Source organism: Desmodus rotundus, chromosome 4 (genome assembly GCF_022682495.2).
Source record: "Desmodus rotundus isolate HL8 chromosome 4, HLdesRot8A.1, whole genome shotgun sequence".
Lineage (NCBI taxonomy): Eukaryota > Metazoa > Chordata > Mammalia > Chiroptera > Phyllostomidae > Desmodus > Desmodus rotundus.
In genome coordinates, this window is record NC_071390.1 from 97,108,526 (window position 1) to 97,252,704 (window position 144,179).

Below are 144,179 nucleotides of genomic sequence, written 5' to 3' on the forward strand. Positions count from 1 at the left end.
TATAATAAGGGCTTGGTGATGATGAACTTCTTTAACTTGACCTTATCTGAGAAGCACTTTATCTTCCCTTTCATTCTAAATGATAGCTTTGCTGGATACAGTAATCTTGAATGTAGGTCCTTGCGTTTCATCTTGGGTAATGTAATGATGATGTGCCTTGGTGTATTCCTCCTTGGGTCCAGCTTCTTTGGGACTCTCTGAGCTTCCTGGACTTCCCAGAAGTCTATTTCCTTTGCCAGATGAGGGAAGTTCTCCTTCATTACTTGTTCAAATAAGTTATCAGTTTTTTGTTCTTCTTCTTCTCCATGCTAAGTGCAATAAGTTAGTCACAGAAAAATAATTACTGCACAATACCACTTATGTGAAGTACCTAAAATTGTCAAATTCATAAAATTGAAATGTGGAGTGGAGATTGCTAGGGGCTGCAGAGAGAGAGGCAATGGGCATACAGTTTCAGTTAAATAAGATGAATAAAATTAGAGATATTCTGGTACATGGATTTTATAAATATAAATAAGAAATATATATAAAAGATATATTTTGCATATAATAAGATAATATATGTAATACGATTGTATATATAATAAGCTTTGGATATCTGTATAGCTTTGAACCTATAGTCAATAATAACATATTATAAAAATTTGTTATGAGGATAGACCTCATGTTAAGTATTCTCACCAAAACAAAAGAACTTTAAAATGAAAGATAAAAACACTTATTGCATACATACTATGTGCCATACATTTGGCTACATATTTGTATATGTATATATAAAATATATTTTAAAATATAATTTTGAAAATGATATAGTCCTAGGATTTAATAAAGGATCTACTGAAATCAAATGATATATATATATAATTCTTAAACAAAGAGCAAGTCATGTGAGTTAATAGCAAAGCTTTAAAAATTATACTTCAGACACTGATTCTACCAGTTAAAAAGACACAAGCAAAGACATTTTATTTTTCTGGTATTTAGTTTGTCTATTTTTAAACGAGGGTTAATAATTTGTTTTTAATCTTTTGTGAGGACATTAAAAATAACAACCCAGTGGGGGCTGGCAGATAAAATGCCAGGCTTCTATCTATGTCAAAATCTAAGTATCGGTATGACTAAAATGTGCTGAAAGTTTCTAACCTTTCAGAAGATAATAATCCAGAATTTTCTACATTTATCATTTTATAATAAACAACCCTATTATTGGGTAATAAGCTTTATTTGGCCTTATGTAACCAAATCAGAATGGATAGAGTAGATGTTCTGTTTGGACTAACTGAGCTCAAGATTTAGAGATAAACAGCCTGACAATATAATTGGGCCTCCCTTCCCCAGTTCCACTTCCCGTAGGGCAGGCGTCCCACCTGGAGTGTCCACATTCACTCACAGTCAGGTTTACTCTCTTGTTTTACTGTTTTCTTGAGAAAACAAAATTGAGATGATTATTTAGGTATCTTAACCTGAACTGGTAACATTGCCATTTCCTCCTATGAATGCTGGTCATAATTTTTTTCTTCATCACTAGCTCCTTTTTATTCATTTAATTCTAGATGGAAGGTATGCTAGCTAATTTTCAGATCTTTTTGATTTCCTCTTTCAGGAAGTGGGAAAATTCACACAATAGTGGGAATCTTTTATACAGTCTTGAATGAGAATTCTAAGCATACACTGCATTTCTTTTTTTTAATATTAGGTGTCCTGGAGATTCATTTGGTGAGGGGGGGGCTTATTGTTATTCAGCTTTGTTATTACGATAGGTGGGAATTATCACAGGCTGCGCGGTAGTATATCTTAAGTCAGGTACGTCTGGAGTGGCACTCTCTTTTATTCCTGATTGACTGGGTGGTACTGAATAATGTGGATAACCATTCCAAATTGCAGTTTTCTCATCTATAAAACACATGAGTTTGATGTGAGGATTAAAACCCCATTACTGCACGCATTTCCTGCATTATCGTTCCATAGTAGTTATGTAAATTATTGTGTTATTTTCTTACCTTGAGTGCTTACTGTCTCCTGTATTTCATAGGAAAGTTATTCCTGTCTATTTACTTCTCTATTACAGAAGTGATGCAGAGCATCACATGTAGAAGGAACTTAGTAAGGGGTCATGAAAAAATGGATAAATAAGATGGGATCAATGTGATTTTTTGGTACACAAATGCAAACTATTATAATGATAAAGATGATTAACTTTCCTCCCCCAAACCTTGTAAGGTTAATGCTATTATTCCCATGTTTGTGATAAGAAACCTGAGGCTCAGAGAGGTCACATGACAATAACGAGTGGAATAAGGGCTTACCCTCTCTCTCTTTAAGTTTAGAACCCACCCCATATCTAATTTTTTAAATTTTATAAATAAACATCAGTAAACAGATTTCTTAGGTCAGCTGCCTGAGGGACAGAGCCTAAGACAAATATTAGCACCCTTGGAGTGCTCTCAGAGTAAATAGAAACGGGATAAGTCAGAGAAAGTAGTTAGGCAAAATGTGGCTTTTCCTGAAGTCTAGACTGAGCCCCATCCCCTAGAGAGCTCTGCAGCGTGAATGGTTCCACAGAGCTGTCCTGCCTTGAAGCGAATAGGTTAGGGATGCAATTTTGTGTCCCCACATCAGCCAGAGTCAGTGGCTCTTTTTTCTAAATTCCTGGATATGTTGCAGTGAGTGAGATAGGTCTTGCCAGCCAAGGACAATTATCTGCAGAAGTGTGCAGTTGCATCTAATAGCCGTCACCACTCACAGCCTGTGGGTGTTGGATGGATGAGCCTGGAAAGGGGAATCTAGGCAAAGTACCAGCAGCCTCTCTCAAAAAGGAGTTGATAAGCCAGAGTGGAATCTTGATTTTTCTGCTGTCTCCCATGCACTTTACTCAAGAAGCTCTCATCCACATTTCCTGAGCCTTGTATCAGCCTAAGCAACCTTTGTATTAGGTCTTTATTTTGAGCAAAGGTGAGTAAAATAAAGGAAGCAAAGGGATATTAAGGAAATATTACCATTTTGTTATCAATAAGAATATTTTATTGTTGGTCCTACTTTAACTTAATACCATAGTTACCAGTCACTGGGCTTATGTCTTATCACTATTATTATCAGATAACTGGCATCTGGAATTATACCACGTTCTGAATTTGTTGGGCTTCCAAACCATGCTCTCTGTGAAAGTCCACTCGGGTTTTGCTGTTTGTATCTTCACTGAATGTCTCCCCTTCCTCTTCAGATTCTCCTAGAACTTGCCTACTTAGGTTTACATCTTATTTGGACTATTTTCTCTGTGAGGAATTAATATTTCTCTGCATAATTATGATTTCTGTTCAGGTTCACAGACATTACTGAATCCTCTGGACCTGCCTGCCTCTAGGCCCAGCCTCTCAGGTCCTGCAGCCAGTGGCTCCCAGTGACGACAGCATCTTTCTTTGCAGAAGCCCAATCACAGGGGCCGCCTGGTGGAGAGGGCACTAGTTTATAATTGCAAATAGCCATAAAACATTCTGAAATACAGAGCCTTTAATTATACAGAGAAGGTTGACCCTAGAATTTTAAACCTCTTGAGGTCTCTTTACATGCCCGTTGCAACCCTCTTTAACGTCAATAAACCACAGTCTGCAAATGGGGAAGTGAGAAACCACCTCTGGGGACAGCTGAGGTTTGGGTGAACCACAAGGAAATGCCTTTACCTGAAGGTCAAATAATCGTGGTAAAAGGGCAGGGTGAGCAGTATTCTAATTCACGGCGAGCTAGGATTTTATAAAAATAAATTTTTTACTTTTTAATATGCTACATTGAAGACAGTGTATTATTTATATTTAAAAATTCATATGCAAACCTGCATTTAGAGATTCTGATAGAAAATAAGAACAATAACAAGAGCAACAAAATCTGGAATGATAATAATAATAATAGAAGGAGAAGAGAGAGAAGAAAACTTCATTGCCACTGGTTTTGAATCTTCTCTTGGAATACTTGACCAAAAATTAAACAAAAAAACAAGGGCAATAACAATAATAAATAGCAATAGTAATAATAATAACAATAATAATAAATAACAAACAGTAGATCCTATTGCATCCTGCCTTCTCTATTGGAATCTTAGAGCCTATGAGTTGCTAGCGCACTTCCACACTGGATGAGCCTATTATGTGTCAAGCATGTGCTACACACTGGAGATATACATATATACATACAAAAAATTCATGAGATACTTTTCTTATGATTATAGGGTTTAGAGTTTAGTACAGGGAGGCAAAACACGTGAAAAAGTGCCTGTTACAAAATGCTACATTTTCTTTATTATCCCCCCACAGAGGGACAAGACGAGAAGCTTGAAGACAAGAATTCTACCTGTGTCAGGCTGAGGAGTGTTTCATAGAATAGGCACTTCAGGGTGAATCTTGGAAAACCTTTCTCTGTGTCCTCTCAGCTTTTGATGCTATAAAGTAATTAAGGATTGTTACTGTGACCTTTCTCTGTTGATTTGTGGGAGAAGAAATGTAAATAAGATAGCTCTAGAGGTAAAGAAAACAGAAGGTAAGTTATAACACTAGGTAAATATCGGGGTGGTGGTGATGTTTGAGGTAATGAACCAAAATATAGCGACTTTGATGAAGAGCTAAAATATCGTAATTAGAGAAGGCATCAGAATGGTCCCCTCAGTGAGATGGCAGAATCGCTGTAAGAAAGCAGATGCGTTATGCCTAAGGTCCTGACAACGGAAGTACAATTAAGACCAAAAAATCATAAAATTACTAATTAGTTTTTCTTTGGAAATTTTTTAGAGAAATGTATTATTTACCCATAATGATTACATGAAACCAACCCACTACTGTTTAAGAGTATGACCTTTTTTGACAACTGAATGAATACTTTCATTAGACATAAAATTTCCTGTGTTCATAGAGTTTACTGTCCTAGTAAAGAAGACACAATTTAAAATTATACAGATATACATTCACACAGATATATATTTATATGAGTTGTTTTTAAAAGTGACTTATGCTTTAACTCATCAGGAACATCTTAATAAAGATTCTAGCACTTACTGGAACTGCTAGATTCCACGGGGAATATAAGAATGAATCAGAAGTAGGCTCAACTCGACAGGAAATGCCAGTCCAATTGGAGCAAGAAGGCATATAACTAACCACAATTTGAGATGTAGAAAAAGTGTCATAAAATATAGATTATATATGGATTCCTGGGGAGAAAGTGATTACATTTTAGTGGGAGAAGTGACTGCATTCTGAGGCAGAATTGGCAGACCTGTCTAAATCTTGAATAAAAGTTCATAGTTTGGGTATGTGCACAGGGCATGTAGATACAGGGGGAAATGTGAATAAGGTGGGACTGGAGCTAAGGCTTCTGCAACAACATGCGGCAGAACGGAGGACTTAAACCGTAGAAATGTACTGTCCCGCTCGTGTTGAGACTAGCATTCCGAGACCAGCGTGTCGGCAGGTGGGTCCTTCTGAGGGCCAGGAGAGGGAGGTCAGCTCCAGGGCTCCCTCCTTGGCTCGTGCATGGTTGTCTCCTCCCCGTGTCTTCGCATCGTCTTCCATCTGTCCATGTCTCTAAGTTCCCTCTTCTTATAACAACATCAGTCATATTAGATTAGGGCCCGCTCTAGGACCTCATTTTAACTTAATTATCTCTGTAAAGACCATAGGTCTAAATACTATCATGTTTTTAGATAATGGGTTAGGACTTTACCATGAATTTGCGGGGTGACATAATTCAGCCTACAACAGTCAGTGAGGCAAAGAATTGTGGGATACACAAGGAGAATGGTACATTTTAGTTTGACTAAAATAGAAATCAGGCTGGCCACAAGAAACTGAAGCCAGACTGTGTACATCTTGAGTATTAAAATAGAAAGTTTGGACTTTATTCCTCAGGCATTAGGAAACCAGCAATTAATCTGAATTCAGAGAAACATAGCAAATTCAAAATTATCGCATGCTTACAGTGTGCCCGACACCATTCTAAGTAGTTTCCATTATCACCGCATTTTAACCCTTGCAACAGTACCTTTAATTAGGTTTTGAAGGTCTTGTTTTATAGAGTAGTAAACTAAAGTTTAAAAAATTATTGTAATTTATGAGCGTTAGAACAGGTAATTTAAGTCTTCAAAGTCTTTCATCACAAACTATACACAAACCCAGTGTAGTTTCAATCTCTGACATTGTAGTTTTCATTCTTGAAATTTCAAATTGTTTTTTAAAATATATCTTCAATGCCTCTACTTTAATTTTTGAACATATGGGATAGCATTACATGAAGATTTTTTTGTCCTTGTCCAATGATATTTATATCTGTGTCAATTCTGGGTCAGTTTCAAGTGATTGATTTTTTTCTGTCACAGCTCATCTTGTTCTGCTTCTTTTGTATGCCTGGCAATCTTTGATCGCAGAGCAGACATTTCACATTGTACCTTGTAGGTTTCTAGATATATTTTTATAAATATTCTTGATGTTTGTTCTGGGATGCAGTCAGATTACTTATAAATGGTTTGACTCTTTTTGGGGCCTTGCTTTTAAAGTTTGTTAGATCATAGTGGAGCAGGGCTCAGACTCGGCCTAGTTATTCCCCATTTCTGAGTCAAGGCCCTCCCTGTACTTGACCCTATGCCCCATGTATCTCAAGATTGTCCAATCTGGCCGATGGCATCAGGCACTATTTTTCTCCTTGAGTATGAGGTGGGCGCTGCTACCTCTAATCCTCTCCTGTGTTTTTTCCCCTGGCCTCCAGGAGTTTCCTCACATGTACAAACTGATTAGTAAACTGCTGACTATTCGGGGAGCCCCCTGCAGATCTCTGGGTCCCTCTCTCTGTGAAGATCTCTCCTCTCCAGTATTCTGCCCTGCAAACTCTAGGGACTTTGATCTAACTGGACTCTCAGGTTGGTCTCCTCAACTCAAGGTACGCTTTGGGCTCCATCTCAGCAATTCCTCCTTGTGCTTTGCAAGGCCTGGAAACTCTCCAAGACGTTAAGCTCGGACGCTTGTAGGTCTCACCTCACTCGGTTCTAATTTTTTGAGTCATCATCCTTCATTTCTGATGCCCAGTGTCTTACAAACTATTATTTGTGTATTTTGTATGGATTTTGTCTGCTACAGATAGTAAGCTAAATTCTATTCTTTCATTTGATCTTGGTCTGAGGCAAACATCACCCTAAGTGTTTTCATTGTAAAATACTGTTTCCCAGATGAATTTTATTATGGATCATAGAAGAGTAAGATTGTCTGTGGAGTCCTAAAATTAAGACATATTTAAATCAAATCACCCAGATAAGTACGCTGTAACTGTATTTGTGTAACTGAGGGTGGGGCAAGTAAGGAAGGCAGACGTCCAAAGTCCCTCTTCTCTTCTCCCAGGAGGAAGAGGATGAAGGAGAGAGCTGCCTCGTTACTATGGCTGAACAGTGAGACTTCTCCTAGGACACTGGGAATCCCACTATGCTAAGAACTAGTCTTCCAGGAGGAATCTTTCTTTCCTCCTTCTTCCTTTCCTTTCTTATCTGAGCACAGGTAGGTCTGGCAGCCATGCCATTCTTGAATTTCCCCCCTTCCTTGCAGTGAAAACACCACTGTAAATGGATAGGGCTTCTGCTATTATTTTAGTTTCTATTTAATGACTTTCATATCATCACTTTCCTGTTGCTAATGTGCTCAAATGAATTTCAATATCCCTTCAGTATCTCTAGAAGCCCATTTGTGAATATGATTCTTATTAAGAGAGACATCATAACATCTTAACATACTAGAGAAATGAATTTCATGGACACAGTCCTGTAAAATGATGTGTAAATCATCTTTTAAAAAATTGAATTATATTTTGAATATCTTAATGTATATTGATTTGAAAAATATACTTCTCATGCTTGATTTTTGTATGACTATATCTGAGTTAGCACTTTGAGAAAATATAATATTTTGTGTTCTAATATTTCTGGTCTCCATATAACCTTGACTTTAGTTAAATGTCTACTATATTTCTTATTAGTAATTTTCATAATAAAGATTAGATACCTCAAAGTAAATGGTATGCTTACCTCACTATTTGATATAATCTAGAAATCCTCTAATAAGAGAAATTATTTGAATTATAATTAATGTTAGAAACTGGACCTTATTTTATTTTTTACTTCAATGGAGTTATGCTGGATGGGAACTCCATCTTGCTCAATTACGTAATTATAATTAATGATAACACTTTACATATAAATTATGTAAAGATAGAGAGCTGTCAATTCGGTAGCTCAAATAGCTGAAATCTGGGAAAAACATTTTATTTATTTTGAGGGATTTTTGGTTTTCTCACTCAGAAGGTATTAAAGGCATGATTAATTGAATTTGAATATAGATAGTTAATAATATAATTGATATTGATAGAGACAATATACTTCTTATTTACTTACTATATTTGGTGTTCATTATATTAATAGGATAACTTCAATATATACATCAATGTTTGAATAATTAAAATAAACACTCTTTGACTTTATACAACTTTTCAGTAATGCTTCAAGTTCCTTCCACCACTGAGTTTTAGTGTTCTCTCATTTAAGAGAATATTCTGAAAGCCTTTGGGGCACTTTAAAAAATCATATTTTAAAAATATTATGAGAAGTTTTTGCTATCTTATTTTAGTGTATAAGTAATACTCGAAATTACACAACATAAGTCTTCTTCACACAAATGATACTGAAAGTTAAAAATGATATTTTCATCTGTTAGCTTACATATTATGTTTCTGGGGGTTATGTTAACTGTGATATGTTGACAAAACAAAAGCTTCACAATTTGTCTAATTTTTTTATTATCATGGTTTCTAAATGTGAAACAGACAAAGGTGTGCATTAAGAAAGTAACCCTGTATGCGCACCCCTAAGGAGAAAATAAAGCAAATGTACTCTACGTGCTTATGTTGTGCTCCCCCTCTGCCTGTGTTCTCTGTCCTTCTTGAAAATGAATGATTGAATAGAATGGCCTAGACACAGGGTCCATTTCTCTTTGTGCCTTGTTCAATGTGAAGATCATACAGCCTGAAGCAATATCTCCTTTAGAAAACAGAGAATTATTTAGAGTGTGCATCCATCCTGTGATTGCAAGGGAGGATCCCAGGGTTTGGTACAGGCAAAAATAATGCTTTCACATCCACATACATGTCATTCAAAGCTAAGCAGACAAAAAAATTAAGCAGCCATGACTTTTAGATTCTAAGCTAAAAGATGTTAAGGTGAAATTTGCATTTTCATTACTTAGCTAATAACATTTAAAATAATACAATGTACCATATCGATGGATAAAAAACATTGATATGATTTTTATACTTAACTAATTAATAGCTGAGGCAGAAGAAAACTACTAGAATATTAATATTTTTATACAAGGTTAGTAATTCATTACAATTTAGTGAACTTAAAAAAACATTGTTATTTTATTATCAAACTCCTTCAGTCTATGCTTTCATTTCATTTAATCAGATTTTTTAAATGCTTGTATCCAACTTATGAATTTAGATAGGGCTTTGGAGGTCCATACCATGTCTTTAATTTATATAGAAAGATTCCCAGGACCTAAATGTATAAAAAAACCTATGACAATAGCCAGACTAATTTGGTATATTTGTTTTAAATAGCATATGTGTTATAGATTTGGGGACCAGATATAGTGTATGAAAATTACATTCAGTCACACTTTGTGTGACATGTCTATTCACTTTCACGGGCCTGCAGAAAACCAGGTCAGGCCGGGAAAGAGCAATACCTTTAGCATGAAATTAGGGGGCAGTCTGGCTAGTGTTCTAAGGGGGAAAAACAAACAAAATAAAACCTCGAGTGAGAAAAAAGAAATATTAGGAGACAGGTAGAAAAGGAAAAGTCAAGAATGAAGGAAGAAAATAACTCTTTCCAAAGAAATCATCCTGGAGATAGTAATTTCTCCTAAATATTGATGCTTTTGAAAATGAAAGTGCCTAATGAATGTTTCAAAGGACATGTGAAACTCACAGGCACATATTTTAATATCAGGTAGGAAGAAAATCGTAGAATCATGAGCGTGAAAAATATTTTTATTAAAAAGATATATGGCTTGTCCACGAGGCAGGTTTCTCTAAGCTCTCAGAGTTCACTGCACAGCCTCAGCAATTTAGTGGGCTATGCCGCAGAATCATCATAAATCAATGAGAGGATGTCTGGAGCCAGGGGGAATTCGCAGGCTCACTTATGTATGAGGCGATTCACAGCACTTCCGTTCGGAAACCTGGAAATCTTTTATGAGACCACATGCTTGCTTGTCTGAGACACACCTATGTCTAGGCAGGAATATCTTTGGCTAGATTATGTTAGTTTTCTTTCTGCCTGACTGAAAAAAAAATTTTTTTTCTAGCCAAATCCTCTCTCCTTTGGGGGCCGGAAACCCTGATTTCATTTCTAGTTGTATTGACCAGACCCAATGTTGTAGGTTCTAATTAATATTATCAGCTTCAGAAACACACAGGGATTCGAATTTGACTGACATAAGCCAGTGGAGGAGGAGTTCTATTTTTGAAATGATAGATATTAACTGGAAATTCTCTGCTGGAATCCACCAGGGGGCAGCTCCCTTGTGATGTGCTCAGTATTTGCCTCATAGCCCAAGCTGGTGGGAAGCTGGTGGGAAGTGTTCCCAGAAACTACCCCTGTCCCTGCCACACTTCATTCTAACCCATCAGAAATCCTCCCTCAAATTCTTGTTTTATGTAGCATCACATGTACCTGTGAAAATTCTAAAAGGAAAGTAAATGTGAGAAATTTTAGAGAAATTTTAGTATCAAAAAACTGGAACAATGTTCTTAAAAGCCACACATTGTTAAGCTACTAAATAAAAAGCAAAGAACCTCTTCAGCTGGATAACATTGTTGTAATTATTGTTACTATTTCCTGAAAGAAACTGACATTATCTTGCAAATGAAGCTTCAAATAACAAAAAGAAGGCTACAATCCAAATATGGAAAACCTGGAAAAGGAGACTTTTAAAATAAGGATTATCCTCAAGAGAGCAATGACTTTTCAATGTCACTAAATCTCATTCAAGAGTGGCTACTATTTAACAAATTTACTAGAACCTAAAGCTGAAGGAGAGTAGTGAGAAGAATTGCAGACCACCTCAGTATAGGAAATAATAACCTCAAAGCAGAAACAAAGTAAATTGTTCTATATCAGATGCATTACCCATACCTCCTATAGTGATATTATAGTTTACTTTATGATGATAAAACAATTTATAATGTTTTAAGCCAAAGATGTTTCTACATCTGATGTAGAGCAGCAGTGGATAAAACCTGCTTTTCCATTTAGCTTTTGCATCTGGAAAAAGCCTTTAGAATACATTATTAGTCAAGTCTACGACACCTGTACCATCAAAAATTCCTGTTTTTTAAGTGTATAAATACATGGTATAAACTCCTAGCAAGTTGTTGAGAGAAACCAAGAAGGAGATGGGGTAGAAGGATGCCTGAGACCTTCTTCAAATTAACATTTTTTTTTTCAAACAGCTGCCTAGAGGAATCAAAGGATGGTATTTCCAGACAAGCATACAACAACATTATTGCCACCGTATATTTTCTATCTGCTGAACTAAATAATAATTGCACTCAACATATATGGTACTCCTAATTCTAAAATCTTGACCCTTAGTTGGCTTCTATGGAAAACCATGAGAATAACCATGCTCAGATGTCCTAGCTACTTTGTGAACAATCTCATTGTTTGTGTTATTAAAACTAAGAAGTTCTTATATGTCTCCCAGAGGACCTTCATCGAAAGCTGTATTAAGACATAGTTTAGGCTCTGGTGACAAGGTATCTTAAAGCACAAGGTGTAACAATGTAAGCACTCATCTCACTACGGGGAGTCTCTCCAGGCAGGTGATTTAGGATTGCCAAGGTTCCCTGAGGCATCAGGGACAGAAGGCTCTTCTATTTCTTTGTTTCTGAAATCTGTAGGCTATTACCTCATTAACTTGGTTGAAATTAGTCACAGTGTCCATATTGTATCCCAGAATAAGGTTGAAAGAAGAAAGAAAGACTCTGTATGCTCCTTTACTTTTAAGGGCATGATTCAAGGTTGATACTTTAGGCCTGCTCATATGCTACTGGCCGTAATCAGTCACATGACTCCACCTGGCAAAAATGGATTTGGAAATATTGTAGTTAGCTGGGTGGCCACATACTTCATCACAGTGTTTAGTTTTATAGGTGGAAAAAAGAACAAATATTGGTCAAGGCAATTGGCAGTCTCTGCCACAACAGTGTTCACAAGTTAAAAATATAGACATATTAATCAATAGACATAAGTGCCTTTATTTTAGAAATTAAAAATCCCTCAAAGATTTTATGTAGGATTAAGCTTTATATACATAATAGTTACCCTTGCTAGAAATAACTATAAAATTTTCTGGATTTTAAGACCAATTAATAGAATTAGTGAAGTGATCACACTGGAATATATAAAATTGACAAACAACTATACTGTAAACCTGAAAACAATATAACTAATACTGTATACCAACTATACTTAAATTAAAAAAAATAAAAATGGAAGAAAATAAAACTTTCAAGATTTTTTTTTACATAGCCTAGTGTATCATAAACTATTTCCTCTAGGTGAATTTCATTAACTTCTTTTGGAGTCTAGCCACCAACTCATGCTGCGTAATTCTAAAATACCCACAGTTTACTGATATCTGAAATCACCAGATAAGGAAATGGCCGTTCAGTATTATGAAGATATGTCCTCTTCTTTGTTTCCTTCTTTTTTGCATCTCTTTATTAATTTCTTTTTACTTATTATTACCAAGAAACATAGTCATATTTTTCCCTTAGGAATCAAAAAGAACACATATTAAAGAGGCAGCTTGAAAATAGGTTCTCATGGCCAAGTTTCAAATGCCTTTTTTTCCAAATCACCTTGCTCTAAACAATCTTGGTTTTTCTGGTTCTCTGAGATCAAAAAAGGCAGTGCTCATCTTTGACCAGAAGTAACGGAGTGGGAAGTTCACCTAATGGTAAGTGAGCACCCTCGGCACAGCAGAAGGACCGCTGAGCATTAGGCAGCTGCTGCTGCACTCCACAGCTTCCTCGCTTTCAAGCAGAAAGCGCTTACGTGAACAACTGCACAGAGTGCTCGATGAGGCCATTAGTGGCTAGCTTGTGTAGTGCAAAATGAATGCATTTCACTCCATTTGAGCTAAGAAAGGTTTGGAGCTTCGGTGACGTAAATTGGGCTCCATTATCACTTAGCAGCTCGTTTGGAATTCCATATCCTGTGAAAAGTCTTTTCGTTTGGACTGGAGAGAGAGAATTTCATAATAGGCTGTGGCCATTTTCTAGAGGTGATGACTGTATCCAGAGTTTAGGAAAACCCACTCTCTACTTTTGTTCAGCAAATATAAGAGTTTTAAATGTATTTATGTAAGATCCATGTTACATTAGAAAATTATTCTTTAGTTGATATTACCTTTAGTTGATTTATATTACAAACCAGTCCCGAGGTAATTGCAGGCCTAAGTATTTTTGTTTTTAAATTCCTCAATAATCTTCTGTAAGGCTGTCTTCAGTGAACAATTAGCATGTTTCAAAAAACATAAAGTATACTATACAAATATTTGTTATGTTGATTCAAAGGGTTATATAACAGCTTAGTTTCCTAATCATCTCTATGTATATTACAGGACATTATTTGTAGCAGAAAAACCCAAAGCCATATTGTTTTATTTCCCTGCATGGTTATTCAGGTAACACTGAACCAAAACTTTCTCTTCACTTTAGTATGTGTCATTTCCCCTCTATGTAATATTTCAAATATTTTGTTATAATTTTTCTTTAAATTATTGTGCATATCTAGTTTTATTTTTGTTGAGAAACTAGGAGGTGTATATTAATTTTATCTTAGCCAGATTTACTGATTAAAAATACAGTAAATACAAAGCTCTCCCTCTCTCATTAATTCAATTCCTCTTTTGAACACTTTCTATATTTATTTGCTCAATATTCTTGCTATCTTAGAGTCTGTGGGGTCATTTATTCTCTTAGAGTCATTTATTCTCTTTAGATTGCATTAGATTTAACACTGATTTCTAAATGCTTTCTTTATATCCTTTCCAAGTCATCATCAATGCTCTTTAAAGTCTTTCATTCTGGCACAGTAAGAATTAAATACGGTTGTATATGCTTTTAGTATTATTTTTTTCTTGGAAAGATGGTGTCATTGCTTTTCAAAACATGTATACTCACAATTACTAGTGGCTTCTTGAGTGTAATTTCCACATTTCATGTTTTCCATTTAGTTCCCATTTTCAAAATCTTTCAGTGATAACAGTATTCTGTTCTAAAGCATAAATTTCCTATTTTATGAATATAGACATTTCCTTGCATGTAAGTTACCTAAATTCAATATTTTAATCTTTAGCATTGATCCTAAACTTTCCCACATTTCCCACAATATTTATTTTATATATCAAGTTGTCCCATTCCATTTGTCATGAATTTTCATCAAAGTTTACATTCAAATAATTTTTATAAGGTAGGCATTTAGAATTTAAAATCCACTTCCATGCTTGACACATTGGGACAACAACAAAAATGCATTATACATACTATAAAAACTCTATGTTTCTTCACAAGTATCTACCTTCATCTATGAAGAGATATTGGACCTAGTTTTTGTTTTTCTTCATTTTGTTGCAAAGTACAGACAAATTAAAAAATGACTAAGTTGGGCAGGTTTTCCCTCCAGAAAGCAACAAACTGTTACAAATTGACAAAAGCTATTATTTCATTGCCCGGGAAATTAGTCAAAGGCATAGAAACGCTTAACAACTTTAGAGAACAGTGGGAGTCTGTGCCATTACCCCAGCTCAGTGTGGTGTTTCTGTCAGGACTGCAAAGCTGCGAGGATCCACAACCTTCCTGTTTGAAATGCTGAGTGATAACCATACCCATCAATATTATTAATGGCAGAAATGAAAGAGGAGAGATTACAATTGATACCACAGAAATACAAAGGATTGTAAGAAATTACTATGAACAACTCTATGCCAAGAAATTTGAAAACCTGGGTGAAGTGGACAAATTTCTAGAAAAATATAATCTTCCAAAACTGAATGAAGGAGAAGCAGAAAGCCTGAACAAACCAGTGACAGCTGGTGAAATCGAAGCACTAATCAGAAAACTCCTGGCACACAAAAGCCCTGGACCAGACAGTTTCACAGGACAATTTTACAAAACATTTAAGGAAGAGCTAACCCCTACCCTTCTCAAACTATTCCAAAAAATCCCAGAAGAGGGAAGACTCTCAAACTCTTTTTATGAGGCCAGCATCATCCTAATCCCAAAACCAGATAAAGACACAACAAAGAAAGAAAACTATAGGCCAATATGGCTGATGAACATAGATGCTAAAATTCTCAATAAAATATTGTCAAACCACATCCACCAATACATTAAAAAGATCGTACATCATGACCAAGTGGGATTCATCCCAGGGATGCAAGGATGGTTCAATATTTGCAAATCAATGAATATAATACATCGTATAAACAAAAGGAAAGACAAAAATCACATGATCATATCAATAGATGCAGAAAAAACATTTGATAAGGTACAGCACCCATTTATGATAAAAAACACTCAACAAAGTGGGAGTAGAGGGAGAATATCTCAACCTATAAAGGCCATATATGAGAAACTTACAGCCTACATCATATTCAATGGGAAAAAACTAAAAGCTTTCCCACTAAGATCAGGAACAAGACAAGGACTTCTCCTTTCACCACTTTATTAATCATTGTATTGGAAGTCCTAGCTACAGCAATCAGATAAGAAAAGGAAATGCAAGACATCTAAATTGGAGAGGAGGAAGTAAAACTGTCACTGTTTGCAGATGACATGATAGTGTACATAGGAAACCCTATAGTCTCCACCAAAAAACTACTTGACCTAATAAGTTAATTTGGCAAAACTGTGGGATACAAAGTCAATACCCAGAAATTGAAGGCATTTTTGTACACCAAAAACAAAATGTCAGAAGCAGAAATCAGGAAAAATTCCATTTGCTATAGCAACAAGAAAAATAAAATACCTAGAAATAAACCTAACCAAGGAGGTAACAGACCTGTACTCAGAAAAGTACACAACACTGAAGAAAGAAATTAAGGAAGACACAAACAAATGGAAGCATATACTGTGTTCATGGATTGGAAGAATTAACATCATCAAAATGTCCACACTACCCGAAGCAATTTATAGATTCAACAAATCCCCATTAAAATACCAATGACATATTTCACAGACAGAACAAACATTTCAAAAATTTATATGGAACCATAAATGACCTCAGATAGCCACAACAACTTTGAGAAAGAAGAACAAAGTAGGAGGGATCACGATACCTGATATCAAACTATATTACAAGGCCACTGTAATCAAAACAGTCTGGTATTGGCATAAGAACAGACACATAGATCAATGGAACAGAATAGAAAGCCCAGAAATAAACCCAAGTCTCTATGGTCAATTATTTGACAAAGAGGGGAGAAGCCTCTTCAACAAACAGTGTTGGGAAATCTGGACAGTTACATGCAAAAATATGAAACTGAACCACCAGCTTTTACCATACACAAAAATAAACTCAAGATGGATAAAAGACTTAAATATAAGTTGCGACACCATAAAAGTCTTAGAGGAGAACATAGGCAGGAAAATCTTAGATACTCCATGCAGCAATATTTTCACTGATATGTCCTGTAGAGCAAGGGACATAAAGGAAAGAATAAACAAATGGCACTTCACCACAATAAATATCTTCTGCACAGCTAAAGAAAACATCAGCAAAATGAAAAGGGAACCAACTGTATGGGAAAATATATTTACAAACAAAACCTCGGACAAGGGTTTGATTTCCAAATATATAAGGAACTCACATGGCTCCATTCCAGGAAGACAAACAATCCAATTAAAAACATGAGCAAAGGACCTGAACAGACACTTCTCCAAGGAGGACATACAGAGGGCTCAGAGACCTATGAAAAGATGCTCAGCATCACTAGCCACAGGAGAGATACAAATTAAAACTACAATGAGATATCACTTCTCACGAGTCAGAATTGCCATCATAACCAAATCAACAAAAAAGAAGCACTGGTGAGGCTGTGGAGAAAAGGGAACCCTAATATACTGTTGGTGGGAATGTATAATGGTGCAGCCACTGTGGAAAACAATATGGAATTTCCTTAGAAAACTAAAAATGGAACTGCCTTTTGACTTGGCAATTGCATTGCTGGGATTATACCCTAAGAACCCTGAAACACCAATTCAAAAGAACCTATGCACCCTAATGTTCATAGCAGCACAATTTATAATAGCCAGGTGTTGGAAGCAAACTAAGTGCCCATCAGTAAATGAATGCATTAAAAAACTGTGGTACATTTACATAATGGAATACTATGCAGCAGAAAGAAAGAAGGAACTCCTACTCCTCATGACAGCATGGATGGAACTGGAGAGCATTATACTAAGTGAAATAAGCTTGGTGGTGAAAGAATAATGCCATATAATCTCACCTATAAGTGTAACCTAATCAACAAAACAAACAAGCAAGCAATATATAACCAGAGACACTGAAGTAAAGAACAAACTGACAGTAACCAGAAGTGAGGTGGGAGAGGGATAATGGGGGAAAATAGGGGACAGGTCATCAAGGAATATGTATAAAGGACCCATGGACAGAGCCAAAGGGGGGTAGGATTGAGGGTAGGAGGTGGGGGTGGGTGGGGCATTGGGAAGGGGTAGGAGGAAAGGGAGAAAACTGTACTTGGATAACAGTAAAAAATATTATTAGTGGAAATAACTCCTTGAAGGCAAGCAAACAGGTAAGAGACAATTCCTTGGCTTTACTAGACTGAGAAGTGAGTGAGCCAAGCATGTTTCCAGCTGAATCTGTGCATGTGATCAGCTGATAGTGGAAGAGTCCCAAGATATTTAAACATTCCTGGTCAATCCTGTGACCACATGCACATATCGAGAACATTTAAAAAGGACTAGAGGGAAAAGTAAAATTTGGGCAACTTGAAAATGGCCTAACCATTGAACGTATTCTCTTACCTACACACAGATCCATCTGCCAAGGATGGAATCCCTACTGGTTCAAGTGGTTAAGAACAACTTCCTGGCTTATTTCACTTAGCATAATGCTCTCCAGTTCCATCCATGCCATTGCAAAGGGTATAAGCTCCTTCTTTCTCTCTGCTGCATAGAATTCCATTGTGTAAATGTACCATAATTTTTTGATCCACTCATTTGCTGATGGGCACTTAGGTTTATAAGCCAGGAGGTGAAGGACAAATACCATGTGATCTCACCTTTAACTGGAACATAATCAACAAAAGAAAAAAGCAAACAAAATATAACCAGAGACATTGAAATTAAGAACATTGTAACAATAGCCACAGGGGAGTGGGGAGAGGATAGTGGGGAGCGGGGTCTATAGGAGCTACTATAAAGGACACAAGGACAAAATCAAGGGGGAGGGTAGAAGTGAGGGAGGGAGGTGGGATTGGCTGGGGTGGGGTGGAGGGAAGGGGAGAAAATGCAGACAATTGTAACTGACTAAAAATAAATTAATTAATTAAAAAAAAAGAACAACTTCCTGGCCATCATTCAATGATCACTAAGTTACTCAGATGCAGGGCTGTCTCCTAGGAACCAAATTACAACAAAACAAAACAAAACAAAGATAATTCAAAAATTCTGAGCAGAGACATGAATGACTATATACTATAATGGAGACATATGTCATAGGTTATGTCCAGGCAAGTTTTAAAAACCAAAATAAAGAAATATACAACCAAAACTGTCAGCTACCAATGGGGCAAATTTTTTAAATCCAGAGATGCTACAATATGTACAGTAATATAATAGATACATATAGATATAGATATCATTTTCTATAGATAGAAGTTGTTTATTAAAAAACTGGTATTAAAAATTTATGAGATGCAAATAAACAGAAAACTGTGACACATTGACAGGGAATTAATAAAAAACAGTTAATAGAAACTGTCCATGAGTATCCATAAATGTTGATTTTAGCAGAAACATACTTCAAATGTGCTATTTTAAATGTGTTCAAAGAAATAAAGTAAGCCACTCTAAAAATTAAAAGTAAAACTATGACATTATGACAATAATGGATTAACAAATAAAAAACTCAACAAGAATATAGAGTTTATGAAAAATAACAGTTCTAGAATCAAGGAGTACAAATACTGAAATGAAAAAGACTGAATGAAAAGAGACTCAACAGCATGTTCTGGATGATAGAAAAAAGAATCATTGAAAATAAGAGAAAAATACCTCCAAAATTTAATGAAAACTGTTAATCAACGAAACTCAATAGGACAAATACAAAATAGTAGTTATATTAAGCCACATTATAGTCTATCAGTTTGGATTCAAATACAAAAAGAAAATCAAAAGCAGCAAGAAAAAAATGGCCCATTTTGTATAGGAGAGCTTCAGTGCAGTCAATAGCTGCTTTACCATCAGAATCTAACAGGACTCCAGAAGGCAGTGGAATATTAAAGGTTTAAAAAGATAAAACAAAATAAAACATTAAAGCAAACTATGAACAAAGAATTCCATATCCAGGAAATCTACTCTTCCAAAAGAAGGTAAGATACAGGTATTCCAGGAAAGTAAAGAATGGGACTATTAATTGCTAGTACACTCACCATACAGTAAAGGCCAGAGGAGTCCTTCAAGCGAAAAGGAAGTGACACCCGAGAGCACTGAAATCCTTTGGCAGAAATGCAGAATATCAGGAATGGTAAGAATGGGCTGTAAAAAAGCTTTTTCAGATGCATTTTTATAATTTCTTTTTATAGTAAAAAGACATCAGAATATAGAAAGCAATCATAACATTATATTGTTGTGTTATAACATATATAGACCTAATATATGACAATAATGGTGGGAAATAGAAAATGAAGCTATAATGAAGCAGTTATTAGGTGGTATCAGAATCAAGGTAGTATTACTATGAATTATATTGAAATAAATTAAAATACAAATTAATACATAAGTTAAATTTAATTTAATAGATAAATTAAAATCTCTAGGCCAACTACTAAGAAAAAACTCAAAAATATAGGATAAAATAATTAAAATAATACACAAAAATATGTATTTAGCACTAAGGAAATTAGAAACAGAGAAAAGAAGACTGGAGAGCTACAGAAAACAAATAGTAAAATGATAAACGAAAATGCAGCCATACATATAGTGCATCAAATATAAATAGCTTGAGAAACCTAATTAAAAGGCAGAGATTGGATTTAAAAGTAAAAATTCAACAATGTGTTGTCAGGAAAAAAGGATATACAAACAAAACCATAAGAAAACTGGAGAGCCTATATAAGTATAGGATGAAATGGAAACCGAGACAATAAATTTTACTAGAGGCAAAAAGAGAAATTTCATGTAAGTCAACATATCAGAAAGCTATAACAATTGTATTTGTTTTGATTTTGTTTTATAAGTACCTTTATATTAAAGCATGTACTAATTGAAAAAAGCATTTTCTTTTAGAAAAATGCTTTAGAAAAACATAATAGTTTATATGTTGTTCAAGTATCAATTTTTAATTTTCAAATTATTTCCTCAATTGTTAGTTACAGCAGTATGATTATGCATCTATTCTATTTTAAACAAAACACTTTTTCTTTTCATGTGCAGAAAATCTGTTCTAATACATATAAAAACCTACCATTATTGGGTTTAACAAATTATAGTAAAATTAAAGGTAAACCCCCCAAAATGAAAACATCTAAAAATGATTTTCAAGATCTGAGATAAATTGTGCCCAACCAGCACATACTTATTCAGCTGCTGTTTTAATACCTAATTTAATTCTTATATGCCTTAATTTAGTACATTTGCTTTTCATCTTCTGTGAAAAAGAAAAGTTTGGGAAGAGCTCTTGTATAACAAAAGAATTCTTGATCTCTTACCTTTTTATTTTTTCACATATTGTCATATATCCATATCAGTGAGCCTATTATCTTTGAAAAAGTTGTTTTATATTTTTCTCCCATTTTTCTATTATTGCTATCATTTATTTATTTAAATTGAAATTAAATTAATGTGTTTTTTTTTGCTGTGATTACTGGCAAAAAGGAGAGAAGATATAATTATTATAATTATCTTAAGAGCATATAAAACTGTTTTAGGGCCTACATATACTTAGGAATATAACCTGAAAGGAAATAGAGAGGTGAGTCTCTTTTCTTTTTCTTTTTCAATTGCTTTTGGATGGTGAGTTACTTGTTTTAGGTAACAGGTTTGGGTTTATAAAGATGGGAGTCTACATCTCCGTTCCATAACTTCATTGCTAGAACTTTGGTCAAGTGTTTTAGTTGTTCAACTTTGTCTCATATCCGTATTTGTGGAATGCAAATAATAACACTAATTTCACAATGTTATTTTGGCTCCCAACATACACAGGCACACAAACATTCTCTAGTATAGTGCATGGTATTCAGTATTTAATACAGTTATCCCCTTTTCTTTCCTTTTGGGGTAATTCACTGAGGGTGAAGCAGAGTTTCAACAGTGAGAAGAGAGAAATACTCAGCTTTTCTCTTATTGCTCAAGCATTTCAGCTCTGAACACTGAATAAAAATATGTAATATATCTTGAGTTTATTTGTTTAATTCAGTATTTTCAAGTTAGAATATATTTACTTCAATGATAAAGGAAATCCTTCCGAAAGGTGGAAATAAAAAAGCATGAATTTAAGAAAAAGTACATTTCTAATAAAATATTTTTCAGAAATTTTTATTTTAAACATCTAAATTTAAATTCTTTGTGAGAGTTCCCTGAAAACATGGCAGTTTTTCATATAAACCCGTATTAAAGTTAGGACGTTTTTGAGAAAGATTTAGGATATCTTAAACACAACTGCTATTTTAGACTTTCATATTTATTAATTTGAAAGAAATGTCTGTTGATGATTTTGTTAAGGTGAATTCCTTGTTATTTTTTTTCTTCTAGTAGCTAAGAATATATTGAAGTCAGAATCACTAAAACCTAAACTTAATAGTTACTTGTACACAGTCAGATAATTTTTCTTTCAGATTCCATTCTCCATTTGAAGATTTTCTTTTCCTTCTTAAATTGTGTTGCCATCTCCCAGAAAAGGTATCGTGGCTTGGCCTGGATAATGCTGCGTAGCGAGTGTTGGGTAGACCATGTATTTCTTTGCTGCTGGTCTCACACAGTCACTCACCTGAGACGGGCAGATAAACAATTTTGGAAGAACGGCAGACTTCTGCCTCAGACATGGTCCCCTCTAGATCACCCAAAGAAGAATAACCCTGCCACCCTCTGCCCCGCCAGCCCAATCCGAGGCTGTGCCCAGAGACCCTTCCTATGCAAAATACTGTCTTTTGGGAAATGTGGGCAGCTGCAGCAAGATCATCCAGGCATCCTCCAAGAACTGCCTGAGCCCAGAGAGAGCCAACCGGTCCATGAGCCAGAGAGCCTGAGCCAGCACCTGAAAGCTCTTCTTCTATTTCAAATCTTCTTGCCCCCTAATTCCGTGCACTTTGGAGGCATTCAGCTTGTCAGCCAGCCTGCTCCTGGACTGTTTACCATTGCCTCTGCAAACTCCTCCTACCGTCCCTCCCTACTCGTCACCAGTACCACTCTCTCTGATTTTTAACTTACAAGGAAGTGAAGAAGGTCATGATAACAATAAGAGGTACTAGAATCTATACTGTGAAAATGTTCACACCAAGTCCTGTCAAATCTAAAATTTCTTCCAGTGCAAACAAAGAGTTTTAATTCTAAAAGACACTATAACAGACTGCGTGGCATAATGAGAATGACATGACTCTAGAAACTAATAATGAATTCAATCTCCACCCTTCTTCCTCCCTTCTTCCCTTCCTTCCTGTCTTTCTGTTGTAAGGACATTTCTTTCTGTTCACTAATGACATTTCACACATTCTCTCGGGATCCAGACCAGTCTCATCTCATTCTAGTATAAGTACTCAGAAACATACACACACATGTACACGAACACATGGGTACTTTATAAAAGCCAAATACTATTTAAGAGAAGGTACTTTTACTAAAAAGATCCACAGGAAATATACACCTTAAAAATTGATTTTATTGAAAAAAAGCAACATGTGCTTCAGAATTTGACATGGTAGGAAAAAATGACCTTAAGAAATAATCTGTACAACAAGAGGAGAGATGGAATAAATGAGGTGAAATATCAGTAGGCAGAGATCCTATCAGTGTGAGTGGAGAATCACTGGCTACAAGGATGAAGAGACTGGGTTCTCTCGGTATGAGTAGTGAGGAAAAATATTGCTCCCCTGTTATAGGGATGCTATTGTTTTATTACTGTTGATGAAGACAACCAGGAAAGACCTCTTCTAGAAGTGACGTTAAAACCAAGTTATTAAGAAGGGGAGTTCTTTTTAGATGTAAAGAAAAAAATCAAAACCACACATACTAAATTAATGCCATAGAAATAAATAAAGGGAATAAAGAATAAAATTATAAGAAATTATATGATAATTATTATATTAAAAAGATTACTTAAAAGTCAGAGTAAAATACTTCCTGAGTATGAATTTTTAAAAAGCCTATTACATTCCTGCCCTGACTGGTGTGGCTCACTGGGTTGAGTGTTGTCCAGCAAATCAAAGGTTCCCTGTTCGATTCCTGGTCAGGACACAAGCCTGGGTTGTGGACCTGGTCCCTGGTTGGGGGAGTATGAGAGGCAACCAATTGATGTTTCTCTCCCTCTTTTTCTCTATCTCTTCCCATCTCTCTGAAAGTTAAATAACAAAATCTTTAAAATAAAATAAAGCTTATTTCACTCTTTAAAAAGAGAAAATATATTAAAGGACACCAAATTACACGAATTGTAGTCATAATTTTTAATTTGATAGAAAGAAAAACACCCAAATATCCAAAGTGAGCAAACAACTACAAATCTTTAAAAAAAGGATTTTCTTAGACTTCACATATAAAAGTGTGAATTTTGTATAAAATCACACTTTCATACAAAAAGTGTAACTGAGTAGTTTTATGACTGAGTAGTATTCCATTTTGTAAATGTCCCATAGTTGTTTTATCTACTTATCTACTGATGGTCACTTGGGGTGTCTCCAAATGTTGGCGTTTGTAAATAATACTGCAATGAATGTAGGGGTGCTTGTGTTCTTTTGAATTAGTGTTTTGGGTTCCTTTGGCTAAATTCCCAGAAGTGGAATCACTGGGTCATAAGGCACTTCCATTTTTAATTTTTTGAGGTATCTCCATACTGTTTTCCACAGTGGCTGCACCAGTCTGCATTCCCACCTACAGTGCAGAAGGTTCCCCCCTTTCTCCACATCCTCGCCAGCACTTGTTTGCTTTGTTGATGACAGTCATTCTGACAGATGTGAAGTGATATCTCATTGTGGTTTTAATTTGCATTTCTCTGATGATTAGTGACATTGAGCATCTTTTCATACATCTGCAGGCCATCTGTATGCCCTCTTTGGAGAAGTGTCTATTTAGGTTCTTTATTAATTTTTAATTGAATTATTTTTTGGTATTGAGTTTTATAAGTTCTTTATAAATTTTAGATAATAACCACCTATCAAATGTATCAGTAAATATGATTTTGGTATTTTTAGTAATTAGTTAATTCAATTAATATTTCTTCAATCACTACAATGAGTAAATACTATCTGGGTTATTTTGTTGTTTGTGAAAAAGAAAAAAATCTTACCGTTACGGAGGTTTAATGCTAGAGGCAGAATGGAAAGTTAAATATAAATGAGTTATATGAATGATTTTATAAAAAGAACATCTTCAAATTGGGATAAAAACAAAACTATGGGCATAATAATTATAAGAAACATTGCTATGTTGATCTAGAGTATTCCTGGTACATTTCTACTAATTCTTTATTTTACTGGCTTTTTTGATCTTTGGTTAAACATGCTGTATTCACTGTATTAGGTTTAATAGTGCTGCTAGCACCAGATTCTTTTTTTAAAAATCCTCTCCCAAGTACAGGGTTAGTGATTTTAGAGAGAAAGGAAAGGGGAGAGAGAAAAAAGCATCTATGTGAGAGAGAAACATGTACTGATTGTCTCCGTTACCTACCCCGGACCTGCAATCTAGGTGTGTGCCCTGACTGAGGATTGAACCCAAAACCTTTTCATGTAGAGGATGATGCTCCAACCAAGTCAGCCCCCCAGCCAGAACCCCTCATATTCATGTCCACCTGAAATCTGTGACTGTAAACTTATAATAGAGTCTTTACAGATATAATCAAGTAGAAATGAGGTAATACCAAAGTAGGGTAGACTCAAAATTCTTCTAAAAATAAGAAAATTTGGACACAAACACATGCAAAGAGAGAAGGTCATGAAGGATGAAGGGAGAAATTGCAGTGCTGAAGCTAAGAGAAGGGACGCCTAGTATTGTTAGAAGTCACCAGAAGCTGGGAGAGAGACATGGAACAGATTCGTCCTAATACCTCAGAAGGAATATGGTCCTGCCAACAATGTGATTTCAGATTGCTAGCCCACAAAACTGTGAAAGAATAAATTTCTGTATTTTTAAAATTGGTTTTGGAGAGAGGGAGAATGAGGGAGGGGGGGAGAGAGAAAGGAAGAGACATCGACTTGTTGTTCTACTCTTTTATACATTCATTGGTTGATTCTTGTCTCCCTGACCAGTGACAGAACCACAAACTTGGCGTATCTGGGTGACGTTCTAACCAACTGAGCTACCCAGCCAGGGCTTGTATTCATCTTCTTAAAGAAATATCTCCTTCCCCTCTGACATGCCTGAGTCTGGACAAAATGGTTTTTTTTTCATTGAATTTATTGGGGTTACATTAGTTAATAAAATTACATAGGTTTAAGGTGTACAATTCTGTAATACATTATCTGCGTTTCTGAGGTACCAGAGTCTAAATCTCAGTAATGTCCTTCTGTCTTGAGTCATGACGTCCACTGACTAGCCCTGCATATTCCCGAGTCCCAGGAAGTGATAGAGCCTCCACAACAGTAGAAATACAGTGAGAAGCATCTTGCTTCCCCAGCACAGGAAAATAGAAAGTCAGGGTTGCATCCGAACTAAGATGATAGAGTAGATGAATGAGGGACGGAGGGAGGGAGAGAAGTTTTATGACATATGTTAGATGGAAATAGTGTGGCCAGTTCTTACACATTTTCTGGGCTTAATTACATTGACCATGTTTTGGAAATGTCCTTAAGGACTTGCTCTTTAGTTTAATTCCAATTCATTAACTAAGTCAGTAAATATTTATTAAACACCATGTAAAAACATATATATAGCTTCTCCCTCATCAAGAATGCTCCAGGATTGACAGAAAGAAGAGACAAGGTGTCCTTCCTTATCTTGCATAAAACCACAAGGTAATAAATTAGGATGAGTTAAAATAATATCAGAAAAGTAAACATAAAAATAACTTTTTATGGATAATATATATTTGAACTCCATTTAAAAATCAAACATCTTAAGGCACATCAGTTGTTTTTATCTAACCATGAGAGATATTTATCTGCACGTTAAAAATTTTTTTATTGAAAAAAAAGAAAAAAATGTTTTTGTTGATTTGAGACAGGTGGCTGGGGGAGAGAGAGAAACATCAATTTGTTGTCCCACTTACCCACGCATTCATTGGTTGACTCCCATATGTGTCCTGACCCGGAATCAAACCTGCAACTGTGGTTATCAGGACAACACTCCAGCCAACTGAAGAGCTACATGGCCAGGGCTAGACTTCTGTAGTTTTAAACCACCTAGTTTGTTATAAAAGCCTAATAAAACAAATGTAGTTATGTAATTTGAAATAAAACAATAATGAACAGTAAAATAAATGCAGTTGACTCGAGCAATGTGGGGGTGAGGAGCACCAACCCCCGCATAGTCGATGGTCTGGGTATAACTTGAGTTGGCCTTTCACATCTGCAGATTCCCAACTGTGGACAATAATAGTGTTTTAAATTTATATTTGGGTGAGTCCACATATCCAAAACCTGGGCCTATGAAGGGCTAGACTGTATATTTATTGAAAAAAAATTCACGTGTAAGTGGACTTGCTCAGTTCAAACTCATGTTGTTCAAGGGTCCACTGTGTGTGAAAATTCAGTGAAATTCTGATTCTTCTCATAAGGGCTATTATAATGTTTCTCTAAAACATCAAATATATTCAAACACAGTTTTGGTGTAATTTCTTTACTAATTATCTAAACTTGTGTTTAGTCTATTAGGTAAATTATAATCCTACATGGTAGGCAATTCTCAAGATCTAATTAAATGTCTCTCCAAAAATCATTTTTGAAATTAAAGTATTAATATCATACTCTCTCCCAATTTTTTTTCTCATTGGTCTACCAAGGTACACCCCAGTTCCTTAGTAACTTACTAATTTAAGATGCTATAGTGAATATCATCATAATTTCATCCACAACACTTATCTCTAAGTGACTAAACCACAAGACTTACACTCTTATATATTTTTATTGTATAGAAAGTGGATTAAAGAAGACTTCTCATTGCTAAAATTAGGTACCCAATATATATTTATAGAATAAAGATAGAACCAGAAGAAATGAAAGAGGTGCATTGATTTGCTCATAGCCAAATGTACATATTTACCAGCTGGACTAAAACTGGAACTCATGCTTCAACATCCTATTTCAGCCATCATCCTGCCATAGCATCTAACTTAAAATTCTGCCTGAAAATTTTAACTAGAAATACTGCCTTGAGTTGAAAAAAGGAAAGTGTATGATCTTGTCTGGTGATCCATTAATGACGGAAGAGAGAGCTCTGTGAGTCTCCACAAGCTGCTAAATCCATTAGAGTGGTTAGCACAGGGTTATACTTTAAGGAAAGAATGCTGATTTGGACAGAGTTAAGGGACTGTGGTAGGAATAAATCCAGACTACAATGTAATGTCACAGGTGTTAGTTATAAACAGAACTGAAGTATCACGTGCAAAAAGGGCAGAAATTAAAAGAAAAAAGCCCAAAAGAAGTTGCTGTATTCATACTTTTGTCTACAGACAACTTTATTTGGTTTAGAAAGAACAGTATCCTTATATGTTAAAAAAAGAAAAATACTTTGAGAAACCTCTAAGCAAGGGATGATGTCTATCTTCAGTAAAGAAATTGTCTAAAACTGTTTCAAAATATATTCCTGTGATTATTAGAATAATGATTTTATTTTTGTAAATCAAAAGGGTGTACTGTGATTTCATTTGGGAACACATTTCCCATCATAAACCCTTTGAGACCATCAAAATGAATTTTTGCATTTTTCCAGACTGAGAAGTCATCATTTTTGTATTGTGTCAACCTTCCTAACCACTGACAGTCTCCTCTGCCACCCCTCCCTGCTCTTTTTCCCTCCAATAACTATTATCCAGGCTAAGCATTCAGTGGAGCACATTTTGGTTAACGGTAACCCAAGAGTAAAAGCAATTTTAGCTATGAGGACTCTTCTATAGTCCACTTTCTCTATATTAAAAAATATCTAACAGTGCAGGCCTTGTGATTTAGTTACCTAGAGTTGAAATCTAGGTAGTCGTATCCAGGATAGGGAGACTGAACGTAACTGTCAAACACAGTGTGGCCAAGATCAAGGAGTTAATTTGGAATTTATAAGTTGCTTTAGATGTAAAAATTATCCCGATATTACTAGATGAAAATTACTCCAAAGATACTCATCCTAAAATCTCTAAAACCTCTTATAATGAAACATATGTCAGAACGGATGCTTTTCTCTCAAGAGTGGCCCAATAATTATTTAAATAAAATATAAGTAAAATGGTTAGAAATGTTACCACGTACAGCGAAGAGCTTCTTTTCCCAAATGTGTGGTTAGAATCAGAAAGCTCTACAAAATTGCGCTGCGACTCTCTCACTGCATTGACAAAAAGCGGGTAAAAAGCAAGCTGGTGAGTGTGGTGCATAGCAACAGTAAGGAGAGAGGAAGACACCAGGATAATTGCAAAAAAGGTTATTACAGGGATTCTGTTGGAAAATGCTCCAAGTCCTGACACCTACAAGTCCAGAATAACCCTAATAAAACTAGGAAAAACCTACAGAAGGACAGGAATCTGAACAACCATATCAAATAAAACAGATCCTATAACTTATTCTGTTAATGTTCCAGATACCTTCCTGTCTTACTGTAAATACCACAGGCTTCATTCTCTTCTTAATGGTCAAAATCTTTTTGCTTTCCCCATACCTTGTATGTGACAGTAAGAATTTCAGCAAGCATTCTGGCCAGGCTGTAAAATTGTTACACAGTCAGGGGAAATGTGCAGTTAGTCTCAGGATCGTGATTTCAGAGCTAGAGAGACTGGAAAAAGTGCCTCATACAATACATTCCTCGGGAAATGCTGGTAATAAAAAGAAGTGCAAATCACATCTGACAGGGGTGGAGATGGCGTTGGCGATGGGAAGACTCAGTGGTGCACAGATATTCAAGTGCAAACATGCAAATTCCAGTTTGTAATTTCTTGTGAGGAAATGACTATTTCTCTTGCACGGTGTACTTTGTTGGAGATCATGGACTGATAGCAACACTAGCGTAGCATGCAGCTAATGCTCGTTTACTCTTCAGGACCTGTGAGGTCTGTCTTACAAGATGTGAGAGTAAGACACAAAAAGAACTGGAGAGAGATCACTTTGGAATCTCTAAATAGAATATGTCTTCCTCACTTACTTCTATTGGTTTAAATATAACCTTAAAAGGCAAAAAATTATTTCTAAGAGTCTTTTTTATTGAGGGCAAAAAACAAAGTTCCTATTAGCAAATATCTAATAGTAAATACTAAAATTTATTTTTTTAATATTTCTTAATATAAAATTAAAAATATTATTTCTTAAAGTCTGAGAAAACAGCACATCCAAATTATCACATGTGAAAAGGTGAATTTCCTAGGAGATAATTTTACCATTTTTGTTCTATCCATTTTGCTGCATATTTTAAAAAGCACATTAGAAAATGCCACTAATTTTACTTTTGGAAAAGAATTCCCCCCCAAATACTTTCAGACCCTTTAGAAAAAATAGGCGCTGCTGCAGGATGTATGTGTATTCAGTGAAGCTGCTAGATGCCTTCAGTTCTCTGTGGCATAATTGCACAGCCATAGAATCTGGCTGGTCCTTTAGCATTCTGGTCAACCTGAATCAGGGTTTTGTTTTTACTAGATCATACACTCAATGGATATTAAAAATACTTAAATATTTTTTGGAAATCAGATCCATGCTATCTGTCAAATTTCAAGTCTCTACAGTCATGTGTCCATACACAAATAATGTTAAATAATAATTTTTAAAAAATCATTTTCAGCCTTAACATGTGTGGCTCAGTTGGTTGGGCATTGTTCCACAAGGTGAAAGGCCCCCTGGTTGGATTTCCAATCAGGGCGCATGTCTGGGTTGTGGGTTTGTCCTGGTCGGGGCACATGCAAGAGGCAACCAATCGTTGCTTCTGTCTCACATTGATGGTTCTCTCCTTTTTTTTTCTCCCTCTCTCTTCTTCTCTCTAAAAATAAATAAATAGAATCTTTAAAAATCATTTTTCAAGTAAAATAAAAACCCCCCAAAATCATTTTTCAGTCAATCTTTTCTTACTTTAGGGGCTCTAGTTCGGATGGCTTCAATTCAACTCAGAGTGTCACTTCCACATGGGACATATGTCCAGTTTTCTAACTTGCAGTATAATTTCTTCCTTCTTTGCAAAAATAGTCATGTTTCACCTCATCATTTTTTTCTTTTTGGAGCATTGCACATGTGAATTACTTCTTACCATAAATCTCTTTTCAAACTAAATGTTAACATGGTTTCCAGCTCTGTACTGGTCTGTTTTTCTTTTTTTAATTATAAGGCAAATCAGTTTTAGAAGGTCATCTCACCTACTGAAACAGTGCCTGTGATGGCTGAGAAAAAGTTGGGTCAACTGCCCACAGTCATGACATAAAAATGGACACCTAAATGTTCATTTCCTTTAAAAACTCATACCTATTTTTATACCAGTGAGCAAGACGGCATTTGTATGTCCATGCCACTTCCAGCTGCTGCAACAAGCTACCACACTTTCTCTGCTGTTTCTCTCTTTAAGCTGTCCACCACGGTGCCGAGATGTGTATTGCCCCGCTTTCTGCGGACCGGATCTCCTGGCATCAGCCTATCATCTGCACACCGTCACTTCCTGACTGCGGTTTTTGTACTTGCATTCCCTCTTGGACACCTTCAAAGGGGGAGATACCAGGGCACCAAAATAATTCTAATTTCCCATTTACAAAAATCCCTTCTCCCTAGCTTTAACCTCTTTCTACAGAGGAGAATAGTGCCTACTTCTCCCGAGCTTTCAGTGAATCAGAAGGAAATTGTGCCTTGATCATTTTACATGTCTGTTGCATTGTAGAAAACACTGGACTGGAAATCAGGGACATACATTTCAACCTTGGCTACTACAAACTAACTTTAGAATTTTTTTAAAAACTTTCTTATTCATTATTATTTCCAAAAATCGTAAGTGGTTGGACTATATTGTCTATGAATCTATTCTTCACTTTGTCTCTCACAAATGCGGGCAGATTCTGAATATATTACATTTAATTCATGGTTACAGCTTTTAAAATGTTTCCTTCTGTGTCTCAATTTATGAATTCAGATTGTCACAGCCCTATTAAGAAATTATTTTATTCCTATTTTGGTTTCCTACCCCAAGAACTGAGTTAATTAGCTCCATCTCAGAAAATGTTTGGAATAAATCAGGATGCCAATTTAAATAAAGAAAACAATGAGGATCTTGGCAGTGATGTAAATTATACCTTCACAAATGATAACTTTGAGTACTTATGCACCCTTACCAAAAAATGAGCATTGCTGATACTGTGATGGATGCGTGAACATGCTCTGCATTTCCTTCTGAATCCCAAGCACTCTTCACATCGTCTGTCTAATATGTGTTTCCTCAATATATAGGTAGTTTCTCAAAATCTGTAAATTTGAAATAGTCATATCTCAGGACAAATGTGTTTTTAGAGTTTGCAGTGTGAACTGCGTCTGATTTGGCTTGCCTTCCCTCTTTGTGGCAGCAGACAGAAAAGCCCCAAGGGTAAGATGAGAAGCTTTAGATTAATGCCCCTAAAATTCTGAGACATTACCTATGAAAGAATGGGTTCTAAATCCTCCTTTAAAAATGAACACAAAGTTTCACTTTAATACACAACAAGACTTCCCCAGCTGGCTGCATTGCATATACTTGGCATACTGGTTGCTAAGTTTACTAGATATTTTACAGTCATAGAGACTAAAGGTAATGGAGCCAGTGCCCACATGCTGTGTCAACAAGAACTGGGAGTCAGTCAAGCTACAGACATTCAAGGAAGGACTATATAAGCCAGGACGTGCAGGCTGAAGCTAATCAATCACAAACTGTTAAAGAGACATTGTCAAGTACTTACCATGTTTAGGTTTTGATTTTACCATCAGTTGCAATGTCTTATTGAAACATTTACAAAGGAAGTGTTTCCCTTTGGATTATTCTTTCCTTTTCTAATTCATATTTCCTTCCCTTACTCTCACCCTATCTCCACTTTAACACTTAGAAAATAAAAAGGTACATTTTGACATTATTTTAGTCTCAGAGTCTGTTTATGCATCATCAAAGTATTAGATCAAACAATATTAACTTATAAATTTTAGATCAATAAATAGTTCAGTGATTTCATAAGGTTCAACTTAGTACTAAGACATCCCCCAAATTATGTGTATCTAACAAATGACTGCAAAATATACCATAATTTTGCTATAATGTGTTGCAGTCAAAGACTTTGTAGTGTCAAGCATGTGTATTTACAAAAGAGATGTTTTGTTTTTGAGCTAGAAAGTACTTTACCAGCATGAATATTATCTAATACATGGTCAATATCCCTTAGGACAATATCTGGACTTTCCCTAAATGTATACTAATGTTGATTAATGGAGCTTAAAACCAGTTTGGCCACTCTCTAGAAGTTTCAAATCTCTTAAATTTTCTGTATGCTATCTCTTCATCTGTAAAACTGGATGATTGACAAGTGGTTAGTATGCATGAGCCCTAATATTTAAAAAAAACTTTTCTATCATAGCCAACATACACAGTCTAGTGAAATACTACCCTGAACATTTGAAAATGCAGAGTTAACAAGAGTAATGAAAAAAATGTCGAAAGCATTAAATTAATCTTGTTTTCAGATTGGGTACTTTGGGGCCTCTTCGTACCAGTAGTCAGGACAAATGACTTAGTTTGGCATGTGGGGTGAAGAGAAAAAGCATCCAAAAATGAAATTGGATAAATTTAGATGTTTTGTGGTTGTAGTTACTGAACATGTTTTATACTGGCAGAACATGCTCTCTGATATTGGAATACTGTGAGAGAAACGTGCCAGAGAAATGCTAAATGGTGATGAGAGGGCTGGAATTTAAGCTGCGAACCGTAGTAAAGACCTACTCACAGTGACAGATTCGATGAGGGAGTCTGACCTAGTACATCACTCAAGGAATGGAAGTGTCTTCACGCGACAGTTTTATCCTGGAATTCAAAAGGGGATGACACTTTGGCAAGAAGCTATTCCCACCTCCAACCACAACCCCTGCTGGAGCATTTGAGATTTTATAGTCAAATCACATCCAAGGGGGGGGAACAACAATGTGATTTATTATCTGTGAGAAACATGAAGATAATAGTATAAATTTGTATGACTACTAACTGACGTGTCAGCTTATGTATTTAACTGATGAATATTTCTTCTTAAGATAGGTATTAGTAATTAATTTGCCAGAGGAAAAGATTTGTCCTTTACTTAAATAAACTTAATGAAGAGAAGCCAAAAGGAGATATATAGGACAGAAGAAAGAAAATAGAAGGGAAGAGAAAAGAGAATCATAAAGACAAAGATGATAGGAATGGGAGGGAGAAAGTAATAGAAAAAGACAGAAGAAACCTCCCCTGCTCCCTAAATAAAAAGAAAAGATAAAAGGAAGTAGCCAGTGAAGGTAAAAGGGAAACAGGCAACGTAGCTTACAGTTCAATGTGTAAACATAACGTTACATTGTTAAAAATTATCAGAAGGCAAAATGAAAGCAATTCTTTTGCAAAATCAAAGCTGACTACAACCCTATGCTCTTTATAAAGGAAGTGGGATGATTTATATCATTGAAAATGATCATAATGCTTAATTTTCCTCTGTTATTGTCTGAACAGCAGTTGAGGGTGGGGGTCTCTGGAAACTGGAATAGGTGACCCATGGATTAATGGAGTCAACTATTCAAAGGTGTATGGAAAGACAAGGCTTACAATGAATTATGTGACAGGGGCTAGAGACAATGGAAATGTTCTGTATGAGTCAATGAAATGGGAGGAGTAGAAAATGTAGTGGAGCATAAACATTCAAATTGTGGGAAAAGCATAGAGAATTTTTTTTTACATTAAGGCTGTCTCAGATTTTAATTGGTTTGTAATACTATGGAGAAGATTCATTTACTCATAATTTTAGTAAGTATATTTCTTAACAATATTTGTGTTTTATAAAATCAAAGAAAGTCTCTGAGAGCCATTTGGGTTAGTATAATCAGTGACAATATTTATGGGTCAGTGACATTATGTATAATATGCTAATTGAACAAACTCACTGAAATCTCCAGAAGAATTTAGAAGAAACTGTAACACAGGCAAAATTAGTGGGTAATTGGGTTTATAAGGTATTAAATAGGGCCTCTAGCTTCTCTGTTTAGATTTGTAGCAGAAGGATACAGTTAAATTTGAATTATTATAAAGTTTTGTCCAGGATCATCTGTGTTCTTTAACCATACCCACTGTCATATTGGCTTAAATCAAGACTACAGTCCTACCTGGTGTAGCTCAGTAGGTTGGGCATCGAGCTGCAAAGCGAAAGGTTACTGGTTCAATTCCTGGCCAAGGCACATACCTAGGTTGCGGTTTCAGTCCTTGGTCAGGGCATGTGCAAGAGGCAACCAATTGATGTTTCTCTCTCATATCAATCTTCCTCTCCCTTTCTTTCTCCCTCCATTCCCCTCTCTCTAAAAATAAATAAATACAATCTTAAAAAAAAGACTACATATCAACCAGGAATCCATTCTTAGCCCGACTGCCAAAGAGTTGATTCATTAAGCAGGGAAATTGACAATGTCAGTAGGTCTGTCTATGACGGCTCTCTGGGAACTCCTTCTTAGATTGAAGAAGTAAGTTTTAGAACCTACTCCGAATCTGGATTTATGGTCTTTGTTACAGTTGTACATTCAGATGTGTGAAATGTTGTAAACTTACTGGAATTCCCTTATGAAGTATCATGAGAAAATAAGTGTTGAGAAAGTAAGTTATCCATACAGAAAAAGGGAAGATGGATATCCAAATTACGTCTAAATGAAAACAGTTAAATGAGATCTTATTTCACACCACACACAAAAATCAATCTCAGATCAATTTTTCATGGATTTGGGATTGTACCCACGGGAACTGTGATAGTTAATTTTATGTGTTGACTTGACAGCTGGGACATTAGTGTCCAGATTTTTGGTTAGACATTATTCTGGGTGCTCCCATGATGTTGTTTTGGGATGAGATTAACATTTAAGTTGGTAGACTGCATAAAGAAGATAGCTCCCCTTCAAGTGGGCGGACTTCATCCAATCAGTTGAAAAACTGAGTACAACCAAAGGATGATCCTCCCCCAAATAAAAGGGGCTTCTGCCTGGCAGCCTTGAAACTGGGGCGTTGAACTCTTCCTGGTCATAGTATAGCCTGCCGGCCTTGAGACTCAAACTGGGACATTGGCTCTGCAAATTTGGACTTGCCAGCCTCTGCCATCATGTGAGTCCACTCTACACACACACACACACACACACACACACACACACACACACACACACAACAGGGCTTACATGCTGCTCTGTGATCACAAGGGGTAGACTTGAGAACAAAGGAGATAAAATGTGCCATCATGTTCACATGAAAGGATTAAAGGTTCTAAGTGTGCCGACTGCTGAGCACTATTAATAAACTCCCTGCAGATCAGTTAAAAACTAAGGCAATATTTCTCATTTCACGTGTTATTCCTTCAATTACTTTTAATTAGAACATTTGAGGACCATCTGCATTTTTTACTATGACTTCCAGGTGATTTTGATAAAGACGAAAGCTGCAGAACACTTGATCTAAGAGGAAAGAAGCTAAACCTTAGCCTAAAGGAACTGATTCAAAAGACAAACATTGTGGGGGAGGGAAGAAAGGTAAGTAAATAGCCCACTGTGTTATGACTAAGTGTTGGTAAGTGTTTTTGTGCTTCTGGGTGTACTGAGAGCATATAACAGCTGGTGTAGGCATTAATCATTAACTTAAAACAAATTAAAATAAAAGCTGAGAGGAAGAACCTCAGCATGAATGGATGAGCAGGAAGAAGGCTGAAGTCTGAACATTTGCCATATTTTAAAATTGCCATATTTCAAAATATGTTTTTTGGAATTAAGAATGTGGGCCACACACTGTTGGAACCACTGAGTGTGAGAGGTCATATAAAACAACCTGGTAACAGAGATGGACAAGATTTATTCATTGATAACCTGTTTTCTTTCTTTTGCAAAGGAAAACAACCCGCATACTGGAGATTATAAAATGTAGCATCACGGAAAGGAAGCTGTAGATAGGAAAAAGTGTAATTGGAGTTCGCTCTTTAAGATCGCTGAAGGGGTGCCTGCCTGCCAGTCCTTTATACACGCACCTGTGCGAGCAGCAGGATCAAACATCATCTGTTTGATCAGCCAGAAAGCTAACACCATCTTTTTCTTTCTTACCAAGAACCAGTCCTTTCGTTTTGCTAACTCCAGCTTTTCCTTCAAGATTTGGCCTAAGCATCACCATTTCCAATACTTCCTGCATATCGTGTTGAGGTAATTTTCTGACAGTTCCCTTATAGCATCCTTTCTGTAATTTTTGTTTTACTACCATAATCTGTCCATCAATTCTTAAATTCTCAGAATTTGGAAAATGATGTTTTGTTTCTTTTTTTATATCCTTAACCAACAGAATAGTGCAGGGAATAGAAGAAATGCACACTCATGCATAAACTCACACATGCATCATATTAGTTTGCCAGGGCTGCCATAAAAACATACCAAAGACTTGTATGGCTTAAGCAACAGAATTTTATTTTCTCATGGTTCTGGAGCTTAGAAGTTCAAGACCAAAGTGTTGGCAGGTTTGGTTTTCTTGAAGCCTCTCTCTTTGGCTTGCAGATGGCCACCTTCTCATTGTGTTTCAGATGGTCTTTTCTTTGGGTGCTGCATCCCTGTGTTTTTCTGTGTCCTATGTTCTCTCCTCTTCTTTTAAAGACAGGAATGAGATTGTATTGGGTCCCCTAAGGGACTTGTTTGAAATTGATCACTTCTTTAAAGGCCCTATCTCCATATACACTTACATTTGAGGTACTGGGTGTTAGATCTTCAAGTATGAATTTGGGAGGCATAGTTCAGCCACATATATAACATGTTATTTAATATATATAACATATATGATACATGAATAAACAAATAAAATAATAAATTAATGGTTTATATTATAATATATTAAACTTATGATGGTGATCATCAGTCAAACATTAGTAAAATTGAAAAATAACTGGAAATTGGAAATATGCTTATGACATGGAAATGTGTAAATCTTTTTCTAGTGTTCTAAAGAAAAGGTGAGTGGAAGAAAGTTGAGTACAACTGTTACAGATGGAAGAGCTACAGTGTCCTTCAGAGTATTTCATATTTTGGCTGGTTCACCATTTCAGCCTTTTTCTCCCCCCACCTATATATTCTCTTTACTCCAGCCATAGCGAACTTACTTATTCTGGTATAGCCCATATTTTCTTTGATTCTGTTTTTGCAAATATTGTTTTCTTTGTGGCAAACACTCTTCTTTCTCAATGAGGTTAAATTCTACCTATGTTTCAGGTTTTGGCTTAAATATTTAATTTTTCTAGGAAATAATCACTAACTCATTTTCCTCCTCATACACAATCTGGGTTATACCATTATGATTTGATCCACAATTGAATTAATTACTTTATAATTATCTTTTTTGACCATAATCCCTACTAGACCCACAGTTCTAGAGGTGTTTTCCTTGTTTCCAAATGTTTTTCCATCATATCACTTTGTTACAGAATGGCCCCAGGGGTTACAGGGTTCCTCTGTCACTGTGGATTCTTTGCCTGCCACCAGGGAATTGGAATTATAGCTTTCAATACCAGAGTTTGGTGAAAAGGAAAGAAACTATTTATTCAAAAGTTATACAGAGGGACTTCCGGCCAAGATGGAGGCATAGTTAGACACACTGTGTTTCCTCACACAACCACAAGAAGGACAACAAATTTAAAAACAAAAAACAACCAGAACTGACAGAAAATTGAACTGTATGGATGTCTGACAACCAAGAAGTTAAAGAAGAAACATTCATCCAGACCTGTAGGAGAGCAGCCATGGTAGAAAGGAATCCCAGCAAGGTGGCAGCTGGAAGACCAGGCTCCGCGGTGGCTGGCAGAGCTTTTGGTCCCATATTTGCGTGAGGATAAACTGGGAGGAACAACTGGGGAGTGAGACAGACTGCACAACCCAGGGTTGCAGGGTGGGAAAATAAAGCCTCAAAACTTCTGACTAAAAAACCTGTTGGAGTTGAGGCAGCTGGAGAAACTCCCAGCCTCACAAGAGTTCCCTGGAGAGACCCACAGGGTTCTAGAATGTACCCTCCCAGGAATCAGCACCAGAAGAGCCAAATTTGCTTGTGGTAGCGGCAGAAGTGACTGAAAGCTGAAGAGTGGAGAAAACGGTGCTGCTCCCTCTTGGACCCCTCCCTCACTGACAGCATCACAAAGCAGTGACTTGGGTTGCCCCACCTAAGGTGTGAACACCTAAGGCTCCGCCCCTTACTATGTAACAGGTGCCCCGAGACAAAAAGAATGGCCCAAATGAAAGAACAGATCAAAGCTCCAGAAAAAAAAATACAGCTAAGCGATGAAGAGATAGCCAACCTATCAGATGCAAAGTTCAAAACACTGGTAATCAAGAAGCTCACAGAATGGTTGAGTATGGTCACAAAATAAAGGAAAAAATGAAGGCTATGAAAAGTGAAATAAGAGAAAATGTACAGGGAACCAACTCATGGGAAGGAAACCGGGACTCAAATCAATGGTTTGGAGCAGAAGGAAGAAAGAAACATTCAACAAGAACCACATGAAGAAACAAGGATTCAAAAAAATGAGGAGAGGCTGAGGGACCTCCAGGACAATTTTAAACATTCCAACATCTGAATCATAGGGGTTCCAGAAGAAGAGGAAGAGTAAGAAATTGAAAACTTACTTGAAAAAAATAGTGAAGGAGAACTTCACCAATCTGGCAAATGAAATAGACTTCCAGGAAATCCAGGAAGTTCAGAGAGTCCCAAAGAAGTTGGACCCAAGGAAGCACACACCAAGGCACATCATCATTAAGTTACCCAAGATGGAAGATATGGAGAGAATCTTAAAAGCAGCAAGAGAAAAGGAGAGAGTTACCTACAAAGGAGTTCCCATTAGACTTTCAGCTGACTTCTCAAAAGAAACCTTACAGGCAAGAAGGGGCCAGAAAAAGTATTCAAAGTCATGGAAAGTCTTGGACCTACATCCAAGATTACTCTATCCAGCAAAGCTATCATTTAGAATGGAAGGGCAGATAAAGTGTTTCCCAGATAAGGTCAAGTTAAAGGAGTTCATCATCACCAAGCTCTTATATGAAATGTTAAAGGGACTTATCTCAGAAAAAGATAAAAAATTTGAACAGTAAAATGATGACAACCAACTCACAACTATTAACAATGGAAACTAAAAACAAAAACAAAAACAAACTAAGCAAACAACTAGAACAGAAACAGAACCACAGAAATGGAGATCACATGGAGGACTATCAGAGGGGGAGCAGGAGGGGGAAAGAGAGGGAGAAGATACAGGGAATAAGTAGCATAAATGGTAGGTAGAAAATAGACAGGGGGAGAGTAAGAATAGTATAGGAAATATAGAAGCCAAAGAACTTATATGTACGACCCATGGACATAAACTAAAGGGAGGGGATGCGTGTTGGAGGGGGTATGCAGGGCGGAGGGGAGTAAAGGGGGAAAATTGGATGATTGTAATAGCATAATCAATAAAATATATTTTTAAAAAGTTATACAGACTTAGAGTAATGGCAGAATGTTGCCGTTAAATACTCAAAGTCCCTTAAAACACCCACAAACACACACAACCCTTCCTACACCTTTTTGCCCAGCCAGTCCAGTCAGGGGTACTGTATCTCAGGAAAAGAAAAAAAAAAAAAAAGGAATCCATGGCTCGGCTAGCTCCCAGTTCTTCTCAGTAATCTGTGCTGGGCTGGCAGGCCTCCTGTGGTTCCCACACCATCAGCTGTGTCTCCAGGATCTCCACTTCTTAATCCAAACCCATGTGGCACCTTCTTATGGCCCACCAGCAAGAGTCCTTTCACCCCTTTCCTCCCCTGCAACATCTTTCCTGCAGTCTTCCAAACTGCTAAGAGGGAGCTCTGCATGGCTTCTACATCTTGCTTTCCTGCTTCCTAAGCCATGTGGTAAAGTGAGCCCCAAAACCATGTGGTTAGCCTAGAATGGCTGTTGCATCTGGGTTTAAATTCCCATGCAAATATTCCTCATCAACCCCATTTCCAACCCCTGCCACAATCCGCTACACCTGCCAGCACTCCTGTATTTTTCCAGCCTTTCCAGGCTGCCATAGTTAGTTCGGGTAGGCGTGACTCCAAGGTGTGGAGCCAACCATCTTCAAGCTCTGACTCAGGTGCTATAACCAGGGGGAGCTGCCTCCCAGTTAAGTCATGGGTGGAAGTCACTCCCATCTCACTGGCTCATAGCTATTTAACAGATCTATGCAGCTAGCCAGCTGTTATAGATATTAAAATAACTATTTTTGCATTTCGGGTATGGAGCTGGCCAACGTTGATATGCAAAATAACTGTCAATGGCCCTGCTACCCGTGTCCCATCCCCCAGTCCAGACTTGTGAGGGTGGGGATATCCTATATTTTTTTATTTCCTGGACACCCTGAGCTCTGGACCCTGCTTCAAATTCTTCATTTGGTGGTGGTGGGAGGGTGGCTCTGGTTGCACACCATTACAACTGACCACTTAGTAAAATACATAACATAGCAGTTATTCAACAAATATTTGTTAAAAAATGAATATATATACATATTTTAGAAGCATCAACTCTAGGATTCACTGAGAACAAGTCATGCAGAAGTAACACATTTCCTGTTTCACAAGGTTACATGATGAGTGGTGTGTAAAGAATGATTTCAGCAATTTATAAGACAAAATATCTAATGATCTATACTTATGTCAAAAGTATAGACATACCAGATAATAGTGAGGTTACCTAAATTCATAACAAGTTTTTAAAAATCTCTGCCAAAATGGAGAGGTAAATGGAGTCACGCCAATCTAAGGAGAGTCCTTCAGTGACAGGCTTCGGGAGTTCCCTTCGTGAGCCCTGTCCTGCTGAAGGTCTCTATCAGTTAAGGCGTGGAAGATTTGCTCATTAGTTTACGATGGTTAATCTACCAGATGTTGGACTCAGTGTAATAGTGATTCCAAGAGGTTGAAATCGTTATAGGAGTTTGAGAAATATAGCTGAGTTTTAAAATTGATGTTAAGAATGAAATTTATATAAACATCAGTTATATAAACAAAATGTGAAAAAGACTAATTTTTATTTGTCTGGAAACTCAACATTAAAAAATGATATAATAGACCTGCTTTTACTCTAATCTAGACATAGATTAATTTACTTTGGAGACTATTAAGAGTAATAAATTTTGGTTTTTAAATATATTTATATATAAGTACTGTGCTGGAAGTTTTATATGCCTTATATGAGATAATTAACCAAATGACTCTAAAATTTAAGTTCTATAACTATTCCTATATTAGCATCAAGAAATTTATGGTTTCAAAGTCTAATTTACTCATTGAAAATCTCACAGGTAATATGTTGCAGAAATAATTCCACATGTTTTGTTTTCTAACTTCATAGTTTTAAACACTTCAAACTCTTATATGTTATTTAATTGACAATTAAAGTATACAACTATACAACTTAATGTACTACCCTGCAATTTAAAATAAATTTTTATTATAATTGCCTTCCATTTCTCTCAGCTGGAATTTGGGGTGCTATAATTTGAAGAAGTATGATTATAACTTATGTCATTACATTACATTGTGTCACAGTATTTTTTCTAAAATATTTTAGCACATTTAGAAATATTTACTTTTTTAAATTACATTTTTTTCCATTACCATTTACTCCCCTAATACTCCCCTCCCCTCTGCAATCACTACACTGTTGTTCATGCCCATGAGTCCTTTTTCCTTTTCTGCTGGGTCCCTGTACCTGCTAACCACCACCCCACACAGCTGCCATCCTCTTTCTATGAGTCTGTCTCTGTTTTGCTTCTTAGCTCAGTTTGTTCATTAGATTCCACATATGAGTGAAATCATATGGTATTTGTCTTTCTCTGACTGGCTTATTTCACTTAGCATAATGTACTCCAGGTCCATTCATGCTGTCACAAAGGGTAAAATTTTCTTTATTTTTATGGCTGAGTAGTATTCTATTCAGTAAATGTTGCATAGTTGTTTTATCCACTTATCTATTGATGGACACTTGGGCTGCTTCCATATCTTGGCAATTGTGAATAATGTTGCAATGAACATTGGAGTGCTTAAGTTCATTGCTAGTGTTTTGTTCAGTGTTTGAATTGGTGTCTGGGGTTTCTTAGGATAAATTCCCAGAAGTGGGATCACTGGATCAAAAGGCAGATCCATTTTTAATTTTTTGCAGTATCTCCACACTGCTTTCCACAGTGGCTGCACCAATTTGCATGCCCACCAACAGTGCAAAAGAGTTCCCTTTTCTCCTTATCCTCCTTGTCAGAACTTAATTTTTGTTGACTTATTGATGATATCCATTATGACCATTGTGAGGTTATATCTCATGATGGGTTTAATTTGCATCTCTCTGATATTAGAGACATTGAGCATCTTTTCATATGTCTATGGGCCATCTGTATGTCCTCTTTGGAGAAGTGTCTATTCAGGTTATTTGCCCATGTTTAATTGGATTGTATATTTGTTAGTATTGAGTTTTCTAAATTCATTATAAATTTTGGATACTAACTCCTTATGTGATATATCTGAATATGTTCTCCCATTCAGTTGGTTGTCTTTTTATTTTCTGATGGTTTCCTCTTGTATGCAAACCCTTTTTAGTTTGATGTAGTCCCATTTGTTTATTTCATCTTTAGTTGTCCCTTGCCTGAGGAGATACATCTGACAAAAAATTGCTGAGCAATGTCTGAGATTTTGCTTCCTAAGTTTTTTTCTTCTAGGATTTTTATGATTTTGGGTCTAACATTTAAAAGGCTTTAATCCATTTTAAATTTATTCTTGTGTTTGGTGTAAGAAGGTGGTCTAATTTCATTTTTCTGCATTTATCTGTCCAATTTTCCCAACTATGTTTATTGAATAAACTGTCTTTAGCCCATCATATATGCTTGCTTCCTCTGTCAAATATTGATTATGAAGTTGTGGGTTTATTTCTGGAATCTCTATTCTATTTCAGTGATCTATGTGTCTGTTTTTATGCCAGTACCATGCTGTTTTGCTTGTTATGGACTTACAGTATAGTTTGATGTTAGGTAGTGTGATTCCTTCAACTTTATTCTTCTTTCTCAAGATTGCTCTTGCTACTGGGGGCCTTTTGTTATTCCATGTAAATTTTTGAAATATTTAGTCTAGTTCTTTGAAGTACATTATTGTTATCTTGACAGGAGTTTCCTTGGATAGAGGGACCATACCTAAACATAATAAAGGTAATATATAACAAACCCACTGCCAGCATCATGCTCAATGGGCAAAAACTACAAGCCTTTCCCTTTAGATAGGGAGTAAGACAGGGATATCTGCTTTCAACTCTCTTATTCAAAATAGTGCTAGCAGTCTTAGCCATAGCAATCAGACAAGAAGCTGAAATAAAAGGCATCCATATTGGAAAGGAGGAGGTAAAACTGTCTTTATTTGCAGATGACATGATACTGTACATAGAGAACCCTAAATATCTGACCAAGAAACTGCTAGAACTAGTAAGTGAATTCAGTAAAGTAGCAGGATACAAAATTAATATTCAGAAATCAGTTACATTTTCATATGGCAATAATGAACTATCAGAAAGGGAAATTAAGGAAATAATACAATTCAAGATTGCTTAAAGAAGTATAAAATACTTAGGAATCAACCTAACCATGGATGTAAAAGATCTGTACTTGGAAAATTATAAGAGACTGAAGAAAGAAATTGAAGAAAGATACAAATAAAGGAGGCACATACCAAGGAAGAATTAACATCATTAAGATGTCCATACTACACAAAGCACTCTATTGAATCAATGAATTTTTTTCACTTTTAAAGCACTTTTTTTAAAGGCAGATGTTTAGAGGTAGGGAATAACATAGTACTTCAATTTTTGAATGCCAAAAGTGACAACTGGTTTGAATTTTTAAAGTGGACTAAAAGACCCTCAATTGTAGTCATTCACTTTCATTTGTTTTTATTTTATCTAAAGCAGTTAACCACCTGCACGCTTATTGAGCCTAGAAGATAGTTTCATAGATGACAATGCTTCTAACGTTTTTATGATAAAATTATTTTAGATATAAGAATAATGGTTTTAATTAGATTGAAGAGCCCTGTAATAGTATAAAATTTGAATAAATATTTTCCATTGATTCATCCTATTTATTCATTTATTTATACTTAGATTTTAGTGTTTCACCAAAATAAGATAAATAATATAGATATTTGACTAAAGTCAATTCAGTAATTAAACTTCTTATCCTATTAATCAACTTTGAAGCTAAGTTGTATAACTTTCCATTATGTCCAAGTTTTTCCTAACACACAACTTTCCTTAACTCATTGTAATCATGTAACCGTGCACATTGACTACAAACACCAAGGACCATCTCCTTTCTCTCTCTTCTTCCTCTGGTTCTACTGCTCTAAGCTTTAGTCCTGAGTGCTTCTAAGACATCCAGAGAGTAAGCTGGAATACGTTTCACATAATATGGCTTAAGCAACAAAGACTTACCTGGTATTTCTGAAGTAATTATCATTGACTAATATATTACCTTGAATGAGTCATTTATTCACTAAATTCACTGCCCCAAACATAGGCAAAACCTAATAAGTGAGGAAAAATATGTTAAAAAGTACAAAGAAGGCATATCACTGTCCTAGTATCTTTGGAATCTTTGCACTAAGGTTTATTTGTTTTGCCAAAGAAAAATGCAAGTTACTTTTTCTTTTAACTTTCTTTAAAGCTTATATTAAATTTTGGAAACATAATTGTAGAGATTATGTTTACGTTTTAAACTCATTTTTTTCTCAATAAAGTACTTATTCCTGTCCAGCCAACCCACTGATAAGCACTCCACAACACATAGGCACAATTCATAGTGTAAATGAAAACAAAAGGCATTGCTTTTGCAAATTTATTTGGTGGATTTCAATTAATATTTAAACCATTGTGATCCAAATTTAGATTGCTAAAATAACTGGTATTTTGTGTGCCAGAGCTTCTAAAAAGGGAGTAAATCTCTCTACCTATATAACTTAAAACAAAACAAAGCTATTTTGGCTTTTAAGTCAGCATCAAGTCAATTTTCACAATAACAAAGTCTGTTAAATTAGCTACTTATTGTGAAAAACTGTCATCCATGGTATTTGCATATATTGAGAGCAGGGTATTTCACATGTTCCCTACCACGGCTATCATTAAAGCCACTGCATCAGCCTAGTCCTTTAAACTTTAAACTCTTGTGTTATCTAAGCACAAAAATTCTCTTCATGTTGTGAATCACACCCTTTCAGACTTTATTGATTTTATTCCTATCTGTATTAGTTTTAAAGAAGGCCTAGCATAGATGAAAACTCTAAGTGGGATTCAATATATATATTTAAAAACTTTTTATCTGACTTCATAGTGGAATATTGTCTAGAGTCAAAATATGTCATTGTGTAGGAGAGAGCATTTTTGTATAATTTATTTTTATATAAAATCAATATTCTATTTATGTTTTATATTATATACTTATCTAACATGGTATGGGGGACAACTTCCTTCAAGAAGTTTACCACTGGTATTTAAAAGGACATAATAAAATGTACCTTTTGGATTTAAAACATCTTTAAATTTTTTTAAGTGAGGCCTTTAAGGCTTTCACGCTAGGGTTTAAAGAAAGATTTCTCACATCCCATCTTGATTGCTCTAGGATCTCTAGCCGTTGAAGTAAATTGCAGTTGTATTACATCTCAGTAGTGAAATTATATAGTTTAAAATACAGGTTATCTCATTAACATGGATAATTTCATTAGCTCAGAAGTGGTTTGTCTCATTGAATGTACAGCCAAAGCTAGAGAAACTCTATGTTAACCAATTAATAAAGTTTAGAGAATTATATAAATTTAAAATTTATAAACATAATGACACAACTCAAGTCAATAACCCAAATAACACTGTTATGCTCAGGAAACCCCCAGAGTCACTTGGAGCAAGAAGGATGTGTTTGTTTTCAGTGGGCGGTCGTGAATACCTTGCTATGGCTGATTGCCCGTCCGACTACTAGAAAACGGAACTGTTACACACAACAGCATCTGCTGTGCTGGAGTACAGCAATGCCCAGATTGCCTATTACGGAATTCCAGAGACTATTTGCCAGCAATAGACTTCATTTTGCCAATGGGTAATTTGCAGTTTGCTGTGTCATCAGAATCTGAACATGTCACATCTTCTCCTCATCACAGCCAATCCAATGGCAGAGTGCTATATTGAAGCAGCTGTCAAGAATGCAGGAAAACTACAGAGAAGCACAAAGTGACAGCAGATGCTATGCAAATCAGCAGTGGACACAGAATATGCACTTGCAGAAACAATAACATGCAGACCGGTGTAGTTCCTGATGCTGTTCAGTGTGGAGATAATGCTCTTCTGCTTTAGATGAAATATCACAGGTGGATAAATCAAAGACCTTGTGAATCCTGAGGACAGGATTGTAAAGAGAAATGGTAAGTACTAGATTATATTCCAAAACACTACCTATACATTGAATAGAAATCACAAAACATACTTCTGGTAATTAATTTAAAAAAACAGCAGAAAATATGCATAGACACATGTAAGATTTATAATTGTTCATCTGTATGAAAGTTCTTTTAATTAGATTATTTCAATGCTGTAAAATGTTATTTCAAATATCCTTGCAATTCCTGCCTATTTCTGAACTAAAACAAAATACTGATTTCAAAAATAATACACTAAATATATTTATAGTCTATAAATTTCTGTCCTTTGAACTTTGCCTTAAATTCTTCTTACAAGTTATTGAGATGTTTTCAATACCACTCATTATCATTGCTTAATTATAAAACATTTGAATGGTAAGAAATTTAGGAAGTTATATTTTTATAAGAATCCTTTCTCAAAAACCTCTTTATAACATCCTTAGTGAATGATCACTTGTCATCTTCATGTATGTTTGAGTGGCAGAGATGTCACTGCCTCTTGAGGTTCCCCACCACTTTTTTTGATAGCACTTATAATTAACCAACATCATAAATCAAGCTCAAATTTGCTATGTTGTGACTTGCATCAATGGTCATAGAGGCACAAAATCTCCAGAGTTTCTCCCTCTCCTCTCACTTACTCCCTAGGTCCAGTCACCCAGTGCTATCAGCCCTTCCTTCCCTGATTGTCTTCCAATGTATTCCTTCCTTTGTTTCTTAGGCCACCTCCCTGACTGCACACTTTCCAACTCTGTCAGACTTAGTGGAATAGCTCCCTGAGTGGCCTCCCAACTATTAGCTTATAAATACAATTTTTTCCTAAAATCAGAACCAGCTTTCTTCTACAACACTTTGAGTTCTGCTCATAAAATATTCAGTGGATGATAAGAATAAAGTGGAAATTACTTTTGTTATTAGGTAAGATAACACTAACTGTTATGAAACACACACACAGAGGTTACAAGAGCAACAAGAACGGGTTCCTTCCATCATCCCCTTTTGGCATGCTTATCTTCTAGGACTTCTAGGGCCCTTCCAGGCTAAAAGTTGTAAAAGACTTGGTGGAGAAAGCACATTTTTTGTTAATCATGCTCTTAAGTGACACATATCACTTCCACTCAAATTCTGTCATTAAGAATTAGTCATATGACCCTACTTAGATGCAAATCAGGCAAAAAGATAGAGCCCTGCCTTGGCAGCTGCCTCCCCAAATCGAGCCTCTCTTGTGGAATGGGACCACAAATCTTTGGTGAACACTGGGTATACATTTTTAGCACAACTAACAAAATTCCACTATAGAGTATTCAAAGCAAAGTCTCCTCAGTTTCAAATTTCAGTTTCAATATTCAACTTATCTGTTCATAATCCTTAAACTTAATTTACCACATTGCTTATCTTTTCCCCAAGAGCACCATTCACGGACATGTCGCTATGTCCTAAGACCCATTTTTTTTTTTTTGGAAAGTTTTTTTCTCTTTTCCTTCCTCCTACTTCCATAAAACCAAATTCTATTTAAATTTCAAGTTTCAGCTCAAACTATGTTCTTTTCTAAAATCTACCTTAATAAATCCCATCATAGTTAACTTCTTCCAAGTCGTTTTCCAGCACTTTATTTTTGGCAGAGCTCTTCATAGGCCTGCCTGTCCGATGTTTTGTGCATTCTCTCTTACACTTTCACCTTTCCAGTCTTTATGTTGCCTTGCTCTGTGGTCCAACAATGGTCTGTCATAACAGCGATCACTTATTAAGTCTACTATGTGTCAGAAACTATTCCAAATTTTTTAATGCAGATTATTTTACATGATCTTCATAACAACCCAATCAGTTGAAAGAGTGCACTATATTATGCCTATATTATAAGAAATAAACTGAGACAGAATGGTTGTGTACTTGTGTAGGGTCACACAGTTAATAAGTGATGAGTTAAAATATGAATCCAGCAAGACCCTAGAGCCACACTCTCAATTGCTGTGCTTTAGTAGATTATTATTCAATAATTGTTGGATGTACCTGTGCAATAGTTAATAATTCACTCTGACTTTCTTCATAATATTACTTGAGCATTTTTATTTTTCTTCATAATATCGTCACTCACATTATAAGTTACTTGCTGTTTCCAAGGAGAAGCATTCACTGAAACTATAATTTCTGTATCTTCCAGTTATGAAACAAAGAGATAATGATATTCTTTTGGATGTTCTATTACATAGACTACATGTTCAGGGTCAATATAAAATAGCCTTCAAAACTTAAAAAATTAGTAAATTTAACTCCAGTCATGAAATTGATTTCCATGATTCTAAATTTTTTATCTTCTGAAATTGTAATTTCACTAAAAGTCATTCCACAGATTTGAAAATAAATCCCTAAGTAATTCTACACTCTTTTAATGATATATACATATATACACGCATATATGTGTATATTTATCTTGTTTTCTGGATGCAAAGAGTATGAAAGAGGATGAATTTTGCTTAGTGATTAAGTCTATCATCATGTGCAGAGAATCCCTGAGCTCTCTCTGTCTGCCTGAAAAGGTGTGTCCTCCAGGTTGGCGCAAGTGGGTCTTTTCCATTTAGTCATATATACTTCTATCTCTCTTTTGCATCTTCTTTGCCAGGTGCCTGGTTTTCACATCACAAGCAATATATAATACCCAGGTATAAAAAGAAATGTCTGTTTGTGTGTGTAATAGAAAAGGAAAGAGTGTGCTTACAATCGTGAATTTGGGAGCAAGGTAAACCATCACTGGTAAAAAAGTAAAAAAAAATAGAATGACTGCCCATCATGTGTTACTCATCTGTTGTTTCTAGGATTCCAAATATACTATTGGAGGAAGTCATCGAGAGGATTGCGACCACTGACTTACCTTTGAGCTGAACTCTGGCATATTAGGGACTCTATACCTACTAGCCTGTTCTTGGAATGTCGAGTTTGTCCACCATTCCCACAGTGGGAGCCATTTTCAAGGACACAGTCTTGAGAGACCAATGATGTATTTTTAAAAAGATTTTTATTTATTTATTTTTAGAGAGAGGGGAATAGAAGAAGAACAAGATGGAGAGAGACATTGATTGGTTGTCTCTCCTATGTGTCCTGACTGGGAACCGAACCTATAACCCAGGAATATGCCCTGACCAGGAATTGAGCCAGTGACAATTTGCTTTGTCAATGACGAACAACCAACTAAGCCACACCAGTTGGGGCAAGAGAGACAAATATATTGTTCAAACCATGTGGATGGTATCAGTGGCTGAATCACGTTAAGACCAATATATAAACTTGTAAGATTCTGGCACGTGGATAGGAGATCGACTTGTCTTAGGTCACCTAAGAAAAGCCTCCCGTGTAAATTCCCCTACTTATTATACCTGCCACTTACCAATCTAGAGTGGCCTATCTATGTCCTCAGTCTTTCCTTGTGCTTCTTGTACAGAGGACAATTTGTGACTCAACATGCATCATTTTATTTTTAATGCAGAAGTTGGTATATATATTTATATAGATTAATTTGCAATATTTTATTTATTCAACAATTCAAGTCAGAAAACAAGCATGTTATTCACTGAGTTATTTAGGTTATTTTCATTTTAGTCACAGGATATATAGGTTAATAGATCATGAGAGGTGTTTTTGTGGGACATGCTTACTGAACAATGTTTTTTGAAGCTATACTTAGTAATACTAATGAGAATCTTAGAAAAGAATGTGAATGTGATAGTCTATATTGAAAAAGAAAAATGGAGCTCTTTAAAAACAGCATATTCCATTGCAAGATGGATATAATTGCTTATTTTATTTCACTTTTAAGTTTCAAATTATATATTGGGGGTGTGGGTTATTAACATTTTTCCATAGTCTATGTTACTGCTTCCAAAATGTCTTTACTGTGTTCTGTCTTCCTATAACAGGTATATGCTAAAGGAAGTTTGTATTTGTGACTAATAATTTGAGACAGCTATGTATAAAATGTTCTATAAAGAATGCTTACATGTGTTTTCATTTCCTCTCTGTATTTTTATGGCTATACAGTTTATATGATAGGTTAATTAGAACAGAATCAATAAATATATATTTAACAACTTATTATGTTTAAGGATGACATTATGCCAAGCACTGTGGGATATAAAAATGATCTTAAGTATGGTTTGTCCTCAAGATATCCAATCAATATGGGAAAAAATAAATGTTTTCAAATAAAAATGGGTTGGTTCTCAGCTTAAGTCATTGCCACCCCCCAAAATTCACCCTAATTCATTCTCCAAAAGCATGTTTATTTTCTAGCCTTTGGAAACAAGTTACTGGTAATCATCAACAAAGTCTTGGCAAACAAATCTCCTTCATAATAAGGTAAAATATATAAACACAAAATGTTAAAAATTAGAATTACAAACACAGAAGAAATTGTATTTCCACATACCTTAGAGTTAGAATCCTACGCTCGCATTATCCCCGCGGGGGTGCCTACGTTTCATAGGTGTTTGATGATTTGTGACATGCAGACTTGAACACAGGTGGGCCGAGCCCACACGCTCTGCAGCAGGAGGCAGTCAGAAACCAATGCTGGATTTCTTGGGTCAATTGTTATGTTTCTTCATCTTTCTTACCTTAAAAACCCTATGATGAGACAGCTCACTCATTCATAAGGTAGTCAGGAGTCAGAGCCCACTTGGTGGCGTTTAATAAGACCTCTCATAAGATTCTAGATCCCAAAGGAGAAATAAAGCTGTTCAGTTGAATTCATTGTCACTTTTACAATGGCATTTTATAAATACAACTTTTTATTGAAATAATTGTAGACTCATGTGTAGTTGTCAGGCTAATATAGATATATTCTATGTATGTCAACACTTAACCAATTCTTCCAGTGTTAACATTTTGAAAAGTGATAATATCACAACCAGGGTATTGACATTGATACAATACAATGATTCTCTTATATTTCTCCAGATAACTTTTTCTTGTGTGTGTGTGCACATGCATGTTTGGTTCTATGCAATTTCATCACATCTGAGTCTATGTATCAACCAAAGAGATCAAGACGCTGAATAGTTCCATCATCTTAAGGATCCCTTGGATTTTGTTTCTGTGACCGTATACACTTCCCCCGCCACTTCCCAACTTCTGACTATCATTAATCTCTCCTCCATTTCTAAAATTCACTCATTTCAAAAATGTTATATTACTGAATCCTATATTAGTATATAAAATTTTAAGATTTTTCTTTCTCTACTGATGATGGCCATTTTGACCAGTGTGAGATTATATCACATTGTAGTTTCAATTTGCATCTCTCTGATGATTAGTGATGTTGAGCATCTTTTCATGTGTCTATTGACCACTCTATGTCCTCTTTGGAGAAGTGTCTGTTCAGGCCCTTTGCCCATTTCTTAATTGGGTTGTTTGTTTTTTAGGGTTGGGTTTTGTAAATTCTTTATAAATTTTGAATATTAACCCCTTATTAGATGTATTGGTGAATATGTTCTCCCATTCAGTTGGTTTTCTTTTTATTTTGTTGGTAATTTCCTCTGCTGTGCAAAAACTTTTTAGTTTGATGTAGTACCATTTGTTTATTTTTCCTTTAATTTCCCTTGCCTGAGGAGATACAGCAGATAAAATATTGCTACGAGCAATACCTGAGATATTACTGCCTATGTTTGCTTCTAGGAGTTTTATGGTTTGGGGCCTAACATTTAAGTCTTTAATCCCTTTTGAATTTATTCTTGTGTGTGGTATAAGAAGGTGGCCTAATTTCATTCTTCTGCAAGTATCTGTCCAATTTTTCAACACCACTTATTGAATGAACTATCTTTAGCGCATGTATGTGCTTGCTTCTTCTGTCAAATATTATTTGATTATAAAGATGTGGTGAGGATGTGGAGAAAGGGGAACCCTTTTACACTGTTGGTAGGAATGCAGATTGATGCGGCCCCTGTGGAAAACAGTATGGACTTACCCCCCAAATTAAAAGTGAACTGCCTTATGACCCAGTGGTTCCACTTCTGGGAATTTAGCCAAAGAAACCCCAAAACACTAATTCAAAAGAATATAAACACCCCTATGATCATTGCAGCATGCTTTACAATTTCCAGGATATGGAAGCAATCCAAATGTCCATTAGTAGATAAATGGATATAACAACTATGGGACATTTACACAATGGAATACTACTCTGCCATAAAAAAGAAAAAAAGAAAATTTTACGTTTTGCAACAGCATGGATGGACCTGGAGAACATTAAGCTAAGTGAAAAAGTCCTTCAGAGAAAGACAAATACCATATGATTTCACTCATATATGGGATCTAATGAATAATCTAAAGTAATAAGCAAAATAGAGACAGACTCATAGATAGAGAGCAAGCTGACAGCTCGGGGATCATTAGGGGGTGGAGGGCTAGAACAAAAAAAAAGGATTCATGGACATGGACAACAGCATGGTGATTGCAGAGAAGAGAGGGTGGGTGTAGGTAGAAGAAGGTATAAAGGGGATAAATGGTATTATAAAAAGTACACTAAAAACAAATTTGAAAAAATTTTTTCCTCTAAACTAATTCCCTGGAGATGTATCCAAATTGTGGCATGTACCAATAGTTCATTTCTTTTCATTGCTGGGTAGTATTACATTTCATATGTGCTGAAGTTTGTTTAACCTTTCATCTGGTAAAGGAAATCTGGGCTGATTACAGCTTTTGGCTGCCATAAACACTCATTTACAGATGTTTGTGTGCATGTAAGTTTTAATGATCTGTTATAAATGCCCAAAGGTACAATTGCTGTGTCATTGGATAACTGCATGTTTACTTTTTATAGAAAAGTGAACTTTCTTTTTCTGGAGTGGAAATTTTACATTCCCATCAGCAATGTATGAGTGATCCACTTTTGTTGCATGCTTGCCAGCATTTGGTGTTGTAATTTTTTGAAAAAATAAACCATTCTGATAAATATATAGTAACATCTCATTTTATCTTTTTCTCATTATGTTATTAAATTACATTTCTCTAATGGCTAACGATATTGAGCATCTTTTCAGGTTGCTGCTGTACCAGATTATCTCAGATTTAGTGATTTAAAATAATACAAACTCATCGTCTTACATTTTGGAAGGTCAGAAGTCCAATATGAGACATATATAGCTAAATCCACAGTATCAGTAGGAATGGTTCCTTCTGAAGTCTAAGGGAGGAATTCTATTCTTCACCTCTTCTGGCTTCTAGGAGACACCTGCATTTCTTGCACTGTGACATCATTACTCCAATCTTTACTTCCATCATCACATTTTATTCTCCCGTTTGGCCCTCCTGTGTCCCTTTTATAAGAGCCATTGATTACCTTGCCTCCTATAATCCTCCTCCCATTATGCAAGATAATTTTTCCATCCCATTTTCAAAGTCACTTTTGCCACATGAGGTAACATTCACAGGCCCCTGGGATTAGGACTCAAAGATCTTTCTAGGTGAGATTACTCAACCTACCATAGACGGTTTGTAAATATTTTCTCCAACTTCAAAGTTATCTTTTTATTCTTTTACATGAAATTTTAAGATCACACATTTTATATTTGATGAAGGCTACTGTATCAATTTTTTCATTTTACTGCTAAAGCTTTTAGTATTATGTCTAACAACTCTTTGCCTAGTCCAAGATACTGAATATTTTCTCGATGTGTTTTTCTAAAAGCCTTACAGTTTCACATTTTGTATTTTTGTATTTCGTATAAAGCAGTTCCTCTAACTTTAATATTTGGTGAGATTGCTTCAGCTATTATAGGGCATATGCCTTTCCACTGTACAAAAAAGTGGTGTGTGCCTATTAAAAAAATGTACTTTGACTTAGATAAGAATTGCATTAACAATAGATCAATTTGGGAACAATCAATTTCTCTACTAGCTGTGTTTTCCAGTCTGAGAACACAGTATGTCTTTCCATTTATTTAGGTTTTGTTGATTTCTTTAATCAGCATTTAGTAATCCCTAGCATAGAGTTCCTGTGTATGGTTTGTTAAGTGTATAAATAATCATTTCATTTTCTCTGGAACAATTTATAAATGGTATAATGTTTTACATTTTGATATCCATATGTTGATTATTAGTATTTGGATATACAGTTGGTTTTACTAGTAGATTATATATTCTTTGAACTTGCTGAATTCCCTCATTAACTTCAGAAGTTTTGGATTTTTTTATATAGGTACCTTGGAATTTTCTGTGTAGAGAATCATTATTTCTCACCTGCAAATAGTGACAGTTTTATTTATTGATTTTTCATCTGTGGACTTTTGCATCTTTTTACTGCCTTATTGCACTGATTAGAACATCCAGCAGTATACTAAATTAGAATGGTGAGAGTGAATATCCTTGCCTTATTCTCAGTCTCAGGGAAACCCATTCAGTCTTTTATCATTAAATTGAGTTCATTTATCTCTATTCCTAACTGATTGAGCATTTTCATTACAAATATATGTGTATTTCTTTAAAAACACTGGACATCAATGGTTACAACCACCATTGATTTATTAATATTATGAATTATGTTGTTTTTGAACATTGGATAACTAGAAAAAATCTTACTAGGTCACATATCATCATTCTTTTCAATTTCAAATTCCACTTGTTCATTGCTAGTACACAGGAAAGCAATTGGTTTTTGTATATTAACATTTTTTATCCTTGTTATAATTATTTATTAGTTCTACAAGATTGACATTTTTTTCAGATTCTCTATATAAATGATCATGTCATCTGTGAACAAAGAGTTTTATGTCTTCCTTTTCCATGTGTATACCATTTATTTTTTCTTGTTTTATTGCAATAGCTAGAACTCACAGGATGATCTTATTTTCTCACCACTAGGTATGATGCTAGCTGCAGGGTTTTTTTTGTTTTTTTTTGTTTTTTGTAGATAATCTTTAACAAGTTGAGGAAGTTTCCTTCTATTCCATGTTTTACCATGAAATGTTGTTGCATTTCATCATTCATTGATAAGATCGGGTGATTTATTTCTTTTTAAACTGTTTATGTGGTGGATTATGTTAATGATTTTTGAATATTAAACTAGCCTTGCATATGTGGGATAAATCCCATTTGGTCATGATGTATATAATTCCCTTTATACACTCTAACATTGAATTTGCTAGTATATTACTGAGAATTTTTAAATCTATGCTCATGAGAAATATTGGTCTAGGGTTTACTTTCTTGTAATTTCTTTGTCTACTTTTGGTATTGGGGTAATGTTGGCATTATAGGATAAGTTAGAATGTATTCCCTCTGCTTCTTTTCTCTAAAAGAGACTGTAGAAAATTGCTATAATTTCTTCCTTAATGGTTTGGTAGAATTTACCAGTGAACCCTTATGGGCCTGGTGCTTTCTGTTTTGGACGGTTATTATTTATTGATTCCATTTCTTTAATAAATATTGACCTATTCGGAGTATTTATTTCTTCTTAGATGAGTTTTGGCAGATTTTATCTTTCAAGGAATTGGTCCATTTCATCTAGGTTATCAAGTTTATGGACATAGAGTTGTCCACAGTGTGCCTTTATTATAGTTTAATAATGTCCATGGAATCTGTAGTGGTATCTATTCTTTCATTTCTAATATTAGTAATTTGTGTCCTCTCTCTTTTTTACTTAGTTAGCTTGGCTAGAGGCCTATAGTTTTACTGATCTTTTCAAAGAGGCAGATTTTAGTTTTATTAATTTTCTGATTTCAATTCCTTATTATTTCCTTTCTCCTGTTTATTTCAGAATTAATTTGCACATCTCTTTTGTTTGTTTGTTTTATTTGTTTTTGGTAGACACAGATTGTTAACATTAGATCTTTCTTCTCTTCTAATGTATGCACTTATTCAATACTGTCAAGTTCCCCTCATTGACTACATCTCACAAGTTTGGATGAGTATTTCTTCATTTTCATTTAGTTCAAAGTATTTTTAAATTTTTCTTGAGATTGCTTCTTTGACCCATGTATTATTTAGAAGTGTATTGTGTAATCTCCATATATTTGAAAATTTTTCAGTTATTTTTCTGTTATTGATTTTTAGTTTAATTTTATTGTGACCTGAAGGCAGATTGTATAAATTTTAATTTCTTTTAAAAAATTTGTAAGTTCTTTTTTGTGTGTTTCCCAGAATGTGGTCTATTTTGGTGATGTCCCATGTGAGCTGGAAGAAAATGTGTATTCTACTACTGTAAACTACATGCAGTAGTCTATAGATGGCCATTATATCTAGTTGACTGATGGTGTCACTGAGTTCAACTATGTCCTTACTGATTTTCTGGCTGCTGAGTCTATTTATTTCTGATAGGAGGTTTTTGAAGCCTTCAACCATAATAATAGATTCATGTACTTTCTTAGTAATTCTACATGACTTTGCTTCACTTTGATTTTTTATTGTTAGGTGTATACACACTAAGTATTGTTATGTTTTCTTAGAGAATTGACCCATTGATATCACATAATACTTTTCTTTATCCCTGATAAATTTTCTTGTTTTGAAGTCTGCCTTGTCTGAAATTAATTTGACTACTCCTACCTACTTTTGATTAGTGTTATTATATTTTCCTCCATCCATCTACTTTTTATTTCTATTTGCCTTTATATGTAAAGTGGGTTTCTCTTAAGCAACATATGCCAGTGTACCACATTTTATTGCAGTTTGCTTTATTGTACTTCACAGATATTGTGCTTTTTACAAATTGAAGGTAAGACCCTTTACCAGCAAAAAATTATGACTTGCTGGATGATCAGATTACAGTAAGAATTTTTTAAACAATATTATTTTTTAAAATAAGGTATGAACGTTGTTTTTAGACATAATGCCATTGAAAACTTAATGGACTACAGGATAGGATAAACATAACTCTTATATGCAATAGAAAACCAAAGACTTTGTGTGACTTGCTTTAATGCTACATTTACTTTATTGTGGTAGCCTGCAATCAAACCTGTGATATATCTGAGGTAGGCCTGGAGATGGGTTTTATTGTATGCCTCTCTGACAATCTGTCTTTTATTAATTGGTGCCTTTAGACCCATTGACATTCAAAGTGATTACGGATATAGTTGGATGAATCTCCTTTCTCCTGTCCCTTGTATCTTTGCTGGCATTGATTTTACCTATATATAAATATACATTTTATATACAAAAGTATACATAATTGAATACATTGTTGCTGTTATTATTTTGAACAAACTGTTGCCTGTTAGGTCATTCAAATAAGAAAAATGTTTTAGGCCCTGGCTGGTGTAGCTCAGTGGATTGAGCACAGGCCTGCAAACCAAAGTGTCATTGGTTCCATACCTCATCAGGGCACACACCTGGGTTGCAGGCCATGTTCACAGTAGGGGGTGCATGAGAGGCCACCATACATTGATGTTTCACTCCCCCTGTTTCTCTCTCCCTTTCCCTCTCTCAAAAAATAAATAAATAAAATCTTTAAAAAAATGTTTTTACATTGTTACTCCTTTGAAGCTCTTTATTTATATTGTTCCAAGTTTTTCAAAAATTTTATTGTTATTCAATTACAGTTGTCTGCATTTTCTCCCCATTCCTCCACCCCACCCCAGCCAAACCCACCTCCCTCCCCCACCTCCACCCTCCCCCTTGATTTGGTCCATGTGTTCTTTATAGTAGTTCCTGCAATCCCCTCACTCCACTATCCCCTCTCCACTCCCCTCTGGCTATTGTTAGATTGTTCTTAATTTCAATGTCTCTGGTTATATTTTGTTTGCTTTTGTCTTTTGTTGATTATGTTCCGGTTAAAGGTGAGATCATATGGTGTTTGCCCCTCACCGCATGGCTTATTTCACTTAGCATAATGCTCTCCAGTTCCATCCATGCTGTTGCAAAGGGTATAAGCTCCTTCTTTCTCTCTGCTGCATAGAATTCCATTGTGTAAATGTACCATAATTTTTTGATCCACTCATTTGGTGATGGGCACTTAGGTTGCTTCCGGTACTTGGCTATTGTAAATTGTGCTGCTATGAACATTGGGGTGCACAGGTTCTTTTGGATTGGTGTTTCAGGGTTCTTAGGGTATAATCCCAGCAGCGGAATTGCTGGGTCAAAGGGCAGTTCCATTTTTAGTTTTCCAAGGAAATTCCATACTGTTTTCCACAGTGGCCTCATCAGTCTGCATTCCCACCAACAGTGCACTAGGGTTCCCTTTTCTCCGCATCCTCTCCAACATTTGTTTGTTGATTTGTTTATGTTGGCTACTCTGACTGGTGTGAGATGGTACCTCATTGTGGTTTTAATTTGCATCTCTCTGAAGGCTAGTGATGCTATTTCCCTGAAGAAACTCTCGGTTATTATTTTAAATACTTCCTCTATTACTTTATTTTTTTTCTCTTCCTTCCAGTATTACTATTGCACTATTTCTAGTTGCCCCCTAGCCCTTGGATTTTCTCTCCTGTGGTTTTCCATCTTTATTCTCTTTGCATTTTGTTTTTGAAAATTCTATTGATATATCCTATAGTTTATAGCTTTGTTCCTCAGCCATGTTTAGTCAACTAGAGGATTATGAAATGCATTCTTAATTTCAATTACAATTTTTTCTTTTTAAATCTCTAACATTTCTTTTTGGTTTTTTTCTTAGGGGTTCCACCTATCTGCTTACATTGCTAACCTGTTCTTGCGTAGTGCCTGCTTTAGCTGTTAGAGCCCTTTGCATATTAACCACAGTTGTTTTACATTCCTAATCTGACAATCCCAACATCTCTGCCATGTCTGGTTCTGATAGTTGCTCTGTCCTTTAGTGCTTTTTTTTTTTTTTTGCATTTTAGTATGCCTTGTACACTTGTACTGATAGCCAGACAGACAGGATGTACTGTGTGAAGGAACTGCTGCGTGTAGATCTTTAGTAATGTGGGGTGAGGTGTGGGGGTGGGGGATACATTCTACAGCACCGTAATCAGGTCTAGTCTTTGAGTGAGCTTATGTGTTTAGATTACGAATTTAACAAGTGTTTCTCATCTTTTTCTTCCCACTTAGGTAAAACAGGATGGTTAGAATGGGCTGAGGTTGGGTATTTTCCTTCCTTCTGGTCAGGCAGGCACTGATATTCCTCCAGTGGGCTAGGCTCTGGTTGCCTAGTTTCTCCGGAATGCAGGCCTTGTCGGGAAGAACAGAATGCTCCTCTCACTCGCTCACTCCCCTTTGCTGGAAGCCCAGGAGGATTTTTCTCTGAAATTTGTGGATAGAGATTCTAGATGTAAATCACATATATGTTGTAGAAACCTACCCCTGAGTTTTGACTTTCAGAGTTTTCCACACTCTGCTTTCAGTAATATGTCTATTACAGTTTAGATTTCTCTGGCTATGGTTCCCTTGGTGGGTTTCCCAACTGTCTGTCTGGCAAGCTGTGACTCCCTCTACTTGCCTCGCTACAGGATCTGTTTTGATGATAGTTTCTTCTGTTCTCTGTAGGATCCTGCAAAAGTTGGCTTTTCAGCCTGTTCAGCTTTTTGTTTTATGAAAGAGTGGTGACTTCTATGCTCCTTACACATAGAACCAGGTAATTCTTTTTACATATTGTGAATTCAGTAAAATAGGAATTTAGTTCACTGATACGTTGTTACAGAATATATGTTTAAGTTCATCTCATCATAATTAGAAGAAAACCCAAGTGAAAATGTAAACATTATTGTACTTTCATGTACATCTATGGAAATATAATCAGCAAACTCTAGACTGTGGCAAATTCTATAGGCTTATGTGTTTTATTCAACAAAAACAACAAAAGTGAGAGAAAAATAGAGAGGAAAGGGAAGCAAGGAGAAAGGATATAGATTAAAAGAAAGTCTTAAGAGAAGTATCAATAAATCACAATCTATTGACCTCTGAATTATGTATTAAACAAATTGTTTTTTTTAATTGACAACCAGGAAAATATGAGTACAGGATGGACAGTTGATCAACTAAGAAATTATTCATTTTTAAAAAATGATAATAGCATTATAATTATTTGTAAAATATTTTTTATTTTTAATTAACATATAACAAAATACTTGCAGATAAAATTATATAAAATCTGAGATTTGCTTTGAAATAATCCAGGACTGGGGAAAATGGGTAGGTTATTAATGAAACAAGTTTGACTATGCATTATTAATTGTTGAAGCTGGAAATAGATATGAGGAATTTATTGCTCTCTCTACTTTGCATATCTCTGCTTTCAGTAAACTTGAAGAATTTTAAATCAATAAAAATATTTTTATGATAGACCATTACATGATTTAAGCTATATAACTAAGGAGTAAAAATAATGGTGTTAAATAACTAAACCCTTCCATTCTCATCTACATCTTAAAAGAAAAAGCATTTATAAATCTCACATCCATAAAAACAAATAATATAGAACTTGTACTGACCACTGCTTCATTCTAGCAATAAAACTTTATTTTTGTATGAGTAAAATAATTTTTAATATGGAAGACTCATCCCACTATTTTTTTATTGTTGTTCAATTACAGTTGTCCTAATTTTTCCCTCATTGCTCTCCCCTGCCTGCCCACCCCCCTCACCCTGCTCCCTCAGTCACTCCCCACTCTGTTGTCCGTGTCCATGGGTCCTTCACACATGTTCCTTGATTAGACCCTTTCCCACCTTTCCCCCATTTTAGCCACTGTCAGTTTGTTCCTTATTTCCATGTGTCTGGTTTTATTTTGCTTGTTTGTTTGTTTTGTTCATTAGATTGCACTTATAGGTGAGATCATATGGTATTTGTCTTTCACTGTCTGGCTTATTTCACGTAGCATAATGCTCTCCAGTTCTATCCATGCTGTTGCAAAAGGTAGGAGCTCCTACTTTCTTTCTGCTGCATAGTATTCCATTGTGTAAATGTACCATAGTTTTTTGACCCACTTGTTTACTGATGGGCACTTAGACTGTTTCCAGCACTTGGCTATTGTAAATAATGCTGCTATGAACACTGGGGTGCATAGGTTCTTCTGAATTGGTGTTTCAGGATTCTTAGGATATAATCCCAGCAGTGGGATCACTGGATCTAAAAGCAGTTCCATTTTTAGTTTTTTGAGGAAATTCCAATGGTTTTAAAAATGGTTGCACCAGTCTGCATTCCCAACAGTGCACTAGGGTTCCCTTTTCCCAACATAATTTTTAAAAGTCCAATTTATCACATCAAGACACATTTCCAAGATGTTTTTTCTTGGTAATTATCAAAATTAGTCACATTTTTGCTCAAATTGTTTAAGAAAATAACAATAATGATTTAAGTCTTGTGGACAGTTTTGACATTTAGAGATTATGCACAGACACACAGAAACACACATATAAACCGCAAAGGCATGTGATCTGTGATTAAGTCTTTGAAACATACAAATATATTACATTAAGATATAATTATGTGGAAAAAGTAGAATAGAAATACACTAATATGAAAGATACAAATATTGACTATCATATCTTTTTATAATGTAATTTTAATGGAAGATGTATATTCAGATGCTATGGTTTTTATACTCAGTTGTGCACATTTAAAATGTACTATAACAGTGTGAATTTAAAATGCCAATATTTATAATACACATAAATTATATCATATGCTACAATTAAATTACAAAAAACTTTTAGATGCCAACTTAAAAACTTACAAGTTTATTTCGTTCTTAAAAAATATTTGTAAGAATTTCAGAGTAAAATAAATTTGAAAGCTCCTTCTAAATAACTAAATCCATATTAATTGAGTAGATTAACTATAGTTTTCAGTGTTGTCAGATTATGAGAGATACGCAATTAAGTGCACTAGAAATGGCCCCATCAGGATATCCCTATGTCACTTAATTTCTACCCTTCTTTTGTGGCCCTTTCTTGCAGTGTAGGCTCATTCCATTTACGCCTAGTGATTTTCTGCCACTTTAGGAAAACTTTTACCATGCTCACAAATGTTCCCAAGCAACAGAGATTTCCCAGCTCTCTTCCTTTGAGTATGTCAATTAGGCTTCATGTGGTGGTGATAGCAGCCTTGCTCTTGACTCACTTGAGGCTATAAAATCTACTACAAGTGATGATTTCTGTGATTTTTTTTACAGTTTCTTGAATTACCTTGGTCCCACTCTAATAATTAAGATCTGGATTCAGCAAGGTTGCAGTTACACCAATCACCTAAAAGCAATGGTTAGCTGATTAGGGCAGCCACAGCACAGTCCAGGAAACTGATAATTAGGGCAAGAAACTTTTTTCCCTTGAATGGATTTATCTTATATGAATCCAATAGTTTCCACATCAAAATGTACTCATTCATCTTTATTGTATTATCTTCAATATATTCAAAATACATTCCCAAGCAATACCTATGTTTTATTATTTAACAAAAGACAGTCCAATCAGTCAGATCACAGATGATTCAAGGTAGAGTGAAAAGCAAAAGTTTTCTAATGAAATAATCTAAGAAATTGTTGGCAGTGTAACCAGTCAGTGTGTGAACAAAATGTTCAAGGAGATATTTTGTTTTTATTTATGTTGGCTATGAAATAAATATTGCATAGTGGAATCAGTGAATTTTGCATGTCAGGTACTACTTCCTGCTGCACCCAATGACTGCAGAACTGTCAAAGGCAAAGTGTGCATTTGAAGAGGCTACCCTCTGAACAGAAGGGAAAAGACTAGGAGGGCTGACAAAATGCATCCATGATGAGTCCCTCTCCCTCTCTCTTGAAAGCTTTTGAGTTTATTCCAATTTTAGCAAAAGTGAATTCTAAATGAAAAGTAATTGAAGGCAATAGCTTCAAAAGGATGTAAAAAGGAAGGAGAAAGATGCATTTTTGAAGCAGATGGCATTGCACAGGTGTAACATAGGTTCCAAAAATATAAGACAGAGTGGTTTCATTGTAGATTGGACACCCCTGCCTGCCATCTACTCAGTAGCAAACTACATAGAATGTGATGAGTTGAGCATTTTATATTGTGGGTGCCCGGTCAATGGGCTGTAGGTTGCAGCCCCATCAGAGGCAATGAGCATCAGAAATGGCAAATGAAAATGCCCAGCCAACAGCAAACGTCAAGAGAATACAAGCAAGAAGCAACAATAATTCAGCACGTGCCACATTCACAGAATCTGACTGCAATTACACAGCAGGCAGAAGGATGGCTATGGTAAGGCCAGGCCAAGCACACACACCTGAGACTTAGGCTAGGTTTATAAACCTCCTTTCCTGGGCAAGCTTCTGAGTTCCCTCTTCCTTGTTCCTGAGAGCCAGAGCTCCAATGACTGAGGCATTGGCTTTTGGCTGCTTATTAATTGCTGTGTATGTTTGCTGCTGTTATGTGACTCAAGAGACTTAATTATGAATAATTAAAGCCTTGGCTCTTTATGGGCATAAACGATCATATACTAATAACAGTCCCTTTAGAGTTTCCCTTAAAGCTGGACACCAAAATCACTTCCACCTCTCACATAGGTACACATATGCAAAAGCATTCTAACATATTGGTTCACTCATTTTTAATAACCTCTGTTAAACTGTATTGTTTTAATTATTACTTTCTGCATTCTAAAAAAATCCCTTTTGACACTCTCATAAAATAGGTTGAAATAATACTAATATTAAGTGATTAAACTCCCCTCACTTTGGCACCTTTGATAAAATCATAATAAAGGATATATATTTGACCTATCAGATAAATGCTTCACCCTAAATGAGATAACAACAATTTTGAGAGCTGGAAACCTTCAAACTGTGGCAATGCTGCTTCCTTTGTCCAGCACTGGGCACATCAGAGGCTCCAGGTCTGAGCTTGCATCGCCTCTGCTCATTCAGAGCTGCAGCCAGCTGAAAGGAGTGGATTTCTAATAGTAAAATTATAGGCATTTTGACAGGCTAAGGGAGAGATATTCTGAGAGTGAGAAGCTTCCCACCGTCCTTCAAATTTAAATGACAACAAACAGTAGGGTTTAATTTCTTCAGTCCAGGTTTTAGCAGGATTCTTGTCAGTCAAAGACATTCACAGAACACCTGCCCTATATAAAATATTTCTCTTCACCTACTAATTCCCTGCCTGACACTTGACAGTTTTAATGAGGAAAGATGGGAAGCTGAGTATTTGCTCTGTAAGATGGAAATTTGACTTACAGCAATTTACTTATTTAAAACGAAATTCCAGTGTGACAGAATTGTTCATGCCTATTGTTTTCATGTTAAAGAAATTTTGCTTGCACTTTAATTGTATAGGTTTCTTAATTTTCATAAAGGGGAATACATTTTGTTGTCTTTTAAGTATGTTTTGGTAGGCTTTTAACAGAAATCCAAGAGTATATAATGTTGTCAAAAACTGCTATAACTGATTCTTATCTTCTTTGTATAGAAAAATTGGGCAGACAAGAAACTGAAAAACTGTGATCACACCATCTACATTATTTACAGCCTGATTTTTTTTTTTTTTTAGAAAATGTAAAGCCCTTATGTCATTTTTATTTCTTGAGTGCAGTTTGAGGTGGAAATTTTTTTCCAAGTTAATTTCAGGTATTGATTTTTTTCGTAGAATGGTTCTAGCTACTGGAAAAATCAGCAGATTGACTTCATTTTCCCAAAATAGGTTCCTTACTATACTTTATATGGATTAAGTTGCCATGTTAGACCCAGTCCAACACAGAAATTGGAGTAAGAACCCTGAGGATCATATATTGCAATACTTTTATTTATTTACTGAGTCAGTACCTTATAAAATATAAGGAAAGTAAATATGACCTTTCTATATATTATAAAGATAATGAAAGTGAAATAATGCTTTTAATTTCTGGATAATAGATATGAGATGATCCAGTAAACAATTTTCCTAACTGTGCTTCTATGCTTCAATTTACATCATTTGTAAAGGCAGAGACTCAAAACACTTGTTCGAGAGAGAAGACTACAGTCTGTTGTAGCATAATCATTTAAAAGAAAAGCAACATTATTCAGATATAATTAATGTACAATAGATGGCACGTATTTAAAGCATACATTTTGATAGGTTGGGTATACACCTGTGAAACCATCATTATAATAAAGATGGTGAACATTATCCATTATTATCCATCAAGATACCATCCATTATCTCCCAAATTTCTCTGATGTGCTCACTTTCTACCCAACCGCCACCCCCCCTCAAGAACAACTGATCAGCTTTATGTGACTGTGTTTTTGCACGCACTTTCAAGATTCCACACTAAGTGGAATGAATCGGTCTGTATGTATACTCTTTCTTTGGGGGGAGGGATGTCGTGCTTCTTTCATCTGGCATAATTATTTCATTGATTTATTCATGTTCTATCAGTAGTCCGTACCCTTCTGACAGTATTCCATTGGTAGACGTACTGCGATTTGTCTATCCATTTGTTGGTGGATGGACATCAGCGTTGTTTCTAATTTTAGGCTGTCACAAATAAAGATGGTATAAGCATTTGTGTGCAAGTCTTTAAACAGACATTTGTTTTCCTTTTGTTTCCATTTGTCTTCCTTGGGTAAGTACCTAAAAGTGGAACAGGTGTATTTTGATAACATTTTACATTCCCAGAAAATTTAAAATTAAATTGTAGTGGCTCCACATCCTCACCAAAACTTGGTATAAGTCATTTTTAATTGCAGCCATTCTAAGTGATATAGTGGCATCTCATTGTAGTTTTAACCCATTGTTTTAACCCATTGTCTTCTGTGCTAATTTGTCAGGAAGACAGGTCTTGGGGTAATAGTGACAAGAAGTAAAACTGTTAATTTCCCAGGCTCCTCCACATGGAAGCTGGAAGGATTATTTGTTTTCCCTATTCTCTCTACAATTTAACTGCATTTATTTATTCATTTTTCACTATTATAGTTACTTTACACAATATTTGGAAAAGTGACATAAAAATAAATATTCGTGATATTTCACCTTTACATTTTTACATTTTGGTCTATTTCATTCATTTTCTCAGTCATAATAAAATTACTAATATTTATTAAAGACTCACAACAGGCCAGAATTAAGGTATATAGTTACATATATATCACACAAAATTTTAAAATATCCTTTAAGTAGGTATTTTTCACAATATATAAATTAAAAAATAGAGACTTAGGCAAGCCTCATATTATAGAGCTAGTAACTAGCAGAACCCAGACTATACCCAATATACTTAGACATTGAAAGACTATGTTTTGAACTTTTTCAATGAAGTCTCTTGAGTTGCCAGGTTTCTTTAAAAGTCCAACTAAAAAGAAACTAGGATAACTGAGTTTTAATTGTATTGAAAGAAATTCTTTGTTAGGGGTTCGAAAACTAAGTAAGCATAGTTAGAAAGATGGGATAAACAGACTGGGAATAATCACAGTGAGCCGAGATTGTGGAGCCATGGCCCGTGTACCAACCCTGCTATAGAGCAGCTGTGTCGCCTTGGTCAAATTTTATTTCTCTGATTCACTTAACATCTCTCAGATGAGCTTGTGTTGAAAGAACTTTAAGACAAACTACATCTCTGGAATGTTTTACTCTATTTTGTATGGAGAAGTGATAAAATGACTTGAATTACTTCCATTCTTAGCTCCCAGGTGATGGAGACAAATCACAGGAAGATACACGAAGTTTGTTGACTGGTCAAAATATGGCAGAGGCGTATTGGATCTGGAAGTGTCAAATAACACAATCAGATAAAAAACAATTCTACAGAAATGATTTACTATTAAGTCTCACTTCTTATTCAGAAGAAGCGGTTTAGTTCATTGCAAGTTGGTTCTTAAAGATATTAGCTCAAAAGCACAAAAAGTGTTATTAAGAACAGAAAAAATATACGTATTATCCATAAAACAGACCAAGATTCACTGCATCTAGAACCTTTCTTTATTTATTATAGCTATAGACATTAAAATGCCGTTAGAGGGCTTCTAGAAAGAGTTAAGCAAGAATATCTATAAATGAAAAGTTTAAGAACTATTATTCAATATCAAAACATAGAAGCTGAGAGTTTCTGTATTTGAAATGTAAAATTAACTATAAGTAAGATGAGGAAAAAAATACTTGTTTACTAAATTCATGGATTCTACAAGAAAATTTTGATTTTAGGATAAATAAAAGTAATTTTTTCCACTGTAAATTATAATGTCTGAGGCTCATTATCCCCTTATGTGATGGTGTAGAGTAGATGAAACATATTCAATTTGATCAAGATGGTTCTGGAGAAACAATTGGATATTAGAACCATAGTTGCATATTGAATAAATATAAAGACGTTTTCTTTTGTCAAGGTAGGCATTAGACACTGGCTGAAGTTTTCCTCAGAAATACTGACGGCATCTGTGAAGAGTCCTTAGGGCTACTCTTGGGCACAGAATGATTGTGTAGCCTCTGACGTGGTCTCAAGATTATCTAAGATTCAATTGTTCTCACATATAAACTGAATGTATCAGTATGTATAACTAAAATCTTGAGAAATAATTTGAACAACATTTAAACAAATATAATACATTATTTATTCTCATTATCTCCTTAATTTTTTTGTATACTAAATAAGAAAAGAAACCTATAATTCTTTTTTAGTTACAGTTTTTTATTTTATACATATGTAAAGAGATTTTTAAGATTTATTTGAATATTAAAATTAAAGTGTAAGAACAGTTCATTGGTTTAGGTATTCCCAAAACCTTTGTCACTTTGAAACTCAAATTGGTCAATGTTCAAATTGCTGCTCTTTTAAAAAAAATAATGCCATCATTCTCTATGCAGCAAAAGCATCGGTGCTGAAGAATTCCTTAAAAGTATGATCCACTGTTTCTGAGGTTTTCTCCCACACCACACTCATTCTGGAACTGTTGGTGATGACAAAGGATTATTTATCTAAACACAAAATTTAATTTTTTCCTCTCATTTCAATCACAAATTGCTGGAAATCTGAGCAACTCTTGTTCAAAGTTAATAGAAAGTTTTTGACAAATTTTTAATATCTTCATGATGGTCTTGATTCATGGAAAAACCAGTTAGATCTTTCTTTGGTTTCTTTGAAGTTTCCCTCATATGTTTTGGGAGGTCCAAGCATATTCCTGCCTTTTAGTTGTAGGGCTTTATGATAAGCAATGCTTTCTTATGCAGTTCACAAGCAATATTAATAGGGGTTATTGCAGTTATGGGTACCTTCCTTTCTTAGAACCTGGAATAATGTGGTTGTGTCTTTTCAAGAAAATACAAATTGTATTCATGCCTCTGCTGAATCTTCCATTCACAAATAGTAGAGCTCATTTCCATATTTATTGGTATATGTTACTTTGTATCTCTTCCCTTTTGTATACATAATAATTCTTTTCAATGCCTTGACACAGTGTAATATTTTTAACTAATTAAAGGCGGCAATTAAGTTTGACATGTTTGGTAGTACAAAGTGGGTTGAAACGAGAACAATTTGAACAGCAGTGACCAAGTTTGTGCATTCGTGAGGAATGTCAAGTAGAAAACTGTCTTGCATATGACACTATAGGAGATCATCTATTTTAAGAAAATCTATTTCAATAGGTATTAGAATATGAAAAATACCTATCACAAAATTAATGAAATAAGGCATATTAAATATTTAAAATGTATGGCTTATTAGAGTGCACTTCATGGTAGCCATTCTTGTTACTATAGTATTGCTATAACATTGTCTGAGTAATATTTTGACATTCTTTGTTAGTTTCATGTCAGTGCCACAGCTTATGCCTAGGACAAGTGACACTACCTACTGAATGGATACAGTTTCCTCAGAAAGTTTAGATACCCTGTCTCTTCCTGCCTTGATAAAACATATTTTGATTATTCTCAGAATAAAACTTTTGCCATGGTTCTTATACAAAACAATAATTCACTGTTCCCTCAGGATATATATAGAATCCAGAGCTTATATTATTGGGTCACAGAATCATTTATGAACACATTTTTAAAATGAAGAAGATATTCATTTTAATCTGGTGATTAAAGAATTTTTATCTATGTGTGAGTTTTGAAATATTAAAAAGGGTAAAGTTACTTATTGCTTAATCAATTTTAGATCTTACACCCTAAATGGTTTTGCATGTTTTCAAATACTTGAACACTCAAGTACAATTTCAACACCCATATCTGATGTAGTTACTTAACACGAAGCCATTTCTGTGTCGTATTTCTTCTCTGCTAATTTTATTTATTTTAGCAGGACAAACACAATGTGAAGTGTTATATATTATAGAGGTAAACTATATAAACAATTGCAAAATAGTTATTTATATTACTGTCTATGTAAGACATAAGGGAATAAGTTGTTATTAAAATTCACAGGCAGTGAAACTCTTTAATAATAAGCTTACAAAGCAATAGGTCTTTATAAAACATCAAGGGAAAGTCTACCTATTTTGGAAACAGTAGTCACACACTAGCATATACTAGTAATTCTGGGAATTTATCTTCAAAGGCGTGGCCTTGTTAGTGAAAGTGGCGACTCATGGATTTTGCAGTGTGGTTTAGTTTTGCTACGTAGACCAAGGAATGGTATCTTTGCAAAGATAAACAAACAAATAGATAAATCATTTTTAGTCCTGAGGCCTTTTAAAAATTTTAAAAAAATCTTAGATCTTTAAAGTGCTAAATCTACAAAGCAAAGGTTTTCACTTTCTTTTGGTATAAATACTCTGTCATACCTGTTTTACCCACGGTGGAGCCTTTTCCTACCTTTTAATAAGCCATGAGACCTTGTACTCATTAGTATTTAATACTTTGTTAGATTTTTTCCCCAAATTAACTCCACATATTTTTGTTTACTTACAAGATAGAGCTCTAAGGAGAAAAAGCATTGCCTCTGGAATCAGAGACTTAAAAGGACCACTTTTCCTTGTAAAAATTACTTAACCTTGAGCAAGTCAGTATGTCTCCAATAGCTCCTGTTTGTCTAGAAAATAGTGCCTTCATTAAGATGTTATTGGAATGATTAAATGGGGAATGCACAGGAAAATATCTAGCATGGAGTAAGCATTCAATTGTTTGTCTTTGCAATTGTATTTTGTGTTTTAATTATTTAAATGTTTGTATTTTTTACATTAAATCCTGAGTTTGTCCAATACGGTATGCGGTTGATTGTATGATTTGCCCCAAGTCTCCACTCCCTCTGAGCCTGTGCCTTTGACTGCTGGAATTTTCAGTTCCTCTACTAAAGCACTGGGACACACACACACATGCGTCCCCGCTCCTAAGCATGGGCCACCCATGTGGCTTTCTTCAGTCAATAGAAACAAGAGAAAAGTGAGAGTATGCCTTAAGAGTCTCACATGTTTTTACTTGCTCTATTATTCGAATTGTCAGATTTAGTTTAAAAATGTATGGAGACTTATTTATACTAACTATGGCATGTATTTATACTATTTTATTCATTATTTATCTGAAATAGTCCTTAGGTCAGTTTAGAAAACTTAGGCTTTACTTAAAGTTTTTCCTAAGCTATGAGAGCCAAATTGACATAAACTCGCTTTCAACATGTGGTAACTTATTGGATTGAAGGTTTTTCAGACTGAGCTTCTGGCAAACATGCCCTACCTTGGCTTTTGTTAATTTATTCAATGTACATAATTGTACAAGATATTTTGCTCAGCAGGGACTTTAAAGAGAATTGAAATGATTACGGTACAGACCCACAATCACAGAGATCAGGTTCCGGCAGGAAACGTAAGACAGAGCGTGTACACAAATTGCAACATAGAAAATTATTAGGAGTTCCGTGTGGCTGACAGAAAGAACCCCGCGGAACTGGGACAATCAATGCCATTTAGTTAAGGGAAATGCTAGCATCTGAGCTGCATGACAAGAACTGAGTGAAATTTCACAAGGTGACAATAACAATAATAGCTAAAATTGTACTGTTTTCATATGTGCCATGCACTATTCCATGTCACTTACATGTGTTAAATCATTTAATTTTCACTTACATTTATTTAATATGGTAGATGCTGCTATTATACTTGATTTACAGATGAGAAAAAGGAGGTACAGAATGGCCGTTACTCCCTTTCAGAAAAGAAATAAATGTGAAATTCTCCAGGAAGGGAGAAAACATATGATGAGGAGATTGAGGTAGGGGGTCTGTTTAGAAGGTATCCAGCCATATAAGTGAAAAATAGAGATATTTACTATAGAAAATACAAGATACAAAGAAACACTGTACATAGGACAATGACACCTCAGTCCCCTTCAAGGTAGGCAGCTTGGGACCTCACACAGTTCTCCCAATGGCCATCAGGTGTCCCATCGTATTTTCTTGAATCTCATCATTGAATCTCATTTGTATACATATACAAATATAAAAGTCATAAAATGTATTTGCACATAAGGGGTTTAAGCATGTAGAATAGATAATTTAAAATCACCTTTTATATGTGTATGAACATAATTTTGCTTGAAACCAAAGTTTGAGAGTAAAAAAGAATGGATTCATTCATGTGCTATAGAATACCAGGTATACTGTAGGTGCTGAATAAATGTTAAATAATGTAATGCTCCTATCTATTTACCCTCTATCTGCAGTTTAAGCAATGGGGGGCCAAATTATCTATCAAGCAGTTTTTACTGGGTTATATGAAATCTGTCCAGAAGGTATCCAGCCATGTACTATGAAAAAATAGAGAGATTTATTAGAGAAGATATAAGGTACAAGAAACATTGTACATAGGATGATGACACCTCAGTCCCCTTCAAAGTAGGCACCTTGGGACCTCACACAGTTCTCCCAGTCACCATCATCTGTCCCATTGTAGTTTCCTGAATCTCATCGATGGTCTGAAATCTCTTCCCTTTCAAAGGTGATTTTAGTTTTGGGAAAAGCCAAAAGTCACAGGGTGCCAAATATGGGCTGTAGAGGGGCTGAGTCACCTGGGTGATTTGATGTTTTGCCAAAAATCTCTGCATGGGACATGATGCAGGAGCAGGCATTTCATAGTGAAGAAGCTGCCAATCACCAGTAGCCCATAGCTGCAGTCTTGTGAATCACCCTAATAGTTTCTGTGGAGGAATGTTCAAGCTTAATGCACAATTTGATGCAGATTTGTTGCTCTACTCACTCAGTTTGAATGTGATGACCACACAGTACACATGCTCATTCAATGGCATCTACTGCCCCCACTGACTAGTACAGTGAAGTCATTATTGTTCATACATGTGCATTCCAATCCACTCTCCTTGGCTGCCAGGCTACATTGATATCACATAAATGGTTCTTCTTATATTAACAGTGTCTGGGCTTTTTCTGTACAGACCTCATATATATACATACCTATATTTAGTCAAATAAATTTTCATGTACTCAGTTAAGGGTATTAAAAATAAGTAACAAAAATGCAAAACTTTTTTCAAGATGAAGCTTTACTTCTTGAATGTTTCATAAAATTATTTTCATTCGGTAATATTAAATATTAATTAAATAATCATAATACATTATTCATCTGTTGTGTACAAATGTTACTTTCTAATTAACAATGTAGGAATGAATAAATTTTTCAACAGGGTCTAAAAATATGTAGACTCTTCAAAAATAGAAGACATTGGTTAAGTGCATGTTAAAGTGTATCTCTCTTTGTTGCTAAGACTTAAGAAATGAAGAGAGTAGTGAATTCCTTGTATTTTTCTAAAAATTTGTATGTATAGAGCTAGCAAAAATTATCACTGCTGTGACATCAACAATATCTGTTTCTCTACTTTTTCATAGGAAACAAATCTCCCTCATTAAAAAGGTTAAACAGCTGTTCCATATTATATTCTAGTATGGCTATTGCACGACAATGAAAACATAAGATTATTTACTCCCCAAAGTCAGTTCGCAAGTGACATGGTGTTTAAACCCAGAGTTTCTCTCTGTTGCAAATCAGCTAGCTATGAAATGCCCTCTGATTTCAGAAACAGCTCTGCAGCTGGAACAGCATCATGGTTTATGAAATATGATGAGAAATCTAGAAGCACCTCACCCACAGAGGTGATTATTGCACTGGCCTTTATATATGTGTGTGTGTGTGTGTGTGTGTGTGTGTATACATATACATATATATATATATATATATATATATATATATATATATATATATAAAGTAATGGGTTATTTTTTCCTTTGTTTCATTGTCCAATTTGTATCCCTGATGTTGACACTTTGACTTATAATACTCTACATGACAAATGATAACAATTACACATTAAAGTCATGTTTGTAAAACCATAGTCTAGAGCATTCCCATTCAAGAGACATGGCATAGCTACCATGTCATGTACCGATAGCATTCTTTGTGTGTGTATGTGGTCAAAGTCACAGTCATCATAGTTCCCCAAATATTAATGATATTGTTTGCACTGTTCTTTAAACTCATGGAGTTAAGATTCCTCAATATTAATCTCTTTATTCTGTCTGAAATGAGAGGATCCTTGCTTACGTAGGGGAGAAGGGGAGATATACACGGGGAATTCTGAAGACAATGTAAACAGAATCCTCAAAGAGAAGAGAAGGAGCTGTGTGACGCACTGGGCTGCAATGATGGAGGAACCTACAACGAAAAGAAGCTCACTGACATGGAGAAGAGACAAAGTAAAACATATAAGCTGTGTTTGGAAACACATAATTAATATTCATAAGAATTAATGTTTTTCAAACACCTGGTAAGTAGCAGATGCATCACATCTACTATCTCTAAACTGTACAACAATCCCACACTATATGTGACAGTGTTCTCAAGGGGTAGATGTGGAAAATGAGCTTCCAAGAAGGTGACTGCACAGCTCACAACTGCAGGGGTGGTTTCTGATTTCTGTATGGAAAAGTAATAAAAGTATCAAGATAGTTGGAAGACTGAGCTTGAAATTGTATTTTATATAATTCTCTAGATAATATTAAAGACCGAGAGAAGGGCAAATGCAATTATGTGAGGTCAAGCTAAAGCCACCCCTGCCCTCTCCAGGCTGCCGGCACAGCTCATGGAGCAGTGCTGGCGTCACGCGGCTCTGTGTGATTCCAGCGCTGGGTTTGTTGTACACCATGCCGCTGCCTCCTAAACTGGCAGATTCCATATCACATTAAAGTTGAACTTGGATGGTTTCTAAAGGGTCAAAGTTAGTTATAAAAGCCTCTCCCCTAAAAAAGGAAGATGATATCAAATTGTTTCATTAGTCTGAAAACTCTCTAATGCTCTCTCCAAAACTGAAGATTATCAGCAGTCCTCTGCTGCCCACGGTCTCCTGAACATGCCACATGGCACTGAGCTGTTGGTCACACTGAGCCCACAGCTCTACAAGAAGCGCGCAGGCAGTGCCTTGGCTCTGCGGCCTGCTGCAGATAGAATCCCAAGCTCCCCACTGGTCTCTTCTGGCGGAATTTGTACACCTGTTGCTTCAAAACCTCCTTCATTAGCAGAGGGACAGTAATGGAGAGTGATTGGCCTCATGCTCCACTTTAGCAGACAGGGGATGAGCAGTTTTAACAAACCACAAGAAAGAAAAAGATATTTTCATTTACTGCAAAGATACTTTTTGGGTCACTCTATATTTGGGTGCCAAGTGAAAATACAGGATACCCAGTTAAATTTGAATTTCAGATAAGCAGTAAATAATTTTAAAACATGTGTATGAATAGTAAGTATTAATATAAATATTAGTATAACTATATAAGTATGTCATTGCAATATTAGGTATACACTTAATGTCAAAAATTAATATTTATCTGAACTTTAGATTTTACCAGCCAGTATTTTATTTCCCAATTTTGGCAACCCCATCCTATGGGCCAGGCATAAGACCCAGTCAATGACCTCAAGGAATTCAGCCTGGGAAGGTCAGATATACAATCTCAATTAAAAAGAAAAAAGTTCTTCTTAAATGTATTATACATGGGATCTCAGACAAGGGTATGCTTGATTGAGAATGGGAGGAATGAAGATATTGGCTTTATACCAATCCTTTCTGTTTTACAACTGACATCAACTCAGTGGAGAAATGGTTGTGTGCAGGGCATAGGGAGCTTGCTATAGAATTGGGGAAATAAGACATATAGAGGCAAAAGTAGAAAACTATACAAAACAATAATACTTCCAAAATAAACTATACTATACTATACAAAACTATACTATACTTCCAATATTATACAAAATAAAATTTCCATAAGGAAATCCATGATCAGCTGTTAAATATATACTTTATACAGCAATATTATCAAATAGGACTTCATTTTTGCTCCTTACATTGCTCATTGAGGACAGACTTGATTTACACAAGCAGAGGGCAGTCACTCCAAAGTTGGGTGAAATCAAGTGCTCATTTGGGCCCCCAGGCCCTTTGTGTGTGCTCTCGTCACTGCACTCCTCATACCATCGTATTTCTGTGTCCTCTTTTAGGCTATGATTTTGAGCCTTCAGGGTCTTCGTGGGTATGTGTGTGTGTTTTAGAAAATTCTCCTTTAGTACGTACTTGACAGGGGAGATACCATGATCATGAATATGGTTTCCCAGGGCAAGGCTTATCCCTTGCACTCGGGATGTGCTGACCCCTGCGATTTCCCCATATGTGGGAAACTCAACTGCATGATCTGTGGTAGTGGAGGACTGCATTCATGCTCTCCCTTGAAGAAAAAAATATTCTTCTTTATACCCAGAACCCCTAATTAAGAAGTGGTGCAGTATAGGTGCTCATCAAATATTGAACTGACTTTGTTGGAATTAATGTAAATGGAAAAGTCCCTTCAGGGGAAATGAATTTAAAGTGCTGAAAATTGAAGTAATAACTGTGTACATGCATGGGTTTGAGCATGTGTTTTCGTACTAACACGCGTGCTTTCCGACAGTGTGTGGTGGCCAACAACATGCCTCGTAGTCCTGCAGGGCCCATTGTCGCAGCTGTGGTGAAAGTAAGAAACGAAGAAAGCTTAGGTAACAGGAACAGGACCCACAGACCAAAAACATGATAGCAGGGTTTTCACTGATGTTATCCCATTTTGTCACAAAATAACCTTTTATCATTTTAATACGTTCCCTAACAATTTTTATCGCTCCAATCATTTAATCCCATCCATGTTACCTAAACTACTGAATAAATAATCACCCTTCAATCCAGCCACTTTAAATTATTTTGTTCATTCTACAATACCTTTTTCCAACACAAAGTGAAATATTTTATATGCATATACATATAAACAATCTGAAATAAAAACCCCATGAACTAAAGGAATCAATATCAATTGATAACACGTGTTTGGAAAGAAACAGCCTTCATGTGCTCCTTTTTCTCTACCCAATCTCAGCTACTTTGCTCTCTTGGTCATCCTCAGTTTTAATTACAGACACTACCACTTATTTTTGCCTTAATCCTTATTAAGGCATTAGTGTCAATGTGTGTGTGTGTGTGTGAAGGGGGTCTTAAGCATATAGCATGATTTGGTATTTTTAAATTGTATATTTTGTATATATGCACATATATAAAAGTCATAAAAGGTATTTATACATAAGGGGTTTAAGCATGTAGAATAGATGACTTAAAAAATCTTTTATATGTGTGTGTACATAATTTTGCTTGAAACCAAAGTTTGAGAGTAAAAAGGAATGGATTTATTCATGTGCTGTAGAATACCAGGTATATTATAGGTGCTTAATAAATGTTAAATAATAGTAATGTTCCTATCTGTTTATCCTCTATCTGCAATTTAAGCAATGGGGGGCCAAATGATCTATCAAGCAGTGTTTATTAGGTTATACGGGATCTGTCCAGAAGGTATCCAGCCATGTACTGTCAAAAATAGAGACATTTATTAGAGAAGATACAAGATACAGGAAACATTGTACATATAGGACAATGACACCTCAGTCCCCTTCAAAGCAGGCACCTTGAGTCCTCACACAGTTCTCCCAGTCACCATCAGTTGCTCCATTGTATTTTCCTGAATCTTACTGATGGTCTGAAATCTCCTTCCTTTCAAAGGTGATTTTCATTTTGGGAAAAGCCAGAAGTCACAGGGTGCCAAATATGGGTTGTAGGGGGGCTGAGTCACCTGTGTGATTTGATGTTTCACCAAAAAACTCTGCACGAGACGTGACACATGAGCAGGCATGTTGTCATGATGAAACTGCCAATCACCAGTGGCCCATAGCTGCAGTTTTCTGAATCATTCAAATAGTTTCTGAGGAAGAATGTTCAAGCTTAACACAAAATTTGATGCGGATTCATTGTTCTACTTGCTCAGTCATTTTGAATGCGATGGCCACACAGTACACATGCTCACTCAATAGCATCTACTGCCCCCACTGACTAGTACAGTGGCAACATCATTATTGATGCATGTGCATTCCAGTCCACTTTCCTTGGCTGCCAGGTTACATCAATGTCACAAACCATTCTCATTATATTATAGATGGATGGACTTTTTTCGGACAGACCTCCTATTTTCCTAAGCAGTAGGTGGAGGCAGTAGATGCACAAAATATTGTGCATCATAGGTAGTCCTCAGAGCAATTTACCATGCAGTTTAAATAAATAAAATTCTGACCCATCCCCTGCATTGAGTTAGTCAGGCTAAAAGTAACATTCACCTGCTTTTGCTTTCTTTCTCTTTTCATCTATCTCAATCTCATTACTTTTTTGGTGAATGAATAAACACTTCTGCATTTTTTAGCAAGTTATTCTTGCCCTCAAACTAGCAAAAAATCGTTATGCCAATTGAAAGTTTTTGTTAGTCAATTCTTGGTGAGTTTCATTCCTTTATTTTTTGTGCGTTGGCTGTATTTTTTTGCTTTTTAAAAAACTTGGACTCAAGCATAAATTACGCATTAATTGTTACAAATAAAAGATATACTTTTTAAGCAGAGTGACAAAGGAAAAGTAATTATTTTGTTTAAAAGAGACATGGCAGGCAGACTTCTGGTCAAGATGGCAGATTAGGTAAACTCTGGGCTCCCTCCTCTCGTGATCACATCCAAATCATAACTAGATTATAGAACAACAATCACTGAGAACTACCTGGAGACTAGCTGAGCATAATTCCTGTAACTAAGGATATAAAGAAGACACATAAAGACTGGTATGAGGGGTGCAGGTCAAGCAGATCCCACACACACAGTGTGGTGATTAAGAAATGGGAGGGTTATGTCAGCTGCAGAGGTGCCTTCTAAGGAGTGGGGGGTCCTAGGCCTGCACTGGGCTTCTAAGCCTAGGGCATCCTTACTGGAAAGAAGATAAGAATAGACATTTTTTTTTTCAAGGAGGGCATACAAATAGCCAGCAGATGCATAAAAAATACTCAGCATCACTAATCATCTGATAAATGCAAATCAAAGCCACAGTGAAATACTACCTCAAACCTATTAAAGTGGCTGTTATCAAAAAGACAAGACATAACAAAATACAACAAGCCTGACTTGGAAAATACGGAGTGACCAGGGGCCCAGACTCCTAAAGAATGAAGGTCAGAAAAGCCACTGAGCCTGACAGAGGCATGAAAGTAAGAGCATTTAGGAACCTGATACTGAAAGAAGAGCAGGATGAGAGTCCTTGCGTGTCTTAGAGCTGCAGTAGTTAGTGATGTACGTAGTTTATTTCATTAACCTTGCTGTTTCAAAGTTTTCTCAAAATTAAACAGAAAAAAATTCCTAACAAATTTTTCCCAGAACATACAAGAAGAAATGGATCCAAGCAGCATAAGGAAGCTGCGGAGGATGCTATGATTTGCCATCCTGATTCCCCCTCAAAGCAGGACACGAACACGTGTGACCATCATTTATTCATCCAACTAATAGTTGCAGAGCATATTCTTCTGATAGGGACTGTTGGATGTGGTGCGGATTTCATTGTGACAAAACCAAAATCTCTTCACCTCTTGAGTTTAGATTACATTTGACTTAAAATCTAGGAAGTATATGGGGATATGTCTGAGATACAAATGTACAAATTGCAATAGGACATAAGTGCTGCCATGGACAGGGGTGAAGTAAGAAAAAAATCCATTTTAGGGAAACCATAAAATGCTTCACAAAGGATTTGAGTAAATTGATTGCAAAGAAATGGGATTAAACTTAGTTTCCTACATCATTTCTGTTTCAAATTGAGTATTTATTTAATGTCTATCTACCCCAATACTTCACACGTCTATGAAAGGATAAATAATAATCTTTCTTGTTTACTGTGATAAGCCCAGGAATCATGAGAGTGCTTAGCACCAAGTAGTCACTCAATATATATTTATTTATTGAATAAATGAATGTATGAATTGATGTCATTTTTACTTAGAGTACAAGAAAGGGAACATTGGCAAAGCTCACGATACTGGAACATCTGTCTCATGCCTTCTCAGCAGCACCCAGATTAATTTTAGATTGAGTAATTGGAGAAGATGTGTATGTGCTGCTTCAAAATGGGCGTCACTTCCTTTGTAGCCTATTTTAACTTAAAAGGGAATTCTGGGGAGTGTAGTTTAGCTGAGACACGTTGACACATCACCAATCCAACACATTTATGCATGATTGAAATAAGTTCACTCATTTCTATTTTAGAAATCCAATAGGAAATTCTTGGGAACATCAAATGGCAATATTGATGCTTTTAATCAATATTATAATTACTGATTTCCACCCAAATTGCCCTAAGCAAACTTCAATGAAATGTGATTATAAGATTATATTTTATAATCTATGCTAAATTGTTTTCTTCATGTTAGAATTTTTCCGACTAAAATTTTTTGCTAAGGGGATTTGTGTTTTCACAGGTCTGATTCCCAAATTGATGCTCCTAGCCACAATGCCTTTTTTTTCCCCCATGAAAAGACTCTCTTATTATAAAGTCTAATTATATCCTTTGAAAAATTTTATTCAAATTCCAAGTAGATTGAATCTCACAGGTGGTCATAGGGCCTTAATGATGACAACATTCTTTTCTCTTGGGTGCTCGCATTTGGACTGATCATTAAATCTGTATCAGATCTATATTACACCTGTGTTCCTATTTTAGAAAGAAAAGAGGTGTTTTCCTTAACCCATAGTTCAGTTCACTTATAGGCCCACATTTCTGAGTTATAAATTTGAGCAGAGACCTGAATAAAGAAAAGGAACAAGCTACTGCATAGAATGAATGATTATTCTCAAAAGAGCTCTGCCTTTCAGGGGGTGTTTTCACTTGTCGCCCCTATTGGAGAGCAGCACGTTGTCCAGCGGACAGGGCCTGGCACTGTGGGCATTCTGCAATGTGCGGGCAGCCTGCACAAGGAAGAACTGTGTCACGTTTCTTATGACTTCTAAGCACCTCCATCAGACATACCTGCAGATGGAATGTGTGTTCAACATTATATGAGCCTAGAAATAACTTAAGCCAAGAACAACATTTCACATATAAACTCAAAATATCTTTGGCATGAATTTAATTTTTGTGATGCTACCTTATTAATCAAGAAAAGCTGCAGTTTATTTTTTTGAGGAATATCATCAACACTTACTCACCATTTAAAAAAAAATCATTCACTACCAGGAAGGTTTTTCCTTTTTCCAATGGTTCCCACACTGTTAGACTAAACATTACCTTTTCATAACCGGCATCTAATGGCAATTCCATGATCATGAAACAAAATTCAGACATCATTTAACATACCCTCGGACATCTAACGCACCTGACATAATAGCATACCTACAAATAAAGGCTTCGAGTTGGAAACAAATTTGGTGTGTTTCAAAAAAAAAATAAAAGCCAGTGTGGATGAGCAATAGTAGAGAGAGAGAAAAGAGATAAAGAAAGAGGGCTATGTATGTATGTGTGTGACAGAGAGAGAGAAAGTAGGAATGATTTTGGAAAACTCGGCAGATATTAGATCATTTAGGACCTCTTGCACCATAGTTGAGAGTTCTTGGATTTTATTTTAAAAATAGTACAAAGATGTTGGAAGCTTATAATAAGGAAATGATCAATATCCATTCATTCAAAAAACTAAGTGACAACCATATGCCATAATTAAATCAAGTAGGAAAAAAGTTTCTTCTTCATGATGTTTAGCATAGAAAGATAGACAGTGAATAATAATAATACTTTTCTCTACTAAAATGCAAATTGTATGAGGGAAGGCATTTTTTTCCTTTTTTATAAAATAAGAACATGCATATATCAGGCAACTGCTTGCACTGTCAGATCTACTCATGCTGTACATTGAAACCATTGTGTTACTGACATTTCAGGGTGATGGCTGGTTGAAATTTCTTGGAAAATAAAAAAGACTTAATGACAGTAGAGTTATTAGGTAAAGTTATATTCTCTATTATGACAACTGGTACTGAGGTCCTTCCACGGTGCAATCAGATTTCCCAAACACTGGGCCAGCCCTTCCACTGGTCTAGATTGCTTTCACGTTGAGGAGAGGCAGATCCTCATCCCGGAAGGTCTGTCTGAGCTCTTGGTTGCCTTCCCCTTATTGGGCCATGGTTGCTATAATTGGCTTTCCTATGTTAATCACTGGGCAGAGATGCAACAAGAGAGGCTCCTGTGAATTCTCACAGCTTCAGACATACTCCTCTGCTGTCCTTCAATAGCAGCAACCCTAGTATCATATGACAGTGAGGATCAATAACTTTCAGAGGAGTCCAGAGTGACTAAGCTAAATATAAAGCCTTAGGTTCAGCAGAACTCCATTATAACTCCTGTAATCATTGATTTTGTGAATGAATTTTTTCCATCCCTATCAAAGGAGAGAATAAGAAACAGATCACATTCACATGGAATAGACAACAGTTTGCGTTCAAAGTGCCCCTAAAACCAGGTCTATATTAATACCTTGCATTCCTGCAAGAGCTTTGAAGAAAAATCATCCAAGTTACTAAAGAAATCATTATAAAATAGATCTTGATCTTAATGTCTTCCTTATGTGCAACAGTACATTTTAATTCTCATGAACAATAAACTCTATAATAGACTGTCCAAATTCTATCATTTTACTAGTAATTCATGAATCTTGAGTTGTGTATTGCTTAAATAATATAAGTTGCTAACTATGGCTTTATTGAATCATTTTTATCACTATATATTAAAACATTTTCCTGTTTTCTTAAAATATATTAATATATAAAGGTCTATTAAAATCTATTTGAAAGGGCATTGTTTTTTACATACTAACATTAATCTGAACTATTCTTATTCTTATTTGTGTCCTTAAATATTTAAAAAATAAATTATTTGATTAGAATACTACTATGCATATGAAAATCATAGGCAACTTTTAAAATATTTTTCCAAAGTGTACACATTCATCGCTCATTGTATCAGCTATAGAATTAGGTTTTGTTAATAAAATCCAAATAAGACATAATTAAGATATAATTAAGACACTCTTTTCTAAATTTCCTATGACAGAATATATAAAATTTAGAAAACTTCATTTTCTTTAAATCAGAACACACCCAGATATGTCAGAATAAATGTCTTGCAGCATAAAATTAGTAAAGATTCAGGCCGTACAAATTTTTTTGGTAATGAGAGCTTAAAATTGGCTCATTTCCAATTTTATTAGAAATCTAATTTTAGCTTATGTTCACTTAGATGTGCATTACCTTTCCAGACAAATCTAATCTACATATTTAGGTCATTCTCCACCCTCTCTATTCATTTTCACTAAGATCTACGAGAATATCAGCTCAGGAAAATGCCATTTTCCTTTTCTCATGCAATTAACATCCATGATTGAGCACACAGGTTTTGGGCTTAAAGGCTTTAAACTGGATAGAACAGATTGGGCAGGTGCTTTCACTTCCCATTGATGTGAGTGTAGGAGGTTTAAAGTTTGGGGGAAATATGTGTCTGTGATATTCAGAACTTTGTCAGAGAAACAAAAAAATGAGGACACAAAAATACCTAGTTAATTCATCAACACAGATACATAAGAGAATGGCCTTCTTTCAAGTTTACAGATCTGGAGTTTGTAACAAGACATTGTGTATAGTTTCCATTGTTTATACTTGACAATTGTTGAGAAAAGCTAGTCGATTATTACAAACTTCTACATCCTTCATATTGTCTTTAACAATACTTTGAGTTTGATGCAGTGTCCCATGCCTGCTCCCTGTCTGCGTAGTTCCTGTGCATTAACAGAACAAGAACTTACAAACCTGCATTCCTGAACTGCCTATTGCCTACCTGAAAAATTCCTGCTTAAACTACACCTTAAAGGCCAGTTTCAATTTTCATCTCTCCAGGTAAAGCAATATTTTAAATCTTAATGCAGGCAAAATTTCCCTCAAAGTATTATGTTGTAAAGAAGAAATCATTTGATACTAAAATCCTTAGGAAGCCTTTAGTATTACAGGGTGCTCTCTTTTTCACTTTATTCAAAAAATAAAGTCTTAGCTATCGATGACAACTTAGCTTGAAAATTGTTTACTCGGTGACAGTGTCGGATGCATATAGAATCTCCCTGATGGAATTGGTTAAAAAAAAAAGGGTAAGGGAAAAAAAGTTTAATATCAATTTAGTTATTATTTATTTTATACTTGAGATATGATCTAAAACATAAGAATTAAGCACCTTCATTTTTTTTTAAAAGGTGAAGTAAGGGATGTATAAACTGGCCAAGCTGCTATAAGGTAAGTGCATAGCCAACTCCCTTAAACAATAAGAATGGATTCCTGTGACCTAGAGTAAAATTTCCAGCCATCAAAGTTTGCATTTTAAATCCAAGCGAAGTAGAAGCAAAATTGCTCAAATCAAAGTGAAATTGAAATGAAGGCAAAGTGCTACGGATAATCCACTACCAAATGTGGCTTTAGTTTAAAAAAAAAAAGAGGAATGAAAAGACACCAATATTAAATAGACTTGTGAAGGGCTAAATAAGCTAGTTTCATAAAATATAAAAGAAAAAAAGCAATATTTGTAAATAAAGATATGATTTTTGTAATTTGTGAATCTTTAAATCATTCTCCATGTAGATTGTCTTAAATATCTGATAAACTTGAAGTTGTCCCTCAAATAATTATGTTTGTATTTTCTCATTGGTCAATAGTGGGGTGAGGGAGGTCCCCTGATGAATGTGCCTATATGGTAGCAAACACAGTTATTTGTATGCATGTCAATACTTAATTGATACTTGTCTCTACTTACAGTAATTATTATTGTATACATGTCAATAATATACAAATATTATTACTCATGAACATGCTAACAAATGCTTGATAGTTGTCTCTTTTATCAGAGAATGCTGAAAAAGAACTTTTTACTCTGTGTGATATGTCATGTGTGTAGCAGGCGCTGGGGATATGGAAGTAAACTGCCCTCATAAGGTTCAAAGTTCATTGTTTTATTATAATTATTTATGCATAACTCTTTTTATGTCTAATGAATATTAATAACATATGATAGCTGACTATACACTCCTGCTCTTCCTTGAGTGTATGTTGGTTGACTACTGTGACAACTGCTCCTCTCCAGGACAGTGGCCCCTGCTCCCCAGGACAGTCTCCTCTACTGCCATTTGTTATTAAAGTGTGTGGCTCTATATTTTGATTTTTATTGGCTTGAGTGGTCTTCTGTTTCCTCCTACACCCCATGATTGTGAATTTCTTGCAACAGAGGCCTTTTCTAGTGTTTCAGCATATAAACAGCACCTGACACAGAGGTGACATTAAAACAAAGTTCCCTGAATAAAAGAATAATAATATTTAAATGATTTCAAAAGATATTTTAAAAGTGGGAACAACTCTAATAGCAGAAACAGTGAACAATAAAAAAGCAGGAGAAAACAAATAAATCAGGCCTCATTTTTAGAACGTGTATCATTAAATGAACTAGAACCTGGAACAATGAAGATACACTTCAAAAAGAAAATATAATCTATTTTATAAAATTTGACCATGACATGTTCTTCTAAATAAAGAGAGCCCTAGAACAATATTAGATGAAAATCTAGACTTGTAATCCTATTTTAAACATCATCTGTAGGGTTTTCAGGTTCAGAAAGTAGATCTTTACGGGTGCCTTCCAGTAACTATATATCATCTTACTTCTCAGTGATATTAAAAGTTCTGATTAAAGATGAAACAATGTTTGACCTGTCAAATTAGAAAAGATTCACAATGATGTTCTACAGTCCTGGCAAGAGTACTCTTTATGATTGGCACTTACTTTCCTACTAGTAGCTGTATAAATTCTCACAGAGTGTTTGAGAAGCAGTTTGGCAGTATATGCTAACTTTTAAAATCTTCATCTATTTTGACTCACAAATTCTAATTTTAGGAAAATATACTAAGTTAGTATTTATAGATATAGTACAAACTGGCTATACATTTGTATTTTTCCCATAATTGCAACACTTGACTTTATGTCCAAATATAGGAGAATATGTAAACAGATTTTAGTAACTCATCTTGAATATTATACAAATATTAAAAATAGATTTTTAGAGAATGTTTGGGCATGTAAAATTTTCATTGCATAATGTTAAGTGAAAAAATAAGCAGGATATAAGCCAGAGAATAGAATGAATGCATTAAATGTCTAGTATAAACAATCCAGCAAAAACCATAAAAACAATTTAAATGGTTTGGTAATGTCATCTTTGCTAAAAAATAATGCCAATTTTTAAAGCTATAGTTCATAATTTTTATTTAACTTGGTCCTTAAATGCAGTGGCAGCAAGCCACAAATTTAACTCAACAGCTACTCAGATGTTCACAGAAAATAATAACTATTTTATTTTTTGTCAATAACTAATCTGGCCTTCCTTCTAAGCCACCATGTCACTGGTTATCGGGAGAGATAATTAAACTAAATGGCTAGTCTGCAGCCAATGATTTAATCAATCCTTTACACAGTGTCTCAGACAGATGTCTTATGGCAATTTTTTATCCTAAGAGATATTTAGGTGATTGGGAGAATGGAAAAATTTATGTGCATTTGTGACACAAAGCAGAAGCATCCCCTTCCCTAAGTCTTCCTGTTTTTCCTTGAGTGTATGTTGGCTGCCTACTGTGACAACTGCTCTTCTCAAGGACAATGGCCCCTGCTCCCTGGGACAGTTTCCTCTACTGCCATTTATTATTGAAGTGTTTGGCTCTATATTTTTTTTCTTGACTTGAGTGGTGAGTTCTCTCATCTTCCTTATTGGGCTTCCCATTGGCTCCAGAGAACAATATGGACCTCCACAGGTCAAGCAGCACTTACATTTTTGCTTCGGCTTTAGCAGTCCTTTCATACAGACACACATCATTCCATTACCCTACATTTGACAAGCCAGCTGGACTCTGAGCTATTTTGGGGTCCTTCATATGACTTGTTCATATATTACAATAGATTAGGACAGCTAAGTTGGTGCTTTTCTCCCACTGGCCTCACTTTTGCACCAAATTTATTTTAATGTGCCACAGTCCAGGTTGATATTGCTTCCAGACTACCCAGAGGTAGGTAAGCTTTTCTTCAGCTTCTCTATAGTGTATCTTTTTTATTCTTGACTCAATATGGTCTAAATGGCTTTAAAGTCCAGCTTGTTGCTGATATGCTAATGAGGATGTTAAAAGGAAATGTAAAGCAGGGATCTCCTGATAAGAATCAGAACAGCATTTGCTTCTGGTAGAGGTGATGTTTGACTGGAAAGTTTCAGAAAGGAATTTTTAATAGAAATGTTTAACATAAATATCATATGGTTTGATTGAGTGATAGTTACGGAGTGTATAAGTTTGTCAAAGTTGACCAAACTGTACGCTTAAAATGTTATACCACAATAAAAATATACATAAGAAAAGAAATAAAAATTCTCACCAAGGAAGGTGTTATTTTTCTTTATGTTGTTATCTTGCCAAGTAATTCTATATTGCATGTGAAAGTTTGAACTGACCCTCCCTTAACTTCTGAAAGGTTCTTTTTAAATTTTATTATGGTAAAATATATATGTCAAAATTTTCCATTCGAACCATCTATAAGTATATAATATGATGGTATTAATTACATTCACGGTGTTCTGCAACCATTACCACTGTTAATTTCCAAAACTTTTCCATCACTCTAAACCGAAACTGCACCCATTAGGCAATAACTTCCAATTCCCTTCTCCGAGGTAATTTCTGATCCACTTTCTGTCACTATGAATTTGCTGATTATAGGTATTTCATGTAAGTGGAATCATACAATATTTGTCCTTTTGTGTCTGTTTTGACTTACTTAGTGTAATGTTTTCAAGGTTTATCCACATTTTGCACACATCAGAACTTTATCTTTTTAGTAGAACTTATTTTTTAGAATAGTTTTAGGCTCACAGCAGAATTGAGTGGAAAGTAAAACATTCCCCATATACCTCTTGCACCTACTCATGCACAGCCTTTCCCACTGTCAATCCCCTGAACCACAGTGGTAAATTTGTTACATTTATGAACCTGCATTAACACATCATTATCACCCAAAGCCCACAGTTTACATTATGGCTCGCTCCAGGTAGTATACACTCTACAGGTTTGGACAAATGTGCAACAACATATATTCGCCATTACAGTATCATACAGAATAGCTTCGCTACCCTAAAAATCCTCTGTGCTCCAACTACTCATCTTTCTCTCCCTAACCTCAGACAACCGCAATCTTTTTATTCCTTCCATAGTTTTGCCTTTTCCATGATAACATGTAGTTGGAAACATATCGTACATAGTCTCTAGAGATTGACTCCTTGCACTTAAGTTTTCTCTATGTATTTTTAGGGCTTGATACTTTATTTCTTTTAACATTGAATAATATTTCACTATCCACATGTACCACAGTTTATTTATCCAGTTGTCTACTGAAGGACATCTTGATTCCTTCCAAGTTTGGCCAGTTATAAACACAACTGCTAACATCCACTGCAGGTTGTTGTGCGGATATAAAGTTTCAGTTCATTTGGGTAAATACCCAGGAATGTGATGGCTGGTCATATGGTAAGCATATGTTTAGTTTTATAAGAAACTGTCAAACTGTGCTCCAAAGTGACTGTATCATATTGTGTTTCCACCAATGTCAACTGAATAAAGAGGTAAACTGAGGCAAACTCAAAGTACCAAAAATTGAATTTATTTGGGAATAGCAGATGAACTGCAATTGGATAAACACATGCTGTAGCAAGCTCTAAGCAAATCCATTGAGGGTGTGGGGCAAGCTGTATTTATAAGCAATGCGTACAAAGAGGAGGAAGTATAGCCAGAATGTAAGCAGTTGTCCATTAGCTTGAGGATAGGGAGAGATTTTTGGACCATGTTCATTGGTCAGGGGATAAATTTCAGTATTCTGTAAATCAGTTATTTAATAGAAATCAGTTTTTCAGTTCTTAAATTCCATTCTTCTAAGGGCACATGTGTGAGGCTCTCCATTTTATATATTCCGTTTCATTTTTTTTCTGTTCCATTTTAAATTGAAATCCTTTCACACTAGCAAGGGATGAAAGTTCTTTTTACTCCCCATTCTTGTTAGTATTCACTATTGTCTGTGTTTTGGATTTTGGTCATTTTAATAGGTGTGTAGTGGTATCTCATTGTTGTTTTAATTCACAGTTTCCTAATGGTATGTAATGTTGAGTATCTTGCCGTGTTTATTTGCCATCTGCATAATCTGTCTGTCTTCTTTGGTGAGGTGGCCATTCAGGACTTTAGCCCACTTTTTAATGGGTTGTTTTCTTATTGTTGAGTTTTAAGAATTCCTTGCATATTTTGTTGCATATTTTGTATAACAGCTCAGATATGACTTTTGCAAATACTTTCTATCAGTCTTACTCCATGTTTATGAAAAAAGAGGTGGATTAAAATGTTAGGAATTGTAATCATTGGTGATGGGATTAGAGGTGACCCTTATTCACCTTTCATTTATTTCATTCCCAAGGATTCTATCTACAGTGAGCTCATATATTTTTACATAACAAGGACAATAAAAGTCATAAACATGAATTTTGCCAAATACAGTTGCACTTAACTTTCACCAAAAATGGAAATGATGGGGAAAAACAGTTTAAAAACAACACTTTGAAAACCAGAAACTATAAATAATGGCCAGCCTATCGTCAGAATCTTAGAGACATGTTTCCCAGTAACAAGGCAAGTTGGATTAGAACAAAAATTCATTCTCCTGGTTTATAATGCCAAAACCAGATAAAAATGTATTAAATAACTCAAATTTTCCTGCTCTCACATGAAGCCACACTATTAATACTAACTGAAACAAGGTTGGTTCTTGTGTCTATGCATTCAGAGATACTGTAGTCCGTTCAGATTACTTCCCAATTATGAACTGCGTACTTTGAAAGTGTCACACATCTCTGAGTTGCACACCCTGGCATTACATCTACCCATATCTACTCACAACAGTCAATGATTCAATCAATCTGTGCCCATGTAATGAAAACTTCATTAAAACCCAACAGTAGAGAGTTCAAAGAGCTTCCAGGTTAGTGAAATTGTGGAGGTGCTAGGAGAGCGCCTGGAGACGGCCTGAAAGCACTGTACTCTTTTCCCATACCTTGCCCTATGCATCTTTTTCATCTGGCTGTTCCTGAGCTCTAAGTTTCTATAATAAACTGATAATCTAGTAAGTAATATGACTCTCTGAGTTCTGTGAATTTCTCTAACAAATTAGTGAAAGCCAAGGAGGGCATTGTGGGAAACTCTAATCTATAGCAAGTAGGTTGTTGACAATCTAGACTGATGCCTGGTATCTGAAGTAGGAGGGAAGGCATTCTTGTAGCGCTGAATGCTTAACCAGTGGAACTGATGCTATCTCTGGGTAGACAGAGTTAAAATTCAGTTGAATTGTAGGACATCCAGCTAGTGCTCAAGAATTGTTTGGTGTCATGTAGGAAGATTACCTCAATTTCTCCACACACTTCGAACAGGGTCCCAAAACCCAAAAGAGGTATAAAAGTAGCTTTCAGTAGGAGAAAAAATGTAGAGATAGAAAGAAATAGAAAAGTTCAGAGAAAAGTTTATGAGGTAGATTTGACAGGGTGTAGTTATCGAATATATGGTAGAAGAGAAGGGAGCCAAGGGTAACCCCCATATTTTGGCTGAGATCTAGTACAGGGTTCAAAAACAGAACTAGTGGCATCACCAGGTTTCTCAGGGTTGCAGAGAATTCTTCTGCATTTTTATTTGCAGTCCTTACTTTGAAGACAATTGATCCAGGAGGCTAGGGAAATTGATTCAAGCAATAGATATGCTATACTTGGAATACTTCCTCCCTCTGTCTCTCCTCCCCAGCTCCTTCTTCCTACAAAAAAAGTCCACTTACGGGCATTTTGTAAGAATATTTGCTAGGAGAGGTCTGTTTGGTTACATGACCAGCGCCTCGGTTATTCCCAGGAGTGGAAACAGCTTGGATTATTTCAAATATCCTTTTTAATTCCCACACAAACAGACTGTCTTTGTTTTCAGTACTTTTTAAACAATCACAGACTTAAATAAAAACTTGACAGTATAGTACAAATAGGTTTTTCCCCAAATTATTTGAGAATAAGTTGTTGATATAATTCCTCATTATTCAAAATTTCTTAAGAATTTATTTCTCATAATCATTTATCCTATGTAGCCAAAATAAATCAATCAAAATAAGAATTTTTTCCTAAATTCCTGGCACAATAAAATGTTCTATGCTTATGCTCCACTTTTCAGCCCAACACCTGAGGTCAGCCGTCTTCAAGTATCCTTGGTTCCTTTTTAATGAGGAACAGTGTTTGAAGCCAATAACTGGGCAATATGCATACTCCTAAGACATCTAGGTAGACAGAAGTCGAGAAAGAAATATAAGTGCACCCATGTGCACACATGTGCATGTGGACACATGAGATTACACACACAACTACATTCATTCTAGCTCAGTGTCTACCTGTAGAACCATGGGAACTGATATTCCAGTACTTCCATTTACAATCTAACACCTCAGGGTTCATTTTTATTTTCTTCCTCTAGATATTTTTCACTTTCTCTGATGGCAAAAATAGATGGTTCCCATTTATATTGATTTATTTGGTCCATCTGACTATATGTAATCAGTCTCCCAGGTTGGCCTCTGCCTTCTTCCTCTTGTGGATACCCTTCCTACACTGCTTGGGATCTGGTACTATTCTCTTGGTTACTGTCCTCCTCCTTCCTCCCTGGCCCACAACCTGATCACCTATATTTCTCTACCCCCCTTAATGGCTTTAGGACTAAGTTGTTTAGAGAGAGAAGGGAATGGAAATAGGGAGGAAACAGAAAAAGCATGGGAAGGAAGCAATATATTTATATAAGGTTTTAAGCATCAGTTTGTCTGCTGATCATACACAGCAATGGTTAAAATAAATTGGTGGGTAATATCAATTTGTGGTTCAGAATAAAATTCCCATTATCTAAAATTTGACATAAAAGTAATTATAAAAACATTTAGTCCCTCACTATATGCTCTTAATTCAGACATAACTATAACCGGCAAAAATTATGGTCATGGTTCCTGTACTACTTGAAGGCTGAAATATTGAGCTCATAGCAGTAATTCTTCCTTTCTCCATCTCACCTTGTATTAGATTTTTTTTTGACCTACTTCCACTCCCAGAAACAAGTGGTGAGATAGTAATGGGATACTGGTATAGAGATGGTGGAAGTGGGGTGTGTGTGCGTGTGTGTGTGTGTGTGTGTGTGTGTGAGAGAGAGAGAGAGAATGAGAGAGAGAGGGAGAGATGGAGAGAGAATTCTATTTGGCCCATTACATTCTGGGAAATAGTGTTCTGTATAAAATGTACTAAGGTTAAGTGTATGAGCATCTGTTTACTTGCATACATTACTCCTTCTGGTAAAAGCACCTGGTTTCTCTTGAGACTAAAAGTCATTCACTCTCAGTCCATGAATTTTGATGTAGCTTATTTTAAGTGCATATATTTCCAGCCAACTGAAGCATTGAAGCTCCTTACCATGGTGATTATTTCAGAGATCACTACAAAATCTAGCCAGAACAATCAAAGCCTGAGACTTAATTCTTAGACTTTTGTTGGAGCTAATAGGGGGGAAAATGTTCTTTTTATTTTTCTGAGCATGCTGAGAAGTAGGATATAAGGCCAGGGTAAACTGATGACATCTATTTTGCCATATTGAAAGAATCTGCTTGAAAACAGAGCCACCATGTAAGAAAGAGAAGCCTAGTGAACAGACTTGATGATGTAATTTAAATGTGTGTGTGTATATATATATATATTATATATTTATACATATAAATACTTAATGAATATATATATTCTTTAAGTATTTTTAATGTGTTCCCTAAATATTCACTTTTATTTTATAAGCAGAAATATATATACATAAGAAATATGAAGTAAAGCTTTATTTCAGCTTGACAATGATTATAAGCTCATTTTATGGAAATTTAACAAAGAAAATGGCCCAATACATATACTATCTATCACCATGGTTCTCCGGATCTAAAGAGGCTCCAGAAACCAATATTTTCCACATATAACAATCAAAAGATTTTGTTTTCAAGAACAATAAAGTAAAACATGTTTTTTTTTCTCAGCACATTTTATTAAAGAACTATTTCAGGATAGAAGTTACTGTGATTAGAAGTAGAGAAGCTACGAGTCAGTGAGAAATGAGTCTAAGCTGCCGGAGTACTCCATGTAGTGATTCTATTGACTTATCTATTCATGTAGCTCCTTTCCTCACGTCCTTTCTTCACGTCTCTACTCAAATGTTAGCTCTTAGGAGGCCTTCCCTCACAGACTTCATCCTCTATTTCTGCTTTGCTTTATTTATTAGCATTGATCATCAGCTAGAATATTACATAAATAATTATCTTAATTGTCTGTTTCTTACTACTAGGAAGTAAATTTCATAAAATCATAAAATTTTTGTTCTAATTATATTTTCTCTATCCCTGGTGCCTGAGAATGCCAGGTACATCATAGATGAACAATAAATGTTTGTTGAATGGATGAATAAACAAATATTGGGGTTAGTAAGGAGAAAGAAGTTTCCCAGGGTGCTTCAGCTGTTCCAAGACATTCTGCTATACACTGATTGGTAGCTCTGGAGTTATTTCCCTCAAGATTCCGCCTTCATCTTCTCAGTCATCCTGTTGACATTTTAGGTAATAAATACTCATATGACTATGTTGGCCTTTAAGGGCTGTGTCCCCTAGAGACATTACTAGAGCATCAACCACTTAATATCCATGTTCACATGGGTCAGGATTTGAGTTCAAATTTTCTAGTCATTTCCTATACCAATATCTGGCTGGCTATACTTCTTAACTTACACTTTTTAGTGCATCTTCAATCCTAATAATGAACTGTTCAAGTATCGAAGTTCTCATAACATAACTTATGCCAAATATAAGTTATCCTTGATCTAGGGAAGTGGCCTTTATGTATCCTGAGCAATATGGTAATAAAGTACGTGCTCTCCAGCACCCACATACCATAGTACTTTGAGCCTTACCTATGGCACCTGGGACTTAAGCTCTCCACATTGTCTGCTCTGCTCCTTGTTTGCATTGTCTTCTGGTGGGTGAATGGAGAATTGTGAGAGACCAGGCTATACAGGTTTCAGTGACCATCTCCACCAAAGATAGTCAGCACAGCAATCATGAATGATTGTCTTATTTATAAAAATAAACTTTGTTTTTAGTGGGTAAAGGAAAGGGCAACCTTTTCCAGATTATATGAACCCTCATAGCCAACTAAGACTTAAAGAGAAGACTGGATACATGTTTTAGCAAACATTGTATTTATTATTCAATAATACATAAAGCATGGTGATAATTGGTCAAGGAATAACTAAAAAAAATCAAATGATTCAACAGTAAATAATAGCTCTTTTGAGTTTATATTCTAAGGAATGTTTCACAAATATATACTATCAAGGTGGTAGTGAGTGCTAAGATAAAAAACAAAGTGATTTAGAAAAATTAAAGATGGTAAGGGAACTAACTGTCACAGGGTTGGGATATAGAAGTCTATTTTACACAGATGGTTGACAGGCTCTGTGATAATGTAACAGCAATATGGTAGAGATATAGAGGTAGTAAAGATGGTAACCAAAGGAATATGTAGGGGAGGATTATTTCAGGCAAAGGTTACAGACATCATTGAGGAGTGATGAACATAAAGAATGTTGGTGCAGCTAGAGAAGAGCCAGTTGAGGAAGAGTGAGAAAAGATAAGATCAGAGGGGTGTTTGAGAAAAAAAGATGAGCCAAAGATTATTCCAAGAATTTTTTCTTGAGCATTTGGAAAATGGAGTTACAATTTCATGAGCTAGTTGGGACTAGGAGAAAAACATTTTTGAATGAGTAAGGAGAGAATATATATTTCATCTCTAGACATGTTAAGTTGGACATGCCTAGTAGACATCCATGTGGAGAGGTCAAGTAAGTAGTTGCACAAAAAAATGTAGAGTTTTGATCTGAGGTCCAAATTGAAGATATAAATTCGGTAGTTTTCATAATACAGAGGGGACTTCAAATCATGAATATGGATTAGACCATCAAAAAAGTGAGTATTGATTGGGAAGGGAATTGATCCTGGAGCTGGGAAAGTCAAATGTTTAGAAGTCTGATAGATATGGTATAACCAGGAAGATACTGAGAAGGATTAGCCAGTAAGGTAAGAAGCAAACCAAGAGAAAATTAAGGTGCAAAAGCCACGTGAAGAAAATATTTCAAGAAAGTGTGATTCACAAATATGTTCTTCCATTTGGTGGGTTGTCTTTTCATTTTTTTGATTATTTCCTTTGCTATGCAAAAAATTTTTACTTTGATGTAGTTCCATTGTTTATTTTATTCTTTTGTTCCCCTTGTCTGAGGAGATATATAAGAAAAAAAAATTGCCACAAACAATGTCCAAGATATTATGGTCTATATTTTCTTCTAGAAATTTTCCAAAATTTATAAGTAACTTATGGAACTGAATACCAAAATAAATGAAACAAATAACCCAATTAAAATGGGCAAAGGACCTGAATAGACACTTCTCCAAAGGGGACATACAGATGGCCAATAGACATATGAAAAGATGCTCAATGCCCCTAATCATCAGAGAAATGCAAATTAAAACCTCAGTGAAATACCATCTTATACCTGTCATAATGGCTGTTAGCAATAAATCAACAAACTATAAGTGCTGGAGAGGGTGGAGAGAAAGGGCATCTTTTTTGCACTGTTGGTGGGAATGCAGACTGGTGTAGCCACTGTGGAAAGCAGTATGGAAATATCTCAAAAAATTAAAAATGAATCTGCCTTTTGACCTAGCAATCCCACTTCTGAGAGTATATCTGAAGGAAAACAAAACACTAATCCATAAGAACGTAAGTACCCTTATGTTCATTGCAGTGTTATTTACAATAATCAAGATGTGGAAGCAGTCCAAGTGTCCATTGGTAGATGAGTGGATGTTATAGCTATGGTACATTCACACAATGGAATACTACTTGGTCATAAAAAAGAAGAAAATGTTTACCCTTTGTAACAGCATGGATGAACCTGGAAAACATTATGCTAAGTGAAGTAAGCCAGTCAGAGAAAGATAAATACCATATGAATTCACTTATATGTAAAATTTGATGAACAAACTGAACTAATAAGCAAGGTAGAGATAGAGTCATAAACAGAGAGCAAGCTGACAGCTCTGGGGGCTGGGGTTTGGGGGTGGAGGGACTTGGCAAAAAGAAAAAAGAACTCATGGACATGGACAACAGTGTGGTGATTATCATGGGGAGGAGGGAGCGTTGAGGTGGAAGAGGGTATAAATCGTTGACGCAGATCTCGGTTTGCAGGATCCGCTGTTGTGGCTGCAGTATACAAATACACACGGACTACAGAAATCCTGTGGAGGAAAAGGGACGGCGCAGCCACTCTCTCAAGAGGAGAGCGCCTCTGAGCACCTCGGCTACTCCCTCAAGAGGAGAGGGCCCGACCCATGCCTTGACAGGCTTTTATTGTTTTTCTAGGCCCCTTACATCAAAGGTGGTCCTCCTTTACTATGCAAAGGTTTGTTTTGGGTGGTTATCTTTTACAGACAAAGGAGAGGATGTCACTGAATACAACAAAGAAGGATATGTGCAATGTAAAGGGAGAAGTGGTCCAAATGGATATGTTCCATACCTGGAAGGTCTAGCTCAGATTTTGGGAAGATAAAGATACTCAGTAAACATTTGCTGCCTCAGGGTGAGGGAGTTTTAGCAAGAGCAAGTCTCATAGCAGTCTAGGTACAATGCAGGCCTGATTTCCCATTGGAGAACCTATCCATGGATGTGGGTCCTGCCCACCAACCTCGCTCCCCACTGGCTTTTCCGAGTGGGGGCTGAGCCACATTTCCCACACTTGGAACAGTTCCCCACAAATAGTAATGGAAAATACAATAAAAATGAAATATAAAATATATAAAAAAAAGAAAAAATGAGATTAGGTAACTGTATCTAACATTGGTTATATTTTACCCAAAAAGAGAACTGAGTTCATTATTGTGGAGTTCACTGGCCCTAAGAACATTTTTAATGAAGTTACAGGAACAGAAACTTGGGTTGGAGTAAGTTCAAGAGAGAATAAAAGAAGAGGAATTGAAGATGGACCACTACTATTAACTTTAAAAAATTACTAGAAAATGGAGCAGTAGCTGAAATGGCATGTGGGGGTCAAGGAACTTTGTTTGGTGTTAAGATAAAAAATATAGTAGTACTTATAAAGACATATACATACATATATAAAAATACATGTACACATAAGCTGTATATAAACTTGTAGCAACTTGTTAGAATAGAAAAAATGATGATTCAGAAGAGTAAGAGCAGTGACACATATGGAGATAAAATTTTTAACTATGTGAAAGGGACTCTAGGGCCCAAAAAGAGAATGTGGCCTTATATACAAGCATATAGATTTCACCTCAAAAAAGTGACGGGAATTCAGGTATATGCATTCACATGAAGATTGGTAGCACATTTTACCAAATGGTGCATGTAAAATTTATTTCCTGATTGTTCCTAAGCAATCAGAAAACTAAGGTGCAATGCCCTCAACTAAGAGAGAAAAATAGGAAACGGTGTTGGGAATTCGAGGAGAGAGATAAGACAAACATATTTACCTGAGAGAGAGGGAGAGAGACTTTCCGTTTTTCAGAGAATTGTGTTGGAATGGTTTCAGAAGCACCATGGTCCCACTTGAAGTTTGTGGTGATGAATTTAAAATGAGACTAGTCAGCATGCGTGTTTTTTTTCTGGTCAAACTTAGATATTCTGGTGTATTTTATTATTCAACAATATTAACCAAGGCCACAGCTTCTTCACCAGCATGAACGTTGGTCACGCTGCACCCATTCTTTCCCCTCCCCCACACTGACTGACATATGTCTGTTTGCTAAGAGGTAACACCATTAACACTGAGGAAAGAAAAATAATATAGTTTAAAAAACTATGGTATATTTACACAATGGAATTCTATGGAGCAGAGAGAAAGAAGGAGCTTATACCCTTTGCAACAGGATGGATGGAACCGGAGAGCTTTATGGTAAGTGAAATGAGCCAGACGGTGAGGGACAAATACCATATGATCTCACCTTTAACTGGAACATAATCAACAGAAGAAAAAAGCAAACAAAATATAACCAGAGACATTGAAGTTAAGAACAATCTAACAATAGCCAGGGGGAAGTGGGGAGGGGACAGTGAGGAGAGGGAACTATTATAAAGGACACGTGGACCAAATCAAGGGGGAGGGTGGAGGGGGGGGAGGGAGGTGGGTTCAGCTGGGGTGGGGTGGAGGGATGGGGAGAAAAGGCATACAACTATAATTGAATAACAATAAAAATTTAAGATAAAAAAGAAGCTTTAATTTAAAAAATCCTGAAAACACCAAATGTTGACAAAGATATAGTGAAATGAGAACTCTGATTCACTGCTGATGGGAATGTAAAATGGAAGTCACTTCAGAAGACAGTTTGGAAATTTCTTGCAAAACTAAACATAATCTAACTACATGATCCAACAATCACATTCTGTGGTATTTACCCCGATGAACTAATTAATTATGTCCACACAAAAACCTGTTCATGGATATTTATAAAAGCTTTATTTTAATTGCCAAAACCTGGAAGCAATCAAGATGTCCTTCAGTAGGTGAATGGAAAACAAACTTTGATACATTGAGACAATGGAATTCAATGCTAAAAAGAAATGAATTATGAAGCCTTAAAAAGACATGGAGGAAACTTAATTTAAAAAAGCCAATGTGAAAAGGCTACATACCATATGATTTTAACTATGTGAGATTCTGGAAAAAAGGCAAAACTGTGGATCCAGTAAAAAGATTAGTGTTTGTAAGTATTTAGGAGAGAGGGATCAATAGGCAGAGCACAGAGGCATCTTAGAGAGAAATTGTTTTGTACGATATGAAAATGGTAGATATGAGTCATAATGCCTTGGCCCACACCCATAGAGTACACACCACCCAGAGTGAAGCATAATGTGAACTGTGGACTTCGGATGATGAGGATGTGTCTGGGTAGGTTTATTGACTGTGACAGATGTACCACTCCGGTGTTTGATGTCGATAGTGGCAAACGCTGTGCATGGGGAGAGTGTTTGTATGAGAACTCTTTGTACTTCCCTTCAAATTTGCTATGACCCTAAAACTACTCTAAAATTTGAATGTGTTTTAAAAAATACACATACCTTCCTCTTTGGCCTTCTACAGTATTTGCAATTTTGCTATTGAATATTTATTAAAGTTAAAGCATAGCTTTTCTGGAAGCCTCCAAATGAAAGTAAATACCATAGAGAGGATTTTAAAAATACAAGCAGAAAATTTTAGGCAATAAGATTACATACATTACCAGTTTCATAGGAAAGATTTTAAACACCCTCATTTTTAGTCTATTTTCTTGGATTTTGTCAATTTCTCATTTGGTACATTGAGGATAGATGATATAATCCCCTTTATCTACCAGGCAATCCAGGGGCACTTTTTTACCCCTTCTGTTCCTTTAATTAAAACAAACTGAAAGGGCCTAGAAGACATTTTGAGTTTGAATCCAAACTTCACACTCGACTTACAGGCAGCTCAAAGAAGCATTTTGTACAGCTTTATTAGTTTCTTTTCACAAAAAAATCAGAGTTCCCTGACCACTGTGTAAGTATTTCCTTTTTTTTTTTTTTTTTAGTGTAGAGAACTGGAATTTTTTATTGTAATTCTATTACAGTTGTCCCAATTTTTCCCTCTTTGCCCTCATCCATCCAGCCCAACCCCTGCTCTCACAGTCAGTCCCTACACCATGGTCCATGTCCATGGGTCATTTATACATGTACTTTTAGTCCCTTCCCCTTTGTCCCACCATTATCCCCTTCCCAGCTCCCCTCTGGCCACTGTCAGCGTATTCCCTTTCTGTGCTTCTGGTTCTTGCTCATCAGTTTATTTTATTCATTAGTTCCTCTTATATGTGAGATCATATGGTATTTGCCTTTCACCGACTGGCTTATTTTGTTTAGCATAATACTCTCCAGTTCCATCCATGCTGTTGGAAAGGGTAAGGATTCCTTTCTGCTTCTTTCTGCTGCATAGTATTCTATTGTGTAAAGGTACCACAGTTTTTTGACCCACTCATTTACTGATGGGCGCATAGGCTGTTTCCAGCACTTGGCTATTTTAAATTCTTTTTAATTGGTGACTCAGGAGTCTTAGGGCATATTCCCAGCAGTGGAATCACTGGGTCAAAAGTCAGTTCCATTTTTAATTTTCTGAGGAAATTCCATACTGTTTCTAAAAGTGGCTGCACCAGTCTGCATTCCCACCAACAGTACACTAGGGTTCTCTCTTCTCCACATCCTCACCAGCACTTGTTTGTTGATTTATTAATGACGGCCATTCTGATAGGTGTCAGGTGATATTTCATTGTGGTTTTAATCTGCATCTCTCTGATGTCTAGTGATGCTCAGCATTTTTTCATCTGTCTCTGGACCTTGTTTATGTCCTCCTTGCAGAAGTGTCTGTTCAAGTCCTTTGCCCATTTTTTAATTGGGTTATTTATCTTTCTGGTGTGGAGTTTTATGAGTCTTTATATATTTTGGAGAATAAACCCTTGACTGATGTATCATTGACAAATATGTTCTCCCATGCAGTCAATAAACTTTTCATTTTGCTGATGGTTTCTTTAGCCATGCAGAAGCTTTTTAATTTGATATAGTCCCATTTGTTTGTTTTTTCCTTTATTGTCCTTGCCCTAGGAGATATATTGGCAAACATATTTGTACGTGGGATATCTGAAATTTTACTGCCTATGTTTTCTGCTAGGATTTTTATGGTATCACAAGTTATATTTAAGTCTTTTACCCATATTGAGTTTACTCTGGTGTATGGTATAAGTTGGTGGTCTAGCTTCATTTTTTTTGCATGTACCTGTCCAGTTCTCCCAACACCAATTACTGAAGACACTATTTTTACGCCATTGTATGCTTGTGATCCCTTTGTCAAATTTTAAATGAGCATTGAGACATGGGTTTATTTCTGGGCTCTCTATTCTGTTCCATTAATCTATGTGTCTGTTCTTATGCCAGTACCAGGCTGTTTTGCTTACTGTGGCCTTGTAATATAGTTTGATATCAGGCACTGTGATACTTCTGAATTTATTCTTCTTTCTCAAGATTGCTGAGGCTATTTGGGGTCTTTTCATTCTACATAAATTTTTGGAGAATTTTTCTAGATTAGTGAAATATGTCAGGATTGCATTGAATCTATAGATTGTTTTGGGTAATATGCACATTTTAATGATGTTAATTTTTCCAATCCATGAACAAAGTATATGCTTATTTGTATATGATACAAATAAATATATGTTTATTTGCATAAATATATATATTTATTTGTATCTTCTTTATGTCTTTCTTCAGTGTTCTATAGTTTTCCGAGCACAGGACTTTTACCTTCTTGGTTAAGTTTATTCCTAGATACTTTATTTTTCTTGTTGTTATAGTGAATGGAATGTTTCCCTTAGTTTCTGTTTCTGATATTTCATTGTTGGTGTACAAAATATGTCTTTGACTTCTGAATATTAACTTTGTATCCAGCTACATTTTAAAATTTACTTATTAGGTTAAGTAGTTTTTGGTGGAATCTATAGAGTTTTCTATTTACACTATTATGTCATCTGCAGATAATGACTGTTTTACTTCCTCCTTTCCAATTTGGATGCCTTCTATTTCTTTTTCTTGTCAGAATTAGAAAAATAGAACAGAAAGAAATTTGTCCTTGGAACAAGTCTTATTTTTGTTCTCTTTAAGATTTCGTCTCTTCTTAAGGAAGAGATTTAAAAGAAAAAAACCAGAATAAAAGGTAAAGGGTGATCACCTAAAGAGGATAAGTGTGAGTTTAAAAAAAATCATTCTCAGAGAAAAAATAATTAGTAAGGGCATCCAGGAGACATATAAAACAGCAAAGCTATAACAGGTTACCATTAGCAAAAGATATAAAGGGAAACATGCCATAGATTAGAAGTGATTACAAAGTCAACGCACACAATGGGAAGGGTGGGCTCGCTATTTTTCAGGGACAGGAGAATAAGCAGAATGAGCCAAGGTGAAGGTTGAATTTCTTAATAGCTGCTTTACCTCAGTCACTGACAACAATTATAATAGAAACAGGCTACAGAGGGCAATAAGAGTTAATGAGAAAAACATGTAACTGGGCAAAATTTAAATCATATTTTGTTCAAAAAATCTAAGTAACAGAATGTATTCAAATCTGCAGAGTATATGATATCGGCTATAGAATACTAATGTTTTAAAAAGGTAAATGTAGGAAGAGAACCATTATAACACATTTCATAAAACTATACTTAATTATTTAACTTTTCCTTTTTTTAAATTATAAAACTTTTACATGAGCCTTATAAAAATATAGTATAAAATATTAACTGTTCTTTATTATCTAACTTTATTCAAATGTTTTTACCCATTAGACAATTGCCCTGCCTAATCCTTAGATAACCATTATCGACAGTTTAGTGAGTATACTTATAGATTTATTTTGAAGTCTTAGGTACACACCATAAAATACAGAGATATCAGATATAAGTTTCCATTAAAAAATTCCAGTGTAAGAGAAAACTAACTTTCATTTCCTGTAACTGAACTAAAACTGTATAAGGTGCCCCAATGAGAAACCTAATCTCCATTTGTTCTCGATATCTTACGTATCTTATCCCTTTGGGGTAGTGTCCTAAGTCTCGGAGACTTCTGTAGCAGCAAGATGTCAGGACCGGACCCATGTGCTGTCATCTGAGCATTCCTATATCCAAAAAAGAACCCTAATTCTCATTCAGTCTGACTTTCATTTCACTGAGATCTTTTCCATGCTTTCTCTCATTTTCAATTCCAAGGTCTCTCCATTTCCACTTGTTTTCTATGTCATAGCTCCTGGTTTGGAGTACATTTCCCACCTAAATAAATGCCATAATCTTTAGGCATTTTCCTGCTACCTTGCTTTTCCCTACAGTGTGACTTATACATCAAAGTGATTGTTAAAGCATGAGAAAAATAATGTGAACACTCTGCTTAAACTCTTCCTATGGATTTCTACTTCACCCAGAGTCGATTTGCAAGGCCCTGGGCTCTCCCTGCATGACTCATCTTCTCTGATTGTCCACATGCACACTCGGCTCCAGACACACTAGTCTCTTGATTCTGTGACCACACCAGGCATGCTTCCACCTTAAGGTATTTCTTCTATCTCTTTATTTCTTCTGCTTACAATGCTCTTCACATAGATATCTTTAAAGTGTTCATTCTAAAGTCACTTTGTCACTGAGGTGCACCATAGTTGTCTCATCTAAAATTTTGTTGTTTTATACTTCATCTATCCCTTAGAAGTTTCACATAATATAATATGTATTTTATTTTTACCATGTTTACTTTGTTTCCAACTCTACAGTGTAAACTCCAGGAAGGCAAGTGATTGTAATCATTACTGTTAATGGATGGATGATGACAATTCAAGGCCAACAAGAATCTCCAATTTGAGGTGCAGTGAAGAAGAAAACTATTCATGCAAACAGCTCAATTATGAAGAAGCACAGCTGTGGAACAATGCAACTGTGAGAGGTGTCTCTGATGTGAGGTGGCCCTGAAATGAGGTGGCCCTAGGGTGAGGTCCCTCTTTGGCTATACAGCTCTGCTCCAGTTCACTCCACTCAGTCTTGCTCCACTCCTGTGAGACATCTTCCACATTCAACTCCAGGCAGAGAAATGCAGTCTTCTGTGGGAAGGGAAAGTGAGATCCCTGAGTCAGAGGAGAGCTGACTTACAGAGAGAGGTCCTCACCCCTGGTACCTGATTGGTTCATTCTCATGCAAATGAGGACTCCAAATCCTCACAGTATGATTGATCCAAAAAAACATTGTCTTGATTGCTTAGAATGAAGCTGCTCTGGTTGGTGGAGATGCTAATGAGGATATAGCTGCATAGCTCCCATTGGACAGGGAAAGTCTCAGTTCTTGTGGTGAAACGGGATTCCAGGAAATCCTTTATAAGGGTTGGCTCAGGTGGCAGAAGGACAGTTCAGTGGGTGAGTTAGGTAGCTTAGTACAGACTTCTCCATGAAGTGCAGTTTGCATGAGATATCCCTGTCTTTTTTATTTTTCATGTTTTCTTATGTTTTTCTAGTACAGTTTTCTCCATTTTCCTGCCACCACTCTCTCCCACTGCACCTACACCCACCTCCCACCCTCAATCCTTCCCCCGCTTTGGCTTCACCCATGGGTAATTTATACACGTTGCTTGATGCCCCTTCCCCTTCTTTGCCTAGTTTCCCCCTTCCCTTTCCCCTCTGCTTACTGTCAGTTTGTTCTTTATTTCAATGTCTCTGGTTATATTTTGCTTGCTTTTTTGTTTTGTTGATTAGGTTCCACTTATAGGTGAGATCATATTGTATTTGTCTTTCACCATCTGGCTTATTTCACTTAGCGTAATCTCTCCAGTTTAGAAATAGCAGCTATGTTCTGTTTATAAATGTGAGTACAGTTACCCACCAGGATCCTTTCTTGGAATGTCTCTTCTTTCTAGGGGTTGACATTACCACTGTTCATGTCTCTGTTAATGTGTCTGACAGACCTTATAGAAGGTCCTCAATAAGTATACTTCAAATAAGTGAATGAATGATGGGAAACTGACTACTGCTCCGACCCTATCTGGAGGCCATAAAAATGCTTCAAATTTGTCTCAGACTTGTTTTTTACACTAGACAGTATTTTCTTTATTGTTACACTTTGTTGAGCAGAAGTTAATTAAGACATTGTTTCTTTTGAGAATGTTCCTAGAAAATGGCTAAAGACGACTTCCATTTGTGAACTTTATTTTTAATTATCACATGTGATAATGATGCCATTTTGAAAAATATGCAACCACTGAGCCCTAGTTCAGAAAACTTTTGCCATCCGGTTCTCCTTATTTCCAATCCTCTCCCAGTTCCTGGGATAGTTTCATAGAAGGAAGATAGTGCAAGCCTAAGAGACTTTGGTCATCGGTGCTGTAGGGACACAGGCTTTTCAAGTTCCAGAGCCACGACTGACTCTTGTATTCAGAAAAACTCTACTATGTCAAGAGTTTTGAATAAATGAATAAATTAATGAACAAACATTGAAGTCTATAGCCTATAGACTATACTACTGAAGTCTATACTGCTTGGAAAGGTGTCACAGTATAACATGAAATAATAGAAACAAGCACAAAAACTACCAGTTAGTATATGAAACATTATTCCATTTACATAGTTAGATACGAATATATAATACTTTAATATGACTGGATTTAAACCACTCCTCACTTGCCATTTTTTCCCACTTAACAATAAACTTTTGAAAGTATTCCTTTAGTAGAATTAATGCCCTTAGCTTATTCTTTTGAATAGTGCCATGATTTTTAGTATTATTATACTAAATATATATTATGGTTATAGAATAAAAATGCCACAATCAAATTATAATTTGACAAGAATTTAATAAAGGATCTATTTACAAGAGTCTAACTTAGGTGTTGGGAAACCAAAAAATATAATAGAGAAATATGAAGAGGAGATGTAGGAATCTGCAAAATTCAGGGAGCGTAAGATGAGGAAGGGGATAGGGAATATGCCTCTCGAGCTCACTTTCCTTTGTTTCTTGATTCTTCAACCCAGGTCGCCTTTGATCAAACTCAGTAAGAAGCCCAAATGCAAGGAAACACAATGGTTTAATTTATTCTGGCCAGATTCCAAGGGCAACTAGAAGCATGAAGAAGGAAAAGAGAAATACATACTTCCAGAAAAATCTCAGTGAAACATCCTATATCCATATATACACTTATTTATTTCTATAAAATGATCTTTGGAGGTATCTAGAAATCTTTCTACATCACCACAGATAAACTTTCTCTTTTAATATCAGCATAAGTACAGCTGTACCATGAAACATTCAATATGAGCCACTTTCAGTAGATAGTTTTATATTGTTTCCAATTGTTTGTCATTAACAAAAAATGCTACAATTGTTGTACATAAATTTATCTCTCTTGTTAATACGCCTGCAGGCTAAATTATTAGACAATTTTTTTGTTCAAAGGAAAAGTGCTTTAGTTTTTTAAAAATATAGTTAGTATGAAATATATGTTACATACAGAAAATATATAACAGATATGTACAATTTTAACATTCATTTAATCAATACTTACAACAAGAAGAAGAATACTGTATATCAAGAAACATCCCTTTTGCCCCTCACCCACCCCCATAAAGGTTAATTGTCATCTTGTGTTTTGTAACAATTATTTCTTGAAATTTATTGATAATTGTTTTAATGTATATTTTAATTTCATATAAATGCAAATCATTCATTTACTTTCTTTTGTAATCTTCTGTTTTCACTCAACTTGTTAGTTAAATTTGTCTATTTTGTGACATTCAGTTATGACAGTCTTTTTCATTTTTTTACTAGAAACATACTACTGTGCATAATTTTATAAATGTATACGGAAAAACAGGAGCAACAAATTTTGAGTCATATCCATGAGAGAATTTCCTAGACATAAAGTATGCAGACTTTGAATTAATTACATAATTTTTCCAAGACTTTTATAATTTATGCTTCTTCTATCAATGTCAAAGTATTTATGTTGCTGTATCCTCACTGGTACTTGGTAATGTAAGATATTGGCTTAGTAAATTACTCCATGATACTGCTGCTTCGGGATCCATTTTGTGTGGAAGTCAGGAAGCTCCACACTAAATGTAAGGTGCTTGTAGGAGCGTCCTAGGAGCTGCTCAGCACCTGGGTGTACCATCATGCCAAGGTATTGGTTCTGCACTCCCAGGGTTTAGGGGCCAGCCCTACTGATCCTGCTACCACTGCTAGTGGAGGCTGCCCCCCAATCACAGTGAGGCTGGTTGGAACACCCTGGAGGGGGAAGCAGCCTCCTAGGAGTCTGGCCCCTGGGGATGGCCCATGGCAGATCTTTCCAGTGACAATGCATAGGGGTCAAATCAGTGGGAAATAACAGAGAATTAGGAACTGAAACTCAAAAACTTTACATGTCTGGAGATTTAAAATGTTTTAAAAGACTGTGCAGCAGAGGGGCGAACAAGGGACAAACTTGCCGTTCAGAGTTTTTAAAACTGGCTCTGAGATACTGCTCATCATCACAAATAAAGCCACTTGCCAGTATATCCAAGAAACCCCAATGTATAACCTTTTAAAAAATCCCCAGAGTGGTAACCCAAGAGACTCACAGCTCCCCAGAGCTTGTCCCACTTCCTGGGGACAATAGCTCATTTATGACTCTGGTGGCAAAGGGAATAAGCAGACATTTTTGGTTATTTTAGACAGAAGAGTTTAAGTCATGATAATACCAGGCAACCCCTTTACATTCCCCAAAGAACCTCATTTAGCCAAAAAGCATAGCAGGTGAAACTGTAAAGGGAGTACCAATTAAGCTGGATGTGTCTATTGGCACCGAACTTCTGAAACAAAACTGAGCCAGTTTAATCTGTATAATCATGATTTCTAAGCTGTTTAGTAGGGATGTGGCTTCTTGATTTCTCTGTTATAAGAGTCACATTGAACAATCTGCCCTCAACTGGGTCTTCCATGTGCGGAGAATGGCGAGACAATAAAAAACTAAGATGATAAGGGAGGGATTTATCTGGTGTGTGGATGTGAGTGAGTCCTCCTTTAATGTCAAAGGAATAGGGGTTCCTTGTCGGTACTAACAGCCAGGCTTTGGAAAAGACTGGTAGTTGGTGTGGGGGATCTGGAGACCTGACGGTTGGGAATGAAGCATCACTTATATGTGTATTAAATATCTTCTACCTGTAGTGTTCTGTTTACCTTTCATTACGGCATATATTGATAAAAATCTTAATTTGGGACTGTTTGCATGTTATTTTTAATTAACATACAAAGGCAGTGGTCATTAATATATTACTTCATAGAATTTTTTAAAGTTGAGTAGTTTTGACTTTCATTGTAGGATGACAATTTACCTGGATTTGCCTGTTGGGTATGGTATAATGCAAGATTTCGAACTCATTATTTTGCATGCAGATATCCAAAATTTTGTTAACATAATTCACTGAAAGGTCCAATCTTTCTCACTGATCTTGAAATAAGGCCTTTGTCATAAATGAAGTTCCTATACACACGCAAGAGGGTATCCAGAGTCATTATTTAAGTTCATGTGTCTATTTGCAAATACTATACTAGCTTCATAACTGTACTTCATATTATGTCCTGCCTTGACACCTGCTAAGGTATTGTTCATCTTTTCCTATTTCTTCAACAGTGTCTATATATATTTGATAAATTTCATATGAATTTGGGGAGAGCTGATATCTGTATAATGTTAAATTATTGATTGGTTGATTGATTTTAGAAAGAGAGGAAGAGACAGAGAGAGAGAGAGAGAGAGAGAGAGGGAGATTTGTTCCACTTATTTATGCTTTCATTGGTTGCTTCTTGTAAGTGCCCTAACCAAGGATTGAAACCACAAACTTGGTGTAACGGAATGACTGTCTAACTAACTTTGCTACTCAGCCAGAGCTTAAAGATTTAAATCTATAATTATGGCATATATCTTCATTTATTTTTTTAAATTTCACTGAATAAAATGTTTTGATTTTGTAAAAAGTCTAAGAATGATGAACTGACTTGAATCATTCAATGTTCCCATTGAGAACAACTAGAAAAGAGGTTGGAATAAGTTTTTTAAAAGAAGACACTGGAGTTCTATCAAGGGAACCAAGAATTAAGGGAAAAAAAGTCTGAAAAGGAAGAACTGTGAGAGTATGATGAACCAAAATTTTGTTAGAAATCCAGGAAGACAGCTAATAAAAGTGGACAAAGAAATGAATAGCAGATAGTAAGTCTCATGGGATCAGAGGAAAGAAAGGCAGAGGTTGGAAAACTGATTCCAGTTATTAAGAAAAGTTCTATTAATACATTTATTATATTAATAAGCTTAGCATACAAGTGGCTAAGATACTAAGCCAAATACCTCTGAGAATTATAGTGGTTTTTTGTTTGTTTTTGCACTTTAATGCTGGTGATGAAATAAATTTAAAGTTCTTCAGCACTTTATAGATACTGTTCTATTGATATCTGACCTTTATCTAATGAGAATTTTCAGCCATTAAAATCATTGTCTTCTTATATGTAATGTGCCATTATTTTCCAAATACTTTCAAAGCATTCTTTTTTTTTTTTGGTGATCAGTGGTTTGATATGATGTGCTTAGACAATATTTAACCTAAGTTTACACTGTTGGGGGTTCACTGAGTTTCCTAAATTTGTAAATTTCAGTCTAGTTTTGTCTTGATTTTTAACATCAGCTCTTCAAAGAGTAATTCTTTCTTTTCTTATTTTGTGGGTCCAAGTATTCATATTTAACTTTTGTTAAGATTATTTTTCAATCTCTGAGGTCCTGTTAATTAATTAATTAATTTTATTGTTGTTGTTCTATTACAGTTGTCCCAATTTTCCCCCATTGCCCTCCCCTGCCCTGTCCACTCCTCACCCCCACTGCTCCTACAGTCAATCCCCACCCCGTTGTCTGTACCTACGGGTCCTTTACACTTGTTCCTTAACCAGGGCTTTCACCTTCCATTAATTTTTAAAATCCTTTTTCTCTCTTGATTTTATATTGAATAATAATGTCTTTGGAACTATTATTAACTTCCCAGGCTTATTTGTAATTTTCATTTTCCTGTTAGATTTACCCAGGGGATTTTTCTTTTTCTTTTATTTTTTATTTTTATTGTTCAAATACAGTTGTCTCCATTTTCCTACCACCACTCCCCCCTGCCCCACCCATCCCCAACTCCCACCCTGGATCTTACCCCCTTTGGTTTTGTCCACTTATGAATTATGTGTCACTTATAAGTGTTCCTTGAGAACCTTTCCCCTATATTCCCCATTACCCCTCTTCCCCCCTCCCCTCTAGTTACCATCTGTTTGTTCTTTATTTCAATGTCTCTGGTTATATTTTACTTGCTTGTTTGTGTTGTTGATGAGGTTCCACTTATAGGTGAGATCATATGGTATTTGTCTTTCACTGCCTGGCTTATTTTTCTTAGCATAATGCTCTTGAGATTCATCTATGCTGTCATAAAGGGTAGGAGCTCCTTCTTTCTTTCTGCTGCATAGTATTCCATTGTGTAAATGTCCCATAGTTGTTTTATCCACTCATTTACTCATGGGCACTAGGGCTGCTTCCATATCTTGGTGAATGTGAACAACACTGCAGTGAAAATAGAGGTAATTATGTTCTTCTGAATTAGTGTTTTGGGTTCCTTCAGATATATTCCCAGAAGTGGGATCACAAGTCAAAGGGCAGACACATTTTTAATTTTTTGAGGTATCTGCATACTGCTTTCTACAGTGGCTGTCCCAGTCTGCATTCCCACTTGCAGTGCACAAGGGCTCCTTTTCTCCACATCCTCACCAGCACTTGCTGTTTGTTGATTTTACTGATGACAGCCATTCTGACTGGTGTTTTTTCAATCCAAAATTTCCCTTTAAAAGTATTTTCTGTTTCTCATGACATGTTCTACCTTTTTATTCATTGTGGATATGTTATCTTTAAACCTTTTAAGTTTTTAAATGATTATTCCAAAATTTGGATTATCTTGGGGTTGACATTTGTTTATTGTTTTTCCTTTAGGATGGTTCACATTTTCTTGACTTTTTTCATGGTAAATACTTTTTGATTTACATTGCATATATTAAATTGTACACAATCTGACTTTTGTAGTATTTTTCAAGTGAGTGTTCATTTTTTAAAAATTTAGTAGAGAGTTAATTTTCCTGAGCTTGAACGTTGAGTTCTGCCATCCTGCTTTTGGGGGCAGTTCCCATCTCAGTTAAGGATATTTTCATCTGCCTCCCTCTTGCATGGTCCAGGAGTCAGAGGGTGACATAGGCATTTTTTATTCCCAGAACTTGGGCTTCTTTATTTGGCTTTCACCTTTCCAAAGTTTCCTCACTATCTGGTAATTTTCCCCTATATCTTCCACATAGAAATATGTTGAACTTTCTATCGGAGTTTTAACTTTCACTACCATCATCACAATTGCAGCCACTGTATCGGAGGGCCACAAAACAAATAACTCCTGTGTACTTTTCTCTTACTCCATTTTTCAACTCTTTCACAAAATCTACATGCAGTAATCACTTCCTAGAGTCCTTCAGTAATTGATTTTTGTATTTTACCAGAAGTTATAGCTGTTAGCCATGGAAGTGTCAGTTATTAAGAAAATCATTGCCCCAAAACAGAAACAGAACTATTTTCTTACACATGTTACCAAGGTTCCTGTTCATCTGCTGCAATCCCTCATCTATTCAAACACGAGGCCAAATTTTCCACTAGATCTTTTAATGAATATGTCTTATTTACACTCAAATTCTTGTCTATTTATTCCAATACTTGCAGGTGTCTGGATCTCTTTGTTTTAATTTTTTAATTTTAATTAGGCATCACATATCTTTCTATTAATTCTTCTTTTAATTAGGTATCATATATTTATGCTTCTCTGTATATATCATACTTTGATATTTTCCTAGGCAACCTGTATGAAAATTAGAGGTTGAAGAGAACAACATATACTCCAGAAAAGGACATGGCCCTTCTGACAGGCTGCTAGTGCGAGGGCTGAGTCAGCCTGAGCTGGCGTTAAGCTAGGTCTGAGCTTCAGTACATCTTTAGATAGACACTTTACCTCGTGCTTCACATATTTTGAGGGCAGGGTTAGGACTTTATTTTCAACAGAGCTTTGAGTCTCATCACTTGCAAGACTTGGCATATGTTTTTTTGTCCTTTCTTTGCATTTAAACTTGTAGGAGAGCTTTCTTTGCATTACTGCCTAGACACTAGCTTTATTGTTGTACTAGAAAGTTATCTGTGTTCCCTAGACTTTCCTTGGACTTTTTTTTTTTTAATTTAGGAGAACTCTCTTTACCCTGCTGTCCTGTCTCTAGTCCTTGGAGGGTCATTTCTATGTCTGTAGTGAAGGCTCAATAGTCGCAGACTGATTTCTCTCAGTGCTCCAGACGAGTCCCCAGACTACAGAGGTATGCTGAATTTCATTCAGTGCCTTGTGTCCCTGAGAGATTTCCTTTATCTCTTGACCTGTCCTATGTATGGACCTGGGGAAATACGCTAAAGAGACAAAATTTACTTCAACTCTTTTGCCTTTTCCCAGTCTTTTTTTTTTTCTTTTTAATATATTTATTGATTATGCTATTACAGTTGTCCCATTTCCCCCCCCACTCCACTCCATCCTGCCCTCCCCCCTCCCTCCCACATTCCCCCCCTAAAGTTCATGTCCATAGATCATACTTATAAGTTCTTTGGCTTCTACATTTCCTACACTATTTTTACCCTCCCCCTGTCTATTTTCCACCTATCATCTATGCTACTTATTCTCTGTACCTTTCCCCCTCTCTCCCCCTCCCACTCCCTTAATGACAACCCTCATGTTCTAGTTGTTTGCCTAGTTTGCTCTCATTTTTGTTTTATGTGTGGCCGTTAATAACTGTGAGTTTGCTGTCATTTTTACTGTTCCAATTTTTGATCTTCTTTTTCTTAGGTAACTCCCTTTAACATTTCATATAATAAGGGCTTGGTGATGATGAACTTCTTTAACTTGACCTTATCTGAGAAGCACTTTATCTTCCCTTCCATTCTAAGTGATAGCTTTGCTGGATAGAGTAATCTTGGATGTAGGTCCTTGCATTTAATCTTGGGTAATGTAATTATGATGTGCCTTGGCGTGTTCCTCCTTGGGTCCAGCTTCTTTGGGACTCTCTGAGCTTCCTGGACTTCCCGGAAGTCTATTTCCTTTGCCAGATGAGGGAAGTTCTCCTTCATTATTTGTTCAAATAAGTTTTCAATTTTTTGTTCTTCCTCTTCTCCTTCTGGCACCCCTATAATTCGGATGTTGGAACGTTTCAAGGCGTCTGGGAGGTTCCTAAGCCTCTCCTCATTTTTCCAAGTTCTTGTTTCTTCATTCTTTTCTGGTTGGATGTTTGTTTCTTCCTTCTGGTCCACACCGTTGATTTGAGTCCCAGTTTCCTTCTCATCACTATTGGTTCCCTGTACATTTTCCTTTGTTTCTCTTAGCATAGGCTTCATTTTTTCATCTGTTTTTCGAATAGATTCAACCAAGTCTGTGAGCATATTGATAACCAGTGCTTTGAACTGTGCATCCGATAGGTTGGCTATCTCTTCATCGCTTAGTTGTATTTTTTCTGGAGCTTTGAAGTGTTCTGTCATTTGGGCCTTTTTTTTTTTTTTTTTTGTCTTGGTGCGTCTGTTACTTTAAGGGGCGGAGCCTTAGGTGTTCACCAGGGCGGGGTAATGCTGGTCGCAGCGCTGTGACGCTGTACGTGGGGGAGGGGCCGAGCAGGAGCAATGGCGCCTGCCTCACTCTCCTCGGGATTTCAATCTTTCACTCTGATACCCACAATCAAACTGGGCCACTCTGGTGCTGGTTCCCGAGTAAGTGGGCCTGTGCACACTCTAGGCCCCTGTGGGTCTCTCCAACGACCTCTCCTGTGAGGCTGGGAGTCTCTCCTGCTGCCGCCCCAACCCCCACGGGCGTTTTCAATCAGAGGTTTGAGGCTTTATTTCCCTGAGCTGGAGCCCTGGGTTACGTGGTCTGCTTCACTCCCTGCCGTTTGTCCAGTTTCTCTGTGGGCGAATGTGGTGCCGCAGGGTGCTACCCGCTGCTCTGCCTGCCCGGCTCTCCACCACTCTGAGTCCGGCCCTCTGGGTTTATCTGTGCAAATGTGGGGCCACAGGGTCTGCTAGTGCTCAGACTGCCTGCGCCATTTGTCCCACACTCCGCCAGTCTCAGTCCCGCCACAGCCACACGAGTCCTCTCCACCCCGGTGCCATCTCCGCCCCTCCTACCAGTCTGGATGAATGGTTATTTTCTATTTTCTTGGTGTTGGTCCCCCTTGCTGTTCGATTCTCTGTCAGTTCTGGTTGTGCGAGGAGGCGCAGTGTGTCTACCTACGCCGCCATCTTGGTTCTCCCCCAGTCTTAAATTCACTAAACTTTATCTATCCAGTGAAAGCCTCTGGGAAATTATGGATTTAGCCTGAATATGTCACTAGGGCTCTTCTAGAGGCTAATCTTTATTCATGCTACATATGGACATACTGCTAAAAGTGACGTTGAGCGTCTTTTCATATGTCTATTGGCCATCTGTATGTCCTCTTTGGAGGAGTGTCTATTCAGGTCTTTTGTCATTTTTTAATTGGATTGTTTGTTTTTTTAGTGTTGAGTTTTATAAGTGCTTTATAAATTTTGGATATTAACCCCTTATCGTATGTATTGGCAAATATATTCTCCCATTCTGTGGGTTGTCTTTTTTATTTTGTTGACAATTTCCTTTGCTGTGCAAAAACTTTTTAGTTTGATGAAGTCCCATTTGTTTATTTTTTCTTTTGTTTCCCCTGCCTGGGGAGATATATCCAATAACATATTGCTATGAACATTGTCTGAGAGTTTGCTGCCTATGTTTTTGTCTAGGATTTTTATGATTTTGGGTCTATCCTTTGGTCTTTGATCCATTTTGAATTTATTCTTGTGTGTGGTGTAAGAAGATGGTATGGTTTCATTTTTCTGTACATATCTGCCCAATTTTCCCAATACCATTTATTCAATAAACTATCTTTATCCCATTGTATGTGCATCAGAAAAATACAAATAAAAAACACAGTGAGATACCATCTCATACCCGCCAAAATGGCTGTCATCAATAAATCAACAAACAACAAATGCTGGTGAGGATGTGGAGAAAAGTGAGCCCTTTTGCACTGTTGGTGGGAATGCAGACTGGATGCAGCCACAGTGCAAAGCAGTATGGAGTTACCTCAAAAAATTAAAAATGTATCTGCTTTTTGACCAAGCAGTCCCACTTCTGAGAATATATCTGAAGGAACCCAAAACATTAATTTGAAAGAACATAAGCACCCCTATGTTCATTGCAGCATTACTTACAATCACCAAGATATGGAAGCAGCCCAAGTGTCCATCAATAGATGAGTGAGTAAAACAGCTATGGGGCATTTAGACAATGGAATTCTACTTGGCCATAAAAAAGAAGAAAATTTTACCATTTGCAGCAGTATGGATAGACCTGGAGAATATTAGGCTGAGTGAAATAAGGCAGTCAGAGAAAGACAAGTATCATATGATTTCACTCAGGTGTGGAATCTAATGAACAAAGTGAACTAACAAGCAAAACAGAGAACAGTTGACAGCTAGTGGTGGGGGTGTGGTTAGGTGTCGAGGGACTGAGCAAAAAAGTAAAAGGACTCAGGGACATGGACAAGAGGGTGGTGCTGGCTGAGAGGAATGAGGTACAAGGGGACTAAATGGTAGTAGAAAAATATAATAAAGATTAAATATTTAAAATAAATAAATACTGCTAAAAGTATGGTTGGGTTGTCCTTACCTCATGTATAGAGAATTCTCCTCTTCTTGCCTAAAAGGAGTCATGGTTATTTTCTCCCTTTGGGAAAATGTAGTTTCTGCTTCTTCTGGAATATAGTTAGAGTCTTTGCCTACTGTGGTTAGTTATGGTAAAACAAACAAAAACTAAATTATTTTTGACTTATTTAGCTTGTTTTCACTGTTAGGATAAAAAATAACAGTTCCATGTAATTTAATATTCTAACTGGGAACAGATTGTGTCCGTGGGTTTTTAGTTTTCCTCTATATAGTTGTTTCGTATGGTGTGATGAGAATGTATAAAGAGATTAAAAATCTAGGCTTGTACCACCACAATTTCCCAAAATTCCAGCTAGTTTTCTATTCTTAATTAAATGGTTACATATTTAAAAAATCTGTTATTTTTTATATTTATTATAAATTTTTGGACAAACATAATACTCTGGATTGAAAAGAATATGAATGACAAGTATATTTCCAATATTACATATAAAAATTGGCTTCTAATTTTTAAATTAAATGTTTTGAGATCTTTAAAAAAGTATATTTAAGATTAATTTGAAGAAACATAACCATTTAGATTTAATTTAAAATAATTTCTTATATGTACTTTTATATTTAAGAAAGTATTTTCAAACATAACAAATCAAAACACGCAATTAGAAAAGAAGATATATAAACTGAAGGTAGAAGTAAGGCAAACATAAAACAATTCATTTCAATAAAACTCCACAAAATACTTGATAACATTATATTAGATTCATAACAATAGCTGATATTGTTTAGATAGTATTTTCTAAGAGTTTTATCATTCATTATTCTGTTACTGTTTTCACATATTAAGAAAAAATCAGCAGGAAGGGACAGATTGTCAGAATATGGCATTTGAATGGTGCTAAAGTTACCAATCTATCTTCTCTCTACTCCAAATTCACTCTTCATTATCTTGCTTGTGATATTGGAATATTCCCCCCCCCCCATCAACTGGCATGATATTAAGCTTCACCATTAGTAGACATTCTGGTGTATGGTGTTCTAGGCAGAGGTCCACGCCTCCCTGTGGGCAGCTTCCTCTGACACCCCAGAGAGTGGCTCATCCGTGAATTCCACTGCTGGTGGCATCTCCCCTAGGATGGCTTTTCCCGGCATCTGCTTAGGGGGCTTCACAGTGAGTTTTAAAGTGTGGCACTTCCACATAGGTAGCTTTCTAGTGAATACTGGAGATGTAACTCTTCACAAACTTATCCAACATCCAGAATTTCACACTTAAACAAACAACCTGATGCATAAAAATTGTTATTCTGTCTCAAAGGAAAGCAAAAGTGTAATAATTAAGACTGACAGCCACAGCCATTGGGTACAAAGAGCAAGAATGTCTTCATGCTGACAATAGTGTTAATTCCTACTACTGAAATATTTTCTGCCAATGTTAAGGATGGGGCAAGGTTAGGATGGTAGGTGAAAATATCAAGTGTCTTCAGAATTGTGGTGGAAGACAACACATGGTTTACACTGAAAAGCCACCCTGCCAGTTTCTTTGTTGATAATTCCTGTACCAATCTGGTGTATACAACAAGAAAAAAGGTATACTTACCAAAATAACATCTTGATATCAATAATAAATCCAATAACATGAGTCCAGTTTTTCTGTAGCACCTAGTAGTAAAGTGAAAAGAATTATCCAGTTTTCCAGCCTTTGAATTGCATTTGGTTCTTTTTTGACTTTTGGAATATTGTCCTAGAAATTCTTGATCTACTTTACTTTTGTGCCTTGAGCCTGAATATTTCTGTTGGCAATAAACTTGACATAAGAGATTATAATGTAATTATTAATCCATTCAATAACCACTCATTTTTAATGTCTGTACATACTGGCACTTAGCTACTGTGAAAAGCAAGGGAAAACATGGAGCCTTCTCCTCAGGAACGTATTATCTTTGTGAACAACTAGTCTCAAACATAAGAAATTTAATCTAGACTTAAAATCTTTAGGTGGTTAAGAAGACATTTCAGTATTACTAAATTATGCTTATTTCACAGAATTTGATTATGTTTTGAAAACCATTTCTGTAATTGTTAATCTAAAAAAGCATCTAACTGAGCCCATTAAATAGGCAATAGGCATTAAAGTGTCTTTCCTGTCATTTAGCTCCTTAGTTCTTTTACAAATGTCTCTATAGAAATTTGCCAGGGTTCTAGCCACTTAGTTTACAAAACCTCTAGTCATTGTAAAGCCAAGCACTGTCTCATGACAATTCCAGTGATCCTCCCACAATAAAAAGATATTCTCCAAGGTAACTTCCAATCTCTGCTGCACAATTTTTAAATAGCAGTTTCTGTTACTAAACCTAAAATAAATCTTCGAATCAATAGATATCTTACCATTATTTATGATGGTAAGTGGATGAGTAGGGAAAGAAAGATGTTTTAGGAAATCTTTGCAGCTGAACTCTTCGATTCTTACACGAATACCTTGCTGTGGAGAACAGCACATTGTGTGTGTCACAGTCTACAGCATGGACAGTGACGTCACCGATTTAACTAACCAGCTTCTACGTTTCCAAAATGTCTTGGAAACTGAGCCAAACAACACATTATGCAGGGTGGGCAAAAGTAGGCTTACAGTTGTTTGTATAGAAAACAATACAACAATTAATAAGTAATAATACAAGAATAAACTGAGTTTCACATACTCACAGCTGTAAATCTACTTTTGCCTCACCCTGCATTGATCTTTTTTTTTGAGCCAGTTGAGTGATGTTTTTGATCAAATTGATCAAATTAAATTATTTTTTTTATTTTGTAAAAATATTCAAAATAACAAGTGACATAATATCATGAAGCGATTTTCACATGGACAAAACCAATTAAATTAACAGTGATAAGGGCATGAATTATAAGATTCATCTGATTTAGAAATTAACAAATGTAAATTAATACAAATCAATGAATAGACTTTATGTAGGATATATAAAAATGTTGTCTTAAGAAGCCAAACATTAAATCAGTCAAGTTCTGTTATTCCTTGCATGTTGTACTTGGATAAGAAAGGGATATTGAGCTCTTTTAATTTTCTCTTAAGACAGATTAGGAAAGACCACATTTTACTCCTACTCCCTACCACACACATGTTGAAACAGTGCATTAAGCAAGAGAAGATATCATGTGAAAACCTTTAAATGTCCTGTTTTAAATGAAGGTTTTATGTCCTGGTTACTTTTTCTCAGGGGAATGATACTTCCATTGGTTGGGATCCCGCTAACATAGATCTTAAACTAATTCTCTGTACAATCTTTAATATTTTAAGTGTGGCCTGAGAACAAGCAGCATTGTTATCACCTGAAAACTTTTTAGAAATGTAGAATTTAGGTCTCACCCCAGATGTACTTAATCATAACTAGGACTTTTAGGAAGATCCCTGAGAGTTGTGTATTCACATTAAAACTGATTCTCTTCTCATACATTTGAGGTAATCTTTATTTTGGGGTTAAGCTTTGGCAATCTAATTCTCTAATATTTAGAAAAGTGTAAAATGTCATTGGAGCAGTGAGACGCGGGTATTTGTAAAAGAAACTACATTGTGAGGAATCAGGAGACATGAGTTCCGATCCTGTAACTTCAATTATCTAACTAACTTAACTTAATTAAGACATACCTCATATTCGATTTAATATATAATTTGCTAAGATTCTTGATGGGCACTTAGCAGGTAAATAATTACATTCTTGTTTTTTAAATTATTTATAAACGAATCATTCTTAAGATTGATTAGGCAATTCATTTAATCTCTCTGGGTTTTATTAAATGTTTACTAAAGAGGGGTATTTTTAAGACTGCTTCCAGACCCTGGATGGGTAGCTCGGTTGGATACAGGGTCATCCGGATACGTCAAGGTTGTGGGTTCGATCCCCGGTAAGGGACATATGAGAATTAACCAATGAAGGCATCAATAAGTGGAGCAACACACTGATGTCTCTCCCCCCATTTCTGTCTTTCTCTTTTTAGGATAAATAAATAATTTTTTTTAAAAGACTGCTTCCAGATATAGTATTTTAGGATTCTGTGAGTTCTGCTATTGTTTTTTGCAGTGATATTTGGGAAAAATGACCACTGTATTAAGCTGTAAATTTTTAAAAGTCTACATGTGATACATAAATAGCCAACTGAAAAAAAAACCTGCTGTGTCTTTAAAAAATACATGTAGATTTTCTCCTATTTCCTTGTATAGTTTCTTTTTTTGATTTTTTGATCATTTATAGATAGAGACAGAACTAATAAATATGCTAAAAGTGAATGATTAAGACTTTAATTTCTGAGCATTTTATTTTGTTGTGTGTTTGTTACTTATCTGGAGAGGGCAAGGCAGTTGAGCATTATAAAGAATCCAAGTTCAGAGACTGTCGTAGATGCTTCTACTGTGGAATAATGCTTCTTCTATCAATGACCTCTTCAAGGAACCATACAAGCAAATATCAGTAGATGTACAACGACTGTAGCTTATGCATTTAGCAATATCTAGGCAAAAGTCTACTTAGTACATACAGTCAATTTCTGCTAGTTCTACTAAATGACAGTAAAGTAGTTAATATAAATTGCCATAGACATCAAAAAGCTACTATTCTGCAATTCCTTCTGTTGTTTTGGCCTCCAGTGAAATGCTGCATTAAGGCTGTAGCATCACATTTCAAAAGAGACGTAAAATAGAGTTCAGAGGAGAGTCACAAAGATGATAAAGGGTTTAGAAAATAAGACCTATGTGGAAAGGTTAAGGGAAGTGGGTATGTTCTGTCTGGAGAAGAGAAGACTGGGGGGAAATATAACTGTCTGCAGATTCGTTAAAGGATGTTATAAAGAGGAGAGGGACCAATTCTCATTAGTCAATGAGAACAGAACAAGAAGTAATAGGCTTCCAACTCACAAGGGGAAATTTAGGTTAAATATAAGAACTAACTTTATAACTATATGAATAGCTGGGAATGGCACCAGCTGCCCGGGGAGGCTGTGGAATCGCCATCACTGGAGAGATTCAAGGCTGAAACCCCACACCCACTGATTGGGAATGGCTTCGTGATAATAAAATCAATCCTGCTGTGATTCATAGGGATAGATTAGGGGCCCAGTGTAGGTCCTTCCAACCCAAATGATTACATGATTAAGTTACCAGCACCCCGGGGGAATCGATCCATATATAAGGGAGGGAAACAAAAACTCTTCACAAGTCACAGCTGTAAATCTGAAAATTAAGTAATCTACCATGCTTAGCTAAGGGAGAGGCTGAATCAGTTTAGGAGATATATAGGGAGCCTGATTTAAAGCACAGCCTTTATTTTAAAATGTTAATCTCACTTTTGCCAATGTTTCAAATACAAAAATTGAGACCCATAGCATTATAAATTTTCCTGATTGGCATTAAACATGTATGCAGCAGCAACATATTTAAATTATCAATCAGAACTTGAAATTTTCTGATGGTCTGAAAAATAAACACTGCAAGTAATAAAATTCTCAGAAAAAAATAATTTTTCCATGTCAGATTTAGTGTATTTTATTTGTAAAAAGCATGTAAGTGGTATTTTTGCTTCCTCCACATGCAAGGTTTTTGCCTGATGGGCGTGCAGCTCTAATTAAGATCCACGATCCACATAATTCAATCACTGCGTGGGTCAAAAATTGCCAATTCAATTTTTTAATCTTAAAATTGATTTCTATGTCTGAGATTCCCAGGATAAATATCAGTATTATCCCCAGCATTCTGCTTCTCCATGCTCTCTGACTTACCACATTGCCTCTTGCCAATACTGCCGTAGCTATTTTGAATCTTTGAAAAGGCAGGATTTTTTTTTTAGTTCCTATTTTCACTCTCCACCTTTCCAGTTTACCTTTAAGAAAAAAACCACACTGCCTTTTGCTCCCCTGAGTGGGCTGTGTTATCACTACCATCCACATCATCAGGGCCAGGGCGCTTGCGGTAGTAGATCATCCCTGTGCTGTCATGGTGATGATATAGGATGAAGAAAGCCATCCATCTGAAGATGCGAGGCACAGAGGCTGGAGCCATAATGAGGGAGACCCGCACAAGCCCAGGACGCGCAGCAGTGGACATTGTCCCCCCAATAAATTAAAAGTGGATGACTCTGTAAACTAAAAATCTTTAGGTGGGAAGAAAAGCTGTGGAATTTCATTTGTTTGTTTGTTTTGGTTAGAGACATTTTATGTCTCCCAAAACATTACAAATAATGGATTCCCAAATTATAAACCTTTCAAAGCTTCTCACTGCCATTTCCTCCTTTTAGTTCTTTCTCTGTTGTATATATTTTCTCTCTCTGTTCCCTCTGCTGCCACCCCAAGCTCAGATTCTGAGTATCATCCTCCTGGACTACTGAAGTATTCTCTCTATTCTTTCTGCTCAAATACCCCTTTCCTACCGCAGCTAGACTAATTCCAGTAAATCCTACATTCATCATACCACTCTTCTAATCAGGGGTTTTAAATTTTCTCCATGCTGCATCAAATACAGTTCACATTTCTTGGCTTGTCATACAAGGTCCTCTAAAATGTAGCCTTAACTTGTTTTTGTAGGTGTTAAGGTACCCTATGTTGCCAAAACGAAATCCCGGTCTTTCAAGATTTGCTTTCTTATCTGTATCCTACCTTGACAATAGGATGCCTGGGATTTCAGGATACACTTTGGCTTCTTACTTCTTTCTTTCTTTCGGGATTCTCCCCCGAGAGGCAAAAAAACAATGGGGCAAGCTTCATGGTAAGACATGCCTGCGTGCTAATGCACTGGTTACAAGCTAGGACACGCTTTATTTCTCTGATCCTCAGTTTCTTCATCAGTAAAATGGGGATGACAATGCTATTTCAAAGAATTCTTAAGTGGAATAAATGACAAAATGTACGTAAAGCACTTACCATGTGACAATCAACATGTTAACTAACATGTTAGACAGATTTTATATTGTTTTGACATTACTATTAATGTTGCAGTTCATTCTTTAAAGTGTTTCAGATGCTTCTTTCCCAGTGAGGCTTCTTTATCTCATTTTGCATTTCCATTGAGTGCTCCCTTTTCTGATCTTGTACAGCATTTTGACATGGTATCTGTTATATCCTGCTGTGTCTTATGTTTTACATGCAGAAAATGTTAAGTCTTGTCCAAAATTTCCTGGGCATTGAAACTGTCTCTTATCTATCTTCCATATCACCTAGAAGTGATCAATATGTGATAAGTATTCAATGAATTTTTTAAAAAATAAATCAGTTTTTATATGTTCCTTGTCTTACCGAGTACCCAGCTTCAAGAGGTTTTGGATTTCCTGGGCACGATGTCTGTGACCGAGTAAGAACTCAGGCACATTTTGTTTGGCAGAGCAGTTCAGTGCAATTGCCTGTTTTCCTCTCCCTCTCGGGTTGAAAGGAAAGGTCACGCTGGTCTTGTGGTAAGATTACTTTCTACCTTCATCACGCAAACATTCTTTAATGGAAGAAAAAAAGCTAAAATCTTAAAGTCTACTGGTACATCCTAATTTAAGTAACTATATTTCTTCAAGCTGCTCTGCACTTAGTGGTACTATTTCTAAACACAAGCAACTGGCATGCTAGTAAGCTTGTCCTCATTTCAGGTTTTAGCCCTTTAATTTTAATCTATTTTGTTATAAGAAATATGTCTACAAGTCTGCAATATGAAAAGTACATGGTTTTCGAGGTTTCTTGAAGTATTATATATAAGTTGACTCCTACAAAACCACAATACAGTTAGCAGCTTAATTTCCCTTTTCCCCCCCTAGTTCGACAGTAGATTGATTAATGGTAAAATGGAAGTGGGGCTAGGAGGAAACATTTTGTTACTTAATTGACTGTAGGTCAACAGCTTAGGCTTTTCAGATCACTGTTGCCAGCAGGGGTCTTTAAATCAAAGACCACTTTTTTATGTTTTACTTTTGGATTACTGGTAACTGCATGTAACGATGGCTCTCCACCAGCGATTTTTCCCGTCATTTCTGCTCTCCATTCACCTCTTCGGCTCCCACCCCCTTCCCCGCCTTTGCACATGAGACCAGGGCTGCTGCCTCACCTTCCTGCACTTGGGTAGTTATCCTCCATAGTTTTACACTAAAAATTTCTTCTTAGAAAAGCCTTGCTCAGCTTGTTACACCTCACTCTACTGATCAGTCTAGATGTCCTTTATGATATCTTCTACACTGGTAATAAACATCATCTGCATACACACTTGCTTAAGATATAGTTCCCTGGCTAAAGTCTGAACTCAGTGTTTGTCTTACTCACCCCGTATCTCCAAGGCCTATTATATAAAAAGCTCTCAATAAAAATTTCATGAGGGAAATGAGACAGCGTATCACTAAACTGGTCATTTTCCGACGAAAAATCAGGTAGCAGGACATTTATTCCTCCTGTCAGTAGCTCATAAAACAATATCCTCTTTCTGAAAAGATACCTAAAAAATCTTGCAGAGACTTTTATTTACTATGTAAAAATGAACAAGGTAAGCCAGGTGAAAAGGAAAAATAACCACCCTCCTAAAAAATTTGCTGGTGTAGAATCAAAGTGAGGAATGAATCATCACTTAAATGGCACTAGCATTTTGTAGATAATTTAATATACATTTGAATCAGGAAATGCAGCAAAAACATAATTTTTCTTTCTTATTAGGAACATTTATTTTGTAAAGTTCTTACTAATTGGTAAGTTTTTAAAAGCTTGTTTTTCCTAAGAAGATGACATAAAGATTGTGTAACCTTTCAAAGAAAATGTGTGCCATTTGTTTAGTGATTCCAAATTCCATCATCGAAACGAAAGTTTTCATAATGATTGGTTTTATCAGGATAATGTTCATATGATCTGTGGGCTTAGAATGTCAGACTGAAACAGCGATGCTATGTGGCTTCCATTGCCTGAGTCCAACTGCGCTGATTTCTTCTGAGTTAGGGAGGCAAGGGGTTGAAGAACAGGTCACTGAGAAGGCTATGCTACATCTTGACCAAGTTGTAACATTTTCTAGTTGGACATTTTTAACAATTTTCAGGGTAAGTTTCCCAAAGTTAGACACACAGGAAAGAATGTTTACCTAAGTCATATGCAATGACTAAATCGTTAAATGAACTACACAGAGAGCATTGCCAATGACTAAATTCTATGTGGGTTTCTTGTTGTCCACCCTGACGCCCTCGGAGAGCCATTTTCACTCCTTTTGGAAAGGGATGGTTATAAGTTAGTGATGATAAGAAGGAGTTGACAAATGTTCCTTAGATATAGACAGCGCCCCAGATAAACTTTACTGTTTTGATCAGATTTAAGCTTTTCTGTGGAAAGCTTAAATGTTTTTTTTCTTCCTGTGTGTGTGTGTATGTATGTGGTGAAGTTCATACCTGCCAGTTATGAACAAGGTCGCTAAGCCTGGACTACCAGGTTCAGTTCTGGGGCTACCTCCTTACAAGGAGTTTGGCATCGGGCAGATTACCACTGTGCACTTTGTTTGCTTTACATGCCTCCTAGTAGCACCTATGTCACAGAACTGAAGAGGATGATCCATGTGAAGCACTCAGCACCATGCCTTACACATGTTACACGCTACGTATTAGCGATGCTAGCTGCACATGCTCGTGCTGTAGACTCTGTTTTATGTGTTTGTCACCCAGTGCTTATACAGTATATCTCCTTTTCCTTATATTCTTCATTTTAAATAATGTTTTTAAATTTTCTAAAACTTTTCTCTCCAGTTATTTACCCTTTCAGTCCATTCCAGGCACTGCTGCCACCAGTCTTTGCATAAAAGTCCCTTTGAGATCCTCTCATTCTATCAGGCTTATTCACTATAATGCCACGTGTAGATTCACTGGGCTCGTTGTGACTGTGTCTGCACTGTCATTTCAGGACCAAGTCTGTGTGCTTCGCAGACACGGATGGCCCTTCAACAGCCTGTCACACAGAGGCTGCTATCATGGCTCTGATTGGCTCCCACACAGACATTTGCCACTCTTAAATATTTCTTTTCCCACAATGAAAGGAGCTATTTATTTCTTATAGGAAAAAAAACCCCCATGATTTTGACAATGGTGGAGGAAGTGTAATTATTCCCCAGAAAGTACATATATGAGTATGTACAGATATTAGTAAGACTACCCTACTAAATAACATTAATTGATCTCAGAAGACTTCTTAAAATCTGCTTTTAAAGTATCCCAACCTAACTCTGAGGCAGAATTAAAAAAAAAAGTTGGTTCTTCATCCCTGCTGCTCTTTGATAGACCAGATTAGTCTATATTTATGTTTTAATTATGTATTATCAACTGCATCTTTGTTAAACATGTAGTTTTCATGTGGCTGCTGTCTACCTATCCTTTCAATTATCCCTAAATGTGTTAATGCCTAAATATAGGGATTCTTTGATCATGAAATGACTTAATACATGAATAGTAATTATCACAGTACCTAGAACATAGCACATACTCAGAACATGTGTTATTATCCTTGGCAGTAGGTGTTAGTATTGGTAATGGTGGTTTTCTTTTTATTAAAATGAGAAAATTATGAAAAAATTTTCAAATAGAAATCTATTTGAAAATAAGCCATACTTGGCTTATAGCCCCACTAACAACAAATCATTTAATCCAGGCAACAAAGTCACATAAAAAATACAATGAAAGCCACAGTTAGTTGATACATACATACTAATTAATAAACATATTTTTCCAAGAGTTATTTCCATACTAACATTTATGGAATGAACTTGACCTCAATAGTTCTGCTCCAATGTTGCTTACCAATCTTCTAGTTTTATTGTAGAAGCTAGAGGTGACTTAAAGAGTATTGAAGTCAAAGAAGTATGAATAATATTTAAATACAGAGTTCTGGCCAAGATGGAGGTATAGATAGAAACCCTTCACTTCCTTGCACAACCAAAAGGAGGATAACAATCAATCTGAAATCAATAAATGACCTGAAATGCTAGAAAATCAAATTGCATGGAATTCTGACAACCAAGGAATTAAAGAAACAGTCAACCAGAACAACCAGACCAGTGGGCCAAGCAAAGAAATATGGCCCAAATGAAAGAACAGAACAAAGCTTCAGAAAGAGAGCTAAGTGATGAGGAGTAGCCAACCTATATGATGGGGAATTTAAAACCCCAGTAATCAAAATGCTCACAGAAATGATTCAGCTTGGTCAAAAAATGAAAAAAAAATGAAACATACCCAAAATGAAATAATACAAAATATTTAGGGAACCAACAATGACAGGAAGGAAACCAGGACTCAAAGCAATGATTTGGAACAAAAGAAAGAAAGAAACATCCAACCAGAACAGGATGAAGAAACAAGAATTCAAAAAAGTGAAGAAAGACCTACAAACATCTGGGACCACCTGAAATGTTCCAATACCCGAATTATAGGGGTCTCAGAGGGAGAAGAACAACAACAAGAAATTGAAAATTTATTTGATTAAATAATGAAAGAAAACTTCCCCAATCTGGTGAAGGAAATAGACTTCCAGGAAGTCCAGGAAGCCCAGAGAGTCCCAAAGAAGTTGGACCCAAAGAGGAATACACCAAGGCACATCATCATTAAGTTACCCAAGGTTAAAGATAAAGAGAGAATCTTAAAAGCAGGAAGAGAAAAGGAGAGAGTTACCTACAAAGGAGTTCCCATAAGGCTATCAGCTGATTTCTCAAAAGAAACCTTGCAGCAAGAAGAGGCTGGAAAGAAGTATTTGAAGTCATGAAAAGCAAGGACCTACATCCAAGATTACTCTATCCAGCAAAGCTATCATTTGGAGTGGAAGGGCAGATCAAGTGCTTTCCAGATAAGGTCAAGTTAAAGGAATTCATCATCACTAAGCCATTATTATATGAAATGTTAAAGGGACTTACCTAAGAAAAAGAATATAAAAGAATATGAACAGTAAAATGACAACAAACTCACAACTATCAACAAAGGAACCTAAAAGAAAAGACAAACAACAAAAACAAAAGCTAAGCAAACAATTAGAACAGGAACAGAATCAAAGAAATAGACATTATATGGAGAGATTTCAGTGCGCAGGGGGAGAGGAGGAATGGGGGGAAAGGTGCAGAGAAGAAAAAGAGTAATTGGTAGGCATAAAATAGATAGGGAGAGGTCAAAAATGGCACAGGAAACATAGAACTCAAAGAACTTATATGTACAACCCATGGACATGAACTAAGGTTGGGGGAATGCTGGAGGGTCGTGAGGTGCAGCGTGGAGGGGGGACAAAGGGGGAGAAATTGGGAAAATTGTAATAGCATAATCAATAAAATATACTTAAAATAAAAATAAAAAAATAAGAAAATAAATACAAAAAAAAGATTTAAATACAGACCACTATATTCTAGTTCATTGTCATTTCCTTTTCACTACTGGGTTAGTAGATCTTGCTTACCCATTTTTTAAAGATTTAATTAATTAATTGGTTGATTTGAGAGAGGGGGAGGGAGGGAGAATGAGGAGAAAAATACCGATGTGTGAGAGAAGCATTCACCTGCTCCCTTGCAGGCCCCCATCTGGGGACTGCCTAGAACTCAGGCGCATGCCCTGACCTTGAACTGGTGACCTTTCCGTTCGCAGTCAGTGCACAATCCACTGAGCTGCACCAGCCAGGACTTGTTTATTAAATCATAGTTTATCTTATTTATTAGCTATACCTCTTTAAAAATTTACTTAGACAAACTGAAGAAAATTGAAAAAAATTTCTAATAGCACTGAAGGGGATATTTTTCCCTTAAATTTTACACTCAACATTAGTGAGAAAATTGACTTTTGCTTCATGAGAAACAATTTTAAGTTTTATGATATAACATACATCATAAACTGATAAAATATATAGTAAAGAATTTCAAATAATTCCTTTTTTTAATTACCAAACAACCAGAAATTGGGTCTTTGGAGTAGGTGTTCATTAAACATAGGTTCAACTAAACTGATTCACAGCTCTACCATAGTTCCTCATGGCATCTCTCTGAAAACTCTCTACAAAAGGAAGTAGAAGTTAAATTATAATCACTTTAGGAATTTCAGGTGGACCTGATAAAGTGGCCTTCACTATGAATAATACAGTCTCATTTAGAGACAGATATGAATAATAATGTATATTTGAGAATATATAAGGTAAGATACTAGATATGACACTCATTTTATTGTATTGTATTTTTGTCCTAGACACTTCAACTTTAAAGTAGATAATAGGCATATTAAACTTGTTCTTGATACACACATGTGTGGAGTGATTAATGTTTTACCAAGCAACAATTTTTCTCATATTTAGAATTTGCATGTGAGCATGTTGCAGAGAGAGAAGGAAAGGGCCTTTCATTTTCTCCTCTCATTCTCTTACCAAGCTAGACAACTCAATTTCAGCCAGAGAAATGGTGCCTTTGGAATAGAAAGCGGCTTTACACAACCAAGGTAAACCAAGGTAAAAGTTCCCAAATGAATGCCTCTCAAAGGTAAGAAGTTCCCTGAAAAACAGTGTAAGGAATGCAATTTTTGGCACACCTACAGTTTGCTGAAGTTTCCTAGACCTACACAATGATGGTCATGCTGGAGGTTAGAATTCTTATGAATCCTGCGGGAAAACCTTTACCATTGCTTAAAAACATAGCTAAGTTCCCAGCAAGCATATTTGCGATGTGGTTCCTCTAACTCCAGGAAATTAGTACAAAATTCATTAGGTTCCATATATCTGACATAAATTACTAGACTACATACTCATTGGTCTAAATGTTTGTTCATTCATTTCTTGAACAAAATATATCAGTATTTTTGAGGAAGAAAATATCAGTATTTGGAGAAAAAAGTCACAAATTCTAGTGAAAGTGAAATTCTAATCTGCTTCAAGCTCCTCCAATAAATTAAGAAATGACTAAGCTACTAAAATAATATATCTATAGTTTAAGAAAGAATTTGGAATAGAACTCTTCTTTTAGTTATAAATTTGAATAATTATTAAATATTAGGATATTAAAATCAGAATTCACCAGGTAGAGATTGCTTGTAATCACAGTTAGACTTATCAAATAAATATAAAGGAAGGTAAAAAAAAAAAAGAAAAGATGGGAAAAGGAAGAAAGAGAAATAAAAGTGGAAGAAAAAGTGGAAAGGGAGAAAAAAGAAAGAAGAAAGTCATGAACATTAAAAAGGGAGCTTTAAAATATATATTCTATTATACTATTTCCCAAACCAGTTTTCACTGTTTTTATCGTACAGGGGCGGACACTTCAGACAAAAGTGAAAGAGCGTGCAGGCTTTGAAACTTCAGCCTAAATGTGCTGAGTAAAAACACCCATGTTTACTGCTGCACCTCCCCAAAGGGGGGTGTTTAGGAGAACTGTACAGAGGACAAAAGTAAGGTGTGGAATGGGACAACATCTCCACTGATAACTTACCTCCTAAAATAAGAGACTTGATTACCCTTATCATTATCTCTGCTTGCTGAGCAGAGCTCCCAAAGCTATTAGTGGTTATAAAATTACCCAACTGTTTTTTAAATGCGACCATTGTATTTGACTCAGTGACCTCCTCGGTCAATGAATTTCACAGGTTGACTATACACTTGCATAAGGCATTATTTACCTCAATTTGTGCTGAATTTACTGCTCCTTATTTTTACCAAGTATCTCCTTGTCCTCATCATATTATGGAACAAGGTTAAAAAAAAAAGAAAAGGTGTCCTTCGTAATGTTGAATGTTTCAATCAAAGACTTCCTAAAATACACTGGATTTTAGAAACTTTTATTAGCAAAATGAAAAATCCAGCTATATCTCCTCTAGTCTTTATTTATATATCATTCTCAGCATGACTTCTTATTACTTGGTTATGAATTTCATGTCTGTTATAGCTCATCATTGTATTTCTTTCATATTATTGATATTAACAGCACAGGAATGATAATCATGAATATATATTTTTAATAAGGAAAATCAAATTTGTAATATGAAAAGATTAAACTCTTGGTAATACCATGATCTTTATTAACTGAAGTATTTGTCTTTGTAAAATGAATACACTCAAAATCTCAAATTCAAGCTAACCATCAGGGTAGAGTGGTATACTCTTTAATAATGGCACTTGGGCATTATCTTTTAGAGTAGATTCTTTCTGCTAGATTATTCAAGAGTGGTTTAGATCCAGCAAAATTAGAGGAAAGGATAACTTAATAACCTAGACATGTGATTCTACTATAAATCATCTGAATAAATAATTGTGTTTTTATGAATTGTGTTTTCAAAATTGCTCTTCATGAGTTGGGCACACATTTCTCACAATACAGGCATCCCACAGCGATATGGGAGGTTGAGTTCTGGACCACCAAAGCCAGGTGAATATCACAATAAAGTGAGTCACATATTTTTTTTCATTTCCAAGTGCATATAAAAGTTGCATTACACTATGCTGTAGCCTATTAAGTATGTAATAGAATTATGTCTAAAAAATGTACACACCTTAATTAAAATATTTTAATGCTAAAAAATACTAACCATCAACTTACTGAACCTTCAACAATTGTAATAGTTTTTGCTGGTGGAAAATCTTGCTTCAATGTTGATGGCCACTGACTGATCGGGTGGTTGCTGCTAAAGTTGGGGAGGCTGTGGCAATTTCTTAAAATAAGTCAACAGTGAAGTTTGCCTTAATGGTTGGCTCTTCCTTGCATGAATTATTTCTGTGTAGCATGCAATGCTGCTTGACAGCATTCTACTGGCCCTAGGACTTCTTCAAACATTGGAAGCAGTTCCTCTCAGACCCTGCCTCTGCTTTACCAACTATTTATATAATATTCTAAATCTGTTGTCACTTTTCTGTAATATTCCAAATCTGTTGTCATTTCAACAATCTTCATAGCTTCTTCACCAGGAGTAGGTTCCATCTCAAGAAACCACTTTTTTGCTCATCCATACAGCAACTGTTCATTCTTTCAAGTTTCATCTTAAGATTGCAGTAGTTCACACATCTTTATGCTCCACTTATAAATTCTAGTACTCTTGCTATTTCCACCACATCTGGTCCCTGAAGGCTCAGACCCCTCAATTCAGAGTCATCCATGAATTCATGAGGTCTAAAACCAACTTCTTCCAAGCTCCTGTTAATGTTGATACTTGATCTCTTCTCATGAATTATGATTTTTTTGTGGCTTGCAATGTGTTTTCTCACAGTTCAGGAGGTTATATGTTTAAGATCAAGATGGCAGCACTAATAGAAAAAAAATGACACTGGCTCCAAATCATTGAGTAGATAAGACAGAAATGAGCAAGTGAACTTGTTTCAAATAAGTTTAGTTGAAAACTTCTCTTTTTCTTCTTTCTATAGCAGTCTAATTCAACAAGAAAGAACTTCCTAAAAAATTATGAACTAACACTAATTTTATGAAGCATAACTTTTAAAAACCAAAGACAAAAAAAGTAAGACATTCATTATATTGGTAAAAAGCTGAGAAACAGAATATTAACCCATTGACATGTTAAATAAAAACAACTTTTAATTCCCCACACTTTGTTCCTTTATCAACTAAAGTTTCTTAAAATAATTTAAAGCACTTTTGTATCATTGCAAAGTAATATTATAATACACATATAATTTCTATGTTATATTTCATAGATATCAAAAGAAATAACAAATTGCATAATCTTTCATTTAAAATATGAGGGGGACACCTGAAAATGGAATTTTTTGTTTAAAATGTATATTTATTCTTACATGTTTAAACTTCAGTCACCTTCAAAGTACTCCATTTGATACAATACACCTATGAAGACATTTTTTTCCACTGCCCAAAGCAGTTTTTTGAAATCATCATTTTTTATGCCTTTTAGTGCTTCTGCCATTCTTTGCGTCACTTCTTCCACATTGGCAATATGTTTCCCTGTGAGGACTTTTTTCCATCCGGGGAAACAAAAAAAAAGTTGCTTATATGGAGGGTGACTGGGGTCATGCTGATTTTTGGTCAAAAACTACTGAAAACTCAGTGTGGTGTGGGCAGGTGTGCTTGTAAATCACCCATCATGAAATGGGCAAATGTGTTGAGTCATCCAAAAAAATTCACTGAATTCGAACACAGCCTCTCACAACAATGCCGGTTGGTACACTGATACAGAAGCCTTCCTAGAACACTCACCTAGTGGGGGAATCCTGTAGTACAAGGGGCCCGCCCTCCAGAAGATAATTCTGGTTTTCGGGAGTCCCCCTCATACAAAAAGCTGAAACAGTAAAACAAAATTGACAAAATTACCATTTGTGCTGGATTTTACCTAATTTTAATACAAATAATTATTTTTATTACATACAACATGCATTTGAGGGTATAAGAAATACATTTTTCTTGATTGTACAAAATCTTCATTACAAAATACTAAAATATAGATCTCTAAGAGCATTTCCATAATGATCATAAAGTAGATGGAAAGAATTTTTCAAAATTTTGAGTTGACTTGTAAGTAAAAGCAGAACGAAAGGTGACTAAGACCCAGAGTTCAGGTGACTGGCAAGGCCATCTAATTAGCAGGTTGCTCTTATAGACGGGACCCAGGATTTTCTTGTCTAAAAGTGCTGCAGGTTAGGAATTTAAGGAAAAAACCTAATTATAGTCCAGATCATTCTATATCAGAAAAAACTAAGTTTTAATATTCAAAATGTAATTAGGTGTACAGTCTATTGGTATCTGGCTTTAGCATCTACCTGTTCCCATAAGCACCATGTGCTGTCACAACTCCTACCTCAGCACACTTGCTATTACCACCTAATTTCTGTTTATATAAAGTCACAATTTTCAGATAAAGTCCTAATTCTTCTTCTTTTCCAGAGTTAGAGTGATACTGCATGTTTCTTCCTGTTACTCCCCTCTCCCCAGAGGGTGGCTTGAGGGATGATAAGAATGTTGCCAATGATCCAATATAGAGATGCGTTCGCCATTTTCTGTGTCACTTTCTCTCACATTTAACAGTATAGTAATAAGTATGGGAAAAAAGTTCTTTTTCAGCTCCCATGAAAAAGCACTTGTAGACCACTAATCCTCTCTGAACCTCCACCCACTGGGCGGCAGAGGTCCCCTTGATGGGGTACTGGTAGCCAGGTGTGCAGGCTCTGCCGCGAGTGCCTGGTCCTCAGGTGGCCATGGCTGGAGCGCACATGGCAACCTGAAGAGTTCAGACCACCGCGAATTTCCTGAATGGCATCTAAAATGATGATCCTTTCCAGAAAGTTTTCAACTTACCTTGTCCAGATCCTCAGAGAAATCACTGTCTATGGCAGCTACACCCTTATGAAATGTATTTCTTAAATAATAAACCTTGACATTCAAAATTACTCCTAGATATATGGGCTTCAGAATAGACCTGTTTTCAGGCATGAAAACAACATTAATCTCACTGTGATTCTCCAATAGAGTTTTTGGGTGACCAGGTGTATTGTCAATAAACAGTAATATTTTGAAAAAAAAAACCCTTTTCCCCCCTGGTCAGTACATCTCAACAATGGACCTAAAAATAGTAAGCCATGTTACAAACAAATGTGCTGTCATGTAGGATTTGTTGTCCCGTTTATAAAGTAGATTTAGCAGGATTCCTAAGGATTCCAGAATTTTCAGAATGGTAAATGAGCATTAGCTTTACCTCAAAGTTACTAGCTGCCTTAGCCCCTAACAAAAGAGTCAGCCTGTTCTTTAAAGCTTTGAAGCCAGGTATTGTCTTCTCCTCTCTAGCTATGAAAGTCCTAGATGGAATTTTCTTCCCACAGAAAGATGTTTCATCTATACTAAAAATCTGTTGTTCATTGTAGCAACCTGCAATTATCATCTCAGCTAGATCTTCTGGATAACTTGCTGTGGCTTGTACATTAGCACTTGCTCTTTCCTATTGCACTTTTATGTTACAGAGAGAGCTCCTTCCTCTATATCTTACAAACCAAAATCTGCTACCTTCAAATTTACTTCTACAGCTTCCTCGCTATTCTGAGAATTTTAGAGAGTTAGGGCCTTGGTTTAGGCTTTGGCTTAAGAGACTGTTGTGGCTGGTTTGATCTTCTGTCCAGAGCACTAAAACTTTCAGGATAAAGCTGTTTTGCTTTTTTACTACTATTTATGTGTTCACTGGATTAGCACTTTTAATTTTATACAAGAATTTTTTTTGCATTCACAACCTAACTATTTGGTGTAAGAGACCTAGACTTTGGTCTATCTCAGCTACGAATTAAGCTTAATGATATCCAGCTTTTGATTTCAAGTGAGTGGTGCACAACTGTTTTGTCTGAACACTTACAGGACATTGCAGGGTTACTAACTGGCCTGATTTCAATAGTGTTGTGTCTCAGGGAACAGGGGTGCCTGAGGAAAGAAAGAAATGGCCAGTCAGTGGAACACACACAACATTTATTAACTGTTTGCCATGTTATGTAGGCACCATTCATAGTGCCCCAAAACAATCACCATAGTAACATCAAAGATCAGTGATCACAGAGAACCATAACAAATATAATAATGAAAAAGTTTGAAATATTGTGAGAATTATCAAAATATGACACACAGACATAAAGTAAGTAAATGCTATTGAGAAATGTGCTTATAGTCTTCTTGCTCAGCTCAGGGTTGCCACAAATCCTCAATTTGTAAAACGCAGAATATCTGCAAAGTACAATAAAGCAAAGTGTATATTCGAAGATGCTCTCATAACTCAAGGAAATAATATTTATATATAAAATATACATGTTTTAAAGCATTGCTTTTCTGCAGTTGAAGTTATGCTGAGCTAAAATTAGCTATTTAAAGTATATGGTTAGGTATAACTTTCTTTTACACAGTACCTTCTTTTATAGTTGAAAATACTCGCAACCCTTTTGTGTCATCTTCACTTACGACTCCTTCATTCACGTAATAAAAATATGGAACTACTTTAAAAATAAGGTGAGACACAATATATGTATACAAACAATTGAAACACAAAGAAACAAGAGTAGTTTTTCCTGGTCATTTAGCCTCTCTTAAGGTATGGTCCAGAGAATATCTGTTTGATAAAATACAAGTTTTTGTTTTTGCTTCAGCTGGACCTACTAAATCAAACTATCAGTGTTGCGGGACTAAGAAACCAGCCTTTAAAACTATAAATATAAAGTCCCTATATTATACATCTGAAACTAATATTATATGCTTGAATAAAACATTAAAAACATCTGTCTGTGCTCATCACAGTTCTGTTTAGATCTCCTCTCGATTTTAACTTTTCCCTGGGAAAACTCTCCCACATCTAGAGCTTCAGCTATCTACTTGCCTCCAAAAGGTTTCTCTTCAGCTTGGAGTTTAGTTTTGAGTATCAGGTGGCATCTTCTGGTTTGTCTCAGAAATATTCCACACTCAAACTGAAGGAATTACTTCCCCCTAAAATATGTCTTCATCTGGTTTCATCAAGTTTTCATTCTGTGAGTTGTTACATCACTTTGTAAGTGCTAACATCAGAAACTCTTGATTATCTTTTCCTCTCCTCCCCTTTAAATTTTTATGCAGTAAAATATATTGTCTTATCCATTATTGCATTTTTTCTTAGGTGTTATGTTTAGAAAATGTACTCAACCCTGAGATCAGATAAATCATGCTTCTTAATAAATGATGGAAAAGAATTGCTAAATTATAAATCAGGGATAGTGACTCAGAATGACATCATGAAGCAGAAAGTGGCCATATTCAGGAAAAAGCCCAAGATATTTTTTAGCAGTGAGCTTACATAATTCAAATCATAATATCAGTAGAGGTTGAGTTAAGCACTTGTAGAACAAATGAATTGTAAGACTTTGAATGAAATTTATTCTTAAGAACTGCAGGAGTCTATAAATGAAAAATAAGGAAGTTAAAAAATACTTAGAAGTGTATGGTGCTTGATCTTACAATGGTTAAATCTAAGTATTGCTCACAGTTTTCCTTTCATGAAAATATGTTAACATCTTTGGAATAAAACAAAATTTGTTATTTTCTTTTTTTACAGTTAAATTAGAGTTAAGTTGTTTCCAGCCATTTTCACAGGAAATAATTACAATATCCCAGAGGCCACGACATGCAACTTTGAAAGCCCTCATTCATTCTGCCCTTGTAAAATAGCGTTAGTTATGGCGCTCTTGAAAAACCGTATTCCATTTTAACAGTATTATAAACATTCTTCCCTTTCACTCTCTCAAGTTAAGCTTTAGGAAAGCTTAATCAATCAATAAGATTGATTTGATAGTACTAATTACCAGGATGTACATCTCAGAAGAAAACATTCAAGGTAGTAATAAATTGTGTTATAACCTCAATAAAAATTTAAAATTGTATTATTGGTATTTGTGGATGAAATTTCATTCACAAAACCATACAGAAAAGCAGTTATTTTTATTGCAAATTCAGAAGGAACATATAACAGTCTGTGTTGTGTGTATATCATAGATTATATTCTATTTCAGATTACTTCAGTTTTGTTCTTGTGTGCAGATTTGATGAAAACTCTAAAATGGCTTCAATTGTGTGACATTTGACACATATTAATGCAGGTGATAAAGCATAACAAAAAAGACACTTAGGAGCCCCCAATCTGGTTAGGAAATAAAGCATCATCAATAGTGTTACCTGAGTAGGTATGTCTCTCCTCCATCCCACTGTTCTACCTTTCCAACATAGGCAACACCTGCCCGAAATTTGTATTTACCATTTCTTTGCTTTAAAAAACACAGTTTGATGATGTATCACTCAGCAAGTTTTTAAAACTCATTCATACAGTTTCATAAAACTGTAGTTTATTTATTTTCACTGTAATCTAACATCTGATTCTGTGATTATTCAATAGTTTATAACTCTCCTGCTGATAGGTGCTTGGGTTGTCTTAGGTTTTTGCCATTAAGAGGAATATTGCTATAAATATATTATAAGTGTCTTGTGGTACATATGTGCAAGAGTTCCCTATGTTATAGATCTAGAAGTGGAATTGCCGAATCATAAGAAATGCAAATGTCTGTACTTAAAAATTAATGCCGAATTATTTTTCAAAAGCATTGTTCAAACTTATTCCCGGACCACCAGCTAAACTAAGACTAAGCTCCCTGCTGGCAGCATAAGAAGGTCCTCACTAACCCATATTCTCACACACTTGTACTATCAATCATAATTTTTGTCAGTCTAGTGGGTATAACAGGGTAGATCATTATAGTATCAATTAGTAATTTTCCGATTACTAAAGAGAATGAATTTGTCTTCCTGTCTCTATTTATTGTTTAGGCTCTATAAATATTGCTTATTTTAAAAGTTTGCCCATTTTATTGAATTGTTTATTTTTCTATTTATTTATAAGAATTTTGTATACTTTCTATAATTACTCTCCTCAGTTGTATTACAAATACTTTTTCCAGTTTTCAGTTTGATATTTTGTCAAATTCTGATTTTTGGTAAATAGAATTTCTTAATTTCAACATGTTCAACTGTTTTACTTTTTAAATCTTACAACACTTTACATTTTATTTAAAATATTCCTTAAGGTAGACTTAATTCCACTCACCCTGCCCTCTGGATTCTTGCTCACCCACCCTGCATCCTCTTTTTGAAATCTTTTTTTATTTTTACTTTTTTCTTTATTTTTTACCTTCTCCAACCTGAATTTTAATCCCTGCTGTGGAAACAGCAACATAGGCAGACTCAAGGGTATTACAGACTGGCTTTAGGCCAGTCCATACACTTTCCCTGGAACTAGATTGTCGCTTCCACCTCAAAGGAGAACCTAGGAACGCCCTCCTAGTTTTTGGCAGACCCAAACTCTGGGCTCTGAAGGCTCCACCCACTATCCTACTAGTGGCTCCACCCTGCGAAGTGCAAGGAAATAATCCAGGACGGACTCAAGATATGTGGTGCTGACATGAAGGAGCACACCCATCATCTTCCCTGAAGTTTGAATGGTACCTCCCACAGAAGATCCTGGGGTCATCTCCCTTTGATTCCACCAGAAGCCCTCTACGAAACAGACGGACCACCAGCTAAACTAAGACCAACGCCAGGACCGCAGGCAGAGGCGGGTGGAAGCGATTCCAGCAACGCTTTTGGTCCAGAGTTGACACATCCTTGGGCCCTGCGTTGATAAAAATCCAGACTTAACATAACAGTGAGGCTCATCCTGGATGCAGCCAAGCCCAAAGGAGACAGCCTTTGTAGATAACGAAGTTTTGAACAGGCTGCCTAGAGCTAGACTGGACAGCATCTAACATTGGTTTGCACCAGCTTCACATAACATCATAGTTATACCCAGAGGGGGAACCCAGCAGGCAAGCACTAAACCTTGCTGAGACAAATGCCACTTTGTTCTTTTCATTATGTTCATTATACTTCTTTTGCGTAGCTTTATATCATTTTTCTATTTTTCTTCAATTTTTTCTGACATTTATCTATTTTTTTCTTTCAAATCTCATATTTTACTCTTCCTCTTTCTTACCCCATTATGCTTTCTTCCTTCATTTTCTTATATTTTTAAATTTTATTTTTTTCCATTCTTTGTTCTTTTTCAGTGATTCCCTGTTTCTGTTTCTTACTCTTATTTTTTCTCCTCTCTCTATCCTCTCATAATAATTTTTCTTTCCTTTGGTCTTATTGTATTCTTCTTTTTCATATAATATTCTATTTATCTTTCAACTTTTATTATTCATTGCTCTGTTATCATTGATTTAGCTGCTGTTGTTTTCTTTTTTCTTTCTTTCTTTCTTTTTTTTTTTTTTTGCTTGTGTGGGTGTAGTTTTCTGTGTTGATTTGCTTTCTTCTTTCAGTATTGCTACAACAGCATACATGACATAGCGTAGGCTGAGAAAGAAGAACCCACCAATGAATGGGCCAACAAAAGTCAAAATGCAAATACAATAGGAGAGCCCTCGTTAACCACACAAGGGGCATTCTTACAGCATCCATCTCAGCAGATCAACGAGGATACACCACTGAGTCCCACAGTACTCCTACCACATAAGGCCACCCCATGAAAACAGGCAGTCAACTCAGATCTGCCTAATATGTAGAAACAAACAAAAGGAATCAGATAAAATGAAGAAACAAGAAAATAACACCCAAATGAAAGAAATGAAAGAATCCCCAGAAAATGAGCTAATTAAATTGAAATAGACAATTTATCAGACATATAGTTCAAAGTAATGGATGTAAGGTTGCCCAAGGAACTTAGTGAGAACTACAAGTAACTTGGTTACAAGTTACATCAGCATAAAAAAGAACATAGAAACCTTGAATAAGAACTAGTTGGAAATGAAGAATTCAATATCTGAAATGGAGAATGCAATATATGAAATGAAACAAGGATCAAATCAGCTTATTTGAAAGACAAGGTAGAAAAAAACACTCAGAGTAACAAAAAGAAACAAAGACTTAAAAAGAACAAGGATGGGAAAACATGAAATGTAACAATATCTGCATAATAGAGATACAAGAAAGATTAAAAAATGAGTAAGGGGTAGAAACTCTGTTTAAGACATAATGACAAAAAAAGTTCATAGCCTGCTGAAAGAAAAAGTCACACAAGTTCAGGAAGTGCAGAGAGTCCCAATCAAAGGGAACCGAAAGAGACTCACACGAGACTCACACCAAGACACATTATAATTAAAATGGTAAATTTTAAGGACAAAGAGACAATCTTAAGGACAGCAAGAGAGAAACAGACAGTTATCTACAAGGGAGTTCCAATGAGACTGTCCACTGATTTCTCAACAGAAACACTTCAGAGGGGTTGGCAAGAAGTATTTAAAGAAATGAAAAGCAAGAATCTGCAAACAAAACTACTCAACACAGCAAGGTAATCATTTAAAATTGAAGGCATAATAAAGAGTTTCTCAGACAATAAAAGAATTAAAATTTCATTAACTCCAAACCTATTCTGCAAGAGATGTTAAAGGGACTGCTTTAAAAAGAAGTAATAGAGAAAGAGAAACATAAGTATAAATGTGTAAAATGGCAATGAACAAGTACCTATCAATAATAATCGCAAATGTAAATTGATTAAATTCTCCGATTATAAGACATAGGGTAGTTTTGTTTAATGGGTAAAAAAAAAAAACAAAACATGACCCATATGTATGGTGTGTAAGAGAGAAAAACCACAGAACAAAAGATTACACAGGCTAAGAAAGTGAAGGGTTGGAAAAATATATTCCATGCAAATGGAGAAAAAAAGCTGGGGTAGCAATACTTATATAAGACAAAATAGACTTCAAAACAAAGGCCATAAAAATTGACAAACAAGGCCACTACATAATACTATAGGGATCAATCCAACAAGAAGGTAAGGCCTTCATATACATATGTGCACCCAGTATAGGAACACCAAAATATATAAGAAAATCCTGGTGGATTTTAATGAAGAGATTGACAGCAATAGTCATTGTAGGGAATTTAAACACCCCACTGTCACTATTGGATAGATCTTCCGGACAAAAATATCAGCAAGGGAACAGTGACCTTAAATGACACACTAGATCTATTAGATTTAATTGATATTTGCAGAATATTTCTTCCCAAAGCATCCAAATACACATTCTTCTCAAGTGTACATGGATCATTCTCAAAGACAGACCACATGTGGGACACAAAGTAAATCTTAACTAATTCAAGAAAATGAAATTATGTCAAACATTTTCTCAGATCACAACAGCGTGATACTAGAAATCAAACTCAGTTAAAAAAAAACAAAAACAACACCTCAAAATCATTCAAATACATGGAGACTAGCAAGGTATTAATAATGAATGGATCATCAATGAGATTGGCTGGAAACAAATGACAATGAACACACAACGATTCAAAATCTATGGAACACAGTGAAAGCACTCTTGAGAGGAAACTTTATAGGATTACAAGCCTACCTCAACAAGATAGAAAGATCTCAAATAAACCATCTAACCCTATATTTAAAACACCTAAAAAAAACAACAACAAATAAAGCCCCAAAAAGAGTAGAAGAAAAGAACAAATCGAGATCAGAAAGGAAATAAAAGACACAGGGAATAAAACCAAAAACAAACACAAAAACAGAAAACAGTTCAATATTTCAATTAATCTAGAAGCTGTTTTTTTTAAAGATAAAAAAATGATGAACCTTTAACCAGACTCATAAAGAGAAAAAGAAAGAGGACCCAAATTAATAAAATCAGAAATGAAAGAGGAGAAATAACAACAGATGCCACAGAAATACCAGGATTATAAGAAAATACTAAGAAGACCTATATGCAAACAAATTGGACAACCTGGATGAAATGGATAGATTTCATGCAATCTCCCAAGACTACATCAGGAAGAGGCAGAACACCTGAATAGACAGATCACCTGAATAGACAGATAATAACCTAATAAAATTGAAGCAGTAATCAAAAAACTCCCAGAAAACAAAATCCAGGACCAGGTGGCTTCACAGGATATTTACCAATCACTCAGAGAAGAACTGACACCTATTCTTATCAAACCATTCCAAAAAATTCTAGTTTGGATGCTTCCAAGCTCTTTTATGAGACCACTATTATTCTAATTCCAAAACTAGGTAAAGACACAACAAATAAAGAAAACTATAGTCCAGTTACCCTGAACATTGATGCTAAAATCCTCAACAAAATACTAGCAAACCAGACCCAGCAACATATGAAAAAGATCATGCACCATGATCCAGTGGCATTTATCCCTGGGCCTCCAGGTTTTTACAGTATTTGCAAATTAATAAATGTGATACATCACATAAACAAAATGAAAGATAAAATCACATGATCATACCAATAGATGCAGAAAAGGATTTGGTAAAATCCAGCACCCATTTATGATAAAAACTTTCAGCAAAATGGGAATAGAGGGAAAATACCTCAACATAATAAAGGCCATATGTGAAAAACCTACAGCCAACATCATACTCAATGGGCAAAAACTGAAAACATTTCCTCTAAGATCAGAAACAAGTCTGGGATGTCCACTTATACTACTCTTATCAGCATAGTACTGGAAGTTCTAGCCACAGCAATCAGACAAAAATAAAAAATAAAAAAGAAAAGACATCTAAATTGGAAAAGAAGAAGTAAAAGTATCACTATTTGAAGATGACATAATATTGTACATCGAAAATCCTATAAGTTCCACCAAAAAAACTGCTATGCCTATTAAATGAATGTGGCAAAGTAGCAGGATACAAAATCAATGCTTAAAATCAATAGCATACCTATACATCAATAATGAACTATCAGGAAAAGAAACTAAGAAAAAGCCCCATTTACTATAGCAACAACAAAAAAATGAGGTACTTAGGAATAAATTTAACCAAGGAGGTAAAATACCTGTATTTGGAAAGCTATAGAACACCGAAGAAAGAAATTGAGGAAGATACAAATAATGGAAGAATATACCACGTTAATGGGCTGGAAGAATTAACATCATTAAAACATCTATACTACCCACACAATCTACAGATATAATGGATTCCTATAAAAATGTCAATGACATATTTCATAGATATAGAACAAATATTCCAAAATTTTATATGGAACCAAAAAAGACTCCCAATAGCCTTAGCAATCTTGAGAAAAAAGAACAAAGTTGAGAGATCACAATACCTGATATAAAACTAAACTATAAGGCCATTGTAATCAAAACAGTCTGGTTCTGGCATAAGAACAGGCGGAAAATTAAATGGGACAGTCTGGAGAACTGATCTAGCTCCTTGCAAAAAAAATGAAGCTAAATCACCAACTTACACCAAATACTAGAATATCTTGGGAACCGCCCTGCCTCGTTTCAGAAGCTGTAAACTCCCATGGATAAGGCTGAGTGACAGACCTTGGGACCATAAGCCACTAAGGAGACAAAGCTTATCCCTGACAGGGGCACCACCTCTGGCCACTTTACTTTACCCTGCTTGGTCCCGAGCCTGACCAGTTAGTCAATGATGGGTCAGATTCCTTAAGGGAGGGATGACCTAAGA

At 35.7% G+C, this 144,179-nt stretch overlaps 1 non-coding gene across 1 annotated transcript; it reads left to right on the forward strand.

Moving 5' to 3' along the window:
• Positions 1-76,719: 76,719 nt before the first annotated feature.
• On the forward strand, positions 76,720-76,882 carry LOC112317881 (U1 spliceosomal RNA). The gene has a single exon (XR_002976143.2). It is a non-coding gene; the product is annotated as a U1 spliceosomal RNA (small nuclear RNA).
• The last annotated feature ends 67,297 nt before the right edge of the window (positions 76,883-144,179 follow it).